At 43.6% G+C, this 129,519-nt stretch overlaps 1 protein-coding gene and 1 long non-coding RNA gene across 2 annotated transcripts; one reads left to right on the forward strand and one right to left on the reverse strand.

The window, feature by feature from the left end:
* Positions 1-2,993: 2,993 nt before the first annotated feature.
* On the reverse strand, positions 2,994-66,475 carry SLC1A1 (solute carrier family 1 member 1). Its single transcript, XM_075931640.1, has 12 exons — positions 66,141-66,475; positions 58,369-58,509; positions 42,075-42,167; positions 40,036-40,150; positions 34,037-34,079; positions 30,571-30,678; positions 28,948-29,132; positions 27,611-27,718; positions 20,395-20,517; positions 15,407-15,601; positions 14,632-14,766; positions 2,994-3,966 (listed from the first exon to the last, which is right to left on the reverse strand). The coding sequence occupies exons 1-12, from the start codon at positions 66,421-66,423 to the stop codon at positions 3,720-3,722; spliced, it is 1,776 nt and encodes a 591-aa protein (XP_075787755.1). The 5' UTR covers positions 66,424-66,475; the 3' UTR covers positions 2,994-3,719.
* A 105-nt stretch (positions 66,476-66,580) lies between these two features.
* On the forward strand, positions 66,581-71,519 carry LOC142829829 (uncharacterized). Its single transcript, XR_012904646.1, has 2 exons — positions 66,581-66,784; positions 68,804-71,519. It is a non-coding gene; the product is annotated as an uncharacterized LOC142829829 (long non-coding RNA).
* Positions 71,520-129,519: the final 58,000 nt, after the last annotated feature.

Below are 129,519 nucleotides of genomic sequence, written 5' to 3' on the forward strand. Positions count from 1 at the left end.
TATCTTCTAAAATGTACATAAATGTTTCATATATGTTAACTAGATGCAGTTCCTTTCTTCTCAATTGGTTCCTAGAAAGGTTTCCATTGAGACACCTAGGGCTCGTCTACATTGGCCCCTTTTCCGGAAGGGGCATGTTAATTTCACGAGTCGTAATAGGGAAATCCGCGGGGGATTTAAATATCCCCCGCGGCATTTAAATAAAAATGTCCGCCGCTTTTTTCCGGCTTTTAGAAAAGTCGGAAAAGAGCGTCTACACTGGCCCCGATCCGCCGGAAAAAGCGCCCTTTTCCGGAGGATCTTATTCCTACTTCAAAGCGCCCTTCAAAGTAGGAATAAGATCCTCCGGAAAAGGGCACTTTTTCCGGAGGATCGGGGCCAGTGTAGACGCTCTTTTCCGGCTTTTCTAAAAGCCGGAAAAAAGCGGCGGACATTTTTATTTAAATGCCGCGGGGGATATTTAAATCCCCCGCGGATTTCCCTATTACGACTAGTGAAATTAACATGCCCTTTCCGGAAAAGGGGCCAATGTAGACGTAGCCCTAGTGTCACTAAATTTGGACAATCCGGTGTGAAGGATTTTAAGAGTTATGAATGATTTTGAACAAGAGACTCCCACAGATTTCAGAGGAAATTTCATGGTTAAAACCGTGTGTGCCACTTATAAAATGTTGGGTCCAATCCAGAAGTTGTTTGCACAGCTGCAAAAGGGCCTAAAGCAGCAGTAACATTCTTTTCCCCTTGGCTGTGTCTACACTGGCATGTGTCTACACTATTCTGTTTTCAGTTTTTCCGGAAAAGGAGCATCTACATTGGCAGGCTGCTTTTCCGGAAAAGCCCTTTTTCCGGAAAAGCGTCTGTGGCCAATGTAGACGTGCTTTTCTGGAAAAGAGCCCCGATCGCCATTTTCGCGATCGGGGCTTTTTTCCGGAAAAGACTACTGGGCTGTTTACACTGGCCATTTTCCGGAACAGTGTTCTGGAATAAGGACTTATGCCCGAGCGGGAGCAGAATAGTTTTTCCGCAATAGCGGCTGATTTTGTACAGTAGAGCATCGTTGCTTTTCCGGAAATTCAAGGGCCAGTGTAGACAGCTCGCAGCTTATTCCGGAAAAGCGGCTGATTTTCCGGAATAAGTGGCCCAGTGTAGACACAGCCCTTGTGTATGAGGCCAGATCTGTGGAGCTCCCTAGAAGACAGAATCCAGAACTGCATGCAAGGAAAATGATTTCTGGAGGGAGAAAGCAAGTGTTTGAATCAAACTTGGTGGGTCACACCCTAAGCTGCTATGTGGCCACAACTACATATGAGGATTGGCATCCCTGGATTTAACAATATCATCAATATATAGGTAGATTGTCTGGTGCTGCAGCTCCTCCTATCTAGCAATATCAGCTTGCAGGTTGGCTACACAGGTTCCTTAGTGCTAAATCATGTGTTGGATAGGAGGATTCTTTCCCCTATTCCCTCTGCAGGTAAAAGATTTGCTTGCAGTTTTAAGATTGGGCCCCTGAGGGAATAGTCTCCTTTCCATAGTGAAAAGGGTAATCCGTACACAGTAAAACTGCAAATGTATCACTAGTGAAAGCAATGCAGTGTCAAAGCAGTTCATTGGGTTTTTCCTGCCATAACAGCAGAAAACCAGAATTCCACGGAAGGATGAAGTGTGGATGGTACGACAGAGAAAGGATGAAAGAAAGAAATATTTAATTAGATCACATTGTGCCCTATAAGAAACGGGTTACAGAAAAGATTTTTTAAAAAGGGCAAAGCATAGTATAGACAACTATGGAACTGGTGGGCTTTTTGTCCTATTAACAAAGCTGTACAAACAAAGATATTTTTATACTAGTTCTGCACAAGTAAAGTATTGATTTACTTAGTTTGTACATGCTTTTATTTTGTATAAACATATCAGTACTTTTACTTGAGAGTCACACTGTTATATTTTACAATGTTTATTTTAGATACATAGTCTTATGTTTTGCTAACAGGGCTGGTGACAGATTTCGCTGGGCCCTGGGCAATGTGTGTGTGGGGGGGCCATAGGGAGAAAGGGTGGGGCTAAAGACTGCACTCTGTCTCCCCCAGACAGCCCTTATTGTTGTCTGGACTGTGCCGCATGGGGCTCTGGCATCAATTTAAAGGGCATGGGGTTTTGGTCACCACTACTTCCCTCGTAGCAGCCCTTTCAATTGCTGGGCCCTGTCAGCAGCCCTCCTCACTGACATAATTTAAGAGCCCAGTTCACTTAAATAGAAAAGTGTAGGATTGAATTTACTATCTAATAATCCAGGAATTTGCGTATTTCTGACACCATGGAAATACAATTTTATGTTTACTAAAGTATATTTAAGAAAAAGAAACTCTGGGGTATGAATTTCAATTTGCTTTGCAAGTAGGATGGTCAACATGACGGAGATGTTCAAGGCAAACGGTTTGTTCTTAACAGAGATTCCTCCCTCAGGGAATCATTTTGCACCATGGAAATACTGAATCCAGCACTGCATAGAATGTTTGACACTATGGAATGTATTTATGAAGAAGCCCGTGGTGATATTGTCACAAGTCAATAGAACACATGGCTTCCTTAGTTCAGAAACTTTGATAAAATAGTATGACTTATCTGGTAGAACTTGGCACTGAAATGGTGGGATTTAGGGGTTTTGCAGCTGCAAAATTACACATGTTTAACCAAGAAATGAAAACAAGGAGCAAACAAACCAACTAGTTGTGTAAAGCTTAGCTAGCCAGTAGCATGTCTCTAGAAAAAGGAGTGCCTCATCTACACTTGATTTTATGTCATTTTTTCCAAGAAGAAAAGATTTGGAAGTCACCTATGATTAGCTATTTTCATCTTCATTACTCCGCCTGTCCTGGAGCCGAGAAGAACTAGGCTAATATAAAAGATGGACAATACTGAAGCTAGCTTCTTGCATCTTCCAATGGTGATGTATTAATAAACTATCAAGGAAGACCTAAGTTGGCAGAGAGTTTCACTTTACAATAATTTATTCAAAAATAAGAGGAGCAAACCTGTATAGGCTTCACATACGAATACTCTCTGGTGGCATTCATAGGGGAAAAAATTTCAACAGCATAACATTAGAAGCTCTTCCTTGACCAGTAAGTTCCAGCATCCTGAATGTTTAAAATAAAAGCAACATAAAACCTCAAGTGGTAAAACAGTTTTTGCAGAATGCTTAAGGTCTGTTTTCCTTTGAAACTGTTTTCCCTATGTGTTGTTCAAGCTGCAGAAGTGAGCAATTTGGCACATTATCAAGTTACAGAAGATGGTCTAGATGCAATTTTTAAAAATGTGAAAGACAAAAATATCAACAAGAATTCCATACAGAGTAGCAGAACCGAAGAGAGATGTAAAACAGTGCAGTCTGCTTTAGAGAAGCACATTTGCTTTGCTTCACTGGTCTGGTTCTAGCATCCAGCTTATGAGCAAGATGATTTCAAAGAGCCATTCAAAAGCCTCATCCATCTTACAGGATTAAAAAATTACATATTTTACAACTTGCCTTCCCATCAACTTGCTCACAGGGACAAAATGTTGAGACTCCAAACAGTGGGGAAAAAAACAATCAAATCTAATCAAATCTACTCAAGTTTGTTATTAGCTCTTTCTTAATTATTCTTTAGCTTGCTAAAAGATCTCACATATGGTGGTGTCCTTCACTGCTCCTTCAGTGCCATTGGAAGCTGTAGGCTTTAGAACTTTGATGTCTGGGTGAATGATATGGCGTCAGATTTATCTACGGCAAAACCTCCATTGACATAGGATTTCTTGGTTCCTCCTCCTTCATTACCAAGTGCTGATGTTTCCAAGGCAAAAGGATTGACTATGTTGACTTCAGAAGAGCCACCCATCTGCTCTAGCTCTTTTTTTGAGAGCTTCTCCACAATTCCTGCACCAAAGGCATCTCCGAGGACATTTACCATTGTTCTGAATCGGTCCCTATGGAGTAAAAATATTGTGTTACACAGGCTAGGATTTCTGGTTCCAATGTACTTTCTTAGAAACTGTGTTATTTAAACACAAATATTTTTTAATAATCAATTTAAAATTAAACTACTAGTGTACACTGATCCAGATGTTGTATTGGTCTAACTCTGGATTTACACTGGGGTAGAAACTAGGAGCAGAATTTTTTTCACTCCTTGTCTTTAGGCAATATTATTTGAAAAGCCTGGAATTACTGTACTAAAAAGGTTTTTTTTTTTTTTTTTTTATAAACAGTTAATATAACATTCTGTTATGGCAGAAGTCACTAGGTGGTAATATTACGTGTAGTTTTACAAATAGAGCTGGGCAAATGTTTTGGGTTTTTTTGATTCACTGTCCTGTTCCCCCCCCAATCATTTCAGGCAGCGGGAGCTGACAGAATTGCCAGCCTACTGGGCAATGTGTTAGGGATGTAAATGAGCAAGTTGACTACAGTACTGGCATTTCTCTCTCTCCCCCCCCCCCCACCCTCCCGCTGCCTCTGTAGCTTGAGGGAGTCTACCGTTCCTGGGTCAGAGGTGGAGAGGCTAATTCTCCTGGCAATGGTTCCCTCTGACTTGCTGCTGGCTGGCAGGGGCTGCTTTTTTCTGCCTCTGGCTAAGAGCTCTTCTTCAGCTCACTAGCATCAGCACCACAGCAGAGTGGATTGATTTAAATGGCAATTTAAATCACATACAAAATTAATTGATTTAAATCAAGTTTCCCACTGATACTCCTTCACATATTTCTAAAACAACAGTGCAAATCTGGTCACTAAAACATGTTAATTTACAACTCCGTGCAGTATTTTACAACATGTAAAGAGGGTATTTGTTGTGAACCTTTTTTTAGATAACTTGATTTTTATCAATTTAAGAAATAGTCCATAATATTCATTAGCTGTGTCAAGCTCCAAATGCAGCAGCAGTACATTAGGAATGGTAAGAACTAAATCACACAAATACAATTACATTAATATTTTATTAAACTAAATCTTAAATGTTACATAAATGTTTCACATTTGTGATAGTAGCAGTTTCCTGATTGCCAGTTGATGGCTGTCCTTACACTTTTTTTTACATTTTCAAATTTTATTAACTCTGAGGACATGTCTACACTAGCGAGAAGATCGAGCCTCCAGAGGTCAATCTTCTAGTATTCAGTTTAGCAGGTCTAATATAGACCCCTAAATTGAATGCTGAGGGCAGGCCCTGCTGGCATCTGATACTCCTGATTCCGCAAGGAGCAAAGGAAGCTGATGGAAGCTCATGTTCCCATTGGCCTCCTGCTGTGTGGATGCTGCCACGGCTTGGCTTAAGGTAAGTCAACTCCGTTTTGCATAGCTGGAGTCGCACACTTCAAACCAATCTGTCTGGTCTAGTATAGATGAGGCCTAACAGAACACTACATGTGCAGTAGTCTTAAAACTTCTATTAGTTCTTATCATCCCCACTCCCACTGTCATTCTGATTGATAGATTGAAACAGAAATATAAGTTTTACTGCTTTTTCAGCTCCCGGTCTATTCGATTTATGTGAAAAATACCAAACTATGAGAATATTCTCTCTGTGTCTGAAGAGGAAGCTACTGCTGTGAAAAGTTGGCTTAGCAACTGAAGGAACTCTGTTTCAAGGTGCCTGGCTAATGATTCCCACCAATTCAGGAGAGTGACTTTATTCAAAATATCATCAGTAAACTTTTACTGATTATATGCTTTCGCTCCAACACTGAAATTTATTATGACTGGAATAACTGAGGAGTAATCACACAGAGATGTCTATGCCATTGCAGCATCATCATCTTCAGAAGTTAGCCGTCTGTCTTTATATCTGGGGTTAAGAATGTTCACAAGAAAATTAGGTGGAGTAGTGTTTGATCCATTTGCTTCTTGTGTGCCTGTAGTTTTAACTTTCTGGTGAGATATTTCTTTCGTCAATATCTCTTGAAGTGCTTTCCAAATTTGGACAGCATCAGCAATGCAGCAGCAATTCCTCTGAAGTAGTGTAAGGCTATGGATAATAGGTGTCAGTATACTGAGCCTATCCTCTACGTTCCTCTTTGAGCCACTGTTAGATACTTTGGATGAGATACTGCCATCTATTTAATCACAGTTTTCTTCCCAATATATGAGAATAGGCCAATTTTTGATAAATTGTTCAAAACAATGTATTACTATGGAGCATCCTTCCATTTTTTTCTTCGAAGTATCTTCTCAACTTTGCCATGTTTGCAGAATTGTTTGTGATAAAACTGCACGTGACAGTTGACTTTTGCTCCCTGCCGTTTCTTTTAAATATTCTGTTGTATGCATTTCCCAATGTATCTATTGTTTCTGATAGATATGCAACCCCATCTTCTCTTGTCACACAGGCACAAATTATTGGATCATTGTGTATATTGCACCACCCATCAAGCTGGCAAATTTTCCCTTTGTATTTCTTGCACACTGTTAAAGTTCCTTCTGATTCACTGTATCTGGCAATCTTCCACCAATGTCTGCTCTACCCAGTGGAGTTAGCCTGGTCATAAGGACTCAACCATGTCAATGAAGGTGTTTATTGTTAACAATGCAAAAAGGAGAATTTGGTATAAATGAACTGAACAGCCTTTTCATCTATGGAGTCTTCTTGCTATTGGCCGGTCTTTATTACAAACCGATTCATGATGGTGGTTTTATTGGATGATTGAAATCTTTTGCTTGCTACTGACACTTAGTTGTCTGAAATATGTTTAGTTGCAGCACTGCTGCTAAAAGTACTAACAGATGCCTCTGACGTTGTTGCAAATAAACAGCCTTTATGCTTACATGGGATCCTGAAACAATTTTCAAAAATTATTTTGAACAGTTGTTCTCAGTCCTGGTTGCTGATTCAACCTGATCAGAAACACAGCTCTTCTTGACTGTTCAGTGCTGCTAGCTAGCTAACAACTCTGCACTTGAGGAGCATAGCTGGAAAAGTCTGGCTGCCTTCCACACAGACTCGCACTTATATACTGTCCTACAGTCAGGTCTGTCCCTAAGGTGCACAAGGCCTGAGGCAACCTCTCCCAGCATCCCAGGAGCAGGTCCTACCCCACCTCTGCCCCAACCCACTTCACCCTCTCTCCCATGCCCTGCTCTTGCTCTGTCCCTTCTCCTTCCTGTGCACTTGCCTGAATTCCCTCCCCCCCCCCCCCCAGCAACTTACACTGTGGAATTATTGGGAAGCACAGTGCAGGATGGCAGCAGTGGTCATCCCCCACACAAACTCTTGCCTTTCTTTTTAAATCCCTTTTCCAGGACAGCAGGGATGGTTGGTGATGGGTCTGCTGTTGTTACCTGCCCAGCGTGTGCCATGTTTGTCTTCCTCCCGGAAGAAAGAACGGATTTTATCTGCACCAAGTGCGAGCTGGTCGACATTTTGGAAGAAAAAATTAGAGGACTGGAGGCCCAAGTGTCGACCCTACGCTTGATCAGAGAGGATGAAGACTTCCTCGATAGAAGGCAGCATTTAATCCTTCAAGCACGGCAGGCAGAAGAGCCAGAGAGGGCAGTATGTGACCAAGAACAGAACTGGCAGCATGTAACTTCTAGATGGGGAAAAAGGCCAGCACGGGAATCCCCCGATGCTATAGAGGTAAGTAATCGCTTTCAAGCTCTCTCCACAGGCTCTGCAGTGCTGAAAGCCCTGGAAGGAACCTCACAAGGAAGAAACCAGAAGGGAACACCATCTACTGGAAGGCATGGGATGCATAGTCCTACGGATGGGAGTTCCGCGGTCACCACGCCCAAAAGGAAACGATGGGTGGTGGTGGTTAGGGTCTCCCTTCTAAGAGGGACTGAGCCATCCCTCTGCCGTCCGGACCTGGAATCTCGAGAGGTGTGCTGCTTACCGGGAGCTCGCATTCAGGATGTCACTGAGAGGCTTACCAAGCTGATCAAACCTTCGGATCGCTACCCCTTCCTGCTTCTCCATGTGGGAACTAATGATACGGCCAAGAATGATCTTGAGCGTGTTACTGCAGATTATGTAGCGCTAGGAAGAAGGATCCAAGAATTTGGAGCGCAAGTGGTATTCTCCTCCATCCTCCCTGTTGAAGGGAAAGGACTGGGCAGGGATCGTCGAATTGAGGACGTAAATGCGTGGTTGCGCAGGTGGTGTCGCAGAGAGGGCTTTGGTTTCTTCGACCATGGGACTCTGTTCCGGGCGCAAGGATTGTTAGGAAGAGATGGGATCCACCTAACGAAGAGAGGAAGGAGCATCTTCGCGGGCAGGCTTGCAAACCTAGTGAGGAGGGCTTTAAACTAGGTTCGTCGGGGGACGGTGACCAAAACCCTGAGGGGAGTGGAAAAGTCGGATACCGGGAAGAAATGCAGAGAGGAAGGGGCAAGAAAGGAGGACCCATGTTTCGAATGGAGAAGATAGGACGATCAACTGGTTACCTGAAGTGTTTGTACAGTAATGCGAGAAGCCTGGGCAACAAACAGGAAGAACTGGAGGCCCTGGCCCAGACCAAGAAATATGATTTAATTGGGATAACAGAGACTTGGTGGGATGACTCGTATGACTGGAGCGCTGTCATGGAAGGGTATAGACTGTTCAGGAACAAAAGGCAGGGGAGAAAAGGAGGAGGAGTTGCACTATATAGAAGAGAGCACTACGATTGCTCTGAACTCCAGTATAAAGAGGGAGAAAAACCTGTTGAGAGTCTATGGGTTAAGTTTAAAGGAGCAAACAACAGCCTTGATGTTGTGGTTGGTGTTTGCTACAGGCCACCGAATTAGGTGGATGAGGTAGATGAGGCTTTCTTTGGACAACTGAGCGAAGCTTCCAGATCGCAGGCCCTGGTTCTCGTGGGGGACTTTAATCACCCTGACATCTGCTGGGAAACCTATACGGCAGTACACAGGCAATCCAGGAAGTTTTTGGAGAATGTTGGGGATAACTTCTTGACACAGGTGCTGAAGGATCCGACCAGGGGCCGTGCGCAGCTTGACCTTCTGCTCACAAACAGGGAGGAACTAATAGGGGAAGTGGAGGTGGGTGACAACCTGGGAAGCAGTGATCATGAGATGGTAGATTTCAGGATCCTGACCAAAGGAAGAAAAGAGAGTAGTAAAATACACACCTTGGACTTCTAAAAAGCAGATTTTGACTCCCTCCGAGATCTGATGGGCAGAATCTCCTGGGATGTTAACATGAAGGGGAAAGGAGTCCAGGACAGCTGGCAGTATTTTAAAGAAGCCTTATTGAAGGCACAGAAAGAAACCATCCCGACGCATAGCAAGAGAGGCAAACATGGTAGGAGACCGGACTGGCTTACAGGGGAAATCCTTGGTGAACTTAAGCACAAAAAGGAAGCTTACAAAGAGTGGAAACTTGGACAAATGACCAGGGAGGAGTTTAAAGGTATAGCTCGAGAATGCCAGGGGGTTATCAGGAAGGCGAAAGCGCAAATGGAATTGCGACTGGCTAAGGATGTGAAGGATAACAAGAAAGGTTTCTACAGGCATGTTAACAAGAAGAAGGTGATCAGAGAGGGTGTGCAGCCCCTAATGGATGAAGGAGGTAATCATGGAAGGGATTCTTAAGGAATCCATATTGAGGCACTTGGATGAGAGGAAAGTGATTAGGAATAGTCAGCATGGATTCACAAAGGGCAAGTCGTGCCTGACCAATCTGATTAGCTTCTATGATGAGGTAACTGGCTCGGTGGACATGGGGAAGTCAGTGGATGTTATATACCTTGACTTTAGCAAGGCTTTTGATACGGTCTCCCACAATATTCTTGCCAGCAAGTTAAGGGATTGTGGATTGGATAAATGGATGGTAAGATGGATAGAAAGATGGCTAGAAGGCCGGGCCCAGCGGGTAGTGATCAATGGCTCGATGTCAGGATGGCGGTCGGTTTCTAGCGGAGTGCCCCAAGGTTCGGTTCTAGGACCGGTTTTGTTCAATATCTTTATTAATGATCTGGATGAGGGGATGGATTGCACCCTCAGCAAGTTTGCGGATGACACTAAGCTGGGGGGAGAGGTAGATATGCTTAAGGGCAGAGATAGGGTACAGAATGACTTAGACAAATTGGAGGATTGGGCCACAAGAAATCTGATGAGTTTCAACAAGGACAAGTGTAGAGTCCTGCACTTGGGACAGAAAGAATCCCAAGCATAGTTACAAGCTGGGGACCAACCGGTTAAGTAGTAGTTCTGCAGAAAAGGACCTGGGGGTTACAGTGGATGAGAAGCAAGATATGAGTCAACAGTGTGCCCTTGTAGCCAAGAAGGCTAATGGCATATTAGGTTGCATTAAGAGGAGCATTGCCAGCAGATCAAGAGATGTCATCATTCCCCTTTATTTGGCTTTGGTGAGGCCGCATCTGGAGTATCGTGTCCAGTTCTGGGCCCCCCAGATGTGGACGCATTGGAGAGGGTCCAGCGGAGGGCAACCAAAATGATTAGGTGGCTGGAGCATATGACTTATGAGGAGAGGCTGAGGGACTTGCGTCTGTTTAGTCTGCAGAAGCAAAGAGTGAGGGGGGATTTGATAGCAGCCTTCAACTTCCTGAAGGGAGGTTCCAAAGAGGATGGAGAGAGGCTGTTCTCAGTAGTGACAGATGGCAGAACAAGGAGCAATGGTCTCAAGTTGTGGTGGGAGAGGTCCAGGTTGGATATTAGGAAAAACTATTTCACTAGGAGGGTGGTGAAGCACTGGAATTGGTTACCTAGGGAAGTAGTGGAGTCTCCATCCCTAGAGGTGTTTAAGTCTCGGCTTGACAAAGCCCTGGCCGGGTTGATTTAGTTGGAATTGGTCCTGCCTAGAGCAGGGGGCTGGACTTGATGACCTTCTGAGGTCTCTTCCAGTTCTACGATTCTATGAAACTCACCAGTGGCAGGAAGGAGCTGGAGCGACCTGGCAGCCTGCTCCACTCTGTCCTGCCATCTCCTCCTAGCCTGCTGTGCTCCACTTCACCATGCTTGGTCCCCCAGGTAATTCCAAAGGTCCCGTCATAGGACTGTTGAGGCGGCTGCCATGGGGATCCCAAAGATTGGGGCATAGGATGTTTACCCCAAGCCATCCATGATCAGAACAGCTCTGCCTATAGTACACCCATGTTACAACAACCATCATTTAACTCCACCTGAATACGTTAGTGGAAAAATCAGCCCAACATTAATGATATTTTTAAAAATCAATCACCTTAAATAGCTGAATTCAATCAAAAATATTTTCTCTGGCACAGATTCATTTCAGAGCTAAGCAATGCAGAAGCAACAGCCTCTTCTCTGCTGTGCAGATGCGATTATTAGTCATTATCATTACAGCTTTGCTGATAAAGGGATTTTACTTTATAGATACACAAGTTTGTAGCTATCATTTGCATTAAAATGGATTATTATTGTTTTATTATTAAGAAATCAAATTTTAGTGCATGTAAATGTCTGATTGCATGATCCAAAGTTCAAGGGAGGAAAGAATTTGTGTAAGACATAAAAGAACAACTTAAAAAGAGGTGGAATATTACCAGTTTACAGGCACTGTGCAGTAAACTTAATGGGCTGTAAATAACAGCTCACAGGTTAAAAGCACATCGTGTAGAATTCTGTGATTACAGCCTCATTCTGAGTTACGAACCAAACACTTGGCCGTAACTCGATCTGTTCGTAACTCGGACCCCATTGAGTTACACGCGACTGTGCTGTTCGTAAGCGCGGGGTCACGTTCGTAACTCGGGGACTGCTTTTACGAACGCTCTATGGGAGCTTTGGTCGTAAGTGCGAATGGTTGTAACTCAACCGTTTGCAACTCGGGGAGCAGCTGCATACTGAATCCTTGGGAACAGCCCTTTTTTCCATGTGTATGAAGCTCTTTCCTTTAGATGCTCTTATTTCAAGTAATTTCACATTGCTGATGTTAACTAGATTACAGGTCCTGGTTTAACAGCTGTGACAACAAACGTCTTTAGGGGATTCCAGAGTACCAGGGAATACTCTTGAAAATCTGCCCTATGAAATATATGGTATGTGGTACTATAAAGGTTTTAAGATTCCTGAATTTGATACTGGCCACATTACTACTATAGGTAGCACAGTAATAGCCATCTAAAGAGCATCACTAGTGCTGAAAAATCTTTGTATTGAAGGGCATGGCACTTCCCAGAGGAGTTTTTTCTGATAAAAGCATTCTGACTTCTTCCAAACAATTTTTTGTCGTAAACAGTTGTGAATTGTGCTAGATAGGCTCCCCATTCTGGATGGGATACGTCTGTCCCCATCATCAGATAATGAGTAGACTTAGTGAACAGTAAATCAAATAAAAGTCTGATTAGCATGAGGAAGACAAAGAAACTTGCTGAGATGTTGTAACTCTGTGCATCCTTTTTTAATAATGATATCAGTATGACTTGATAAACTGCCATATTGAAATAAAAAAGAAAGGTAGTCCCTTACTGAAAGTGGAGGTAGAAGAAACTGTTTCTTTTCACCTAAAGGTACTCCTTGTTGAGGACAGAGCAGTGAATTTTTCCCAGCTGGTAAGGAGGGGATGTGTATCTATAGCCTGGGAGGGGCCTGTTGCTCTGTCCTCAGAAGAGAGCTACAGCTGTCACTGAGGGAGAAGTGCCCCTCCCCAAGCCAGACAGCTTCATGCGCAAGTCTTGAGCCCCTGGTTGGGTGGGGCTCATTAAGCAGCTGTGGGGCTGTGCTTCCACACAGCTTAGACAGAACATGGGTGCCCTCCCGCCCTGCTACCTCTGTATCAGAGGCAGCAGGGAGGGGGGGCAAGTATGAGCTGATGCTTGTGGGGAGGCAGATCCCATGGAGCCACCTATCTCCCCATGCTGCTTAAGAGGCAGCAGCGCAGCGGTGAGGTGCATGTAACCCAGAGGGTTAACTGATGAGCTCAGGCTCATCGGTCAAAGGTGTACACAGGTATACATTCACATCTCTAATCTGAAGGCAGAATCACTGCCAACAGCAGCATAGAACTATAAATGATATGGTATTGCCATCCTTACATCTGCGCTGATTCTGGCAGGGTGCCACCTTCAGAGCTGGGAGCCTCGCCAAGTCTGAGGCTATGTATAGACTACAGGCTTCTTGTGCAAGAACTCTTTCACAAGAAGGAGTTATTCCTCATAGAATACCTATTCCGGGAACCCCCCACTGTTCTTTTGTTTTACTTGCACAAAAATGCACTTGAGGTGTGGACACTCCGCAAGCTTTTGCGCAAAAACTCTAAAGTGTAGACCTAACCTGAAGGCAGTACAGAAATAAGGGTGGCAATATGGTGATTCACCCTTTTCTCCCCCCCCCCCCCCAAGGATAAACTTGTGACCCTGTTGCAACTTCCAATTTCAGAAAAGCTAGTCTTCCCCATGAAAGCTGTATTGTATAAGGTAAAAGACCAGATTTCAGGGTATGCAGACCAATTTCACAGTCTGTGATGCGTTTTTCATGGCCATGAATTTGGTAGGGCCCCAACTATAACAAATACCACTGACTGATATGGGTATTTTTTCTTACAGTTCTTTTTTTCACTTACATTTTGTAGCCTGTATATTTTGAGTTAGATTTTCATGAACTGAGGCCATTTTCTTATCTACTCTTGCAAATGCAATTATCATTACTACATTGGTGAATTGTGGCACTCTGGTGTGAAAAACAGGTATTTAAACACTGATGTGCATATGAAGTTGTGGTAATTGGTGTGAGTATTTTGTATGTATTGTGTGTATGGATTGAGGCCATTTTCTTATCTACTCTTGCAAATGCAATTATCATTACTACATTGGCAAAGAGTGGCACTCCGGTGTGAAAAACAGGTATTTAAACATTGATGTGCATATGAAGTTGTGGTAATTGATTTGAGTATTTTGTATGTATTGTGTGTATGGATCTATGTCCTTGTTTTATAAAAATCTGGTCTTCTATGTCATCTTCAAATAAAATATAAAATAAAGATAAAAGAGGGCCAACTTCTGCTAACACTGTTATTTGTTTTAATTAACAATTATCTTTATCCTCTAGGGAATAAATTGCCTAGGGAGGTTGTGGAATCTCCATCACTGGAGATTTTAAAGAGCATATTAGACAAACAGCTTTCAGGAATGAACTAGATCATGGGTTCCAAAACTGGGGGGCATGAAGAAATTCCAGGGAGGGCGTGAGGCAACCCAGCCCCCTCGCCCGTCAGTCACCCTCCCCCTCCCCCATAAGTTTTGCTGTTATTTTTGTTTTTTGGCCCTGGTCATTTCCTTTTTTTTGCTCAACAAGTTTTGCCGCTATTGCGGGGAGGAGGAGAGGGGCGGGCGGACCGTGTGTGTGTGTGTTTCTCAAAAATCAAAAAGGGGGAGTGATGCCAAAAAGTCTGGGAACCACTGAACTAGATAATATTTACTCCAGCCTTGAGTGCAAGGGGTTGGACTAGATGACCTTTCCAGGTCCCATGAATCTATGATATAATTGTATGTCAAATCAGAGGTGTGGCACTGGTATCTCTGATCAATTTTATTTCTAGTTAATTTTTAAACATTTTATTGAACAGCCTAGACAGAAGGAGAACTAAACACAGGATTAAAAGTCTGGTCATAGATGTTCATGCACTATGTATAAGATACATTAATGAAATAGTTAAATGCTGAATATATTAAACTTACAGAAGCCAGTCAACTGCTATGATCAGGGTAACATCTTCAGCAGGCAGCCCAACTGCACTCAGCACAATCACCATGGTGACTAGTCCAGCCTGGGGAACCCCTGCAGCTCCGATGCTGGCTGCAGTAGCTGTGACACTAAATCCCAGACAAATCAGCAAAAAAACAGTTTGAGAATATCCTCCTCCTGAGTAGATTTTTCTGCTACATTCAGACATGTATATTTATTGAAATACAAAACTAATTTGTAAAACCCCTGCTTCCTGCCAGTCCCATACTTTACTGGGAGTTATACCTGCACAGAGGCAGGTAGAATCTAGGGCCCCAGAAGGTTTCGATCATTTGCAGATGTTATCAGTGCTATTGTTGACATAGTGGCTGATGACAATTAGGAGTAGACCTGACCTGTCCTTGGGCAGGCAAACAATGGGTACAAGCTATGGAGCTGCCATGGCTCTGCTGTCCAGAGCAAGTACATAGACCCCCCCAGCACGCTTAGAATCTGACTAAATAGCAGGACTGAGGCGAAACTTGGGTGGGGTGGGAGACATAGATAGTGGGTTGCTCTGGGTTCCTCATTCCCCACCTCAAATTTGAACACAGGTCCCCTGAACGAAGCCTATTTACTGAGGATTTGTCAAAGAGGTGCAAATGTAACCTTTACTGCTCAGTGGTGTGAATGATAGGTATGAAATCAGCAAAATTCCATTAGAGCGCATGAAATAAATCCACAATTCAGTAACAATATAAAACACTCATGTAATGGCATCACCCTCACCTAATGGTAGCTATTTTGCCAATATCCATATCTAAGTCATTAAGCTGTGCGATAAAAACAGCTGCCACAGCTTCATAGAGGGCTGTTCCATCCATGTTGATTGTAGCTCCGACTGGTAAAACAAATCTGGTAATTCTTTTGTCAATATGGTTTTTGTCTTCTGCACAGCGAAAGGTGACAGGCAAAGTTGCTGAACTGGGTCATAAATAAACAAACAAATAAGCAGTACACTACTAGAATGACTGTTCTTTTATCAATCTGATGTGCTTTTTTAAAAAAAGGCAAATGGTAGTTAAATTTTGCCTGAGGGTATGTAAGAGTTGTGCACATACAATGAAAGTGCAGTGTGTCCCTGGAAATGAAATAGTAATTCCCATCTCTTTTCATTCCTGGAACAATAAAAGACAGTTACCTGTTTCCGTAGCAAGTGTTCTTCAAGATGTATTACTCATGTCCATTCAGCGTAGGTATGTGTGCTCACCACATGCACCGGTAGATTTTCTCTCAGCAGTATCTGTAGGGAACCGGGTCTCAGTGTTCCCTAGAGTGGTGCACACATACTGCACTATATAGGGAGCTCCTGGGCCTCTCCCTCTCTAGTTCCTTCTTGCTGGAAACTCAGACAGAGGGAAAGAAAAGGGGGGGATGTTGAATGGACATGAGTGACACATCTCAAAGAACACCAGTTACAGAAACAGGTAACTGTCTTTTCTTCTTTGAGTGATCACTCATGTCCATTCAACCTGAGTGACTCTAAGCAGCATCTGCAAAGGTATGCAGGAGTTTACTGCAGCTTTCTTTCTTTTCTCCTGTTTATGAACATGCAGAAGAGAGGACAGCACTACCAAATGCTGCATCTCCTCTGGCCTGCTGCATAACAGCGGTAATGAGACGTAAATGGGTGGACCAAAGACCACATCTGCTGCCTTACAGATGTTGGCAATTGGGAAATTAATTAGGAAGGTGGTCAAAGAGGTTCATGCCCTGGTACAGTGAGCTTTGACGAATGATAGAGGTTGGATGCCTGCCAGCTTGTAGCACATTCCGATGCAGAAGGTGATCCATCTGGAGATCCTCTGTGAAGAAATCGGAAGACCTTTCATATGTTGAGAGGATTTATGGAAGGATCACGTGTGGTCTAGGTAAAAGGCAAATGCCTGATGTTCATGATATGGAGGCATCTCTCCTCACTAGTCTTATGTGGTTTAGGATAGAAGACAGGGAAAAAGATATCCTGGCCCAAATGGAAGGCTGAAACCACCTTAGGGAGGAAAACAGGATGCAGTCTAAACTGCACCTTATCCTTAAAGGAGGCCATGTGAGGTGGTTCTCAGGTGAACGCTGAAAGCTCGGATACCTTCCCTGCTGATGTAATTGCCACCAAGATGGCCACCTTCACAGACAAATGAGACCAGGAACAAGAGGCCAGCGGCTCAAACGATGGACTCATCAGCTGAGACAGAACCTAGCCGTGAGGTTGTGGGAGAATACAGGTTGGCCCTGAAGTGGAGGATGAAAGGCTGAGATTGTGGCTAAGTGGATCTTGATTGATTCAAGAGCCAGACCTGAGTGTTTCAGGTGAAGGAGGTAGATCAATATCATCTGCAGAGGGGCTTCCTCCTTTCTGTGCTGCCCAAACAAAACATCGGGTCCATTTCACCATGTAAGAAACCGCATTGGAGGACTTTCTGTTCTCCAAAAGGACTTGCTGCACCTCCAACGAGCATGCCTGTTCTTCAGGTTTAGCCATGAAGCATCCACAAAGCATCCATACTGTTAGCTGGAGAGACTGAAGGTTTGGATGCAACAGTTGGCCCTGGTTCTGCGAGAGAAGGTCCAGGCAAGCTGGAAGTGACCACAGCCACCTGTCCAGCAGGCTGACGAGCACGCCAAACCAGTGCTGATGAGGCCATACTGGCACAATGAGGATTACCTGATCTTTTGCAACACCTTGCTGATTAGTGGAAAGGGCAGGAAACCCTCCTCGAGAACAAGTTGGGAGCAGAACAGAAGACACTTTTCATTCTGGCAGGTAGCAAAAATCTCAACCTCTGGAGATCCCCACTCTTGGAAGAGTCACTTTAAGGTGAAGGGTCCACTCATGGTGAGAAGAGAACTTCCTGTTCAGGTGGTCCATGATCACATTCTTAGCTCCACAGAGGTGACAGGCCTCCAGGGAGATGTTGTGCCTGATGCAGAAGCCCTAGACAGCTAGTACATCTTGGCAGAGAGCTGCGGAGTGGATCTCTCCTTAACTATTGATATAGAATATTGTGGCTGTGTTGTCTTTGAGAACTTTCACCACTGTGCCCAACAGGTGTGGGAGGAACACTGTGCATGCCTTCCATACTGCCCTGAGCTTTTTATCATTTATGTGACGGTTCAGCTCTGCATAGGTTCATGTCCTCTGCATCTGCAATGATACGAGGTGGGCTTCCCAGCCCCGGTCCAAGTCATTGGACAGCAACAACAGGGAGTGCGAAGGTTGCTGAAATGGAACTCTGGCCAAGACATTGTCCAGTACTGTCTACCACTGCAGTGTCTGGAGGACATATGGGGGACAGTCACTATTCTGTTGAGAGGGGTGCCATGCTGGGGAGCATACCGATGCCAACCACAGTTGTAGAAGGGCATATGCTAAGACTGGTGAAGTGCACAATGAAAGTGAACGCCATCACGTGGCCAACTATTCTCATTCAAGCCCTGGCTGTGGTCAGCAGTGCAGTTGACGCATGGCGAATGAGGCTAGTGAGCAATTCGAACCTGTCTGGAAGTAATTATAATTTGCACTACTACTGAGTCAAGGACTACCCTGATTAACTCTGGACTGGAACTAATGTAGACTCTTCCTCGTTTACCAGGAGGCCCAGCCACTAATACGTGTCCAGCAGGAGAGTGATGTCATGATGGACTTAGTTCTCGTACAGGCCTCTGACTCACCAGTTGTCAAGGTAGGGATACTCCTGGATCCACTTGCATCTCTGGTAAGTCACCACCATCAATGTACATTTGGTGAATACTCTGTGAACTGTATCAAGATCAAAGCGGAAAACTGCAAATTAGTAGTGATTTGCACCTCCCTTGAACCTCAGGAAATGCCTATGTCCCTCAAAGATCATGGATGGTGTACCAATCCCCAGGTTCCATGTTGGGGATGATTGAAGCCAGGGAGACCATGTGAAACTTGAGGTTCTGTAGATGGTTGTTCAGGTCTCACAGGTCAAGAATGAAGTGTAAAACCCCCTTGGTTTTCAAGATTAAAAAAAATGCCCCTTCCTCTATCTTGACCTCCTTCCCATGGTTCTTGGGTACAGAGGGCTGAACCACTGATAAAGTTTACATCCAAAAAGATCCAGGCATCTGGAGTCCTTATTGTTGGGGGCTAGGGCAGATTGATCTCGGCGCTCCCTGTAGTTAAATAACTTTACCACAAGTGAGTTTGGGGCCGGGTGGGTGAACAGACTGTTGTAGTCATTAGCAGGGATGAAATACTTGCATTCTGTCCTTTTAGATGTCAGGGGAACTGAGGAGGGTGTCTGCCACAAAGGAGGGTGTTTTGCTATCTTGTCCACTCTTTGGGTAGTGGCAAGGCAACCCTAGCTGGAGCCATTTGCCTCAGAATTACAAAGAGGGTGTCAGTGGGTTCCTCCACCTCTTCTGCCTGAGGATCAAGGTTAGTGGCCACCTACGTCAAGAAGTCCTGATGGGTCTTGTTGTTCTGCAGGACCATAGGAGGGGTTGCCACTTTTGCCTCATCTGGTGAGGAAGATGACAAGGCCTGGGCTGACTGCTCCTCCTCAGGGAAATGACACTGGGGTGGAAGGCATTGTACGGTCAGTGGCAGAAGTACAGAGCCCTGTGGATTGATCCACTTGAGCTGCAGGGACTTCTCCAGTGCCTTGAACCTGTCTGACACCGGCTTGGGCCTTGATTTACGTGGTCCGGGGCTCTTGTCTTTCCTGTATTTCTTGCCCCACTTCATTGGAACTACCAAAGACTCTTGGTATCAAGAAGTTTTCGGTGGCGACAGGGAAGAGGGGCACTTTGCACTGAGGCATTGGTGCTTAGCCTGAGTTGGACCATTGGTCTTGCAGAGACAAAGCCAACTCCAACAGCAGTGCCTTTAGCCTAATGTCTCTATCCTTCAAGGTCCTCAGATGGAAGACCTACAAATTCAATACTTCTCATTGATATTACCTCACCCAAGCAGTGGAGGCAGTTTTCTTGAGGGTCACTAATAGGCATAGCCCTGTGACACTTAGTACAGTGTTTAAAGCCAGGAGACTGGGGCAAGTCCTAGCTGGGGACTGACTATTTACAAGACTAACACTGTCAACTATAACTATTTAAACCTATTTACTCTTGAAAAGAGGGAAATAGTAAAGATTAACTATGCTGGAGCACTATTACTGGTGGCAAGAAGGAACTGGAGAGGACAAGTGAACAAGTGAGCAAAGTTCAAGTAAAAGTGCCTTTGACAGGAATATAGGACTGGGTCAGACTGAAGCTACCTATATAGTGTGGCATATATGCTCAACTCTAGGGGGTGCTGGGACCTGTTCCCCTACACATGCTGCTGAGGGAAAATCTTCTCGCATTGGTGCATGTGCCAAGCACACGCACCTACAATGAATGGATATGAGCAATCACTCGACGAAAAACTGAAAACAACACAATAAACAAAATGATATTGTGAGCAATGTACTAATTTACAGCTCTGTTTTCTGGAATTACAATCAAGAGATTAAGCACTAATCTCAAAAGCATTGGCATAACTCCAGGATAACTCCACTATAGTCAATAACACACTTTTGGATGCTATATAAATAATAATTTTAAGAGAAATACTTCCTCATAGGTTTATACTCAACAGATTTACAATGGTTCATCTAAGATCAGGCTGAGAAACACAGGCAGCAACGATATAAACTAAAGAGTTGATTATTGCCAAGTATATTAATGCTTGAGGGAGAAAAATGTTTGATTACCTGGAGGAGATCATGAGGGCTGTAAGAAGTGCTTGAGCCATCCCCATGGCAAACTGAAAAGGGTTTTTCCTTACTATTATTAAGTAGATCAGTGGCAGAACTATAATGGAATGGATTGCAAGTCTGCAAAAGAAAACAACCTGTTTTAAGAATTAGATCTATCTGATCTCATGATCTTAATGAGGAGCTGTTAACCAGTGTCCAGTACAGGCAGTCCCCGAGTTACGCGGATCCGACTTATGTCGGATCCGCAGTTATGAACGGGGCTTTTCTCGCCCCGGAGGATGGGAGCGGCGGGACGCCCAGATGCGCCGTGGTCCGCCGCCCCCATCCTCCGGGGCGAGAAAAGCTGCTCCCCGTCTCCCTGGTCTACAGGGAGACGGGGAGCAAAGCCTTGGAGCACGCCCGCAGCGGGATAGCCCGGGCGCGCTTGAGCTGTCCCCCTGCGGGTGTGCTCCGCGGCTTAGCTCCCCGTCTCCCGACCAGCAGACCAGGGAGATGGGGAGCAAAGCCTCGGAGCATGCCCGCAGTGGGACAGCTGCAGCGCGCCTGGGCTGTCCCGCTGCGGGCGTGCTCCGCGGCTTTGCTCCCCGTCTCCCTGGTCTGCAGGGAGATGGGGAGCAAAGCCTTGGAGCACGCCCGCAGTGGGACAGCCCGGGCACGCTTGGGCTGTCCTGCTGCGGGCGTGCTCCGCGGCTTTGCTCCCCGTCTCCCTGGTCTGTCCAGCAGACCAGGGAGATGGGGAGCAAAGCCCAGCAGACCAGGGAGATGGGGAGCAAAGCCTCGGAGCACGCCAGCAGTGGGACAGCCGCAGCGCGCCTGGACTGTCCCGCTGCCCACGTGCTCAGCGGCTTTGCTTCGCGTCTCCCAGGTCAGCAGACCAGGGAGACGGAGCAAAGCCGTGGAGGACTTGGGCGGTCCCGCCACCCCCGTCTCCCTGGTCTGCTGGAGGCGGGGTGCAGCTGGAGCCTCCCCCCCCAGCAGACCAGGCTTTTCTTGCCTACCCCTGGGGTAGAGCAGCTGGGGGCTGCCGGGTTGGTCCCGCAGCGCCGCTCCGGACCAACCCGGCAGCACCCCAGCTGCTCTGCCCCAGGGGTCCCCAAGTCAGCCGCTGCTGAAACTGACCAGCGGCTGACTACAGGAAGCCCGAGGCAGAGTTGCTCTGCCCCAGGCTTCCTGGAATCAGCCGCTGATCAGTTTCAGCAGCAGCTGACTTGGGGACGCCTGGGTTTCTTAAGTTGAATCTGTATGTAAGTCAGAACTGGCGTCCAGATTCAGCCGCGGTTGAAAGTGATCAGTTTCAGCAGCGGCTGACGCCAGTTCTGACTTACATACAGATTCAACTTAAGAACAAACCTACAGTCCCTATCTTGTACGTAACCCGGGGACTGCCTGTACTGTCTTCAGAAACCTTAGAGCAACTCATATTGATGTCAGTGATAATTACATGCATGTATTCCAGGGCAGATTATGCCTACTTGGTGTTAGTAATTTTGGATGGATGCACTTCTCCTGAACAAATTTTTTATGGGGGGTATTGCATGTCTGTTTCCTGTATACAATATGAAATGGTTAAGAACCATTAATGTTTAACTGGTTAACAGTTTTAACATCCTTAATCAGAGTTGTTCCAAGTCAATATGATTATGCTGTTCTTTGTACTCAGGCCAACAATTTAGTCTTATCTCACTTGACTATTTATGAAAATTTATTTCCATAAAACTTCCTCTTACAATTAAAAAAATCCTATCAGCAGCTGAGAAATAGAGTTCTTCCTAAGAGAGAAGCCTGTCACCCAAGAACACAGTCTAGTACAGGTGTGTGGTCAATAATATTTGGTGGTGGGGGGGGGGCGGTGCAGAGGGTTTGGAAGGTGACCAGGGGGAGGGAGTTGGGGTACAGGAGGGGCTGAGATGCGAGAGCAGGCTCTGGCTGGAGGTACTTACCTAAGCATCTCCTGGCCTGCAGCCCGGCAGCACCTCCAAGGCAGGCTGGGCTCCCTGCCTGCTGAAGCTCTTGATCACTTAAAACTACAGACTGCTCCCTCCATGTGGCTCTCAGCTTTGAGAGTGGGAAGATAATTGTGTTGTCCCCATCCCCCGGCCAATTTCTCAGCTCCGATTGGCTGGTTGTTTCTGGCCATTAGAAGGTAAGGATTGGTTTGGGGGCGAGGAGATCGCATGAAGCCTCCCCCTCACTGCAGAGCAGAGAGCCGCATGGACTGTGCTTTAAAAAGTGGCAACTGTATGTCTGAGGGTCCTGGCAGGGTGGTCTGCAGACTGGATCCGGTGGCTTGGTGGGCCACATTCGGCCCCCAGGCCGTATTTTGTCTGTCCCTGGTCTAGTACCATCTTACAAACACCAAGATTTAAACAGTTCCTTGCTTTTAAAAAGATGAGAAGGAGCTGATAACAGGGACATTTATTTTCTCATCCTCTCCTCCCCAGCTTCTCTTTGGGCCCTGGCTCCTCTGGCCTGCTCATCATACATTTTAGGTCAATTCCTCTTTCTTTAGACTGATAGTGTGTCCCCTTTCTAACACACAATCTGTGAAACAGAGAAGCAGACACTAGAGTAGAGAGATACTGGGGATGGTGGAGAGTGAAGGAGGGGGATACTGGAACCAATTAGCATTTGGGGGGGAAACACTTGGAACAACATGCCCTACAGTGACTTGAAGGAGAGATATTTGGGGGTCATATATATTACAACCAGTCTGAGAGACATAATGGAGTTCAGAAACACATGAAGACATTTGGAGATGAGAGAAAAATTGTAGAAAGATTTGGGGGCATGGAAGAGAGAAAGACACACACACGCTCCAGGGTGACGGAGGAGCACATTAAAAAAGTGGAAGGACACAAGAAAGAAATCTGAAGACATGAGATGGAGACAGGAGAGAAAAAGAGGGGATGGAGTGGAAGGGCAAAGGAAAAAGGGCCCAATCCTGCATTATTTTGAGCACTCTTCACCCCCAGCAAATACAATGAAGTTTGAAGGTGTCCAGGAACACACATTGATCAAACTCAAAGAGAGGCATGTGAAAAAACCAGAAAAGATGGTTAGAGAAAATTCAGAACATACAGTTGCAGAGAAAGAGGAGGCCAAAATACAAAGACAGAAAAGAACAAGAAAAGGTCAAAATAACAAAGATTAATAATAAAAATCCGGCTAGGTGTAGGGGAAAATATAGTAATGAAGACAGGGAGGGACGACTACAACTGGTCTCCTACATAATAAATGTGAGCTAGGTATTTAGCTATCTAAAGATGGGAGAAGGAAGAGCAGGCATCTTTCCTTCACTCCTGCTGGCTAATGCCTGATGCTAACCTCACTTCTGTGAATCTGTTTATAAAATACTCCCCCTTTTGTTCAGTGTTTCAAAGCATGTGCTCTTTTCTTTGCATTTCCCCATAGTTAGCTACAGCAGAGCTCTGCGGAGCTTTCCATAAATCCTTCCTGCATAGTCAAGGAGAGTCGATCACTGGCCCTTTTAGGATGAGAGCCTATGGTCTGCAGGGCTGAAAATCCGGGCGCCCTTAAAGGGGGTGACCTTCAAAAAAGCATTTGGGACTTATTTACAAGCCATTATGCCCCAGGGCATGTGGCTGCTATCTAAACATAAAGATACATGTAGCAATACTTCATTTACAGTGTAAGAACTGCACGGCAGGGAGTGTGTCTACTTGTGTGTTTATACAGTACCCAGCAAGACATGGGCCTTATTAGGGGCCTTAGGGTTCTAGCTAGTGTAGTTCTAAATAGTGTAGTTGATTAACCGATAACAAAAGCTTAGGGGTTAATGCTATAGACTACATACATTTCCCTTCCCCTGACCTTGCCAGTAAATTTTTTAGCAGACTGGCCAGCAGCCTGGCTCAGTTCTGGCTTGTGCTGGATTCAGAACCTATTCCTGCTGTGGCTCTGCATTTAAAGTGTATTAGGAGCCAGGTGGGCAGGCAGCTGGGTCCAGGAACTCAGACCCCCCCTGCCCGGACAGGGGCTGCTGCCTTCCTGCTCTGCTGCCTCTGTATCAGAGGGAGCAGCACTGGTCAACAGGCAACTGGTCCACAATGGAAACTGGCTTTTAAACTGGCTCCCCTTGTGGACCAGCTCCCTCTTAGAACCCTGCACTACTGCCTCTGTACTGTCGCTCCCACCCCTGGGGACTATAGAATAGTTAACTAACTGATAAAAAATCATGAGTTAAATATCAATTAACTGATATTTAACAGCCCTAGTTCTAACACAGAAGAAAAAAACTATTAGTAGGTAATAATAATATTTGCTGTCCTAGATAAAACTGAAGTCAAAGGACAGTAATAGGTCAGTTAGTGAATACCTTCTCCAGGCTATCTGGAGTTGTTAATGTACAAAACTGCTGAATTTATACTGTATCTTTCTATATGTTCCTAATTTCTGCCCATCGTTTGATTTATAACTAAAATCAGAAGAATTAATTTGAATGAACAGAGGTTATTGGAAATTATTAATTTCTGCCACCTTTATAAAATTGGCACAAAATGTTTCCACAACTAGAATGGAAATTTATAAAAAGAAATATTATCAGAATCAAGTATTTCATTTCTGAATCTGTAATAAATCTTAATTTATATAGTCATTACATTTCAAGGAATTACTATTTGAAATTTAAAATTATTTCTTGCTAGTCCCAATGTGAAAGCATAAATAATTAAAATATACTTTTGAAATAAAAATAGGGCTGTCAAGCAATTAAAAAATTAAGCTAGATTAATCGTGCGATTAAAAAAATTAATTATGATTAATCACACAATTAATCGTACTGTTAAACAATAATAAGACTCCATCTGATCCCAGGCTCCATGTTGCGCTGCCCCTTTGCAACGCTGGAGCGGTGTTTCAAAGGGACAGTGCTGCACAGCTGATCCTGGGCGCCACTCGGGGCTGCCCTTTGAAATGCCACCATGGCGTTTCAAAGGGGCAGTGCCGCGTGGAAATGCACATTAATTGACAGCCTTAATAAAAAACCATATATATAGCAAAGATTCACAAAAAAAAAAAAAAAAGATTGTTTCATTTCCTTTTAGAGAAGCTTGAGTTAAGCCCATTTATGTTAACATAAAAGCGGCCATAAGTCAGACCAAAAGTCCATCTAGCTCAGTATCCTGTCTGCCGACAGTGGCCAACACCAGATGCCCCAGAGGGAGGGAACGCAACAGTTAATCCTCACATGGTCCCTCTCCTGTTACCTATTTACTGACAGATGCTAGGGATACCATTCCTACCCATCCTAGCTAACAGCCATTGATGGACCTAACCTCCATGAATCTATCTAGCTCCTTTTTGAACTCTGTTAAGTCCTAGTCTTCACCACATCCTCTGGCAAGCAGTTCCACACGTTGACTGTGTGCAGAGTGCAGAAAAACTTCCTTAAGTTTGTTTTAACCCTGCTGCCTATTAATTTCATTTGATGACCCCTAGTTCTTATATTGTGAGAATAAGTAAATAACTTTTCTGTATTCACTTTTTCCATACAAGTCATGATTTTATAGACCTCTATCATATCCCCCCTTAGTCTCCCCTTTTCTAAGCTGAAAAGTCCAAGTCTTTTTAATCTCTCTTAATATGGGACACATTCCAAACCCCTAATCATTTTTGTTGCCCTTTTCTGAACCTTTTCCAATGCCAATATATCTTTTTTGAGGTGAGGCAACCACATCAGTATTCAAGATGTGGGCATACCACAGTTTTATACAGAGGCAATAAGATATTCTCTGTCTTATTCGCTGTCCCTTTTTAAATCAGTCTTAACATTCTATTTGCTGTTTTGAATACCGCTGCACACTGAGTGGATGTTTTCAGAGAGCTCTCCACAATGACTCGAAGATCTCTCTCTTGAGTATTTGTAGCTAAATTACTCCCCATCATATTGTACGTATAGTTGGGGTTATTTTTTCCCATATGCATTACTTTACATTTATAAACATTATTACCCTCTCTTCGCTCAGTTTTCAGAAACCTTGTGAAATGCTTTTGAAGAATAGCTTGTGTCAGTATACAAAGGTGGGCACAAGCGCTGAAGCTGCTTTGGATCTGGTCTCTAAACAAAACATGAATAAATTCTCAGTACACTGAAGATATTTTGAAGCTGAAGCTTAAGGCAGCGAACCAACACAATCTGGATGTTATGCTTCAGTGCCTTGGAAGCAGATATTTAAATGCACCTAATTTAATGGTAGTGTAAGCACGAATTTATTTTTCAAACAGCGTTTTTTATGGGATATTCTTCAGAGGTGTAGATTATCTATTGCTATATTTCTCATTGCCGTTAAACTGTCTTTACTAAGTCCCCAGACCTACAAAGGGATTAGTGTAATGGTCACACACAAGGAAGATTTTGTAGAGTCATTAGATTTAAAATAGATTTTTTTTTCCTATAAGAGGTGCCCTGGATTAAAGCTAGATAGTAAATGCTACTTTTGAGACTTTGTCAGCGACTCTTGTCTCAAAGAATCAGTGTCTCAGATTATGCCTCCGAATCAATTCACAAAGGAGATTCTCTGGATGCGAATCACCTGCTGTGTGTGGAAACTGCCTCCCTGAAATAATTTCCTCTCCTTCCCCAAACCATGGAGCTGGGAATAGGCCACAAGAGGCATAGTGTAGGGGCATAGGTTCTCAGTGCAGCTCATCCTAGCCTACAGATGCCCAGAAACTTTGAAAAGGGCAACATAACCTTTTCAATAGGCTGGCAAACCTGGGCTGCTAATGAGTTGGTGAGAGCAGCAGGGTTCTTTATGCCAGGAGATTTCCTTTCCCAGCCCCATCCTCCCTGAGTTTAGTGGAGGTATCACTCTATTTTCTAAAGCAACATTACCTACTGAGCAGTCAGTTAAGACAGAAAGTACTGAGTTCCATATACTCCTTTTCTTTTTATGTTGCAAGCAATGATGCTGGAACTAGGTGTATTGGATTGAAGCAGTAATAACAGATATCAAATACATGGTTTCTCTGATCAGCACCCCTGGTTGCAAGGCAGCTGGCAGTTTAAAGGAAAGGGTGCACTTCTAATGCAACATATCCCCAAATAACTTTAAGATGAGGGAATCTTACCTCAGATCTTATTTTCTGTCTGGGTATAGTAGAAGCTGGTTTGTTGTAGATAATGAAAATCTAATAAAGTGTGGTCCAATCAAAGCATATATTTTCATTTTATTTTTAAGGAATGACATACCCACATAGTACTGTAGCCATATAAAGACCCAGTTTGCGAAAGATTTCCCAGTCCTCAACTTCTATTATCTTCCCAGCAATCAAGAACATAATGCCAAGTGGCATACACCTATGGTGCACAAAATAGCTTAATTAAAAATGCATTTTCTGATAAAGCTGATGTTGCTACACAGATTGTGCCAATAAACAGATTTTGGCACAACAGAATATATTTTCTTTCTTTAATAAGAAATATTTATTTTCATCACTATAAAAATAAAGGAAAATTTGGGGTAGGATTCTGTAACAATAGAATTTTACTCACTTTCAAAAGTATTACATTAGAAGTGATTTTTCATATGAAAACAGTGTTTGCAAATTTAGGTGTCAGAGTATATATAGCAGTAACCACAGTTCCACATGCAATGAGTAAAGACATATTCACAGAGGTTGGAGAAGTGGGCGAGGGATTACAAACTATGCCCCAATCCTGCAGAACCTTACATATGAGAGTAAAATCATGCACATGAAAAAGAGTTTGCAGGATTGGGACCTATAACCTTACTCTGGAAAGAGATCCAGATAGGAAAGTTCCCTTATTCTCAAGGAGATTGCAGTGCAGAATCATGGGCTATATCTCTCTATAATATATATATTAATACATCAGGACAATGCATTTCTTGTGGAGGACAGAACTATCAATCAATCGAGGCAAAAGCTATTGCTTTACAAGCTACACTGGCTCTCTTCAGATTGAGATCTCACATGCTTACAACCTGAGCCTATAAACTATTATGGTGTATGGTGCATACTGTCATGAGTGTTGATTTTTTTCAGGTCACAGTAATAAACTTGATGCTTTTATTTTCAGGTGTTTGCAGTATCAAGCCCCATAAAGGACTGGTAAAAATCATGCCCCTTATTTTGCAATCTGATTGCTACAAAATCTTATAACAAATAATGTCGCACTGAATAGGCAGGTAGTCAGACTGCAGGATTTTACTCCAATTTCAAAATTAAGGCCTGTGTTTGTAATTTGGTTTCCCTGTCCAAAATAAATGTCATATAATCTCAAAAAGCCTATTTTTAGTATTGGGTTAATGATTCTGAAGTTTCACATTACATGACCACTTTGTGAATACAGAAGTAAGTGAGGGTTCAAATTGCAAACTAGTTAATATTATAGTTCCTTATTTGAATTTGCAAACTATTTATTAGACTTACTTTTATTTTAAAGTAGTTTGCTGTGAGAAGTTTGCTGTGATCACACAGACTGTGATCATGCTTTCATTAAAGCTTATGGCAAAATTTGCTTAAAGGAGAGAACAAAAAAATACCAAGATATATCATTGTACTCACCACATGATGATCTGAACAATGTTCATTGTAGCATCGTTCAGTGCATTGAAAAAGTCCACCAGAACTCGTCCTTTTTCTCCCATTTCCCCAATAACAATTCCAAAGACAAGACAAAAGACAATCAAGCCCAGTACATTAATGCCACCAGAATACGTGCCTACTATTTTGTATTCTTTGGTTGTGTTCTGTAGATTGAAACCAGGAAGAGTGTTACTGAAAAGGAACAGTGTATATACTTTATATGAATGCTAAATGAAAACATCTTATTTCACCGAAAAGACAAGGTGCCTGATTCTTTGGTCTCATACTTGCAGCAGGGAGCATGTGTGTTTATGTATGGGGATTAAGATGGTTTAAAGATGCCTTTATGATCCTGTGGTTATTCAAGCAGGGATGGTAGAACAATCTGTTTAGTGGGGGTTCTGAGAGCCATTGAACTAAACTGTAAACCCTGTGTATGATGGAAACTACTTCAAGACATAGCATGCTGTTGTTCGAGTTGCCAGGTGTCTGGTTTTCAACTGGAATGCCTGGTCAAATAGGGACCCTGGTGGTTCTCATCAGCACTACTGGCTGGGCTGTTAAGTCAGCTTGGTAGTGCAGTAGGGACCGGAAACTAAGGCAAGCTCTCTACCTTGCTGGCTCTGCATGGCTCCCAAAAGTGGCTGCCAGGTCTCTGTGGCCCCCCCAGGTGCAGACTGACTCTGTGCACTGTCTCCACCCCAAGTGCCAGTTCCAAAGTGCCCATTGGCCAGGAACTGTGACCAATGGGAGCTGTAGGAGCATTGCCTATAGGCATGAGGGCAACATGTGGAGCTTCTTTGTGCCTAGAGATCACAGGGACCTATTAGTTCCATCCTGGGATCAGCAGTATGTGTCACCAGGACCCCAAACCCCTCTTTGTACCCCAATCCTTGCCATAGCCCAGAGTCCTCTCCCACACCCAAACTCCCTCCCAGAACCCATACCTTGCCTGATTTTTTACTGCTTTCCACTTTTCCATTTAATTTAGGCAAATCTCCCCTTGCTCTTATGAGAGTTAGTTTTAAAAAAAAGCATCTGATCAATATTCATTATACTATTCTGTTCAAAATTTTGTATTCAGGTATTATTAAATCCCTTTTACTTTTTTCTCCAGGCTAATACTAGTCTTTTCTAGCTGTCCTCATACATAAGTCTTTCCATACCTCTGATCATATTTATTAAAACACTTCTTTTTCAATCTTTTCCTTGTGGAGCTATCAAATGATAAGAACATTTAACTACTACCATCAGGATGCCAACACATGGTCACATTCTATTTTCTTTCTGTAATATCCACAGGTATTTTATTTGCTTTTTAACCTCGGTTGCACATGAGACACATAGTTTGAGCGAGCCCTCCATTATGACTCTATTTCCTTCAGTGATTCAGCAAGTTTAAAATTCATCATCACATGAGATCTTTAGATTATTTTCCCCCATTGCATATCTTATTTATGTTCCAAATAAATGTCACCAACTTGCTCTTTGCTTCCTCCTCCAGATCATTAATGTATTGAACAAACTATATCTCAGTCTACAAATCCCTCCTTATTCTAATCTCTCTCTTTGTAAAACAGAATATAGTAATAAAAACCGTACCTTCAAAGCCTCTGTTGCCATGACATTTGTAACAAGCCCTCCCGCAAGCGTGGTGCTGTTTTTTTCCGGTACTTTTTTAAGTTTCAATTCTTCACGTTTGCTTTTATACTGAAATTTGGAGTGAAAAATTATAACATTTATTTGGGAATACCAAGGAAAAGAACAATGGCAAATCTACCCAGTAATTCAGAGCAAAAGACATACATTTCTGACTTCCATAAGATTTCTGGCCAGCAATTGTACTCAGATATGTGAAGCTTTCAAATAATTTTGAGTGACCGAGGGCACGTCTAAACTACATTCCTCTTTCGAAAGAGGAATATAAATGAGGCCGATCAAAAATTCAAATGAAGTGCGGATTTACAAATCTCGTGCATCATTTGCATAACTGCGTGAGAGCGCTTTTTCGAAAAAAGGTTTTTCAAAAAAGAAAATGCAGTCTGGATGGAGTTTTTTTTTTTTTTTTTTTAAAACCCTTTTTCAAAAGAACCTGTACACCTCACTTTTCAGGAGTATGGGTTCTTTCAAAAAAGGTTTTTTTTTTCCCCAAAAGAACCCTGTTCAGACTGCGGTTTCTTTTTCAAAAAACCTTTCTTCGAAAAAGCACTCTCACGCGATTATAGAATCATAGAATCATAGGATTGGAAGGGACCACGAGAGGTCATCGAGTCCAGCCCCCCGCCCTCAAGGCAGGACCAAGCTCCATCTACACCATCCCTGACAGATGTCTATCTAACCTGTTCTTAAATATCTCCAGAGGGAGATTCCACCACCTCCCTTGGTAATTTATTCCAATATTTGACCACCCTGAGAGGAATTTTTTCCTAATGTCCAATCTAAACCTCCCTTGCTGCACTTTAAGCCCATTACTCCTTGTCCTGTCCTCAGAAACCAAGAGGAACAAATTTTCTCCTTCCTCCTTGTGACACCCTTTTAGATATTTGAAAACCGCTATCATGTCCCCCCTTAATCTTCTTTTTTCCAAACTAAACAAGCCCAGTTCATGAAGCCTGGCTTCATAGGTCATGTTCTCTAGACCTTTAATCATTCTTGTCGCTCTTCTCTGTACCCTTTCCAATTTGTCCACATCTTTCTTGAAATGTGGTGCCCAGAACTGGACACAGTACTCCAGCTGAGGCCTATCTAGTGCAGAGCAGAGCGGCAGAATGACTTCACGAGTTTTGCTTACAACACACCTGTTGATACAACCTAGAATCATATTTGCTTTTTTTGCAACAGCATCACACTGTTGACTCATATTCAACTTGTGGTCCACTATGACCCCTAGATCCCTTTCCGCCATGCTCCTTCCTAGACAGTCGCTTCCCATCTTGTATGTATGGAACTGATTGTTCCTTCCTAAGTGGAGCACTTTGCATTTCTCTTTATTAAACTTCATCCTGTTTACCTCTGACCATTTCTCTAACTTGCTAAGGTCATTTTGAATTATGTCCCTATCCTCCAAAGAAGTTGCAACCCCACCCAGTTTGGTATCATCTGCAAACTCATTTATACAAATGAAGTGTGAGATTTGTAAATCCGTGCTTCATTTGAATTTTTGATCAGCCTCATTTACATTCCTCTTTAGAAAGAGGAATATAATTTAGATGTGCCCTGAGTTTCTTCTTTTGAGACACTGGGAACTCATACAAAGATACTGTGGTTCAAATTCTGCTTCCCACCCATGAGGTGCACAATATGGAATCTGTGCAGTTCCTTGGGGATGGAGCAGGATTTCTGAATCCAGCACAAGAGATCTGCAATCCATGGGTATAGTCAAGCAAATATTCAAATGAAATTTCTGAGAGTCACTATTGAGAGGTTGGTAGTGAAGATGGTAGCCATGAGGATACAAAAAAGGTTCTTTCCTCTTTGCTCCTGCAAAGAAGCCATTTACAAGACTGGTGCAAGGTGTAGTATTTGTCCCTTATTATATACATACAAAATTACTACAGGTTGGACCTCCCTCGTCTGGCACTGTTAGAACCTAACTGGTCCCAAATGAGGGAATTTGCTGGCCCCCCGACCATCCGTCCCGCCCCACCACTTCTGGTCTGGCCGGCCCCTCTGTCCCTGGCCTGGCTGGGCAGCTGGCCCCCTCCTGCCAGTCCCATCCCATCTGCTGCAAGCTCCCAGACCTGTCTGCCAGACGCTGGCCCCAGGGCTCTCTGGCTCAGGAACATCCATGGCCCTGCTGGACCACAGATATTGCCAGACCGAGAAAGTCCCAGTTTAGGGAGGTACAACTTGTATTGCTATAAACGCTTTTACATACTGAATACACACATTCTATTTTGCAGAGAAAGATAAACATCTTTTTTGGGGAAATGTTAAGTCTGTACTAGGTGAGCTTCAGATCCCTGCAGTAAATCTGATACTCCACTGCTGAGGAAGGAAGAAAAAAAAAAGCGGGAGGAGGAGTTGGGGGCGGTAACATCATAAGGTACAACAAATATATTTGCAAATCTCCTCAAAAGTTTTTTCCTCAGTTTTACATGTGAATAAATTGGGAATGGGACTGTTGTGGGTGAATGGATCATTTTATCTCTTCTGTAGCACCTTTAAACATCTTAGCTCTTCTAGGCCTCATTCTTTCTCACAAGAGATTTTTGGACTATAATCTCTTGTCTGTCATGTGGAAGAGACATCCAGACACCAGTTCCAATAATCTACAGAAGATTTGAGAGAGATGTATGGGGTGTGTAGGGAATGAAAAAGAGTTCAAAATGAAGAGTTCAAAAAATTTCTCAATATAAGAACAGGGTATTCAGATATCGTTACAAAGGTCTCACATCTCAACCCATACATTATCTCTGAAGAATAAAACGTTGTGCTCACTTAGGCTATGTCTACCCAGCAACGTAATTTCAGAATAACTGATGTCATTCCGAAATAACAAAGTCCACGTCTACACTACAAACAGTTATTCAGACATAATGTCGAAATAATGTCAAGCTGGAGGACTTCTTACTCCAACTCTTGTAACCCTCATTGTACAAGGAGTAAGGGAAGTCAGCGGAAGAGTGCTCTCTCAGACTTCCTGATGTATAGACAGTGCCAAAAGCTGAAATAAAGTATTTTGACTTAAGTTACGCAATTGATGTAGCTCAAGTTGCATAGCTTATCTTGGCTTTAGCCCTGCTGTGTAGACATGCCCATACTGCTTTGATTCTTCTTCTAGTTCCCAAAACAGTGGATCATGGAAGGGATGAATACTTTTTTTTGAGCCAGCAATAAAAAGTCTATTTCAGTAGAAAGGAAAATGAGATTTTTAATAATATAAATTTTCCAGTAGATCATGTCTCAATTCTGTGCAACAGCCACCCCGATTTTTCATAACTAATTCCTTGTACATTGCTGCAACTCAAGGGAAACACCTTGGAACTGATAACACCTGGGAACTTGGAAATAAGAACTGAATAAATGGGAATAAACTGTAGTAACAGCAAAAAATATTTGACCTTACCTGTTGAAAACAAGCCTGGACAAGGTTTTCTGGGAACATATTCCTGTTAAATAAATTAAAGGCTTTGCAGTGTTATGACGTACTAAAACAATCTATTTTTCAAAATAAAATAACCAGCTAGTTGAAAACCAAAATGGGGTGTATTGCTTTTGTACACAATCACTCTTCCCAGTGATGAATTTATCATCGTCAGCTTTGAAACACTGGTCAAGACAATACTTCAACTCATAATGTTCTGGTAGCTGTTTAATTTAACGTGGAATTCCAAGGCCACTTTTCAGTATTTGACATTTAAATTGATTAACAACCACATCCAGGATCTTTCAAGGTTGCCAATTTTCATGATATAAATAAGCAACCCTGACATTCAAAATATGACAAATTCAAGCTAATCCCATTTCAAAATTAGGCCAAAAATGAACAAATTCTTTTAAAAAACATTGTTACTGGATCCCCCAGGGTGCATTTTGTGATCCCACTGCATCCCCCTGAAGTTTATCCTGTTCCCTTGTGCTACCCCTCCTGGTACCTCCATTGTGCCCCCTGGTACCTCCATTGTCCTTCATCCTAGTGCTTCCTCATGCCCTTATGCCTACTTATTATGCTTTCAGTATCTTCCCTTGCCCTACACTCTCTTTGGGCCTCCCTGTGCCCCCCCATGCCTGCCTCCTGGCTCTTAGTACCTTCCCTCAGTGGCACCTCAGGCAGGCAGGAAAGAACTGGAAGGAACTATTCTGGTTTGGAACTGTTGTTTAAACTCCATTTGTGTAGTTGTGTACGCAGCTGTCACTGGGGATGTCCTTCTCTGTCCCACCCCCCCATGAGACATCTGTAGCACTTGGAGGGGTTTTTCTTCCCTCCTCCTGAGGGGTGCCATTTCAGATTTTGATTGGGGGGCAACTCTAACCATGATTCTAGGGATTATTTAGTCCTTCATTTTCTGGCAGAAAACTTAGCAGTTAGCTGACAGGATATAAATAAGCAACCCTATCTAATTCCTATATAAAAGAAAGGCAAATATTAGACCCATTCAGTTCTAATAATAGCATGTTCTGACATCATGTGGCAAGTCACTTAAGGGTTTAAAATATTAATATATAGTATTACTTTGTTATTAACTCTGCGGGGAGAGAGAGAGACCCTATTAGGACTCCTGGGTATTAGCTCTGAGGCGGGGGGTTCTAGTAGATTCCAGCAGGGGCAGATACATCTGGATTCTATGTAAAAACATTAAAATGGCCATAATGGGTCAGACCAAAAGTCCCAGTACAGACCCCTGGGGGTCATTACTATTTACTTCTTTCCATTTTAACCATTTATTCCCTTTATTCCCTATCTTTTGACTGCAGTACCTGACAATGTTTTCCAGATCATCTAATGCTTTCTGGATCATCCATGTTTACTTTAATGACAAGCCTTTTGTTACCTTAATCATCCTGCCTCTGTTAATAAACTCCCAGACAGAAAGGATGTGCTGCTCCCAGTTTCTGAATTCAATACATATCACATTCAGGTTGAGTTGAACTTAAGAGCTCTATTGGGGACTAGAGGGGAAAACCCCTAGTACAAAATCCAAGGGAGCTACAGCTCCCCCAGTCTCTCTAAATGATGCCCCTGCTCCTCACTCCGTGCAGTAGCCAGGCTAAGAGCTTTTCTTTCCACCCTTCAGATTTTTATTTGTTTTTTAAACAAAGACAGGACTCCTTCCCCTACTCTTACTCACTCTCCTGGTGCTGTTCTGTTGGGGGTGCCTAGAGTTCCAGCTGAATGAAGGCACTGGAAATTTTATGTCCTTTAACAGTCATGTGCATGCTGCTAGTATGCACAGTCAGGCAGCAGGGGACGGGAGGAGAAAGGACACACAATCACAGGCTAGAATGGACTGCAGTCAAATCACCCGAGTTAAACTTTCATTCCAATTGGCTGGAACCATTGGTAAGGGTGGATTCCAAGAGCCAAATCAATAAATAAGAAGCTATAATGTAAAAGTGTTCAACACACACAAACAACCCCTCCCCCCAAAAAAACCTAGCCAACAAGCAAACAGGAGCCAACTTAGCCTGAAACAAGATGAATTTCCACCAATTTTAGGCTGAACTGGCACCCATGTGCTGTCTCCCTCATTTGCATGAGGAGGACAGTAATGAGTCTAAATTAATTTTTATATAGTTAATCATGTATTGGGTAGAGATGTGCAGGAAGAGGAAGTATGTTTATGAACACTGTGGTGGGGGAACAGAGTTTTTGTAGGCCTGGATTTCAAAATGACAAGATGCATCAAAGGAAGTGGCAAGAAACCCTCTAGTGAGCAATTATGGGATAACCTGCCCTGATGGAGAGTTTCCTCTGTAACCCCATTATCTAGAGGATGACTCATTCCTTGAAGCAGGTGGATTTATGTCCCTTCCAAATCATTCTTAAACTCTTCTCTTTATTTCTCAAAATCTTACTAAGGTAAGATTTCCTTTGAAGTCTTGGGTAGTCTGCACAAGTGTGGACTGAGTGAAACCAGGACCAGGACATCAGGATTTGGTCCTTAAAACAAGTTGAGATGAACCTGTGCAAAAGTTGCTAAAATTCATAGTAGTAGAATTTTAGATCACTATTATAACTTTTAGGTAACGACCTTCATGTGGTTTATGTATCTAAAAGAGTGTTACAAGAAGGAGAGAGAAAAATTGTTCCCCTTGGCCTCAGATGACAGGACAAAAAGCAATGGGCTTAAATTGCAGCTAGGGAGGCTAAGGTTGGACATTAGGAAAAATTTTCTGTCAGGGTGGTTAAACACTAGAATAAATTGCCTAAGGAGGTTGTGGAATCTCCATCACGGGAGATATTTAAGAGCAGGTTAGATAGACACCTATCAGGGATGATCTATTCTAGATGGTGTTTGGTCCTGCCATGAGGGCAGAGGACTGGACTTGATGTTCTCTCGAGGTCCCTTCAGTTCTACTATTCTATTGGTGTGTCTAGACTACATGCCTCTGTTGACAGAGGCATGTAAATTAGACTACCCAACACAGTCAGTGAAGCCAGGATTTAAATATCCCCGGCTTCATTAAAATAAAAATGGCCACCACGCTGTGCCGGCTCAGCTGATCATCAGCACAGCGTGGCAGTCAAGACGCGAATCGGTCGACAGGGAACGCCTTTGTCGACCGCTCCTGTAAACCTCATTTCATGAGGTACAAGGGAGTGGTCGAGAAAGGCGTTCCTTGTCAACCAATCCGCGTCTTGAATGCCGTGCTGTGCCAACAATCAGCTGAGCCGGCACAGTGCGGCGGCCATTTTTATTTTAATGAAGCCGGGGATATTTAAATCCCGGCTTCACTGACTATGTTGGGTAGTCTAATTTACATGCGTCTGGTGACAGAGGCATGTAGTCTAGACATACCCTATCATATATATAGTAGCCCATTGTCTGTGCATCTGTAACGCTGATGTACACGGCCACGCCCCCTGGCCGTGTACGTCAGCGCCCCGCCCCTCTTCCTCTCCCTCTGTGGCACACTGCGCCACTCAGCTGGGCCCTGGCGGGGGAGCAAGGGTGGCAAGCGGCCGTTTGGGGTCTTGCCACCCCTTGATCCCCTGCTGGGGCCCAGCTGAGTGCGCCATGGAGGGAGGGGAAGGGGGCGGAGCGCCACAGAGGGAAAGAAAGGGGGGCGGGGCTGGCCGGAAGGAGGGCGGTAAGCAGGGCTGGTGGGGGGGTGGTGTCTGGGGGTCGTGGGGCTGGCCAGAGGAAGAGGGGGCAGGAAGCAGAGCTGGGGGTGCGATCAGGGGCCGTGGGGTTGGATGGGAGGGGGGGGACAGAGGAAGGGGGGGCGGGAAGCAGACCTGGCGAGGGGGGGGGGGTGCAGCCACTGGCTGCAGCCGGTGTCCTTCTGGCCGCGCCCCCAGCAGGCACTCCCTTTACTCGCCAGCAGAAGCCTGGCGAAGGTGGGGCTGGGAGCCACTCCCCCTGCCCAGCTTCCGCTCGCAACCAGATGCTCCCAGCTGGGAGTTGGGTCACGATTGTCACTGGGAGCCTCTGGTCCCGTGAAAAAGGCGGGCCGGGGGGGGGGTGGTGGCTGGGAGTCCCGGCCCCCGCGCCACCCGGCTTTTGCGTGCGACCACAGGGCTCCCAAAGCCAATCAAGCTCCACCTCCCAGTTGCTCCCCCCCCCCCCCCCCCCCCGCTAGGCTTCCCTCCGGTGGCCAGCCGGAAATTCACAAAATACCGGACATTACACATGTCCAGTATTTTCTGAATTTTTCTACCGGACAGATGGTGCAAATACCGGACTATCCGGTAGAAAACCAGACACCTGGCAACCCTAGCCCAGGCGGGAGCGCTGCTCAGCTGGGCCCCGGGCGGCAAGCAGCTGTTTGGGGTCCGCGCTCCCCATACATGCAGACCCCAAATGGCAGCTTGCCACCGCTTGCTCCCCCGCCATGGCCCAGCTGAGTGGCGCTGGCACTGCGCCGCTCAGCTGAGCCTCAGTAGGACAGGCAAGGGGGCGGGGCACTGATGTACATGGTCAGGGGGCGGGGCCGTGTACGTCACCACCCCCCTTCCTCCTCCTGCTGTGGTGCTGAGTGGTGCACCCCTCAGCTGGGCCACCGCAGGAGAGAGGAAGCGGGGGGCGGTGACGTAGACAGCCCCGCCCCCTGGCCGTGTACGTCACCGCCCTGCCCCTCCTGCCCCGCGGCGGACCGGCTGAGCGCACAATACTCAGCCGAGCCGCCACGGAAGGAGGGGAAGGGGGCAGGGCGGTGACGTACACGGCCAGGGGGCTGGGCTGCGTACGTCATTGCCTCCCTTCCCCTCCTGCTTTAGCACTCAGCTGAGTGCTGTGCCCCTCAGCCGGGCCGCCGGGGGATCCAGCAGTGCAAGGGGCTATTTGGGCTCCCCCCCCCGGTGGGAGGGGAAGGGAGGGCGGTGACATATACGGCTCCGCCCCCGGCCGTGTATGTCACTGTCTCGCCCCCCTCCCTTGCGGCAGCCTGGCTGAGCAGGCAGCACTCAGCGAAGCGCCACGGCGGGAGGGAAGGGGAAGAGGAAGAGGGGCGGGGAGAGAGAGGCAGGAGGAGGAGAAGAGAAAGAAAGAGACGGAGAGAGCGGCAGGAGGCGGAGGAGAGCTGAGAGAGAGCGGGGAGGCAGTAGGAGGAGAAAGAGAGAAGACGGAGCGAGAGCGCTCAGGAGAGAAGACCTGAAAATTCCGTCTTATGACGGGCTAATTGGCTAGTGATTCTAAGAAAAGGGTAGCCAAGAGCATAAGTGTTGCAGAAGTGGCAAGCAACAGGCCAACTTAAGTTTTCCAGCATGGCTGAATATGTGGAGCCCAGCTGACTGCTTCTGCTATACTGGAGACAGATTGTTTTCTCTAACCACCTTTACTGAGAAGAGAAAGCACTGCAGAGCTACACTATGAAGTCCCCAGTGCTCTACCAAACAGAATGAGAGTTACCATCAAGCAAGTCACCTATTGATCTTTTTTGGCTTCTCTTCTCATATTAAGACAGTAAGTATCACATTTTATTTCCAATTGAGGCAGAAGAAATAAATGGCATGGACAATGTTGACCCTGGATTCTTGGGCAAGTTACTATCTGAAGTATTTCAGAAGGGTAGGTAGCCGTGTTAGTTCGTTTCAGCAAAAACAACAAGGAGCCCTGTGGCACCTTAAAGACTAGCAAATTTATTTGGCATAAGCTTTCGTGGGTTGGACCCCTCTTTGTCAGATGCATCTCAAGTTTCTCATGTACTGCTTTATTTGCAAAAGCAACACACGCAGGTTGCTTGTGTAGGCAAAGGGTATTTTATAAAACTTTTTTGTATGAATGCCATTTAGAGCTATGTGATCTTTTATCTAACTTTTGGGAACGTAGCTTTTGGATTTTTTTTTTTTGTATTATTACACTTCAAAAAGATATTGTGAAGCATTTGTATGTTAAGCACTTTAATCACTGCATTATATCATTTAGGTATTTGAAGCAACAGTATGGAAACTGAAAAACTCACCTAATCAGATCTAGCATAGCATCCACTGTTGTGATATCAGGGGTACTGCCTGTTCTGTCAATTTCCTCAGCTCTCTGAGATACCCCAGGTTTCATGGACACAACTAGCACAATCCCTGTAATCAAGAGAAAACCATATAATTGTAATCCTAAGAGGAGGTTTCACCAATAGAATAGAGTGGTGTTTTCAGTGGTGACTCTATGATGCTACTGAGAGTGTCAGACCCTTCTGACATTACTCTTCATGTGTATATTATCTAGTCAAAACTATATATATAATTAACAGCAATTATTGTAAGAGCAAATGGTTCCTTTTCTTGATGTTTTCAAGAGCTGATCTAATTTTTCCTCCTCACTCTACCAGTACTTTTCATTATAAGCTTTCAGATGATAATATGGTTGCCTTGTTCCATTAATCCACATAACTGAATTTACTTTTGTAAAGATAATCTTGAGTATTAGGTTCACACAAGCCTAGGTTTCAGAAACAGACAGAACTGAAAATATCTGTAAACATAAGGCCTGATCCTGCTCATAATTAAGTGAATGACAAGTTTCCATTGACTTCAATGGGGTCAGGAATTCATACTATTCTGTAATAAAAGCTAAGCCCTTGTACTGGTATTCATTTTTGTCCCAAAGAAATTAACAAAAATAAATAAAATTGCAGCTCCAAGATCCTTCAACACCTCTGTCAATGAATGACTTTTATTGGTGTAGGCAGAACTAACTTTGAAATATAAGCTTTAGAGCAAGAGTTGGCAATTCCCAAATTATTCCGTATTTAATCTCCATGGGCATTTATTCACTGAAAGTTCCTCACACACAAATGTAAACTAAATAAGATATTATCCTGAGTAGTAAACATCACAGGCCAAAATTATCGTAGTGTTTGACATCAGTGAAGTTTTGTTCGGCTCATGCCTTTACACTCCCATTTAAGTAGCTTTTTCATGTACAGAGAGGTCATTCTTGGAGCAAAATTCTGCCTTTAGAGGAGTTTGAACTATTTCCATGAATGGGAGCTACCTGTGCCCATAATTTGATTCATGTTTGTTAACTCCACAGAGAAGTTGGCAGATGGGGGTTAATCCTCTTCATTGGGTCAAAAAAGGGTCACAGATGTCCACTTTGAGGGCAGAGAATTGCAAGGTGGCAAGGCTGGGCTGCTGTGTAAAATTAGTAGACTACAAGAGGGGATTGTGATACAGGAAGGCAAGAGTGAAAATGAGTGTGGGAAACCTCTGGGAAGAGCGAAGGAGCTTAAAAAGAAAGCAGCATGTTATCTCCCTCCCTGGGGAGGTGAGTGCCACTGGCTGCGTCTAGACTGGATGATTTTGCGCAAATACATTTAACGGAAAAGTTTTTCTGTTAAAAGTATTTGCACAAGAGAGCGTCTATACCGGCATGTGCCTTTGCGCAAAAGATTTGCTGTTGCGCAAAAGCATGCATGCCAGTGTAGACGCTCTCTTGCGCAAGAAAGCTCTGATGGCCATTTTAGCCATTTGGCTTTCTTGCACAAGAAATTAACGTGGCTGTCTACACTGGCCCTCTTGCGCAAGAATACTTGCGCAAGACGGCTTATCCCTGAGCGGGACCATTGGAATATTTGTGCAAGAACCACCGATTTTGTACATTACAAAGTCAGTGTTCTTGCGCAAATACTCGTGGCCAGTGTAGACAGGCGGCAAGATTTTGCGCAAAATCATGCCAGTCTAGACGCATCCACTGTGTAATTGTGCTTCTTGGACTGTAACTGAAACAAGTCTCACTTTATAACTTTGCTTTTTGGGCACTGGCTGAAGAAGATTCTATCTGCATTTATGTTTGGTCTGATAAAAGGCCAAATGCTATTTAGTCAATTATGCCATACTGATGATTAAATTTTATCCGGGCAGAGAGTTGCTGATCTTGCTCCAACTGAAATCCATAGCAAAACTCCTACTTATTTCAGAAGTATAGGATCAGACCCTTAGTTTCTTTCTTGGACTCCCCATCAATTAAAGATTTGTTACAGGCCCCTGAGATAGATCTTATTACCAAGGATTACAGCTAAGATGGTAGTGGCAAGATAATATATAACTGCACGCAAGCCAATCTTCCCAGAAACACTTGAGTCCAAAACAGCAACACCTGGGGAAAAAAAAAATGAACAGATTTTAAAGAATACACATACTATTGTATAAAGTGATTTATTTCTATGAAGGAGATAGTTCATCATCCTAAATCTTCCTAAACATCTAGCAAGCACCCAATACTAATAATATCTAGGAATACTTTCTGTAACAGATTTACAATGTTTGCTTGAGATACCCTTTGCGCATGTGTTGGAAAGGGTTAAGTGTTTTGCTTACTTATTGAGGAGACTCATTACCCTACCTGGATATAATGTCTGACAGAGTCAGGTTAGAGAACTAGCAGAGAGTAGTTAAGGGGAAATATATTAGCCCTGGATTAAATAGGTCCCTATTCCCAGGGTAGACTAACAAGGGCTAATCCAGAGCCAGCAGGAACCTGCTAGAATCAATCAGTGCAATCAGGCCAATTAAAACATCTGGAGCCAATTATGAGGTTTCTCCGACTATTTGGTGTCCAGGAGGTGGGCGGGCGTTAGCTACAACCCAAGTAGAGGGTGGGCCCAGGTTCCCCCTCCCCCCCCAACTTCTCATTTCAGTACTGAAAAGAGATTGGCTTTAGTACAAGTGTTTATTCTACCCTGTAGCACTTGGTGGGGCCACAGAAACTATGAAGTGTGTTTTCCCTGTTTTTTCCCATCCTGGCCAATGATGAGAGTAGCTCCACAAACAGCAAGATGGTGTCTAACTTGAGAGCTTCTGTGAGCCTTTGCAGCAAGTAATCTGACTGAAAGTGAGGGACCCATCAAGACTGAGGAGGAGCTTTGTCACAGATGGAAGGTTTTTTTTCCTCCCAAGTTATTTGAATAGTCTCTTTAAAAAGACCTTAGATTTCTGAGCTCTCATCACTTAACTTTAGAAATAGCACCACTGAAAAGCATGAGGGCAGTTCATGACACTCAGATCTATTGTTTCAGTCTGCTTGGTTTCATGCTCCTGCAAGAAACAATGCATTACAGGCTGAATCTCTCTAGTCTGGGAATCTCTGGTCTGACGGACCACTGATATTGCTGGACCAGAGAGGCATTGAACCAGAGTGTCCTGGTAGGCTGGTGGTAGGCAGTAGAGCCAGGAGCCCAATGGCTGGGCGTAGTGGCCCAGAGACCTGGTGGCTTAGGGTTGGCTGCAGAGCCTGGAAGTCCCAGACAGTGGATCCTAGCAGTGGCAAAGCTTTGGGACAGTGGAGCCTGGTGGCCTAGGGCTGGTGGCAGAGCCTGGAGCTGGTGGTCAGGGCAGGAAACCCAGCAGCACAACTGGTGAAACTCAATCTATACCACAGCTAGTTAATGACTCTCAAGCTCTGTGATTCCCCTTATGTTTGTATTGATCAGTATAGTCAGTCATGTTCTCAGAGGTTAGTTGGTTTCCCTTAGACTAGAAGTGAGTTACTCAAGGGCTACGTCTAGACTGGCATGATTTTCTATAAATGCTTTTAATGGAAAAGTTTTCCGTTAAAAGCATTTGCGGAAAAAAGCATCTAGATTGGCACAGATGCTTTTCCGCAAAAGCACTTTTTGCGGAAAAGCGTCCGTGCCAATCTAGACGTGCTTTTCTGCAAAAAAGCCCTGATTGCCATTTTCGCGATCGGGGCTTTTTTGGGCAAAACAAATCTGAGCTGTCTAGACTGGCCCCTTTGCGCAAAAGCTTTGCGCAAAAGGACTTTTGCCCGAACGGGAGCAGCATAGTATTTCCGCAAGAAGCACTGATTTCTTACATGAGATCATCAGTGTTCTTGAGGAAATTCAAGCAGCCAGTGTAGACAGCTGGCAAGTTTTTCCGCAAAAGCAAGTGCTTTTGCGGAAAAACTTGCCAGTCTAGACACAGCCAAGATGTTTAACCTCAGAAAAGTGAGTCTAAGTTCAAAGATGTTTAAAGACAAAAATCTTTCAAAAAAAAAAACAAAACCTCATCTATGGACCCTTAATCACAGCAAGGTTTGGGCAAATGTATTTTATGTATATGCTAACAATAGCTTGAGCATCAGGTGTTTAGATAATACCCTGATAATACTATTCATTAGTTTTTCACAATGCACGAACAACTTAAAAACATACTGAGATTCTCTTAGTATATTGTTTTCCTGTCATAGACTTTCAGGTCAGAAGGGACCATTGTTATTATCTAGTTTGACCTCCTGCATGTTGCAGATCACAGAACCTCACCCACCCACTCCTGTAATAGACTCATAACTATTTTATTGCTTGTCAGACATTTATGGTATTACAGGATCTAACAGCACACAGAAGAACCAGATTATGTATAGAAAGATGTGTGATGAAAACAACTCCCTTGGACACAGTAAAAAGCCCAACCTATATTGAAAATGGGTGAAGCCCCTTTCACAACATTTTCATGGCATCAGCAGAAAAAAACCTCCAGCATCACAGTTAGTGGTGTTTGCTACGATAATGAAGCAATCTCATCAGAAAAGCAAATGTGCATGGAGACCAAAGTATCCTTTTTCACTTTTTATGTTAGGAAATTGGTAAAATACATACAATAGAGGGAGGAGCTTGTACTGCCACAGTTAATGCTTGGATATTGTAGTTTAAAGTGTTCTTGCGAGACGTGATAATAAATTCTAGATTTGCTTTGTGTATAATAAAAGGGCTTTGGCTTCTAGGGTTGTCAATTCCACACCTCCCACAAATGATAAATTCGCAAACAAGATTTCAAGCCATGCTTTTAAAAAGCAAATTGACAAATTTTTGTTAAAACACAAATGTATTTTGGTAGGAAATACTCATCAAATTTAGACAACTATGTACTTAAACCTTGTTGCACTGAATATCAGTACTGGCGAAAACAAGTATGGCATTTATGGCTTCACTATTAGTAATATAAACCCTACCATAAACTTTAAAAGGAATGGGGAGAGATTTTTAAAAAATAAGGCTTTGATCTCTTTGATCTGCCAGCCATGCTAACTGAGAGCTGAAAAAGCTAGGTTATTTACTTATAAAGATTCTATAATTAGGATAAGTTCCTGTCACATTAATTCTGTTAGCTCCAAAATGATGTTCCTGTGCAATCCCATTGGCTACATCTAGACTGGCATGATTTTCTGCAAATGCTTTTAATGGAAAGCATTTCCTTATTACACATAGCTTATTTATGGCATATAAAAGCCAGTACAGCATAGTGGAGTATTTTAACATTTGGCCACGAACAGCAGATCCTCAGTGACATGGGTGCAGAAGAGGCTGAAGGCTGCAGATATTGCAGCATGCTTTCTCTGGACTCTTTACCCTTGAGAGATGGTGATGATCATGCTCTGTGAACCAGAGCTGCACTTCAACATTTTATTATTATAATTATAAACCTTAAATAATCAGAGCCTGCCTGTGTTTCATGATGGTAACCAGTACTGATAGGACAGGACTCACTGTACAGTCTTAAGAGAATGGAAGCAAATCTTTGTCTATTAATAGCCCTTGACTTTGCAGTTCTCTCTGCCTCAGTAACACTGAACACCATAGAGTGTATGGTTTTAGTATCCTTCAGCACAAAATGTAAAGGTGACTTGCAAGGGAAATGAGTCTTGCTTTTTACACAATAAACATGATGCAGAGTAACCAATTGGCACAGCAGGCTCCAAATATCAGCCAACCCTAACAATGAATTGGGGGGGGGGAAGGGGAGAGGGAAGGGGCAACTGCCCCAGGGCCTAGTGATTCAAAAGGGCCCAGGGCTCCCAGATGTCGCACTTGTAGGAGCAGCAGTAGCTGGAGCCCCAGGCCATATGAATCACTCCCGGAGCACCGCATGGCGCTCTTGGGGCTGGTTGGAGGGGCGCCAGGGGTCAGCATGGCACACTCCAGGCAGCATTGAGGGCTGGCTATCCCAACCTCACTCCTTTTGCCTGAGGCCCCAACCCATCTGGGAATGCAGAGCTGCCCCCCACACCATGCCTAGGGGCCCGGAGAGTCTGTCAGCCCTGCTCGTAACTGCATTTACTAACGATATATATGTTTGGCCTAGCTAAATATACACACTGCCGCTATTCAGGATTCTCGTGGCTTCTGAACAACAGAAGACAGCAAGGGCCCTGTAAGGACCAAAAACTATTAGTTCGAAGGGATACAACCTGATTCACAAACAAAACAGGAAATAAAAATTGGCTTGTGCCTTTTCTTTTTTGCTCCTTTACATTTTTTAAAAGTTTTTTTTTTTTTTTTAAATATAGAAATGCACGTCTTCTCTTCTCTGGAGAACTCAGTGCTGAGGTCAGAACTAATAAAATGTTATCACAACAACCAGTGAAAGTTTAGCAAGTGTAAGAGGAAAACAACTTTTGTTCAGGTGTAGTCTGCACTTGGAATAGCCCCAATTGAGTCATCAATGGCCAGTAATTGCCACTGCACTGATGCTGACCTGCAAACAAGGACAAGCTGGGGCTTGTACCCATTGTGGTACAGAGTTCACATGCATACAAGGATAAATTTTGATTAGGTGAATTAGCACAAAGCTAAAAAATTCAGCCTCTTTGGCCAGAAAATAACACTTCCTGTCCACCCTTTTTGAGGTTCAGGAAATAGAGGTTGGGGTTTGCCGCTGGATCCAAAATGGCCTCATTGACTGGCAGAGCTATTTTAGATTATGCTGATGCCTGCAGTCTATCCATCAACTTGTATTGTACCTCAGGTACCTCCATTAAGGAAATATCCAGGGAATCATCCACACTTTTGTACAGGTCCTGAAAGGACTTAAAGTTGTCTCCTGCTGTATATGGAGGAGGCATTATCAATTTGTCAGGAAAAGATGGGAAGATGTATGATGGAGGTAAGGTTTCTTCCTCCTGTCTCCCCTACAGATCCTTCCATCTCCTCCTGCGTTGTATCAGATCTGGAGGATGCAGGTGGTTTGGGTACTAGTGCCTCATGTCTAACTGCAGCTGTTACTTATGGAGCTGTCTCCTGAGCTCTCAGGGGACCCTAAGAGTCCCATCTCTGCCATGACTGTGGGACTGGAATGGGAGGGAACCATGGAAATGATTGTCACATCTGGGGTTGGCTGTGCTGCTATTATTGCTGCAGCTGAGAGGCTGGCTTTGGAAAGGGGAGGCAGGGGGAGAGAGAATTCCTCCTCATCCTCACTGTCACTAGAAAAAGATGGAGCTGAGCTTGAGAGTATACCTAGTCTGCTGGGGGCCTTCTAACATGGGTGTAGTGTTGGTTCTGAATAGTTGTGTGCCCAGTACTAACAAAACTGCCAGCTCCTGATGTGTGCTGAGAGGCCTTGGCAGAAAACTGGTGCAGAGGGCTCGTGTTGCTGTGGTACAGGGTCACCCCACGCCTTGGATGTGGTCGGTACCGGGGAAACATGGGTACGCAGTTTGTGGCATCTTTGTCTGTGTGTGCACCAATGGCTGTGGTCTGATGTGGTGGCTTGGGTACCAACTATGTTGGTACTGATATTGGCAGTACCAACAGCACAGGGGCGGTCTTCTTTGGCTTCAGTGCCGAGACCACCAGGTGTGCTTCCTTGGAGGGCACTGCCCCTTGGAGTTTGTTTATACCGGATGACCCCAGTGCCTGCACATCCCCTGAAGCCTGTACCTTAGGAATGGAGGAAGGCTTCTGCTGAGGGGATAGCCTCTTAAGTGGCCTGTCCACCGAAGGTGATGAAGGCTTTCTCTTAGTTATTATCTTGGGGTGTGTCTAGACTACATGCCTCCTTCGACGGAGGCATGTAGATTAGCCAGATCGGAAGAGGGAAATGAAGCCGCGATTAAAATAATCGCGGCTTCATTTAAATTTAAATGGCTGCCCCGATCTGCCGATCAGCTGTTTGTCGGCAGATCGGGGCAGTCTGTACGCGATGCGCCGACAAAGAAGCCTTTCTTCATTGGCACAGGTAAACCTGGTTTCACGAGGCTTACCTGTGCCGATGAAGAAAGGCTTCTTTGTCGGCGTGTCGCGTCCAGACTGCCCCGATCTGCCGACAAACAGCTGATCGGCAGATCGGGGCAGCCATTTAAATTTAAATGAAGCCGCGATTATTTTAATCGCGGCTTCATTTCCCTCTTCCGATCTGGCTAATCTACATGCCTCCGTCGAAGGAGGCATGTAGTCTAGACACACCCTTGGATCCCTTGGTGCTGATTACCCCCTCACCTACAGTGGCTTCAGATCAGGGGTTGAGAGGCCTGGGATACTGGTGCTGAGGTTGGTCTTTCTATCTTCTCCATTGTCAAAATCTTGAGCTGAAGATCCCTGGTCTTCAAAGATCTGAAAGAACTTTTTACAATGGTGGCAGCTCTTAGGAGAATGATCCTGGCCCAGGCACTGGATGCACTGGGCATACCCATCTGAGATTGGAATGGACATTCTGCATGTCAAGCATCTCTTAAATCCTGGAAAGCCTGGCATCACTACTCTATTAGTAACTATTAGGAAAACACTTTTTTTTAAAGAAAAATACCAACAATTAAGGGGTGGGAACCCCAACAACACTATCTAATCACTGCCTACTAATTAACAAGTAACACTATCTAAAAACTGAACATGGAGTGCTTCTGGGTTCTGACCAAGCCTGGAGCAATTGAGAAGGAACTGATGGTACACACACGCCAGTACACTTGCTGCGGCATGTGTGGTGTTGCGCATGCGCTCTAGCACTCAGGGTGATACTGCTGCTAAAAAGTTGTGATTATAAGTGCAGGAACGCCAAGTCACCTATAGTGGAGCGCCCAAAGGGACACCCCTCCGAAAAAAAGTGTCCTGTAGGTTGAGGATAGACAGCCAGTCTCCCTTCTCCAAGACAGGGATCATGTGTCAAGGATTACCATCTTGAAGTGGTATGTGTGGATAAAACAGAAGAGGTTGCGTAAATTGAGGCTAGATCTCCATCCCCCAGTTTTCTTCATTGTAAGAAAATAGTGGTGGTAGAACTCTTTCACCCTGTGTGGTTGAGGTATATATTCTATTGCTCCCAGCTGTAGGAGATGTTTCAGTTCCTTCATGAACATGGTATTGTGAGATGAGTCCTTGAAGATGGATGGATGGGGAGGATGGACAGGAGTAAGGGTGTTAAATATCGGTTAATGTACTAATCAGTAGTCAATGGAATTACCATGGGGCTCTTGTACATTTCAAAGGAGGAATGCAGAACTCCGTGTACAGCCTGGGGCCAGCGGGAAGTCCCGCTGACTCCAGGCTACATGCAGGCATGCCAGTTTTAAAATGTACAAGAGTTCCCCGTTGACCCCAGGCTCCATGTTGCGCTGCCACTTTGAAACACCGAGGCAGCTTTTGAAAGGGGCAGCACTGCATAGCTAAGCTGCGGATCAGCTCTGAGGCACTGCCCCTGTGAATGCTGCCTTGGTTCTATCTGATAGAAAAGGCAAGGAGTGGGGGAAAATCGACTAATCAACTGACTATCTGATAAGCATTTGCTATTTCTAGCACCCATTTGTCTGGTCATGTCTGTCCACACTTTGTGAAAGGATGATGTTCCCAAATGGTGTGGGGGAAACTGAAGTTAGCCCTGAAGAGTTTGGGGATGTTGTGCCCTTGATCAGTCCTTCAAAAATTCTGGTGTGATATTGAGGGCTGGGATAGTGCCAATTGGTTAGTTGTCTGTCCGCATCTGTTTTGATACTGTTTGTGTCTATTATCGTAATGTCTCTGAGGCTATGTGAATGAGGTTGGTTTATATTCGTGACTGAAAGCTCTGCCCTGCTTTCTCTCTGTTATAGATACATGGATACCCATGGTCTTCAGGGTAGATCAAGAGTCCTTTAAGGTGTGGCGAGCAGTGTCTGTAGAGTCCATGAATAACTTGAATCCTTTTAAGGGCAGAGCCTTCACAGTGCTTTGAACCTCCTTGGGGAAGCCAGACAACTGCAGTCACAATTAGGGATGTAAAGGACTAATAGACTAGTTGCTTCCCCCTCCCTTGCTGCCTCTATCAAAAGAGGGGGTACTTCAAAGCAGCAGCACTGCTTGAAGCCTAGGGCCAGGCCCTGGGCTCCACACGGGGGTGTCCTACTGGGGTGTTCCCAGGCTGTATGTGGCTTTCAAAGCAGTCAGTGCCGTGTGGATTCGGGATCACCTCTAGACTCCACCACTGACCCTGGGCTCCATGCAGTGCTGCTGCTTTGAAATGCTGTGTGATATTTCAAAGTGGCAGCATCACATGGAGCCTGGGGTCAGCGGACAAATCCCCAGCTGACCCTGGGCTCCACACAGTGTTTTCACATTTTCACTACGGCTGCTGCTGCACTTCAAAGGTGAAAACGCTGTATTGACTAATTGAATAGTTGATGCAAAATGCATCAACTACTTGATTAGTCAATTACTCAACACTTAACCTTAATCGTCATGCCCTTCGCATGACCATGGCCATGGAGATGAAGTGGGGAGCTGTGTCAGCTCAAGGGCAGTGAGGAAGAAAAGTGCTTCTTCACTGATATTGGTTCGTTGTTATTGGGAAGGTGTTCAATAAAAGATGCCATCTGCTCAAAAATGCTGTGCATATATTTGGCCAATAGAAATGCATAGTTGGTGATCCTTAGTTGTAGAGTAGCTGAGGAGTATGCCTTTTTACAAAAAAGGTTCAGCTTTTTCCAGTCTCTGACATATGGGGTAGTGTGAGCTGTCTGCTGATTATTTGTATGGTTCATGGCCTCCAATAGTGTGTTTGGGGTGAGTGTGAAAAAAGGAAATTAGTTTCTTGGGGAGCCATGTAATATTTTTTTATCCAACCTTTTACCGGTCAGTGGAGGTAGTGGCTGGAATCGGCTGTATCATTTTTGCAGGGCACATGAGTAGGGCTAGCTGTGGGAGAGGCATGAAGTATGTCTACTAACCTGTGTTGTGTTTCTGGTTAATTTACCAGCAAGATGTACAAGGAATCTGCCACTCTTCTATATAGCTCCAGGAAAGATATGAAGTTGTCTCCTGCTGTGGTGGGAGGAGGCATGATTATGTTGTCTGGTGAGGAGGACAATATGTGGGCTGGTGATGGAGATTCCGGAGCTGATTCTTTCTCCACCATCACCAGATCATCGTCTTCCTCAGCCCTTGAAAGCATGGTTGTGGGAGCAGAAGACATTTGGACCTGCATGCTGGAGTTCTTTGTGGTGGAGCTTGAGCTTGTTGCACCCTGTACATAACCCAGGGTCCTCAGGAAGGCCACTTATTTAGCACTGGAATTGGTGGGAGGTTGCCACTGAATGGTGTTGCACTGCTTTTGGTGAGGAGTAAGGATGTTAAAATATGGTTAATTGACTAGTTGATGGAATTTCCATCGACTAATTGACAGGCACTTCTGCATTCTTCCTTTTGAGTCCCCAGCTGACCCAGGGTTGCCAGGAAATGCCGCAGGGAGCCTGGAATCAGCTGGAGAGTCCCCTGCTGACCCTGGGCTCCATGGCTTTGAAATGCATAAAAGTCCCCGCTAGGGACTCTTGTGCGTTTCAAATAAGGCACCCACATATAACCCAGAGTCAGAAGGACTTCCCGCTGGCCTGGGCTCTATGCAGAGTTCCACATTCCTCCTTTGAAACAGACAAGAGCCCCAGCAGAATGTGGAGGAATGCAGAAAAGCCTATCTACTAGTCAACTGTACCCCGGGCTCCATGTTTTTGAAATGCACAAGAGCCCCCACTGGGGACTCTTGTGCATTTCAAAGAAGGCACCTGTGTGCAGCCTGGAGTCAGTGGGGCTTCCTGCTGGCCTGGGGCCATACAGGGAGTTCTGCATTCCTACAAGAGCCCCAGTGTGGGCTCTTGTACATTTCAAAGGAGGAGTGCCAAAGTGCCTGTCGACTACTCAAAAGACTATCCGATAAGCAAATGCTTATTGGATAGTCGATTATTCTTTAACATCCTTAGTGAGGAGTGGCTTGGAGTGTGAACACTCAGTGAGTCCTCCTTGTTGTCACTGGAGGGATCTACCCGGCAGCACTCCAGCTGCTCTGCCCCTGGCTTCCCGGATTCAGCCGCTGGTCAGTTTTAGCAGCGGCTGAATCGGGGAAGCTGGGGGCAGAGCAGCTCCAATGGTCCAGCTGCCCGGAGAACTTCCAGGTTCCTGATGGTGCCGGACCATCAGGAGTGCCGGACCATCAGATGCCGGACCATCGGAGTTTTACTGTATCATGTTTTACAGGTTGTGAAGCCAAGACAACACAGGAAAACTATCTCTTGCCACCCTCTCCATTTACATAAGAGGGGAGATTTTGTTTTCCAAGTTGAAAATGTATCAGGTAAAATCATTGCCACATTGTAAAAATCCTTGGGAGTTTTGCTATTTACTTCACTGGGACTCAGATTTCCCCCACCATGTTCAATTTATTTTAAAGTGTATGCTGTAACAAGGGAAATCCAGGTGTCAGATCATAAATTATTTACATAATGGCATAGAAAGTACATTTATAAAATATATAGATGAAATCAAGATGGGAGAGATTGCAAGTACTTTGCAGGATAGGATTAAAATTCAAAATGAATGGGACAAAATGGAAAAATGATCTGAAGTAAATAGGATGAAATTAAATAAAGGCAAATGCAAAGTACTCCTAATAGGAAGGAACAATCAACTTCACAAATGCAAAATGGGAAATGACTGCCTTAGAAGGATCTGGGGGTTATAGTGAACCATAAACTAAATTACCATTGTGTTTAAAACAAAAAAAGCAAACCTTAATCTGGCATCTATTAGCAGGAATATTTTAAACAAGTAATGAGAAATAATTCTTCCAGTTTATTCTGTGCTGAGAAGGCCTCCGATGGAGTATTGTGCCCAGCAATGAGCATTTCAGCAAACATTGGATTAACTGGAAAAAGTTCAGTGGAGACCAACAGAAGTGATGAAAGGTTTAGAAAACATGACCTTGGGGGAAAGATTTGAAAACCTGATGTTTAGTCTGAAGAGAAAAGACTGGGGAAGGGAAATAACAGCTCAAGAACATAAAAGATTGTTACAAGGATGAGAGTGAAAAAATGTTCTTGCTCACCATTGAGACAAAAAGCAATAGTTTTAAATTGCAGCAAATGAGTTTTAGGTTGAGTATTAGGAAAATCTTCCGGTCAGATAGTTAAGCACTGGAACAAGTTGGCTAGGGCAGTTGTGTAATCTCCATCCGCAGAGATTTTTATGAGCCTCATAGACAAACATCTGTCAGGAATGGTCTACTTATGTAGTCCTGCCTTGAGTACAGAGGACTGGACTAGATAACATATTGCAATCCCTTGCAGTCCTACATTTCTATGAATGTGACTCCTACAAGGATAGATTTTTTTTTAAGAGGAACCAGTTTCCCTAAAGGCAGTATTCAGTTCTGTTCACTGTTTTATAATCCAAACTGGCACTGAGATCTTAAGGAGGTCCTATCTATTTCCACTAGAAAACCCATCTTGTCCTGGGACACTAAGGAATCACTCAAAGATGTACATCAACCTTGATCTCAAAAACAAACTGGAAAGTAAGTGCCTTTTTAAAATGTAAAATAATCCAAATGTCACATTCTTCTATGAAAAACAGGTAACCTTTTCAAAAGTACATTGGGAACTTCAACAGTGACAGACATTGAGTCTAATCACCTTTTATTCTGCTCCTGTTTCTCTCCTCTTCCCTCCTTTCTTTCTTTCCCAAAATAGCTATTCTGCATATTTTGAGCAAGCTTGTTATTTTGAAATATAATGGGCTCACTATTCTGACGCCCCTGTAAACCTTGTTCCAGAGGGAGTAAGGGGCGTTTCGGAGTAACACTCTATTTTGAAATTAACCTTGAAAAAAACTATGCAATTTGAGCTATGCAAATTGCGTAGCGTATTTCAAGCTACAGATGCAGTGAAGACACACCAATGATGTCTAGTACAACAGGATGAAGGAAAATAGCCACAGTAGTATAAACAGCTATCTTGCATGGACATGCCTGTTTTGTTTGCTTAGCAAGCACTTCATAACTATTTGGATACTGGAAATTATTGTCAATACCTCCAGGAGTTATAGAACTTAAAGGTGTGTGTGTGTACAGGCAGTCCCCGACTTACGCGGATCCGACTTACGTCGGATCCGCACTTACGAACGGAGCTTTCTCGCCCCGGAAGTCGGGGCGAGAAAGCCCCGTTCGTAAGCTGCTCCGGTGCCCCTGGTCTGCTGGAGACCGTCTCCAGCAGACCAGGGGCACCGGGCGGGTTCCCGCGCTTCTGAGGCTTTGCCAGAGCAAAGCCTCAGAAGCGCGGGAACCGCTGCTGCTGCCCCTTGAGACCCGGTGCCTGTGGTCTGCTGGGGACGGTCCCCAGCAGACCACAGGCACCCGGACTGAAGCCGCAGCCGCAGCCGCAGCCGCAGCCGCAGCCGCAGCCGCAGCCGCGGGGGGTCCCGCGCCTCTGAGGCTTTGCCAGAGCAAAGCCTCAGAGGCGCGGGGAACCGCCGCTGCTGCCGCTCCAGTCTGGGTGCCTGTGGTCTGCTGGGGACGGTCCCCAGCAGACCACAGGCACCCTGACTGAAGCCGCAGCCGTGGGGGGGTCCCGCGCCTCTGAGGCTTTGCTCTGGCAAAGCCTCAAAGGCGCGGGACCCCCCCCCCCCCCGCGGCTGCGGCTTCAGTCAGGGTGCCTGTGGTCTGCTGGGGACCGTCCCCAGCAGACCACAGGCACCCAGACTGGAGCGGCAGCAGCGGCGGTTCCCCGCGCCTCTGAGGCTTTGCTCTGGCAAAGCCTCAGAGGCGCGGGACCCCCCGCGGCTGCGGCTTCAGTCCAGGTGCCTGTGGTCTGCTGGGGGCCGTCCCCAGCAGACCACAGGCACCCAGACTGAAGCCGCAGCCGTGGCGGGGTCCCTCGCCGCTGAGGCTTTGCCAGAGCAAAGCCTCAGAGGCGCTGCACCCTGCTGCCGCTGCGGCTCTGCTCCCCGTGTCCCTGGTCTGCTGGGGGGGGGGGGGGGGGCGCAGCTAGTGTGCTCCCCCCCCCCCCCAGCAGACCAGGCTTTTGTTTTGGACTCTGGGGCAGAGCAGCTGGGGCGCTGCCGATTGGTCCTGCAGTGCCCCTGGGCACTACTGGACCAACCCGGCAGCACCCCAGCTGCTCTGCCCCAGGTCCTGATTCAGCCGCTGCTGGTCAGTTTCAGCAGCGGCTGAATCAGGACGTCTGGGGCAGAGCAGATGGGGTGCTGCTGGGTTGGTCCAGTAGCACCCCAGCTGCTCTGCCCCAGGCGTCCCCAAGTCAGCTTCTGCTGAAACTGACCAGCGCTGACTACAGGAAGCCCGAGGCAGAGTTGCTCTGCCCTGGGCTTCCTGGAATCAGCTGCTGATCAGTTTCAGCAGCAGCTGACTTGGGGACGCCTGGAGTTCTTAAGTTGATTCTGTATGTAAGTCAGAACTGGCGGTCAGTTTCAGCAGTGTCTGAATCTGGATGCCAGTTCCGACTTACATACAGATTCAACTTAAGAACAAACCTACAGTCCCTATCTTGTACGTAACCCGGGGACTGCCTGTATATAAATTACTGAAAAGAAATGGGATGTCGATTGACCAGGCAATGACACTGTCTGTTCCTTTTTCTTTAGCAAAAGCTATTTGAGTTCTGTGCTGAGAAACTGACACATTTGAATGACAAATATTCACTTGTATTCAACAGGAACCAAATCTGCCAAGGCAACAGCAAAACAGCTCGCACAGATCTCTTTTTAGCCCTTACAAACTATAGATGTGAGGTCAAAATAATAGTTTAAAAACACAGCTTGCTGAGATTTTGTGGGGATTGGTAGGTGGTAAGCATACTATGCTGTTAGTGACATAGTTTCCTCCACCCCAAATGTTGGACAGGAGAGTTTCATGAAAAATTAATTTGGATCCTCTGAAGCCTGTACAAATTAACCAGATTATATCACTTATTTTGAAAATCCAGCTTCAGTTTCATCCACCATTCAAAGGAGTGAGCTTATTTCAAAGGTTGTTTGAAAAGAGAAAAGGGCTTATTTTCTCTTGATAGCTTTTTCTGGAATTCTAGTCACTGATTCAAATTCAATATGATAAATAATAGAACTCCTCTTTCCTTTCTTTTCCATCTTCCAGTGCCATAAAACCACTACCACACAATTTAAATTTGCCACTGTTCATCATTTAAAACTTAGGGCATGTTTACTCCTCTCTTTCTCCCCTGCCATAACAGTGATGGGTAACCTGTGGCTCACGGTCCACCTGTGGCCTGTGCATTTCCTGATCACTTCCCCACATGCCTCTCGTACACTGGAGCCCCACACTTCCTATTCCTTCCCTTCCCTCCAAACACTTTCAGAGCACCATAAATTGCCTGACTCGCACACTGTTCCTGCTCCGCTCCTCCCCTCCATCCAAGAGATTGAACATCATGAATCAGTGGTATCCTGGTCTGCATCAATTTCCAACTCCCATTGGCCAGGAACAGCAATCTCTGGCCAACAGGAGCTGCAATCGCCCATACTTGTGGAGGTGCAGGTAAATATAGCAGTGATGGCCTGCCAGGGACTAACCCTGGCAAACCGTCTGTGTTTTATTGCCCACCCCTGCTCTGACCACAATGTGGTCTCCCTCTCCTCAGTCAAATCCCAAAGGCCTTTCCATGGTAAACCAGCCAAATAATGAAGGGTATATTTAACATAAGCCAAAAGCAGAGACTGTTTGTTTGGCAAACATAGGTGGGTTTATTATGGAATGCTAGAGGAAGACAATGTGAGCTTTTGTTTCCTGAACAAAAAATGACAGGATAAAAAACAAAATAAAATAAACAAACCAAAAAACCTACTATCCCAACCTTGTAGTTAGACAGCTATTGCTGCTACCTTCTGCATTTAAAGTTTTATTCTGCAAATACTTTTACTACTAGTTTTAGTATTTATTACTGTACATTCATAGAGAGTATTCAGACTTAGTATTATCAGGTTTGGACCCATGTCAAGAATGCAGGGAAGTGAGATGATTTACAAAACATGCAAATGACCATGGGAGGATTTTATCATGCTGTCGTGGGGTCGATAGGTCTGTCTCTAGGTGGGGGCTAGGTACTCCATGGCTCAGCACCATGCGACTCAGTAGTTTGGATCTTCCCTCACAGTCCTGGCTACTAGGACAACACGGCCAGGCAGCTGAAGTCCATGGTGAAGCCCCTCAGACTCAGGGCAATGTATCCTAATGGTCAGAGTCAATAGCAAAGCCCAGTTTTCAACAGGGCAGCACAGCTTAGCAACCAGGCTCAACAACAAAAGTCCTCTCTCGCAGGGTGCAGCTTAGTGACCAGAGTCCGTAACAATGCTCTTCTCTCGCAGGGCAGTATGGCTTAGTGGCCAGAGTACATAACAATGCCCCTTTCTCACTAATGGCCAGAGTCAATGGCACAGAGTGCAGATTCACCACATAGGGTGGGGGGAATTAGGGTAGGGGTACCCAGCTCTGTCCTCTCCACTAAGTCCCAACCAGGGCCCTGTTGGAGGGGGTTTGCCTGCTTTTAGCTCAGCAAGGCCCCACTGAAACATGTCGAGCTGTTTTGGTAAGGCTACTGATTCCCACAAAACTCCTCTGAGTCACTTTCTACCCTACTCTTTGTCGCTCTAGCTCTGGTTTCTCTGTCTCTTCTCTCTCAGTGGAGTCCTAGGCTAGCATGTCTGGTTCGACTCTGGCTGGCATCAGCGTCCTAGTGGGCATGCTTTTTCTCCTCAGGATGTAGTACAGCACTCTCTTCTCCTTCAGCAGACAGCCCCGATGGAGCTTCTCTTCAGGCCTTTATACTTGACCTTTTGCTAGAGCATGCCCAGAAGAGCTAAGGGGGCAAGGCCTCCTCAGCTAAGTAAGTAAAATTAACCTTTTCAGTACCAGTACAGGGTCAACATGCCCTATCACACATACATTCAGTTTTTAGCAGAGTTATCTTCCGCATTCTGACAATCTTTTATTTCCATTCACATTCTGTATGGAAACATTTCACTTAAATAGAATTTTTATGATCTAGGATTGCAGATAAAAGAGTTTAATAAAATATTCTTATAATTGATTTCATATTAAGGAGAAGAAAAAACAAACACCAGCTGAAGGAATATAACAAACAACATATTTTTTAGGAGTTTCAGCGGATAGCCAAGTAAGTCTGTTACAGAAAAAAACAACAAATGGTCTGGTAGCACTTTATAGACTAACAAAACATGTAGATGGTATAATCTACATGTTTTGTTAGTCTATAAAGTGCTACCAGACCATTTGTTGTTTTTTAACATTTTTAGTCATACCTGCAATTATGCTTGATATGATCAAAGGCAGAATGATGAGTTTGAGCATTCTCATCAGAAGCTCTCCAGGAAATGCAAAGTAGAACTTGTCCAAGTTGGAGAGGTTGCCATATTCTCGTACTAGAACTCCTATCCCAATACCTAGAGGGAAGATTAAAAACATAATACATATTCAGGATTATACAATAGTTTGTTATAAATACCTAGAGGTGGAAAGAATGAAAACACAAGTATTAAAGAAAATGTGTAAAAACAAACCCAGCTACCAATATTTTAAATTTTCTGAAGTTGTGACTTTTAAAATGACTCCATGTCAGCCATGTACAGATATACATACACTTCAATATTTTCTCTTGGCATATTGTGGTCAAGTAACAAATTAATACAATAAATAATAAAATAAAATGTCTGAATTGAGAAGACTATTTATTCTTTTCCTTATTTAGGAAACCAAATAAGGACACGAGCCTAACTTTAAGCATCTCTTTTGAAAAAATTTAACTTAAATGTTCTATGGCTCAGCCCTGTTCCTTATCCGTAAAGCCTGCAGGACTTTGTACAGCTATTCTATTTAAGGCATAGGAAATAAGTGCCATAGGCTGGACCACTGCTTCCTGCAGTTCCCATTGGCCAGGAATGGCAAACCATGGCCAACAGGATCTGCAAGCAGCTATACATGAGAACCCACGGGTAAATAAAGCATCTGGCGACCCACCAGGGACTAACCCTAGCAAACCATGTCAGGCCCATGGGCCTCTTATTCCCCACTGTTGTTCTATTTATATCTACCAAGAGAGTTTACAAATAGATTTTTTGTAAAATGTAATATTCATCATGGACAAATGTTACTCTATATTAAAAAAATACATTAAGATAATATATGTAAGTAATCTTGTGATTTGGTTACTCCATATCAACAAAAACATGTGTAGTTAGCAGTATTTTTGGTTCATATACTCCATCTCATTAGAAAAAAATCATGTGAAAAATCAGTGTCAGTGTAGTCCCTACATTTACAGGCAGTCCCTGGGTTACGTACAAAATAGGGACTGTAGGTTTGTTCTTAAGTTGAATCTGTACGTAAGTCGGCACTGGCATCCAGATTCAGCCGCTGCTGAAACTGACCAGCGGCTGACTACAGGAAGCCTGAGGCAGAGTTGCTCTGCCCCGGGCTTCCTGGAATCAGCCGCTGATCAGTTTCAACAGGCTGAATCTGGATGCCAGTTCTTACATACAGATTCAACTTAAGAACCTCAGGCATCCCCAAGTCAGCTGCTGCTGAAACTGATCAGCGGCTGATTCCAGGAAGCCCGGGGCAGAGCAATTCTGCCTCGGGCTTCCTGTAGTCAGCGCTGGTCAGTTTCAGCAAAGGCTGACTTGGGGACGCCTGGGGCAGAGCAGCTGGGGTGCTGCTGGGTTGGTCCAGTAGCGCCGCTCCTCGGCGCTACTGGACCAACCCAGCAGCACCCCAGCTGCTCTGCCCCAGGCGTCCTGATTCAGCCGCTGCTGAAACTGACCAGCAGCGGCTGAATCAGGAAGCCTGGGGCAGAGCAGCTGGGGTGCTGCCGGGTTGGTCCTGTAGCGCCCAGAGTGGAGCTACGGGACCAACCGGCAGCGCCCCAGCTGCTCTACCACAGGCGTCAGGAGAAAAGCCTGGTCTGCTGGGGGGGGGCACTAGCTGCGCCCTCCCCCCCCCAAGCAGACCAGGGAGACGCGGGCGGCGGACCGAGACGCACCACGGTTCTGCCGCCCGGGTCCTCCGCGGCTTTGCTCTGCGTCTCCCTGGTCTGCTGGTCTCCAGCTTTTCTCGGCCCGGAGGACGTGGGCGGCGGGACCGCGGCACATCTGGGCGTCCCGCCGCTCCCGTCTTCCGGGGCGAGAAAAACCCTGTTCGTAACTGCGGATCCGACGTAAGTCGGGGACTGCCTGTATTTAATTCTCTCTAAGCATTCCACCAATTTAAGCCACTATTCAAACCAAATGATGATTGTATTATTCTGCTATTTGAACCATACAGAAAATAGCAATCAGTGAGTATAATCAGTGGCTAAAATAAATTACTGGAGGAATCTGTATTTGTTTCTATCTTTCTCGTAAATGAATTCGGTGACTACTCTGCTTAAAAGTAAAGGTAAAAGATAATATTACTGAAAACAAATCCTACTCCAAGAGAGTTCATTGCTTGCTTAGGACTGAACAAACCCTTTATTTTTATTTTAACTTAGAAATTAAAATATGTAGTCTAGGACATGTTTACCAATGTTCTGACAGATATTTAGCTTTTGTTTCCTTAAATAATTATAAAATCATAGATTCCAAGGCTAGAAGGAACTTCCCCGAAATAATTCCTAGAGCAGATCTTTTCACATAGATGCATATGATATGAAATATTGGATATGATTTTTCTAGTCCATTATGAGTGTTCAATTATGACTTGATGTATGTTTGACATGGCAGTTATATTTAGTTAACATTCGTCCTTTCTTTTCATCTTCCTCAATGTATTTTATACAATTTAATACAAATGGTAAATATTTCTTTTTTTCCTCCTTACCTTTCCATATCTTCCCTCCACAATACTACTTTTTTATGATTTTCAAGGGAATAGTTACATAAGGTAACAATTTTGTAACACTCTGCATACTTTGGTCATGATCATGGTAAGTGTCAAGAACCCTAATCTCCAATCGGATTCAGTTCAGCATTCAGAAACTTGAAGGACTGGCCCAATTTGGCAAACACTTACTAATGTTAGAAGCCACACTTATGTTAATAGGATTACTAACTAGACCAGAAATTTAAACGAATTAGGTGCAGATTTTTAAAGGCATTCTGGTATTGCTCCCCTCAATGTTTCAAAATTGACATAGGAACCAAAGTCTCATTTTCAAAAGCGACTTCTCTACACTTAAAATGCAACAGTGGTAGAAGCTGCACTTCCACTATCTATGTGGATCGGAGGTGAGGAGAGAAGAGGAGTTATCCACTCAGTGATAATCAACCTTCCAGAGAGGTGGTAGCTAAATCAATGGGATAATTGTTTCATTGACCTAGTGCTGTATAGATGGAGACATAAACTCTCTTAACTATGCTGATCAAGGGGTTATGGACTTTTGCCATCCCTGACTAATTTAAAGTGATCTAATTTTCTAGTGTAGTCCAGGGCTTTTGGTACCTAACACACACTGAAATAACTTAAAAAACAATGAATAGTCCTGCAGCACCTTAGAGACTAACACAGATCTATATAATATAGATAGCATCATGAAATAGATATAATATATATAGCAAAATATAGATAGCATCATGAACTTTCATGGGCACAACCCACTTTTTCAGATGAATGGAGTATGGGGCCTGGCAGTACAAATAAATAGCAGAAAAAGAGGGGAGATGGGGCGGGAAAGGGAAAAAGTCTTATCAATTAGTGTGTGCTAAACTATGATAGTAGAGTGGGTTGTGAGTGCCTGATACTTAGCTTTTGATGTCATTGGGTGTTTAATATCATCTGCAAACTAGTAAACAGTGAGGTGGCAAAATATGCAGATGATACTAAACTGCTCAAGATAGTTAAGACCAAAGTCGATTGTGAGGAGCTTCAAAAAGATCTCACAAAACTAAGTGACTGGGAAACAAAATGGCACATGAAATTTAATGTTGATAAATGCAAAGTAATGCACTTTGGAAAAAATAATCCCAATTATACATACAACATGATGGGAATTAATTTAGCTATAACTACTCAAGATAGAGATCTTGGAGTCACTGTGGACAGTTCTCTGAAAACATCCATTCAGTGTGCAGCAGCAGTCAAAAAAGCAGGAATCATTAATAAAGGTATAGAGAATAAGACAGAGAATATTTTACTGCCTCTATATAAATCCATGGTATGCCCACATCTTGAATACTGTGTACAAATGTGGTCGCCTCATCTCAAAAAAGATATATTGGCCTTGGCAAAGGTTCAGAAAAGGGCAACAAAAAGATTAGGGGTTTGGAATGGGCCCCATATGAACAGACATTAAAAAGGCTGGGACTTTTCAGCTGAGAAGAGGAAGCTAAGGGGGACTATGATAGAGGTCCATAAAATCATGACTGGTATGGAAAAAGTGAATAAGGAAAAGTTATTTACTTGTTTCTATAACATAAGAACTAGTGGTTACCAAATGAAATTAATAAGTAGCAGGTTTAAAACAAATGTAAGGAAATTTTTCTTCAGCGTACAAACAACTTGTGAAATTCCTTGCTGGATGATGTTGCAAAGACCAGGACTTTAACAGGGTTCAAAAAAGAACTAGATAAATACATGGAGATTAGGTCTATCAATGGCTATAAACCAGGATGGGTAGGAATGGTGTCCCTAGCCTCTGTTTGTCAGAGACTGGAAATGGATGACAGGAGAGGAATCATTTGATGATTATCTGTTTTGTACACTCCCTCTAGGGCTCCTGGCATTGGCCACTGTTGAAGATAGGATGCTGGGCTAGATGGACCTTTGGTCTGACCCAGCATGGCCATTCTTATGTTTTAAATTTTGCCACTTCGCTGTTTACCTCTTTCTTCAGATCATTTATAAATAAGTTAAATAGGATTGGTCCCAGTACAAACCCTTTGGGGATACCACTAGTTATTAGGGCTATCAACTGATGTGCATTAATGCCTACGATTAACGCAGGGAAGGATTAACCTGTTAATTTTTTTAACACATTAATCACAGGCGTTAATACTGCACTGCCCCTTTGATGCATCGCTCCTGAGATTCACTGCCCCTTTAAATTGCTGGTCTGAAGATTCAAAGAGGTAGCACATTAGGAGCTGGGGATCAGTTGGAATGCCCAGCTGATCCCCGGCTCCGTGTTACGGTGCCCCTTTGAAGCACAGGTTTGGTGCTTCAAAGGAGCAGTGCAACACAGAGCTGGGATCAGCTGGGCATTCCAATTGCTCCTTGGCTCCTAATGCGCTGTCTCTTAGAGGCGCTGGGGTGGCGCTTCAAAGGGGCAGCACTGTATGGAGCCTGGGGTCATCTCGGGGCTCCAGCTGACCCTGGGCTCCCATGGTGTTGCCCCTTGGAAACGCTGGGGAGACCTTTCCAAGGGGCAGCTGCACTGAGCCTGGGGTCAGCTGAGGACTCCAGTTGATCACGGGCTACTGCGCCTTTGATTAATTTTTTTAATCGCTTGACAGTCCTACTAGTTATTCTCCATTCTGAAAACTGACTATTTATTTCTACCTGTTGTTTGATGTCAATTACATATTCGAATGTCCCTGTAAATCTCATTCCACAAAGAGAAAGGAATGTTTCAGAATAGCGGGTTATTTCAAAATAAGATCTAAATAATATATGCAATTTACAGAAATGCATGTCATTTCTTCCGTATTGGGGCAAAAAAAGATCCTTTGCTATCAGCAGGTACTGCAGTGAGTTTACTCTAGGTGTAGAAAGTATTCATGGCAGAAAAATCTTTTCCTTGGATAGGGCTCTGTGGCCCAAATGCAATAAGGCTATTTTTCATTGTTGGTTGCTTGTTTTCCTACATAGGTGTCCTGCTACTACTTCACATCTATGGTCTTGCTCAACTCATAAAGCCATGGATATAGTTTACCACAGCAAGCACTTCAGGTAGCACACCTACACTTTAATTTTCCTGGACACTCATTAATGGATCTCCAAGTTGCTGTTTTGTTTCAGACCAGTTCCTCAAGCCAAATACACAGAGAAGGATTGGAACTTAACTTCATTCACAAGTTCAATTCTTATGCTAATGGTTTGAAGGGGGATATAGGGTAGCTCACACACTATCTTCCACCTTTTAATGACTTAACCAACCAACCAATGGAGATGCTAATGGTTCTTAACAGCCTCTTGTAACTATTTGAACTATCTTTTCACTGTCTGTTTTTTTCTTCCTCCCTTCTCCTTTTTCCTCCCCCCCCCCCCCCCCGCTTTCCCTTATTTATTCTTGGATCTGGACTTACTATGCTCCTATCTTCTGAAGAAGTGGGTTTTGCCCCTCAATGCTCATGATACCATCTACATGTTTTGTTAGTCTTTAAGGTGCTACTAGACTATTTGTTATTAAATTAATGACATTTGTAAGGAAATATAGTACACCTAATTACACAAGCAGGCAGAGACTTGTGATCTTGGCAATGGGATTTTCTCACTATTTAAAACCATGTTACAGGGACAGGAACTAACTAGATGGCACATAGGACTGGTAACAAATAGTACAATTTGTCAATTGCAGGATGCTGGCATTATATAAGCATCAGAAATTACTACAAATGTAGTAGTCTGTGACCTGGATAGGCAGATGTCCCAAAACAAAAAAACACCATTATTGTTTGCATCTTTGTTGATAACATCACCATACAGGCCAAAGACTGAATGAGTCATTGAGAATGAACTCTCTTATTTATCTAGAGGTTTCTTTTGTCAGAGCTGAGGCACCTTCACAAATCTGTATGACCAAGCTTCTTGCAGTGCCTGTAGCTTCAGTTTTTCAGGGTCTATCAGTCTGATACCACTAATGAGCATTATAGTCACATGATATTTTAAAATCCCTATTGATGGAGAAGGTATATTTGCAGATTTTTCAGCAAGAGAAAAAAATTCAGAGGCCTATTATTTACATTTTTATTATTCAAAGTTTGTGGCATAAATATTGGAGATTGATGAAGTAGCAGAAAAGGCATAACAAGGGAATAGATAGATATAGTATCAAAATTTAGGACTATCCATACTACTTCTTTCCTTCTATTTCTAGTTGTAGCTGTAATAGTAGGCAGTTTATTTAACTTGTTGAAAACAGAAGTTTTGCACAAGCAGAACAACAAAGTTGAAGCTGCAGTTTTATTTTCAAACTGCAGCAATTATATTCTGTGGTTAACATTGAAAAAGAGTTTGGCCAATAAGGAGGAGCAGAAAATATGTTTATTTGGGATGCAATCAGTTTCAAGTTATTATTTTAAGTTTCTGATATTAAAAGGTGTTAATATTTTATGAGAAGTGGATTGACTACATAAGAGTCATTTACATTCTAACAGTCTACCGTACAATCTGTCAAATTGGATGACATGAATTATTTAGCAACTCCCTAGTGAGGGTCTTTATTTTATTTTACAGCAAAGCAAGTAGAAGCTGCAAGACAGCCTGCCTACATGAGACTGAAGAGTCTGTCTCTCACCCTGTAAATAATTACACAAAAGAACTCTCCATCTTGGAGAAGGAGGGAACATTATCCCCGATTTATCAGGAAAGAGAATTAAAGCGCAAATGTGTCTGTGCCAGACATGCAGGCAGGTCTTCTAGGACCTCGATCTTCCTTGATTTTTCACATGTTGGCGCAGAAGGCGCCCAGGACAGGGGTCCCTCGCTACAGAAATGAATCTGTCTTGACGGGCATTCCAGCACCGGGCGCTGGCCCGCACACACGCGCGTGTGGACGTAAAAATCCAGATCGCAACAATCAGCATCATCCCCACGAACTGGCTAAACTAGGGTGCTGATTATCCCGCGATTCTTTCCCCGGAGACATGCCCGAGAGATATGGGGGGGGGGGGATAGACTGGAACCCCCCCCCCCCGGGGGCTGCCTGGTCGATGGAGCGGTCCCCCACCCCGCTTTGAAGCCCACCCCTGAGAGCCGGGGTTAGCGCGGAGGAGGTGGCGGGGTGCAGCGAAATCACCCCGCTGCCTCCCCGCGTGGCTGGAAGCGGCACCTCCCCGACCCCCGGGCCGCAGCCCCGCAGGATGCGCCCGGCCCCGCTCACCCAGCAGCACGGCGAGGATGGTGCTGAGCAGCAGCCAGTTGTTCCTCAGGAAGCGCTTGCAGTCGCAGCCCGCCATCTCGGCGGCGGCGGCGAAGGCCGAGGTGAGCTCCGCCGCGGCTCCCGGCGCACTGGGCTGTGCGAGCGTCTGGCCCCGGAGCTCGGCGCCTCCTGCGGCTGCAGCTCCGCCCGCGGCTGCCGCTGCGCTCTGCGGCTCCCATGCGCTGGAGGAAAGGGGTGGGGTGGAGGCAGGAGACAGATGCACCTGGCCGCGCCCGCGCCACATCGTCGCGCTCCCGCTCTGCGCCCACCGCGCGCCCTCTGACCCCGGGTGGGCGGTTGGGCGCGGGGGCTCATCTGCCTCGCGCGCCCCGCGCCCGCCACGCGCCATTTAGACGGGGGGGGAAGGGGGCGGTTGGGCGCGGGGGCTCATTTGCCTCGCGCGCCCCGCGCCCACCACGCGCCATTGGGGGGGGGAAGGGGAGGGTTGTTGGGGCTCTTCTGCCTCACCCGTCAGGGGGCGCCCCTGAGTCGGCCACACGCTTGGCCTCTCCTCTCGACACTCCTGGCAAAGGGGGACCCGCGTCATTCGCCCCCAGGGCAACCTGCTCGAGATAACACCGCCCAGGAGGCTTCCTTGGCCGCAGGTAACAACAGCCCCTCTCCTCCTCCAGACCTGCCACCAGCCCTTAGACACAGGGGCTGGCAGGAGACGTTGGGGACACTCGCTGAAGTGGTCTTTGGTGTCCCATCCCCCCCAACCTCTCCTTGTCCATTCACAAATCTCTTCGCTTTTCTCCCCCACCCTCTTCCTGCCCTTCACAAGCTCCTTCCACCCAGGGGCCGCCCTAGACTAGCTGCCAGCAACTGGCGCCCTAGGCGAACCATGCAATCGGCATCCCCACCTCCAACCCCCTCAGTGATATTGCGCCACCATTTGGCGCCCCGTTTAACTTGGCGCCCTAGGCGACCGCCTAGTTCGCCTATATCAGGCATGTCCAAAGTCCGGCCCGCGGGCCAATTGCGGCCCGTGTTCCGGTTTAATACGGCCCCACAGGTAATTTGGCAATATCTATCTTTTATGGCCCCCAACGAATCCATATGTATTGAGATGAATACATTGTAAAATCTCAGTTAATGTCAGTTGGTCTAAATCAGTTATAAATATATTTGGACACAACATGTATACTTGGTGTTATGTTCCTGTTCATATTTTTTGAACTTAAAAGTTGACAGACAACCTCTATTACCAGTAATATGTAATGTACTTTACAATATTCCTGACATATATTTCGGCTTCCTGGATTTTTTTTTTTCATCTGGCCTTCAGATATGAAAGGCAGAGTGATTTAACACCTGTTTAGATTTGTCACCCATGTGACGAAATGAAAAGTATGCCGTTTGCAATAAACTTTCATAAAATAGTTAATTTGCATTTAATTTTAATGGTTCAAAGAATGTCAGGCAAAATGGTCGGCCCTCACGCATGTTCACTTCATCAAATCTGGCCCTCTTTGAAAAAAGTTTGGACACCCCTGGCCTATATGGACGGGCCGCCCCTGCTTCCACCACTGGCCTTTACAGGTAGAGCATTGCGGCTGCACTATTTTGCATTCACATCTGTAGCCGTAAAAAGGGGCTGCGGACATCCATATCCGTGGATGCAGATCTAAAGCAGAGCTCCCTGGATTTGTGGGATTTTACACATGCATTGCCTGTCTTGGGAAGTTTCAGTGAGCTGAACTTGGAGAGAACAGCAACTATTTCCCTAAAATTGGCTTGCTCTGTCTTCCTGTATGTCTGCATAGCTGTTAGGCACATGTGGTGGCCCTTGACAACTGACTCCAGCTACTGGCCAAGGGGCTGTTTAATTGTGATGCAGAAGTGCAGAAGCCTGGGTTCTAGGATCCTCTGAGATGGGAGGGTACCAAGGCCTAAGTCTACGCTGTAATTAAAGCATGGGCTAGTCATGAGTGTCTCATTGCAGTGTAGATGTAACCCAAGAGTCTGACCCCGCTTAGTGACACACACTGGTTACACTAGTGTTGGCTGTAGAACACTTCGGGTGACCCAAGTGGTCAACACAATGTAGTAATAGCTATTCCATATACTGCATTCTACTACCAATGACAAGCTTATCTCTAGCAACTCCTGCCTGCATTGGAAGCACTGGAGGCAGAGAGAAAAGCATGCCAGGCTCAGGAAAAGTCATTGGGTATACTAGATGTGCAAAATATCAGCAGTCTTTGAGTGGGTGGGGCTTTTCCTTTACCTTCCCTCCTGGTGTAATTGGTTCTTACCTATGGAATGGTTCACGGAATAAGGAAGCTTTCCAATTATGGTAAAGTGCTTTTGCGGAAAAGCGTCCGTGCCAATCTAGACGCTCTTTTCCGTAAATGCTTTTAACAGAAAAACTTTTCCGTTAAAAACATTTGCGGAAAATCATGCCAGTCTAGTTGTAGCCCCCCCAGTAGGGAGACTGCTGTTGACTTTGAGAGCAATGCACTGTGGGTAGCTACCCCACAGTGTCTGCACCACTATGTGTTCTGGGTTATGCTTCTATGCATGCTGGGACCAAAACTGTGTAATGGGAGGTTCTGGGTTCATGTCATCAGTATCCCATAATGTGTTCATTTATTCCCTTCCCCTTTGCTTGACATCAATAGGAAACAATCTTTTCGCACCCTTTTTGGCCCTGGTTACCTGCACGGATGCCATAGCAGCACAAGCTTGGACCCCCTCCTGGATCATGATGTGCATTGTGATGCTGATGTTTACCTTGATGCGCCTAATGGTGGAGTATGGGAGAGCGTATGCATGGTAGGAAGATGAAGATGAATCTCGGGATGCCATGGACACACTGTTCAGTCAAGTCCATGCATTGAGCAAAGTGGAAATGCAGCGAAACAGTGGAACATCAGTTCTGGTGTTGTCAGAAAAGCACAGACTGGTGGGACCACATAGTGCTGTAGAGATGGGATGATCAGCTGAGGCGGCAAAAATTCTGAATGCACAAGGCCACTTTTATGGAACTTTGTGAATGTCTTTCCCCTGCCCAAAAGCGCAGGGACACTGGAATGAGACCCGATCCGACAGTAGAGAAGCATGTGGCAATTGCCTTGTGGAAACTTACAATGTCAGATAGTTACTGGTCAGTTGGGAATCAATTCGGAATGGGGAAATCATGGAATTTGAACTCATGAAACTCATGAGCATGTGTGCTGCTCAGGTGTGCTGCCTGCTCTGAGGTGTGCTCACAACACAGGGGAAATGAAATTCAAACTTTCCCTGGGCTTTCCTGTTCACCTGGAGAACAGTAGAATCACAAGTTTTGACCAGAGCGATCACAGCGGGACGCTGTGGGATGCCTCTTGAAGGCCAAGAATGTCAACTTTCCTACCTCTGGGTCTGTGCTATCATAAATTTGATCATGCAATGTTGAAATTTGCATTACTTTCCATGAAAAGCAGGAGTACCAAAATCGGCTTCAGCAGCCTTTAGAGTTGATGGAATGAGTTTGGTAGGGTGGACTCATTGTTTAGAAAATCAGCTGTATGTGGCTAAATTTGACCTAAACGTCTAGTGTAGACCAGGCAAAAAATTAGATGTCTAAAGAAACATTGTTCATTTTCTCATGTAATATGTTGACACTGTAATAGAAAAAAGAGCAAAATAATCTATGTTATGAGTATGATTACGGCACGTACTAATATGGCTTGTGCCACTTTGTTTACCTAAAGGCTCCATAGCCACAGTGCCTTGTGGCTCCCATTGGCTCTGGTTTGCCATTTCCAGCCAAGGAGAGCAATAGGTATAGCAGCACCTCTACTTTCTGCACTTATGCTGGCACTCATCAGTCATCTTCATACCCTGATTAATCTCATTGGAGATAAGTAGATAGCTGTCTTCTTTCCTATCTGGAAGGTAATCTGTTTCTCTCCATTTGGCCATAGATTTTCAAGCATACTCTAATTAAGTATCCGTATTTCCTCATATGTAATCCATACATTTCACAATAATATTAATCAGCATTATGTCCTTAGCTTATTGTAAAGACCTCACTCTATATACTTTCATAATACAATAATATTGTATAAATGGATTCAATTGTTTATCAGTTGAGGTTCAAAGCCCCTATCTTTTATAAATCAGAATAAGGTATGAATATGGGGGTGCTTAGTGTCACACACACAAAAACAAATCAGATCACGTAAATGTGCCATTACTATTTTGTTTATGCTCATGAAGAAAAGGACAAATTGGAGAGAGTCCATAGTGCTGTAACACAAAGACAAGGTTTAGAAAACAAGATCTATGAGAAAATGTTGGAAGAATTGGGTTAGTTGAGTTTAAAGAAGAAAAGGAGGGAAGGATAGGACATACTTAATCTTCAAATATGTAAAAAGGTTTTACAAAGAGGAAAGAAATCAAATGTTCTTCATGTCATCCAAGAATAGGACAAAATAATTGATTTAATTTGTAGCAAGGAGATTTATGTTGAATATTAGGAAAAAGTTTCTTAACTATGAAGTAGCTAAACAATTAAACAGGTTACCTAGCTCCCTGGGATGTTTTAAAGAACAGATTAAACAAACACCTGTCATGGAAGACCTTAATCTTGCCTCAGTCTGAAGGTTTCTTGCCTCAGAATGAAGTTAAGAAATAGCGTTTCTTATCTATCAGTCTGTGGACTGGTGCTGATGCCTTAGATCTCCATGGCACAGTTTAGGGAGGCAGCAGGCCAGTCCTTGGCATTAAAAAGGTTCAGAAACACTGAACTGGATGACCTCTTTCCCACCAGTGTGCCTAAAAACTGACCTGAAGGCATCATCTTTAGGGGAGAAAAAACAATTGAGTCTTCTTGCTAATTCAGTCTTTGTACTCTCTCTGTCAGGTTTGCTAGCCATTTCCAGCTATGATAGTTTTTGTGATGCAGACATATCTACTCAGAACTGGACAGAGACCATGAAAGTATTTTCACATACTGCAAGTCACAAAACAATCATCAGAGGTTAATGGTTTTTAGTCCTTACTGGGCAGGCTGGATATGAACAGCTGTCTCAGGGCACTGCTGAATCAAGGAGAGTTCTTCCATTTGAATATTAATTTTTTTGAAATACATTAATGCAACTAAAGCATTTGGAAAATATTGCCAGAAATGGTTGCTAATATCCAGTAGGAATTATTGACAGAATGATTTCTTCTGCCTTATTATTCAGGGAAAGTCCATTAAATTGGAAGTTTGCATTAGTTATTTTTATCATGAAGCCTGGCAATTATTAGAAAATTTCAAATTATCATGTAATTTCACTTCTGAATTATATATCTAATCTTCAGAAAAATAATTTAATAAAAATTATGGTGTTTGTAACATACTCAAAATATTTCCAGTTGTCATAATTTGGCGTGAATCCAGCTTGCTAGTAGCTCTGTTTACTCTTCTCCCTACTGATGCTCTTTTTTGATTATAAAGCAGACAAGCCAGGTAAGATGTAAGCTGTGATCTTTTGTAGAATTACCTTAAAATGAGCCTGTTAAACACAATCTTTCAATCTAAAAATTATAAAATTAGCTTTCATCAAAATAGCCTTGCATTGGCTCCCCTCTTATCTTTGTATCAAGGCCTGATAATGGCCCCAATTCAGAAATGTACCTAAGCATTCCCTGAATTGAGACCTCAATAGATGCTGAGCACTTTAAGCTCTAGAATCTGACCCAATTGGTGTGGAACCTGATCCTCTATGACCTGATTTCAAATTTGACAATAACTATAATTAATAACAATCCAGTTTAAATTATCAAAATAATATTACAGCTGGTCCCCGAATTACGAACACATCGATTTACGACCAGTCATATTTATGACCAACCTCCAATACAGCCGGAACCCAAGTTATGAACAAAATCCGCACTTACGAACAGCACGGCCCTATATCAATGAATGTAATCTGACTTACAACCATATCAAGTTACAACCAAGTGCTTGGAATGTAACTCGTTTGTAAGTCGGGGATCGGTTGTGGTGTCAAATTGCCTATTTTTTTAAAATCTTAGGTAGAGTCTATGTTCATGGGGAAAAATTAACAAATGCTGATTATTATTTTTTGATAGGGGAAAAAAACTTTAAAACTGCAGCTTATCTGCATAGTGTGTTCCCATTTGGTCAATATCAGTTGAATCTGCAGGATCCTTCTGTCTATATTCTTTTGTAATTTTATACAATTGGCTATGTATTGTCCTCCTCCTGCTGCTAAATTCACACAGATATCCTTATTTGATTTTTTGTGATCCTCTTTTAAGCAACTGTATATTGCAGTAAGATTCCCTGTAACCACTTCTCCTCCAGATTGCATATCTTCTACTGCTGTTTTAGCAAAGACCATCTACACTGTATCAGCTTAATAATTGTTCTCTTTATTTTCACTACTGAGTTTGTTTAAAATAGGTTAGCTGATCAGCAAATGTTTCAACATGGATCAAAACAGCAAGGCTGTTGAAATAACGGCTGTTATTTTGAAATAACTTTGCTGTGTAGACATATCCAATCAGAGGCACCAGTGAAGGGTGGCAGGTGGAACCAGTCCACAAGGGGAGCCAGCTTAAAAATCAGCTCCTCACACAGACTGGCTCCCGCCTGCCACCCTGCACTGCTTCCTCTGATACAGAGGTAGCAGTGTGGGGTGGCAGCAGCCCCTGTCTATGAAGGTTTGATCTCCCTTCAGACAGAGGCTGCTCTGACATCCCACCTGATCCCCTCCTCCTCTGCACTGTTGCCTTCCGTGGAGCCACTGCTTGTGGGGAGCCTACTTTTAAGATCTATTACTAGGTCTATTACTATTTAGTATTTTCATTTATGATTTAGATAACAGAGTGGAGAGTGCACTTTTACAATCTGTGGAAGACACCAAGCTCAGAGGGGTTGCAAGTACTCTGGAGGACAGAATTAATATTCAAAATGCCTTTGCAATTTAGGGAATTGATATGAAACTTCAAGATGAAATTTAATAAAGACAAGTGCAAAGTATTATACTGGGAATAACTGACTATGTCACAGTACTGCTGAACAGGATCTGGGAATATAAGTAGGTCACAAATAGAATATGAATCAACAATGTGATGCAGTTGTAAAAAAGGCTAATATCATTTTGGAATGTATTAACTGGAGTGTCAAATGTAAGACACAAGAAGAAACTGTTCTGCTCTGTTTAGTATTAGTGAGGCCCCAGCTGGAGTACTGCGTTCTATTCTGAGCACCACCCTGAGGAAAGATGCCGACAAATTGGAGAGAGTCCACAGAAGAACTACAAAAATGATAAAATGTTTCGAAAACATGACATGTGAGGAAATGTTAAAAACATAAACTCAACGGCTGCATCTAGACTGGCATGATTTTGCAGAAATACTTTTAACGGAAAAGTTTTTCCGTTAAAAGTATTTCCACAAAAGAGCGTCTAGATTGGCATGGATGCTTTTGCACAAAAAGTGCTTTTGCGCAAAAGCATCCGTGCCCAGTATAGACGCACTTTTGTGTGAGAAAGCTCCGATGGCAAGTATTCTTGCGCAAGAGGGCTTATACCTGAGCGGGAGCATCAAAGTATTTGCACAAGAAGCACTGAATTCTTATATTAGAACATCAGTGCTCTTGCACAAATTCAAGCGGCCAGTGTAGACAGCTGGCAAGTTTTTGTGCAAAAGTGGCTGCTTTTGAACAAAATCTTGCCAGTCTAGACGCACTCGTGTTTAGTCTTGAGAAAATAACACTGAGGAAGGACCCTATAATTGTCTATGATAAGACCTATTATGAAGAGGATGGTACTCAGTTGTTCTCCATGTCCACTGAAGGTAAGATAAGAAGTAGTTGTTTTAATCTTCAGCAAGGTAGATCCAGATTAGATATTAGAAAAATCTTTCCAGCTATAAGGATAATTAAGCTTTGGAATAGGTTTCCGAAGGAGGTTGTTGAATCCCCATTGCTGGAGGTTTTAAAGAGGTTGAAAAAACTCCTAACTGTCTTGGTCCTGCCTGAGAGCAGGGAATTCTCTTCCAGCTGAGAGCAAGTATTATTTAATAATAGCAATGACATACAAGCTCCAGGAATAAATAAAAAATGTTGGTCCCACTTATGCTTGCATTGAATTATTTCTTTCCAGGAAACTGAAAAATAATAGTGTGTTAAGCAAATATTGGTCTGTTTGTGGAATAGCAAATTATTCCACTAAAAAGATGATGCTTTTATGTTGCCATATCAGGTTGGCATTTTTTCCTTTCCATAATGTGAAATGTGTATTAACAATAATGATACATGGAGAGTTAAGGACAGCATAATGTTTTATTGCCAGTCCTATACTTTTGTAGAATGATTCATTATATGATATTGCCTTAAAGACTAACAAAGCATGTAGATGGTATCATGAGCTTTCGTGGGCACAACTCACTTCTTCAGATGACAGGAGTACTAGAAGTCCAGATCCAAGATCCCCCCTCCTGCCTTCTCTTATTTATTCTTGGATCTGGAATTCCTACACTCTTGTCATCTGAAGAAGTGGGCTGTGCCCACAAAAGCTCATGATGTTTTGTTAATCTACATGTTTTGTTAATCTTTAAGGTGCTACCAGACTATTCGTTGTTTTTTAAGTTTTTCCTGTTACAGAGTAACTCGGCTACCCCTCTGAAGCTTTTATATAATATTGATGTGTCATACATGTAGCTACTTTAATGTTATAATATAATTACAGATTTGTGCAGGCAATGGGCTATTTGCTGCTCTTTACAAATGGTTTAGATGGAACTGGAGGGCTTTGTTCACCCACATGCCATGTGAAGGTTTATTTTAATGAAGATATAATGTAGTGAATGTGAATGCTTTCCCTTCAGAAGATGATAGTAAGTGACAGGAGCATTTTAAAGCCTAAATCACTTAGTAACACATGGAAATGGATGAGTGGGTGAACATTAATCTGTACTGTTTGAAAAAACATGTTAACTTACACTCCCAAAAGATCTAAAGGCCAAAAATGAAGAAATCTTTCAACAATTCTGGACTGTGAAGCATAGTAAAGATAATTACACGCCATGTGACCAAACTTTTCTATTTATTTTCTGATCTCAGTACTGGTCACTGCCCATAACATCCATTCTGAGTATAGTTAAGCAATTATTTTGGCGCCAACTCTCATGATTTTATCATGAGTCTTGCAATATTTGGTGTTTTTCTTAAAGCCTGAACTGTTGCGCTGTGTCTAGACTACACCCCTCTATTGGCAGAGGGATGTGAATAAAGCACTTTGAAAGTGCAAATGAAGAGGGGATTTAAATATCCCGTGCTTCATTTGCATAATTGCATAGTGGCGCTCTTTCGAAAAAGCGCCATTTTGAAAGTAAAACTGAAATCTAGATGCAGTTCTTTCAAAAACAGAGTGCTTTTTTGAAAGATACTGTAACCCTCATTTTTTGAGGTGCACAGGATTTTTTGAAAAAGTGCCCTGTTTTCAAAAGAACCGCAGTTTTACTTTAGAAATGGCGCTTTTTTGAAAGAGCGCCATTACGTGATTATGCAGATGAAGCATGGGATATTTGCCGACAGAGGGGTATAATCTAGACATAGCAGTTGAGTTGCATGAATACATAAGAATCTCAGCTTCCATTATTTTAAAAAGTGTTAGCCCTTATGGCTATGGAGAAAAGGTTAAATATGTAACCCCAGTGCACCTTAAAAACTGGAAAACCAGAAAGCAAATAAAAATAATTAAAACTGTAGTATGTTTTAGAAATATTAGTCTTTAATATAGCATAATTGCTCTTTAGCGACTGTCTCATGGTTTTGTTAACATTTGGCATTGGCAATATTGTAATAAACACATCTAAAGAATTACAGTCTTTACAGAAAAAGCTTTATTTTGTAATTTGTAAGCTCTTTGGGGTATGACCCATCTCTTTCTTTCTGGGCTTTTACATTGGAGTGATGGACCATAACTGGGACTCCAAGCTATTACCACAATATAGATAAATAATAAGGGGAAATAAATTTGCAGTGGTTTTGATGACCAAGACAACTAGCTTTGAATGATATCTGCAGTAGGGATCAGAAGCTGATTTTAAAAAATCATGTAACTCCATATTGTTTTGTTGGTGGTTTAGCCTTGCGATTCTCTGGAATGCTAACGGCTAAGTCAAGTATGAGATGTGAACATGACATTTCCATTCTTCTCCTGACAAAAGGCTGAGTGTCTTAAAGACGCGACATACAGTACTCAGTCTCTGGAAGAGGGAATAGGCTGCATCATTAAAAGAACTTGCATGATTTGCCTTAATATTGAGAAGTAAAGGATTGTACAGATGTCTGCTGACTAATACTAGAGTTAGGGATGTCAAGGAATAAAAATGGAGTGGCAAGAGAGAAATGGGGAGCAAAATAAAAAAAATGATGCTGAAGTGATATAGGAGAGGGCCAGGTTTTCAGTTTGTGTGGTATAACACATTTTAATTCATCACAGAGATTTTTCTAGTGAATGTCTACATGGCACATATTTAAAATGGCTCATTCTCAAATGACAGAAGCTGATGCAATTTGGGAATGGTTGCACTGGTTACATCATTAGGGTCTGACAATATTTGCTGCATACTTAATGTTGCTCATAGCAATGAAGACAGAATGAGTTTGAGAAAAATATGATTAGCAGAATATAATAAGTGACCTCAGAGACGTGGCTTTGAATCATATACTTGGTTGCCTACTTCTTGAAGAGATTGCAAAATGTGATACGTCTAGAAGGCTACATCGACACTGCAGGCTTCTTGCGCAAGAACTGTTTTGCTCAAGAGTTCTTGTGCAAAAGGTCTTCCACAAGAGCGCATCCACACTGCCATGTGCTTTTGCACAAGAGATGTGCTTTTGCACAAGAGCATCCGTGGCAGTGTGGACACTCTCTTGCGCAAGAAAGTTGATGGCCATTTTAGCCATAGGGGTTTCTTGCTCAAGAAATTCACGCTGCCTGGTTACACTGCCTTCTTGTGGAAGAGCTCTTGTGCAAGATGGCTTATTCCTCGTGGGGAGAGGAATAACTCTTCCGGAAGAAGCCCTGTTTTCTGACGCTGTACTGTAAATTTACTTGTGCAAGAATGCGCGTGCAGTGTAGACGCTCTGCAAGTTTTTGCGCAAGAACAATAGTTCTTGCGCAAAAAGCCTGCAGTGTAGACGTAGCCAAAGGGTTTAGTTATGCTCACTACATTCCTCCTCCCTCAGTGGCTTTCTTTCCCCAACCCTTCCTCACTTCACTGAGCTGGGGCAGGCAGCTGAGGTGAGGACTCCAGCTTTGGGTGTAGGCTCTGGTGTGGGGCTGGGGATGAAGAGTTTGGTGGGGTGCAGGATGGGGTGAGGACTCTGACTGGTGATGCAAAGTCTGGGGTGGGACCAGGGATAAGGAGTTTGGGGTGTAGGATGGCACTTTGAGGGGACTCAGGACTGGGGCAGGATTGGAACTTGGGGTTGGGATGTGGGCTTACATTGGACAGTTCCTGCTCAGCAGCACAGCTGGGGGAAGGTGGGCTTCCTGCTTGTCCTGGCTCCATATTGCACCCCAGAAGCAGCCAATAGGTCTAGCTCATAGGCAGGAGGGCCAAAAGGCTCTCATCTGCAGGTACCACACCTGCAGCTCCCATTGAGCACAATTCCTGGCCAATGGGTCTGTAGAACCAGTGCTGAAAGTAGGAGCCGCAAAAGGAGCCCTCTGGCTCATCATCTAGGAGATGGATCTGCTGGCCATTTCTTGGAGCCAGGACAGGTAGAGACTAGCGTGTCTTAGCACCACAGTGTCACTGACAGTACTTTTAATGGCCCGGTCAGTAGTACTTACTAGAGCCACCAATTTCCATTTTTGATTGGGTGTTCTGCTTAAAAACTGGACACCTGGCAACCATAACCACATTGCTTCCATTGACTATTATGAGTGGAGGTGAACCACACGTGGTAGAAAGCAGTCAAAGGAGCTGAAGAATGTCAGAGATAGCTCTGCAAAATGCTCTTTTTTCTCTATGCATAGAATGGCCATTGCATTCACTTGATGGATTTAGGGGTTCCTATTAAGGAATGCAGGAAGGTGAGTGCCACATACATTAGGCCAGTCTCTATGGCATTGTCCCCACAGTCCCATGAGGGTTTGCACATGGAAGATAATATTGACACAGCACTTTCTTCTATATATTCCCCTCCATGCTTTGAAACTGCTCTTAAGAATGAATTTCTGAGGGACAATCAGCAGATGGGAGTCCTTAGCATCATGTGTGTGTGTGGGGCGGAGGTCTACCAAATTTGTGGTTCATTTTGGTCAATTTCATAGTTTTAGGATTTAAATCTGAAATTTCATGGCATTGTAATTATAGGGGTCTGAAGACAAAACATAGTTGGGGGGTGGGAGTTATTGTGTGTATGTTGCAGTATTGCTACTCTTTTGTCATGTGGTTTGACTTATTTTAGATCCAAGGGCAATCAGGACACTCCAGAGAGGCTTAACCACTTCCTTATTTATTGCAAGTTTTAAGCAGTTAATATAGTTGTTTCAGTTTTACAAGCCTTAAAAACAATTACTGTACAATTTAAACCTTAAATATTATAAATGCTAAAGCAATTAATACAGCACAAAGCAATGCAAAAGCAATTAATAGAAGATCTACTATAATACAACTAGCCAATTAGCCCGTCATAAGATGGGATTTTCAGGTCTCTTCTCCACATTGGTCTTCTCTCCTGAGCCTCTGGTCTCTTGCTTCGTCTGTCTCTCTCTCTCTCCTCCTCTTACTGCCTCCCCCCCCCTCTCTCAGCTCTCCTCTGCCTCCTGACTCTCTCTCTCTGTCTCTCTCTTTCTCTTCTCCTCCCTCTCCTGCCTCTCACTCGGGGGACTGCGGGAGAGCGCGGAGCCCAAACGGTCGCTTGCACCACTTGCTCCCCCGCGGCGGCCCAGCTGAACGGCGCAGAAGTCACTCGAGCACCATAGCAGGAGGAGAAGGGGGGCAGGACAGTGACATTCACGGCCAGGGGGCAGGGCCTGTAGCTGCTGTCATGCCGCACATCACCGCCCCGTCCCCCTTCCCCTCCCGCCGTGGTGCTTGGCTGACTTCTGCACCGCTCAGCCAGGCTGCCATGGAGGAGCAAGAGGAGCAAGCGGCCGTTTGAGCCCCACACTCCCCATGCAGCACGGGCCGCCCAGAGGGAACAGCCAGCTTTTCAGCAACAGCGCCACCCAGAGGGAACAGCCAGCATTTCAGCATTACAGACTCTCAGACATTGAGCTACTATATATATGATATGATAATAAAGTGATAATAAAGCCTAGTTCACTTACACTTTACCTGTATGCTCCCTACAATACCAGGCAGGAGGTCATGGTTCCTTTGATTCCCACCCATCGGAACGCCATGCACTAATGTAGTTGGTATGAAGGGTCTATTTACTTCTAATTACAATGAGCAGGATCTGTGGGTCAATGCTGCTCCCTCCCTCCCATCGATTCTTCTTTCTAAGCCCATTTTATAGCAAAGCATGACTTGGTCGTTCTAATAATATTTACTAATTGATTATGTTTTGTGTAAGATACCTACACTGCCCAATACCCTGTTTGGGGTACACTCTGCTACTCAGGATGTTGCAAAAACTATGTGCGTAGTTAACAGTTTTATGGCTGCATCTGTAATTTTTGCTTATCAGAAACAGAAGTATCAGTCCAAGGTTGATCATCATGTGTTCTTGACGTGGGCTTGTGTACCATGCTTAATCTGCATTGTTATGCAAAACAATCCTGCCTCTCAAGGCTTCTCCCTCGGCCTTGTCTGCATGCTTATGTGCATCAGACTTGAGATAGGCCTGTGTTTTGCTTTTTAGAGATTTGCACTGTGATCAAGGCAAACATCACCATTTATTGTCAAGGCAGGGCTGTTTGGGCTCCCTACCTTTCTTCTGCCCTTCAGCCAGAAGTGGCACTTCTTTCATTGCTGGGCAGCTGGAGAGCAGTGGCTGTTGGCTGATGGAACTGCCACAGAGTAAAGATGGCACAGTGCAGAAGGAAAGATGACACGGTATAGTATTTTCATCCTTACTTCTGTGTTGCTGCATGCAGAGCTGGGCTCTCAGTCAGCAACTGCCACTCTTCAGCTCTAAAAGCAGCAGCGTAGAAGTAAAGGTGGTATGGTATGATATTGCCACTTTTATGAGCAGTCCATTATCCATTTGTTACACAGTAAGGATCTTCTTCTGGGTGATTTGGGGGCAAATCACAGATACATTAGTTGGGCTGTTCGAAGGAATGCTCCCTATGCAAGGGATATCCCAGCATATCTTTGAGAGGGATGAGCATACAGACCCTGTGAGATTCCATCCCAAGATGAAAATGTACAAGTAGAAGTAGAAAGTTTTTGCTTAGAGGGATGATCCTTAATGCTGAGCAGCAGGTGAATCTGGAAGGATCACTGGATATTTGGAAAGATGGTAGAGAAATGAGATAATGATGCGTGGAGTGAACACTGGCCGCTGGAACATAGAGATTGATTCCTGCTGACCAAAAGCAAAGGGTCAGGTCTAGTCTACACTAGAATAGCTACAGTGGCTTAGCTGTGCCAATGTAGATGCACCCCTATAGTGCTGCTAGTGCAGACTTTATGCTATGGGAGGGAGAGCGCCTGTTGACATAATTACTCCACCTCCCCAAGTGGCGGTAGCTATGTCAGGGAGAGCTTTCCTGCTAACATGGTGCTGTCCACACTGATACTTAGGGTCTGGGTAATTTACATCATACGGGGAGAGGTGAGAGGCTTTTCCACATTTCTGGGTGAATTTTGTTATGCTGAAGATAAGGGAAGGTACAAAAATAAACATAGTGTAGTACCGTGTAGTCTAGTGAATGCTCAGTATGGTAAGTAAATCTTTTAGACGCTGTTAGTATACAAAAGATTATATATTAATGGTAGTTATACAAGTAGTTATCTCAGTGGTACTGTTAGTATTCCAAGGAATTACTGTTTATACTCATCCACAAGATACACAGGCTACGTCTAGACTACATCCCTTTTTCGTAAAAGGGATGTAAATTAGACGTATCGCAATTGCTAATGAAGCGGGGATTTAAATCTCCCCCACTTCATTAGCATAAAAATGTCTGCTGCTTTTTTTCCGCACGGAGCTTTGCTAGAAAAAAGCGCCAGTCTAGACGCTGATCTTGTGGAAAATAAAGCCTTTTCAGAAAGATCCCTTATCCCTTATTTCAAGAGGGATAAGGGATCTTTCAGAAAAGGCTTTATTTTCGGAAAGATTAGCGTCTAGACTGGCGCTTTTTTCTGGCAAAGCTCCGTGCAGAAAAAAAGCAGCAGACATTTTTATGCTAATGAAGTGGGGGAGATTTAAATCCCCGCTTCATTAGCAATTGCGATACGTCTAATTTACATCCCTTTTACGAAAAAGGGATGTAGTCTAGATGTAGCCAGAGTGTTTATAGGCATTGCTAGTGTTATCCCTCTATCCAGAGACTCACTACATAATGTTGAAAAAAATCACTTCACTTCTTTGCACTTCTGTTTCACTATCTGCAAAATGGAGATGATGATATTTATTTACCTTTGGTAAAGCTCTCTGACATTTACAGATGAAAAGCGCTATACATGTGCTAAGTGTATACTAGTGCAAAGTGCTACTTTATTATTTATTTATTAATGGCCAGATGGTGGAATATTTGAAGTCCCTTGGCTTTGCCACAGGACCAGGGGCTCTGGAACAATGTGTACCATGAGGGTGCTGAGAGCCACTGAACCCAATTATAAACCCTATAGATCAGTGTTTCCCAACCAGGCTTCCGCGGAATCCTGGGGTTCTGCAGACCATTGTCAGGGGCTCTACGAGAAATCGTGGAATAAATAAATAAAAATTTTGAAATACTGCAAACAATTCCAAATATCCCTTGAAATATCATGGGAATTTTTGTCTGGCAATTGGCAATACTGGAGTAATCTTCGTACGCTACCAACTGCCTCTTTGTTTTGTTTTGGTCAGTTCCTATCTAAGGCTATATTTAGTTGTATTGTGCCTGCCCTCCTGCTTCCCAGAATTCTTCGCGTTTAGCAGTAATTGAATTGCGCTCCCCGATGTCAACTTTTTCTGGCCAAGCAAACGTTTTCATAGATAGGGGTTCCTCGGGATATGAAAAAAATATTTTAGGGGTTCCTCCATGGGAAAAAGGTTGGGAACCCCTTTGGATAGCCCTTCAAGACCAAGGATGCAGTGTCCCACACCCAGTACCCTTCATTCCAGCACCTATTCTCAGGATCTTAATTCATCTGGTAATGTACTACTGGGAAGTCCCTGACCTGAAGGACATTAAAATGTGAAATATAAAAATGTAAAGAAAATTAATGTAGTTATCTTTGTATCTATCGCAAGATTAAAATTTGAGCTGTATAATAGCATGTTTTCATGGATTCACAGCCTGATTTAGAGCAGTTATCTTTTCATAGTAGATAAAGAGTGATGATTATCAACAGGAATTCAGGACTTCAACCTGAGCATTCTGATAGGGTTTATAATGAACTGAATTGACAATAGATTTATCATATTTTCACAGTCCTGACTTGACATGCTTTGTGAAAATAAACAAACCTTTCTAAAACTCTGAACTGATAAAATAGTCTTTGTAAGAATAAAATCCTGCAGGGAAACAGAGGAAAAATGTAGTGACAGGACTCCCTATCACTTTGGGAGGCATAATAACTTCATGGTGATCCCTGTTCTTATTATCTGTTTTGTCACTTAGGACAACTACCCAAAGACTAAAATATGAACATCTGAGTTCATCTCTCTGCTAGTGCAGGAACTCAGAGCAGGTGGTTTGCATTACCATTCAGGGACTGTGGGGCCAGTTCAGTGCTGGCATAGGATATGAACAGCCCCCTGAATTGTCTCCATAATATGTCTTTTGGCAGCAGGAAATTTTCAGGGTCCAGGACCATTCCAGTCACTCTTCTGGCTGATCACCAGTATGCTCACGGATGACTTTGGAATGCCCCCCCAACAACAAAGGTTTCTGAGGGGGCAGAGCAGAGTTGCCTCTGTATTTGTCTAGGAGTGTTAGTCAGCAATGTGGTCGTAAATGACTTATTATCAACTCTCTTGTGTGACACCATTCCAAGGACAAGGCAATAAATCAGCTAAATGCATTTACATGGAAGAGAAAGTGATAACAATATATATTAGGGATTGCCATCAAACAATTCCTCTCTTTGTGATAAATGAATATGTGCTTAATTTATTACAGAGAGTTTTCTTCTCTTAGCTTGTTATGTCACCCCATCTATTACAGAGATGTAAAGAAGAAATTAAAAAATATGTGTGGAGAGATTTGTTCTGTCAAATGACTTTCACTGAGTGTATGGTCACTTAGTTCATAGACACAGTAGCACAGCACAAAGATGATGAGGTTCAGAAAACTGCAGAGAATTTAACTTGGAGGAAACTGGGCACAAAAATCTCAGAACGTGAGATTTCCAATGTATAAACTAGATTGAACTAGGGCTATTAGTTAAATTCTGAAGATCTTCTATGTGCCAATATTACCAGTGAAATTACCCTAATTGGGCACTTTTCAAGAACTCCTATGAAATCTTGACATTAACATGAAGAAAGATCCATAGTTAGGCTGTTTTCTGGCTGTAATGTTTTTTCTTGTCAGAAAATTTAAACTTGTAAATCACAAGCAGATTCTATTATTCAGCGAGAAAGCTTTGAAATAGAGTATTTAAAAAGTACTTTGTAGATTACTGTGGAAGGTTACATTATCTATGAGTAAGATGTTGGGGAAGCTTGCTGCTGCAATTCTTCCTGCATTCTGTAAGGCAGGCATGTCCAAAGTCCGGCCCGCGGGCCAATTGCGGCCCGTGTTCCAGTTTAATACGGCCCCACAGGTAATTTGGCAATATCTATCTTTTATGGCCCCCAACTAATCCATATGTATTGAGATGAATACATTGTAAAATCTCAGTTAGTCAGTTGGCCTAAATCAGTTATAAATATATTTGGACACAACATGTATACTTGGTGTTATGTTCCTGTTCATATTTTTTGAACTTAAAAGTTGACAGACAACCTTTATTACCAATAATATGTAATGTACTTTACAATGTTCCTGACATATATTTCAGCTTCCTGAATTTTTTTTCCATCTGGCCTTCAGATATGAAAGGCAGAGTGATTTAACACCTGTTTAGATTTGTCATCCATGTGACGAAATGAAAAGTATGCCGTTTGCAATAAACTTTGCATAAAATAGTTAATTTGCATTTAATTTTAATGGTTCAAAGAATGTCAGGCAAAGTGGTCGGCCCTCACACATGTTCACTTCATCAAATCTGGCCCTCTTTGAAAAAAGTTTGGACACCCCTGCTGTAAGGGAAGGGGTAATTGCAGTGATAGGTGTGTATCAAGGCAGTCAGTAGCAGCCTTAAAAAACTTAAAAAACAACAAATAGAATAGTAGCACCTTAAAGACTAACAAAACATGTCGATGGCATCATGAGCTTTCATCGGCACAGCCCACCTCTTCAGATGACAGGAGTGTGAGAAGTCCAGAGTCATGCTATTGTTGCTGGAGTCAGGACCAAGGAGTGCATAGCAATACATGGATGGTCCAAGATCCATGAGGACTGTGTTTATTTTTTACTTTCTTCCCAGCTAGAGGGCAGATTTCATTATTCCTCTAAGATTGTTTATGGCTAGGTCTCCATGTTTGGGCCTTTCAATAAGGCTAGCAATATATTCTGTGAAGGGTGCACGTGGAAGGGGAAGAAAGAAAGGTGAAGGGGCATTCTTTAGGATAAGGGTGAGAGCAGAGCTAGCCCTGGGGTGCTCTGCTTCATGCCACTGCAAGCTCAAAGGGCTGCAGGGGGGAGTGGAGCAGGCTGCTGGATGGCTTCAGCTGCTACTTCTGCCTGAGTGCAGGGAATAGGGGTGTAATATATTAGGTCAGCCTGAGCACCACTGAGAGCGTCCAATCAGGGTGAATTGCTGAACACCAGGGCAACTTACAACCCAAGACTGGGGTTTTCCCTATAAGGCATACCGAGCGCTTCCACTGCGAATCTGGCCAGCTGGAAGCCTCACAAGCAAAACCCCTTAAACACCTCAGCATTCCCTGTGCCACAACCAGACCTCTACCTTAAACATGTGAGAAGTTATAAAACCAATCTCACTAACTCTGAACAGGTTTTCCCAGGCCCAAAGACCTAGCCACAGTCCCAGGTCAATTTATATCTTGTATCTTACCCAAAAGAGCATGGTGTGACAGTCCTTAAGAATCTAAAATGTAAAGTAGTGATAGAAATGTAGCCGTGTTAGTCTGGGGTAGTTGAAGCAAAATGCAGGACAACACTTCGCCAAAGGATTAATGCCCACAAAACAGATATCAGACAAGATCACAAAGAGAAAACAGTTTCTTGTCATTTTAACCAGAAAGGACACTCTCTCAATGACTTGACCACCTGCATTCTGCTACAAAGACCTTTTACATCTGCACTTGAAAGGGAATCCTCTGAACTGTCATTCATGTTAAAATTCGACACTTGCCAACAAGGACTTAACAAACATTTGAACTATCTCACCCATTACCAAGACAGTTTCCCCAATTATCACCTCTAATACCATTAACTCACAAACATCCCACTCTCCCTACCTCTAATATCATCAATTCACAGACACTTACCTTCCTTCCTTCGCCCCCCCCCCCCCCCCCGCATCCCCCTCCTGTTCTGCAATGTGATTTGTCCTTTTCATATTTGTTCATTTTTTTAATTGTATCCTTTGGTATATATGGTTGTGACTACTTTCTTCCACTATTTGATCTGAGGAAGTGGGTCTGGCCCACGAAAGCTCATCATCTAATAAACCATCTTGTTAGTCTTTAAAGTGCTACATTGTCCTGCATTTTGCTTAAAATGTAAAGGTTTATTGATAAAAGAAAGAAAAGGCTTTTATATTCCTGGTGCCTCCCAAGCTGGAGCTGGTCACCTGATTAAGTGACCTGTGTATGTCTTACATGCAAGTATTGATGATGCACTGGCTGGTCTGCAGACTTCCAGACGCATTCCTCAGGTGTGTATTGGCAACTCTGACATCCATTGTCCATGCAGCACTGCTAATTAGCGTAGCCATTCATTGAATAGCCTTCCCTTGCAATAGATGGTCCAGGCTCCATGCCAAACAGAGAACATTTAAATACAAGTATAGTATAGAGCCCATATTCATAACGTTACATACAAAAATCATGCAGGTACATGAGTAGCATACATAGAATCAGCATAGCATAAGCTTTCACTTGACACAGCGCATGACCCACTTTGCACCAAATTTGGAGCAAACACACACCAGAGGGTTCAGAAGTGACCTGTCTGCTCACATAAAAATCCAATAATGTTACAGGGGCAAGGCAATCCTTGCTGCCACCTGGCTGCCGGTAATCCCTGTGGGGCCGAAGGCAGAGCAGGAATAGGAAGGGTTTGGCAGGGGAAGAGCTTGAAGGAAAGGGTGGAGTGGGGGGTGAGGGCAGAATAGAAGCAGGGTGGGTCTGCGGTTGGGAGCTGGCCTGGAGCCTCTGCTTGAGGCACAGGGTGGGGGTTTGCTCTAGGCCCCGACCCCCTAGGATGGTGCAGAGTGAAATAATGATAATCAGTGGATCTTTGTTTCAAAACAGAAAAAAATTGCCAGCTCCTACAGATATTCAAACTAAAAATAGAATTGTCACCAGGAAACATTAATGGAAAAATGGCTTTTTATTAAATATGATCTCAAACTAGGATTCTTGATTCAATTCATCTCACATTGCAGGGAAGTTCAGATCTGATTGACTACAGAAGACCCATCTCTGTTTACAGTAGTCCTAGAAGACAAGTTCTGTAGGAATCTGTTTAAGTCTGCCTGCTCAAAACTTTCTGCACATCACTTTTCAGGTTTTCTTCAAAAACTATTAATGAGAAATACTAGGAAAAATGCAGCTTCCCATTTTCAACCCAACCCAATCCACTCCAATCCACGAGTTAGTAATGTGCTAAAAATGTTTGACAAGTGAAACAAGTGTATAATGATACACAGATCACCCTATTAACAGATATATAGTCCATGTTTTGTTAAGGCCCCTCAGTCACAGACTAATACATGATTTCTATAACCACTTACAAACTTTCCTGATAAATTTGCAACTTTTCTGTTCCTTCAGGCAGAACTGACAGCTGGAATCCATTACATAGATTATCATTTTAGACCATTTCTTGCACTCACTCATTCTTCCTAATAGGATGCAGTAAACAAGTGCAGTCCTCAAACAGGAGGTAGTAGAACCTGACATAGGGGCTCAGTAAGAAGAGTAAAGATAAGGGGCAATACAAGACAGAAAACAGGAAGGTTAAAGATCTCACACAAAAAGGGATAGAAGGGGATCTACCCGTGTGCCATCCTGGCCATTGGTAGACTGTCTTAACCGCTTTTGCTTTGTTGGTTTCTCAGCAAGAGAAAAGATCCACTGAGCAGGAGTCCAGTTAAAAATATTATCCCTCCCGTTATAATTATAATATATTATTACTGGACATAGATTAATATAAATCTTGTTGTTCTTCATTGTTACACCTTAATTTGTAATTATGGGCTAAATTCTGGGATCCTTATTCACTCTGAACACTGCTTTCTCATAGACCTGGTCTCATTCCTGCCAATGGGCTAGCAAATTCTTTGTGTGAATAGGTTTGCAGAATCAGTGACTTCCAGCTCGAATACAAATTGACACAAGAGGTGATCTAGATAAATGGGAAATGGTTTCAGGTAAATGGGATGAATTTCATCAAGGACAAGTGCAAAGTAGTCCACTTAGGAAGGACCAATCAGTTATACACATACAAAATGGGAAATGACTGTCTAGGAAGGGTCAGGGCCATAACCAGGGCAGGGCAAGGGATGCTTCATAATCCAGGGCACAAAGACGCAATAAGTAAAAATAAGCAACAAAACTAAAGAGCATGATGTGTGCTAACCTAAGAAGAGAGGGCGCAGAATTAATATTTTGCTCTGGGTGCAAAAATACCTAGTTATGGCGCTGGGAAAGAGTACTGCAGACAGAGATCTCATTGTGGCCCACAGGCTAAATATGAATCAACAGTGCAACAGTGTTGTAAAAAAAGCAAACATCATTCTGAGATGAATTAGCAGGCGTGTTGTAAGCAAGACAGGAGAAATAATTCTGCTGCTCTATGCTGTGCTGACTAGGCCTTAACTGCAGTATTGTACCAGTATCACTGAGTGTGGAAATAACTAATCAAATAGTTCAGTTCTTAAAGATTCAAAAAGGCTAGACAATAAAGACCAAATTTTAAAAATATTAAATTTGTTCCAGATTTTGGGTCCCCAATATTAGACACCTTGGGCCTGATTTTTCAGACATCTTGCACCTGTACCGCCCTACAGTTGTTGATGTTAAGCACTTTGAAAATCAGGCCTAAGGTGTTTCAGAACCAACATTCCAAATCACTGGGTCCTTTAGAAAATGTTGGCCTGCATCTGTTAATCAGATGTCATCTCTTCCCTAGAACTGATTAGAACAGTCCTTAATTTTTTTCCTGATCCCCTCCCATCATCTCTCTTGAGCTTGATGCCACTGTCATTTTTTATTTGCATATTTGTTATTTTGTTGGAATGTTGCCTTGTGAACTTGAATTCTCATGCAAAGCAATTTGGGCATTTCTGTCTTGGTCCCTCTTTATACTCAGTTGAGTTGCCCCTGTATTCTTAGTCATTTATTTGATTATTTGATTCTTTATCTTTGTATTAAGCTGCTCAAGACAGATAGAGAGGTGTTGTTATGTTTCTGATTTCCAGAAGACCCTAAATGGTCTACACTAGTAGTTTAGCTTGAATTTAGCCGCATTAGGTTGAGACGAGAATAATGGTTTTACAGACTAGTTCATGGGTGGTGCATGCATGAGTCATGTGGAAGATGTGAAGATTCTTGTATCTATAGATATCTGGATTTCCTAAAAATCTAGTCAATTTCCTTGAAACTGAAAATAATGCATTTATTACGCAAACAGCATACAGTGGAAAGGCCTTTGAAGAATAGAAATGAAGATGCCTTGTCAAACATAAAAAGCCCATACCCCTGGTTTAATTGAAATATATTGCATCAGTACTCTTGTGAGGATGCTAATCTTTTTGTTGAAGTCAGTATGTAACGATAAAAATAACCTCCTGTGTGGCTGGATTTCTTTTTAATAACTTGTCATATGTTTTTCCAAATAATACCGAATAGTGCTAATCGTTCCTTATGAAGATAACAGCTATTCTCCAAATAAATCTGACAGAGCTATAGTGAAAGGTAGAATACAGTTATGTGAATTAAAACAGTCATCTTTATTCAGTGCATCTTCATGTTCCCTGAGATAAAGAGTTGGGAAATATACAGACAGGTGTTAGAGTAACTGGACTAAAGAAACTTGCAGTAATGGAGGAGAAAGGAATTGCCCTTAAAGTCTGTCTTCAGAGTACTCAGGCTCTTAGCTCAATCTCCTCCCCCAACCATCCAAAAAGGAAAAATACAGGGAGTCCCCGGGTTACGTACAAGATAGGGACTGTAGGTTTGTTCTTAAGTTGAATCTGTATGTAAGTCGGAACTGGCATCCAGATTCAGCTGCTGAATCTGGACACCAGTTCTGACTTACATACAGATTCAACTTAAGAACCCCAGGCATCCCCAAGTCAGCTGCTGCTGAAACTGATCAGCAGCTGATTCCAGGAAGCCCGGGGCAGAGCAACTCTGCCTTGGGCTTCCTGTAGTCAGCCGCTGGTCAGTTTCAGCAGCGGCTAACTTGGGGACGCCTGGGGCAGAGCAGCTGGGGTGCTGCTGGGTTGGTCCAGTAGCGCGGCCGCTCCTCGGCGCTACTGGACCAACCCAGCAGCACCCCAGCTGCTCTGCCCCAGGCGTCCTGATTCAGCCACTGCTGAAACTGATCAGCAGCGGCTGAATCAGGACTCCTGGGGCAGAGTAGCTGGGGTGCTGCCGGGTTGGTCCAGTAGTGCCAAGGAGCGGTGCTGTGGGACCAACCGGCAGCGCCCCACCTGCTCTACCACAGGCCCCGGGCTTTGCTTCACATCTCCCTGGTCTGCTGAGGGGGACACTAGCTGCGTCCCCCCCAGCAGACCAGAGAGACACGGAGCAAAGCGGCGGAGGACCCGGGCCAGACCCGCTGCGCTTCCAGATCAGCTGGAAGCGCCGTGGGTCCGGCCGGGTCCTGCACGGCTTTGCTCAGCGTCTCCCTGGTCTGCAGACCAGAGAGATGCTGAGCAAAGCGGCGCAGGACCCGGGGCCGGACCCGCGGTGCTTCCAGATCAGCTGGAAGCGGCCGCGGGTCCGGCTCCGGGTCCTGCGCCGCTTTGCTCCCCGTCTCCCTGGTCTGCTGGCTCCCTCAGCAGACCAGGGAGACGAGGAGCAGCTTTTCTCGCCCCAGAGGAGGCGGGCGGCGGGACCAGGCGTCCTGCCGCTCCAGTCCTCCGGGGCGAGAAAATCCCCGTTCGTATCTGCGGATCCGACATAAGTTGGATCCGCGTAACTCGGGGACTGCCTGTATCTGACTTCAATGAAGACACAGACAATCACCTCAGGGGCTCATAGTCTTCCAATTCCCTTCCCACAATTCTCTTCTCCTCTCACCTCCCTCAGATTAACAAGTTTTCCTAGGTCCTGCAATTGACACCATTGGCTGGGAAAGAAATCTTGGTTGTCAGCATCAAGAACCATGGAGTATGTTCCCAGAAATACAGAGTGAGTGGAGAAACAGTGAATGCACTGCCACACAGGCAAAGCTTTGCAGTGGGGATGCTTGCTGCTAGCCAAGGTGGTCTGTGCAGTCAAGTCATAGCTAAAGAAGCTCCTGTCTGAATGACGTTTATGATGGCTGGGAATTTGTAATAAGTAGCTGTACTATGAGACATCCTCTGAGTGTCTCTTGTGGTTATTGTAGAAAGAGGCAACTTTTTTGCATTAATTTGAAGTTAACAACAATCTGTTTTGAGAAAAGTACTTTAAGAAAAGCACCTTAAAAAGACAATTTAATAAAGGGGGGGAAATGAAAATCTGTTAGCTGAAGTTAAAGATAAATAAGGAGGAGCAGAGCAAATTGGGTTACAAAATGGTAGTTTTCATTCAACTTCACTAGACTGCATTATACAAACCTAACAAACTGCCATAGACTATGAACTCTTGATTATCTGGAAGTGAATTATAACCTGAGGTATGTGTCAAGAATTCTCCATTCTAGTAAATCTTTGACTTCAGAGGAATATGCCCATTGTTTTGCCAAAAAAACAAAGCTGTGACTATAGGCAAGTTCAACATGTGATTAGGATACAGCCAGGAATGGATGCATCCTAATCCTCTTAGAGGAGAACCATTAAAGAGCCTGCAATACAGATGGCATTCTTTGCAAATAAGATTTAGTATAATAAGATAATACACTGCTGACTTCAGGCTGTGATTAGGTAATCCAAAGGGATGATAAATAATTAAAAGATAATTGTGGCATGAAGAGTGTGAGTTTAGAAGGTGGATCAGGGACAGGGGATCTTTTTTGATTCCTATAACAGTCTGTAAACAGGGTTAACGATGGCAAAGTCAGATGTACATGTAATAACAAAGAAAATTATAGTTTCTGTAAATTTGATTTGATAAACCAACATTGTCCAAATATTTAAAATATAAATCCCATTATATTTATTCCCAACCTGTCAATAACAGTATAAATCAATTATTGCAGCACAAATTACATTAAAACATTATTAATGTTGCTAAATTAAGCACTCAAAAGTAAGGAAATGCCAAGATTAAGATTGCATGTGCAACCTTAGGTCGGCTCCCTTGTGTGTATGCAATATGCCATAGTTTTTAACTACATGGTCACATATATTTTCCACAGACCCCTTCCTCATTCAGCACACAACCTGATGAGCAGTTATTCAATGTTTTCCCCCTTTTTTTACTGTGTGGCTCTATGCTTGATTTATCACATACAATTCAAAGCCTTCTCTGAAGAGAGATTTGTGAAATTTTTCCATGTGTTTTTCTGTAGAGATCATCTTTTAAATATCCAAGCAGTTCACAAACATTACTTAATTAATTTTCATAGCTCCCTTGTGTGCTGGAGTATCCTCCCAATAGGGGGAGAGAATAAAAGACTGATAGGAATTCGAGAGCTCACCCCACTTTATTTCACCTGGAAGTTGCTTCAGGTTTGATTTATTAGACTCAGCTGTGAAGGAGCTGGGTCTTCATGAAAGAAGGAAGTGAAAGCTAACTGGGAGCTCCAGGAGAGAAGAAGAAGAATTGAGTTTCTGCTTTCTGGGAAGGTAGGTTGAAGAAGACATTAGGGAATTAATTCTTATGATAGGGCCTGGAGTTCCAGTAAGAGGAAAAAAGAACCTGACAGGAAAGCAGAGATTTAGGAGTTGTAGGTGAGGCATGTTAGGTGTGTGCTACAGAAAAGCACTAAAAGTGCCTAATAGGTAGGAAATAGCTTAGGAAAACAGCAGTGTAGCTGAAGCTCAAATGTAGATGCACGATAAAGTGTTCTTGGGCTGGAACCCAGAACAGATGATGAATCAGAAGTTTCCTTACTATCCTTGAGGATTATTGAATCCTGGGTGGTGCTGGAGACTGATCATTGAGAATGGGCTGATGACTAGCTGGAGAGAGGGTTGATGACTCTCTTATCTTGGCTTTTCTGTTACTCTGAAAGGAGTGGAAACAAAATGTGATTTATCTGCAGGGCTGAAATAACTGTTGGCAGGAATATTTGAGAAATATCCTATCCTATGAGGGGGCACTCCAGTATCCAATTCAGTCTTCCATACTCTTCTGTCAGATAAAAGGGGGATATGAGCACCATTTTATAGGTGGGAAAGTAATACATGGAAAGGTAAAGGAAATATCGACTAAGCATGAATACTCCATTTGATAAATACAGGCCTGATTTTTTTTTCAGGCTACTTAACATAATAAAGTGCTTTATATGATGAGAACACAGCTCCTGTTGACTAGCTGAAGCTGTGAGTGATCCCCACTTTGGCAATTTAGGCTTCAATTTAGTGACCACTAGTGAAAAGTAAGGTTAAGTGAGTTGCCTAGCACCACATAGTAACTTTGTAGCAGAGGCAAGAATAAAATATAATGCTCCAGGGTAGCATTCAAAAACTTTACTGTGAGACTATTACTTTTCTGTGTGTAGTTCCCTGCCTCGGTATATTTCCTCCAGCTTCTGACACACATGAAGCAGGGGTCCTACTGATAAGTGTCTTTTTGTTGTTGTTGTTTTTTCTTTACTAACCTCACTCTTATTCCTAAAGCAAAATTGTCCAGTATGCTGAGCAAGACCGAAGTCCTGTGGGGGGGGGAGGGGGAATAGCGTGTGGAAAAAAAATAAAGAGTCTTATCATAAAGCCTATGCACAAAGGAACCCAGTTAAGGCACAAAGCAACCTTAATTTCAGCATTTTCCAACTTTAAGTGCTTGGTTTTTTTTTACAACCCTAACAATACTTTTAGCATGTGTTTTGAGTGCGTATTTCCATGTGAGTTAATGGAGTAACTGATAACAGCAAATAGATTGCCATCCTCTGTGTGGAGCAGTACTAGAGCGGGACTGGGGGACACGTTCTTTGCTGTAATCAAATATTTGTGTAACCCACTAGCAAAAGAATGATTAGAATCAGGAATCTCAGGTTCCATTCCAGGCTTGGGAAAGGATTGTTCTCTGGAGGGTAGTGGGGAACAAAAGAGTCTACCCACATCAACCTTCACTTTCTGCCCATATTTTCTTCATTATCAGTATGTCTACCCTGTAATGTTATTTCAAAATGACTTAGTCTGTGTCTACACAGCAGGCAGTTATTTCAAAATAATGTTGAAATACTGTCAAGTTGGAGGACTTTGTCTCCTGTAACCCTCATTGTACAGGGAGTAAGAGAAGTCGGAGGAAGAGTGCTTTATTTCAAAATAAAGTGCTGTGTAGATACGCAATACGTAGCTTTTTTTGAGTTAAGACCTACTGTGTAGATGCACCCTCAGAGAGAGGCTACCCTAATTGCAGGGGTGAGCCTTAAGCAGCACATGGGCTGGACTCAGTTCTCCAGGATTAGTCCCTTGCAACCTGTCAGATGCTTTATTTACCTATCCAGCCACTCACAGCTCCTGTTGAGTGCAAACCACTGTTCCCAGTCAATGGGAACTCTGAGAAGTGGTATCTTGGTCTGCACTGCTTCCCACAGCATCCAGTGGCTGGGGGAGGTGGTCGGTGGTCTGTGGCCAGTGGGAACTGCAAATGTCCATACTGGCAGACACACATTTAAGCCTGGCAAATCGGGTCTGGCCTGTGGGCTTCTTATTGTCCATCAATAATTGTATTCTCAACTCTAACAGAAGTAAGATACCTTGCATTCCAGCCCATAAGGGAGAATAGGGACATTGAACACATATTATAACTCCCATGAGGCAATGAGCCACCATAGCAAAATATATTTTCTGTACTACTGACCTGACTCAGAATGGAACGGTCTTGGAACCTCTGAATCAAATTGTTCTGTAACACTTCATTTCATGGAAAAATCAAAGCTTCAGTTTGTATTAATTCAGGGGACAAAATATTATGAACATTTGTTTTACTAGAGATGGTAATTCCAATTTTGTACCACTTTACCTGGAAAAGCATAGACACTGCACAGAAGTGCAAATGATTGACAGCTATCAAGTGCAAAACCATATATAGGACTCCTATCTGCCTCTTTGTTAAGGTTATGCTAATTCCATTAAAGTGTGTGCCCAAACTTCATTGACAACGAGAGCAGAATCTCTTGCATAATTACACTGCATTTAGAATTTTGCCCTAACAGCTTGTGGGTGTTAATAAAGCTGTATATGGGGGAAATATCCTGCAGTCCTGGCACATTCAGAAGTCAAAGTGAAGACAGTTGAAGTTGTAGGTATGCAATGACATGTATGGCTGAGACTGGGATATAGCTCAGGCAGAACTTATTTCTGTATATGAAAGCCTGACCTTTATTTGCGGGAGCAAGGATAATAAAACTCAGAAGGAGGCTAAGCACTCTGCTTTCATAGGAGGCATTCTGGCACCGATCTCTGGGGCAGGTATGACTGCTTTACACTTAAATTGGATGTATAGGCAGAATCATGTGATTAACTAACTGTAAGTGGTTCACTCCAGTAGACAGATTTCTTAGTGGCATAGCGCTGGTGTAGAAGTTTGTATTCCTCTCTTTCTGCTGCTCATGTTGGAAATGGGGCCAGCAAGAAGGGGTTCTAGCCAAAACATTCTAGAACCCTTCTGTCTGTCAGGCTATGTCCATACTACGGAGGTGTGTGTTTTTTTTTTTTTTGAAAATGGCCCTTTTTGGAAAAAACGTCATCTTTTTTTCGGAAAGAGCTTCACTGCAATCGTGTTCTTGGGGGGGTGGGGGTGGGGGGAATCAAAAGAACAGCAGGGTTTTTCCAGCATTGGTAAACCTCTTTCTATGAGCAAGAAGCCTTTTTCCAAAAGCTCTTTCGGAAAAAGGCATGTGTGGATGGGGAAGAGGGAGTTCTTTCAAAAGAAGAGGAAAAAGCACAGGTGCCCTGGTGGCCACTCTGTCCATAGTAATCACAGCTTAAGTGCGAGACAGCGTCCATTCATTGTGGATGCTATCTTTTGACAAAGCTGATTGCTTTTTTGATGTGGTTTGGCAGTGTGGATGTGCTCTTTTGGGAGATGTTTTTTTGGATGATATCTTCTGGAAAAGCTCCTTCTGAAAGAAACCTGCAGTCTCGAGGTAGTCTCAGATGGCCCATTGAGGTTGTTCATTGCTGGCAGTAGAGTTGTGCTAACATGCCAGGGGAATGAGCTGACACGTAGTAGCACCAGGATTGGATGAGCACACAAGCCACCTTTACACTGCCTGCAAAAAGAGACACAGTGGTGGCCATGACAGCAACAATCTGGATCTGACCCATTATGTGGAAATTCCTTCAGTTAAAAAAAAGGCCTGGGAATGGCCTCTGTAAAACAAAATAACACTTTTCCTAACTAATACAACAAAATGACCAGCATCTAGCCAATTACAGTGAGCAAACTGATCCAACATGGTCAATTACAATAAGGAAACTAAAACATCATGTGCCATCTTGCAGCTCCCTACTGATCTCCCTGAAGTGCTTGGTAAATTTCTCATTGACTTCAGTGGGAATTTGTCCCAAATGAAACAAATTATTTTTCTCTTATCCTGAGAGAAGATTAAAGCTTGCATGCATTGGCTCATCTATCTTCTAATCAGTAGCTGTCTTTCCATCAAGATTCAGTAATGTGACTCCCATTTGGAAAAAATATTCTGTTCTCAGTAATCTGTGTCTGGCTCTGGTGTTCCTGTAAATCCTGCCTTATGATTGCCTTCACAGGCCTAATTTATGGACAGCATGCCAAACATCTCTTGACTCTGTACACAAAAAACAGTTCTTCTTAGTAATGATTCCCAATGGCTTTGCTAGCAGTTCTTTAAAAGCCAACATAGTTCTGACTTTGGTGCTATGGGAACACGGCTGTGTCTAGACTGGCCAGTTTTTCTGGAAAATCAGCTGCTTTTCAGGGAAAAACTTGCCAGCTGTCTACACTGGCCGCTTGAATTTCTGCAAAAGCACTGACTTCCTATTGTAAGAAATCAGTGCTTTTTGCGAAAATACTATGCTGCTTCCGTTCGGGCAAAAGTCTCTTTTGCGCAAAACTTTTGCACAAAAGGGCCAGTGTAGACAGCCAAGATTAGTTTTGCGCAAAAAAGCCCCGATCGCGAAAATGGCGATGGGGGCTTTTTTGTGCAAAAGCGCGTCTAGATTGGCCACGGACGCTTTTCTGCAAAAAGTGCTTTTGCGGAAAAGCGTCCGTGCCAATCTAGATGCTCTTTTCTGAAAATGCTTTTAACAGAAAACTTTTCCGTTAAAAGAATTTCTGGAAAATCATGCCAGTCTAGACGTAGCCACGGATTGCCAGACTAGACCAGACCCAAGGTCCATCTAGTCCAATATCCTGTGGCTGATGCCAGATAACTTGTCTCAAGGGAAAGTTTCAGCTTTATACTAAATAATTTAGAGCTGTGGGCCCTGATGCAGAGAATTGCGGAAAGCCTATTACGGCCACATCTAGGGCTATATTAATCTGTCACTGGGCCCTAGGCAAATATATGCTTCTCCCTGCAGAGGGGAGGCCTGATCTTGGGGGGCAAAGGGTTGGGGGGAAGAGAGCCCTTTCCATACTCGCTCTGTCCCAAAAGCCTGGGGCTGGATCCCCACTGTGGATGTTCCAACCTGGGGGACTGGGTCACAGAGCAACTCGCATTTGATCAGATTGCCCCTTCATCATGATGGAGAGAGATCTGAATTAAATCTGAGATGCTGCAGCATTAACTTGCAATGCTTCAAGCAGAGTACTGGGACAATATTGCTGCTGCTGTGAGGTGTCTGGGGGGTGGACTTTCTCTTCCAATCCAACTCACTGGGGTCTTCCCCTGCGTGGGACCATGATGAAGGTTGCAGTGTCAGGCAGGCAGTGCATATATGCAATGTTGGGATGAGGGGAGGGAGGGAGACAAAATGCAGCTGATGGTTTGCCTTAGTAAAAGGTTTGGGAGCCACCTTAACACTGGTTTATGCCCTGCAGTTTTTCTTTCATGACATCCTTCTCTCTGATTTAAAAACAAACCCTTTATTACTACTCTAGAACTTCTTGTTACTAATATCCAGTCTTTTTTTTAAAAAAAATCCTGCTGAACTATGGGGCACAATGCTATTTTGTGGCCAGGAACCTATATCTCAGTATCTAGCAAGTTCTGAGAATAGGTTTTCTGAGTTTCTTTGGGAGTGGTAGGTGTTTTGTAACTGCTGCTCTTAATACAATTGCCTCCTCCACTTGCCTACAGGATCTTTGAGTTTATTTTTTCACTCCTTCAAAGTTCCTGTTCAGTGTCAATCTGCCATTCAGCAGTTGTCATTCAAGTGGTGAGCAATTCAGGTTTGCCCTTCACTCAGGAAAATTTTTAAATCCTTTTCAATTAAATGCAGTGCTCATGAAATATCTGACAGTCCTGGCGTGTAAAGCTCTCTTTATCCACATTAAAACTCCAACACAAACAGCGGCAATGCAGTCATCTCTGAACTGCCTTGACAGTGTTGCTGAGCCCTGACCTGTTGTGGGTAAGAGGGAGAGTTCATTTTCTAGTTCCTTGTCCCCTCTTCTGGGACTTGCTAACAAGGGTGCTTGTGGGTTTTTGTGATGTGGATCCTCTTTCACTATCAGCTGGCCTGAGTGAGAGAATCAAATAAGTACCGAAGGACAACATTTTATTTAGAACTAACCTAGGTTAGACCTGAGTCAAGAATCTAGAAATTAAATCTTACTTGGCTAGTGCCAAAGAATTGACGATAAAAAAATAATCATTTTTAAACTTTAGGCTCCTCCATTAGCAGTCCAATGCCTCACATTAGCAAGGAGAAAGTTAAGGGCCTATAGATCAAATTAGCCCAGCTCTGTTATTTCTGTAACAGATCTCAGGTGGTGAGAGGGGGTTTAAAATGAGAAGACTATGCAGTGGATGTCTGACTAGAAAAGAAAGTATGACTTTGCTGCTCCTTTTATAAAAGAAGCCAAGTTGCAGCCTGGAATCTGAGAAGTTTGCTGGTTGAATGAGTTCTGGTGGACTAGATGACTGGGCCCTCAAGATAACCGAGAGTGGCTGTTTGAAGACAGGCCTGGTGTGCTCTGGTGGACTTATGGGACCACAGCATTTTGAGAACTTGATTTACCTTTTTGGACTTTAATACCTCAGGATGGGTGGAAATGAAGACTGCATTAACTGGCAGGTTATAGCACCACTGCTTTGGACTTCATGGGAGGTGAGGGCTGACTCCTACAGACTGAGGAAAGGCAGGAGGCTGACCATTAGGTCATGTTACATTAGCTCTCTGCATCACACACCTTATTGTCCATTTCCTGAATTAGTGTCTAAGTTCTCGAAGAGATTCCTTGAGTCAGTAGATAGGCTGGAAGCATGGTTCTCAGAGCAATCACCAAATGTGGAAAATTCTGTACTCTGTTGCCATGGAGTGAGATGCAATTTTTTTCTGAGTTCTTGCTTTAGACACTCTTAACGAGGCAGAATTGTGCTTTTTTTAACTTTAATTAAAATAGTTTCAAAAACCAAATGTATTGGGCCATTCTGTATTATAAACTTGTAAGGCCACTATTCTGTCATTTACACAAGTGCAAACTGAAGTAACTGAATGCAAGAGATGCTCCATGTGCTTGTCTAGCTGAGAGCAGAATTTGGGTTGTAGAATTCTCCAAAAGCACGTTTACCTCGTGGCATGCTGGCCTTGATTCAGTTTGTTTTTTTGTATTCAATAAGGCTTCCATTTATGTACGAAAGAAAAAGTTCATTGGTGATTACTCAGTACCCCTGGAAAGATTGAGGCTGTCAATATTTCTAAATAGACACTACAGCTGTGAAATTTTATTTTAAATTAAACTCATTCTTGAATCTGCCTCTCCAAGCATGCAGTGTTCTCTGTAAAATCTGTCTCATCAGTCAGGCTTTTGTCCAAGTTGGACATGACATTTCCCCCCTGCTATTTGGATGCCAGCGAAAATTTTGCTAGTCTTTTTATAGCGTGATTCTTTTTTTTTTTTTTTTTTTTTTGAGCTGCGTTGATTAGATTTAATCCATTATATGGCTTCTTTCAGTGGATCAGCCTAGCCCTTGTGCTCTGGAGAATAAGGACTGAATTAGACTGTTTATATGTAAGCCACCATTGGAAAATACAGACATTCTGTACAATAGAAATGTAATAGCCATTCTTCACTGGGAACGTAAGTGAGCAGTGACTCATATACTGCAGTTCTTATTCAGGCAACATTTCTACCCGCTTAAAGATTTGAATAAACTTTAGGATATGGTCCAATATCTTAGAAAATACCTTCATTTCTAACTCAACTGGAAACTATGGGGGTAATTAGTAGTGGACAAATCTTTATCAGTGTCTGATGTAAATGGGAGTTTTGTCTAAATTAAGATTACAGAGTTGGGCGCTTACCTAGGTAGAGTATAGATATTTGGCCAAACTCAGATACTAGTGATATGCCCCTTTTTATACTGTGTGGTGATATATCATGCTAACTTAGAAGAAAGTGTAACTTCTGAGTTAGTTATGTGTCCTAGAACACCTAGGTTTACCTTTCAAGACAGATGCTGAAACAATTTTTATAGTGCTGGTGCTGAAAGCCATTGAACACAACTGTAAATCCTGTGTACAGGCAGTCCCCGGGTTACGTACAAGATAGGGACTGTAGGTTTGTTCTTAAGTTGAATTTGTATGTAAGTCGGAACTGGTACATATTGTAGGGGAAACTCTAGCCAAACATTTCTCCAGAGCTCAGTTTTATTCTCCCACACCTCACTTCCCTCAGTCCTTTATTCTCAAGCTGAGGTGTCTGCTGAGAAAAGCCGCTCCGCATCTCCCTGGTCTGCTGGGGGTGGGGGGGACACGCTAGCTTCATGTCTCCCTGGTCTGCTGGGGGGAAGCAGCTAGTGCAGGGTTGCCTCACCCCATTTGTAAGTAGGGATCCGATGTAAGTCTGATCCATGTAACCCGGGGACTGCCTGTATTATGAAAGCTATGCATGCTTTACTTACAGCAGGGGCGCTGTGTACCTTCTGTCTCAGGTGTCCCATTCAATTACAAACAGGGGCCAGACTGCTTAGTTGATCACTTTGATCACATTACCACTCAAGATTATATGTTTGCAGGATCAAGAGAGCATAATATAAACCAGGGCTACTCAACTTTGGAAGCCATGGGGGCTGCAACAATACTCATAGCGCATGCTGAAAGCTGCAACTTAAGTGTGGTTGTATGTACATGCAAATACATGTGCAAATAGCTTCTTTCCCTGACGGGCATGAATACAAAGATTAAGGCAAGACTACACAACACACAGGCCCCATTTACATCAGTTCTGCTGATATTAATACAATGCAATATTTACCTGAGTTTCACCCATATGACAACACTTTTACTGAGCAATGACAATCCAGGTATTTAATGATTAAAACGCATATCAACAGAAGACCGTTATATTGACTATTTTTTTGTTTTGGCTCCCACTGGTGGGCTGCATGTTGACCCCTGCGTAAATCCAAACTGCACCATGGGCCACAGACAAAAGGGCCGCATGTCAAGTAACCCCGATATAAACAGATGGGACATCTGCCAGTTACATAGGATAAAGTGAGGTTACCCCCAAGAACCACATGGTGACAGACAGTAGCAAATCATATTGTAGCCTTATCATCCCATTAGGGGTGAATGAGCATTGTATTTCCAGACTTCCTTTTTGTTTAGTCCGCATAATGTTAATTTATTTTCATTCATATGCATTTTCAGATTCTTATTACGCACAATCTGTGAATTTAAACCTGCCCATTAAGAAAATGTATTCAGTTCAACTAATGCTTACGTTTCAGTACTGGATATTCAGGAACATGCAACACTAGTAAAAATGCAGGAAAGATGTGTGCCAGAATTTTTGAAGTCCTGATTAGCTTTTGATTGAATATGCAGTGCAGGAAAAGAACTAAATGTGGTGTCCTCAGAGCTGGCACTAGGCATAAGCATGCTAAGTAACACACAGGGTCCCAAGCAGCTCAAGGGGCCCTGTCTATTTTTTATTGGCTCTTCATTATTGGGAGGCACACATTTCTGCTGAGGCCTCCCAGAGGGCTAGTACCTCCTCCGTTTGCACTTGTGAAAATAATTGGTTGCTATACGGCTTTCATTAAGCAGCTTAATGCCTGATATGTGCTGATAGCTAATCTTTGCTTTTGGTGATACTGAAATTCAGCGAAGGCTCTTGCTGTACCCATTTCAGTTCAGCAATAGTAGAGATTATACATGTGTATATGGGGAAGGGAGACTATATCCCTAAACGTAGCTATTAAATGGGCATGTGACTTATGCCAGCAGACTAACCCAGGATTAATGCTGGGCAGGAGGCTTCAGATGGTATAAATCTGTTTTATCATAGATTGTGGGTCACTTTAAACCATCTAGGGGCTTGCAGGCAGGCAGTGCAGGCCTTATGGGGAAGCTCTGAGGGAAGGTTGGGGGTGCAAAAACACCACCTGTCTCTAACCAGAGATGAATCTCCTTTTGGAATCTGAATCGATCAGGTAGGTGAACTCCATCTAAGCACTGAGAGACAAGGAAGTTTCCATATGAAAAGATCAGATGACATGTAACAATCAACCTTTGAAACATCTTGGCATTGAAGTCTCTCTAGTCCTCCGATACCATGGTGATGAGCATGATATAAATGCCTAGATAGACATATGGCAATCCTCTCTGATCTCTAGAATCATCTGTCCTTTCTCACTCTACCTTTTGAGCATAGGAAGTTGTCCCACACTTATTGTCTGCATTTACACCAGCTACCCCAGAGAAACTGATGGCTCTGTCTAGGCCTTGACCTTACTTGCATGTCTTTGTGCTAGGAGCAGTGATATAAGCACATAGTCAAAGGGGCTGAATTGCAGACAAGGATGCCCATGCAATTTCATAGTGTTCTTGGAAGTGTGACTGGGACTGGGTATGTTTAGCCACCAGTTTAAATTATGTTAACGCATTGGAGGGGGGAAAATAAGGCTGCATCTAGAATAACAATAGGACAATGAAACTACTTGACAAGGCAAGTGTCACCCTTCTGCCAGCATATGTCACTTGGCATGCTCTCTGCCAGTGGCAGATGATGGAGTAGTGTTCATGAGCCAGCATTTGCTCCCAATCCTATTTCTGGATCTTGATTTCCCTCAAACTGGTTTCTGTTCCAAGAACTGACACCATGCATAGGAAAACTCTTTCCAGCCCTCTCAGGGTTTTTCCAAACCTCCTGCCTACTTTGAGAAGGGGCTTTATTGGGGGGGGGGGGGGGAAGGGGCAGAATAGAGGTGTGTGTGTGTGTGTGTGTGTGTGTGTGTGTGTGTGTGTGTGTGTGTGTGTGAAATTTTGTACACCTTGACTGGCACATGGCTCTACAGCAGCAACAAACCATGTAAATATTTTGTTAATTTCAACTTTGGAAACAGTGAGAGGTCTATCTTCTGACTTTATAATAGACTACCTAGCCACTGGTCCCTGCTTGTCTCCACAGGTACTGGATAAGTAAGCTTTCACTGGAACACAGCAGGGCAAAGGACTAATAGCTGGCATCACAATCCTGCTGTGATTATGATGAACTTCAAAAGAAAAAAGCAAACCTTAACTGGATTCGAGATGCAGGATATTGAGATCATGTCATATTGTAAATTAAACTTTCAAAAGGTCATCTTCTGTCATTTTCTCCTTTGCTGAAACATTTGCGAACAGCGCTTTTTCTGTTAACAATAAATTGTTCCAAATATTGGCCAGTATGAAACATGGCAAATAAAGAAGACTGTTAAGTGTCATGTTTTGGGGTACAATCCAATAAGGAGTTATTACAGGAGCCTACCCTTTAGCTCTGAGTGTTTATAAAATGCTCTGGTCCCGTTGTTTCCAGACTGTCTGTTTAAACAGCTCTGGTTCAGCAATTATGATTCAATCTGCTAATGACACCTCCACCACATTCTGGTCTCAAGTTTTTTAATTACTATCAGTTCCATATTTTCCACAGATTGCTTGCATCGAAATATCCAGCCTTCTCTAAGGCTATGTCTACACTACAGTATCCTGGAAAAGCTCTGCTGCATCCCGAGAACGTGGCCACTTTCTCAGAATAGTTTCAGAAGCCCTGTATTCCTAATTTTTATGAAGAATAAGGGATCTTCCCAAAGAGGAGGTTTTCCCCACATTTGGCCCCATGTTGATGGGCTAAATGTCAAAAAAAAAAAAAAGCCTCTTCTGAAGGGGGGAAAAAAGTGGGGGGAAAAGTACACACATTGTGGGGTTTTTGCATATCTTTTTCCGGAAAAAGAATGTAGTGTATACATAGCCTGAGCTACTCAGAGAAATAATGTAGGAAGCTACTAAGTATTGTCTTTCTCATATAAACATTAACTGGAATTAACCATCACTTTAATTCAAATTAAAGCATTGGTCTAGTTTAGATTAAAAATAAAAAGTCTATTAACAAAAGGACATGGATTAAAGGATGGCAACTTTGAAGTTAAGCTTATAAACAGTAAATATGCTTTCTACTGGCTAAGACCTAACTTCAGCAATTTGCTGAAAAATATACCTTGAATAAAAATAGTAATCTGCTATTCTCAGAGACTTCAATCCCCTTAGTTGAAGGATTCATCTCTGAGCTTGCAAGAGCTCTGTCTCCTTGTATGTCTAGTGACTGGTGCTAAGATGGCTTCTTCTTTCCCTTTTTATATCTTTTCCAAACGTTCTTTTTCCCTAGACTCGAGGACTTCATGTTATTTCTCCTTTCCTGTGAATATGCTGCTGACATGTAAATGCAGCTTCCATTACCTCTGGTCACATCTGGCTTAATTTCATTGGAGTCAGGTAACGACTTCCTTTCCTGTTTGGGAAGGAACCTGTTTAGTCAGACTTAAAGCATAATCTCTTTGAGCATTCATAGTTCCTCATGCATACATTTGACAGTGTCATTTGCTGCTTCTTCCAGAGATGTTCCCATGAGTACTCCACTGTTGGTGTCAGGTTGTCCCAGTGCTGCAGATCAGAGTTTTCCCTATCAGTAGTCGGCAGGACCACACCTACATATCAGACACCTCATTTCATCCGTGCCTTCTCTTCACGCGCACGGTCTAGCTCCCTCCTGTTCTTCTTTTATTGCAACACATGGTCGTAGATGGAGTGAGCTCCTTTCTCCTCACATCCTGTCATACAAGAAAATTGAGTTCTAGTTAGTAGATATTAGTTACATTTCTTGTTTTTCTGCAGTTGGAAAAAAAAACAAACAAAAATGGTGCTTTGGCCTCAGGGGCCATAGTGTGTTTTTTTTTTTTTAAAGGGGGGGCAAAAAATAAGAGCGAAACTTTTCAGAATTACTAAAACTAAGGACAAATTCACACCATGCTTCAAAAAATGTGACACTTGCCAGGAGCCTATGCCCGCTTCAGATGGGCAGTCCTCATGTATTCACTGTCAACGTGCACACACAAGTGCTTCCACTGCTCTAAGCTAACAGCTAGAGCAAGACTCAACAGAGAAATGAGGTTCCACATCCTCCTTTTTGATAAGGCGCTTCAACCGGCACAGTCGGAGACTTCCACTACTCGGTCGGACCTGGACCGGATCAAGAAACGTAGAGACACCTCTCCCAGCCCATGATTCTCAGCTAAAAGAAGTGCCACTCCAGTGTGGTCTTTACTACTGAGCTGTGTCAGCAACGGGGAGAAGCCTGGAACATCTGGCACCGCCCTGGCCAGTTCTGGAGATGTGCACACCAAGATATGCTGTCCTACACCGGTGCTGGCTACTTCAACCATGGCACTAGCATCTGTACTGGCTTAGGATCCGGCACCAGCTCGGATATCATCGCCATCACTGGCCCTGACAAGATGGAGGGGACCAGAAACTCAGCCAGTCACTACGGCACCAGCTAAGGCGCGTTCTAAGACCAATAGACAGACCACCGACTCCCCAAGTCCAGAACTGCCAAGGCTTGATGCTTAGCCTGAACCCCTGACTGAGCCTGACCCGGAGGACCGGCCGAGACACCTGCACCAGGGAACTGGCTGAGCCCCGTGGACCTGCAAGTGGTAGAGGACTGGACCAGACTGTCTGGGCCCCAGTGGGACGAGAGCAACACAGACTCCTCAACTGACCAGCCAGAAACTCGGGTACCTGCTGAGGGGGAGAAGGAAAGTGGCCCGGGCATTAGTGGGGGCTGTTAAAGGCCCCAATGCCAACGCATTTTGGGCTGGAGCCCCCGCTGAGCCCATAGCAGCCTGCACTGCTGCTCCTAAGGCCCTTGGCTGGGGCGCAGTGGAGTGGGCAGGCCTGAGCCTCCCTGCCACCTAGCTACCAGGTGGTAGTCGCCCCCTCTCTGCCCCAGCAGGTGATCGGCCTGCACCCCTCCTGAACAAGGAGACCCTAAATCTGTGTGTTTGCCACCAGGGCCTGGCCTTTGTACTAACTGTGTTTGCTGCCCAGTCTACAGCAAGGCCCGGGCCCTTAAGACTGTTTATTTGTTGCCCCACCCTGAACCAGGGCTGGGAACCTGAACTGTGGTGTTGGCCTGCCCTGAAGCAGGCCTAGTGTTTGTACTCATTGTGTGTGCTGCCTCGCCTGAAGGAAGGCCAGGGGTGAGCTAGTGACTTGGGGCTTTGGATTAAAGGGCCAGTGCAGTGGGGCAGAGTGGCTCCCCAGTGCCGCACCGTTCATCTCTCACTTGGCTACTTCGACACACATCACTGTCTCCTCTGCCCTCTTCAGGAGGTTCAGTCAGATCCCCTAAATCTCCCACTTCATCAGCTTATGCTGCTTATCACAATGACTGTAGGAGCACCTTTTCTTCAAGACACTCCTCTCCCACAAGATCTTACTACGATCATCATAGACATAGATATTACTATGCTCACATCCATTGGGCCACACGATATTATCAATCTCCAATGCTGTGATGGATTGGAGGAGTGCTGGCCAGCACCTGATGATTAAGAGGTTACACTCTGGTAGCTAACAAGGTTGTTGGCAGGGAGTCAGAAGAACCAATAGGGATAGTGCTGAAGTTTGAATTGTTCCAGATACCTTTCCTGTTTTCTTTTTCTTTGGGGGGGGGGGGGGGGGCTGAGGGAGTTAAACTAGGAGTTGGAAGACAGACAGAATGATTTTAACCCAGGCAAGACTACCATGCCTCCAAGGAATTTGTGGCATGGAAATGAACTGAACCCGGAAGGGATCACAAATACATAAAGGAGAAAAAGTGTATCTAGTTGTGATAGGGTATTTTTCTTTATTTTTGTGGTTTGGTTTGAACTGCTCTGTATGAATCTAGGCCTCCTCCTCCATTCACTATCCAAGAGTTGTTCCCAGAGATTTTTTCTGTTTTTAATTTGTTTTACTTACTTGATTTCTAGGTGATACAAAGCAACTATGCCTTATCAAGTACATCTTTTGGTTTAATAAAAATCACCTTTTTTAAGTTGATGATTTGATTCTTGTGTCCTGGGAAAGAATGGGGGTCTCTGTGTGCTTGTCTACCTGCCTTGACTGGTCGGCTATCAGACTGCAGTTTGTGTGTTCTCCTTGTTTTCAAGCTCTCTTGTGGTAAAAGAGCTTGGGGTACCCGTGGGTGGATTCAAGTGTTCCTCTCCCTGGTTTTCAGTGTAAATCACTTGATGGTAGTAGCTACCCCCCAGAGTCAGTAAGTCTGTGACTCTGGGGAGTTTTTGTAAGTAGAGCCCGTAGAGGCAAGGTATTTTTAAGATCTCTTGCGGGCCCCCACCTTCCGCACTCTTGTGCCTAGACTTTATGAAAGTCTTTGAATTATTTCATTTTTTTCCACAGGACACATGATTCACTTGGTGCACAGGATGGATCTGCCTTAGGGATCAATTAGAGCCATCCAGGAAAGGAGACCATTATCCATAGGACCCCTGACTTCTTTGTTTTGGAAGTTGGAAGCTACACAGTGAATGAAGCAGGGAACTGCAGTAGGAGAAAGGATGGTCACCTGGCTAAGGCAGTTGAATGCTGCCGGGGAGGGGAGAGGGTGGAATTGTGCCTCTGCCTCAGAGTTCCTATGTGAGGCTAGGAAAGTCATCTGAAGCAAACTTATCAAAAGTGGTTGTGAGTTCTTCTGCAGATGAGGAACTAATACCACCCCCTCACCGTCCAGCGATGTTGTGAAAATAAAGCTAATGTTTTTGAAACACTTGGCCATGACAGTGATGTGAGCTCCATGGAGAAACCAACAAGGAAATCCATAAATCTGTCTTTTGGAAAGTGTTTGTTTGAATAGTATGCCATAAATAAAACACTGTTCAGTGCATGACCCTAGTGAAGAGAAAACAAGGTGTTTTTTCCCTCACCAACTGGCAGTTCTCAGAGTCTTCAATCTCCTGGGTTGAAGGACCCAGCTTTCTCAGCTTGTAAGAGCTTTGGGTTCTTGTGTATGTCTGGTTATGGGACCTATTTATACCATCAGCTGCTCGTTTGAGTGACACCCATCCTAGGCACTGAATGAGCCAGGGTCCTATGGAAAAAGTGTATGATTATGTAACTAAGGGGAGTATCATAATGAAGACACAAGGCAACTGAATTAAGGTTGCACAAACAGTCTTAATTTTGGCATGACAACCTTAATATCGTGTTTTTGTGTAATGTACAGAGCTGTACGATTCCTAAGCATTGGCAAGAGCCAGTTGTTACTTAAACAGAGCTGCATATTGAAAGGGCTGGTCAGACAATAGGCTATCAGTTAACTAAAAGTTTGTAAGAGCTGACCATCATTACTGTACTTTTATACTGCTGACAAAGCAGTAAAAGGTGATTTAATAATATACATGCCAAACTGGGGAACACAGAACTGCTGTCCTATCTCCATTTCACTTCCTTAAAGGTTCCCTATATAACTGATTGTCTTCCCCCGATGTAATTCAGAAGCAAACTCTACTGAAGTCAACAGAGCGGTAGTGTAAAACTGTAAATGAGGGATAAAGCACAGGCAATTTTTGCAGTACATTGGTGGAGACTTGGGTTCCTTCCCACTGAAATGTCACTACGGCTGAACCAGCAATCCCTGAGAAGGACATGTGCCAAGTATAGGGATCATTTAAATGACTTCTCCCCTGTAGTGAAAGTTGGGGAAACAGGAACCAAATTGTGATTCTGGAGATGTAGTCCAATTCCTGTGACGTTCCTGGGACAACACATATATAACTCTGCACTGTCCCACCTAAGGGGCATGTAGCAAAGTCACATCGGGGCCTGAATTGAGCTGCTGCTGAAATCAATGCAAGTCCTTCCATTGACTTAAGTTGGGCCCTTATTCATCTGTCTTTCAAAACAGGACAAATGGTGTTTTTAATCAAAAAAAGCAGCCCCGTAAGACTTTTTTTTTTTAATGTAGCAGCCTGTGGTGTTGGTCTTAGTGTGCATTAAGGTTTTTTTTATTCCTTATCAGAAAACTGTAACTGAGCCACTCTTAGACATAACATTATCCAGCACTTGTTTCAGTCAGAGTGAGTTCTGCTCGACTGAGCACATGCTAATTAAATTTATGATTTAATTAGAAATCACAAGGCTTTGATAGCCTCACACTTAGTGAACTAACCTGATGATAGTTATGTATTTAATGCTGAAGCTATTAATTTTCTTATAAAAGAGCTAATTGAAAGCTTACCTAGCCATTGTTCCCAGGTCTTTTAAATTCCAAGGTGTAACAAATTAAGGACAAGAGTCTAAATTCTGCAGTAACGGGGTGAAATTTCTCCCTCTGCTGGGACTTCAAGTAGGAAGTAATTTTAAGAAATAGTGGGCTTCTTGTGGTGGTTTGAGTGTGAGAGAACTACTGCATTCAGACTATGCTACTAAGCTGAGACTGCTATGCAAACACAACCCAAGAATGAATGTTTTGGTTGGTGTAGGAACAGTGGTTCAAGAGGGGACAGCCAGTTTTAACTAGAAGAATTAGTGGATTAGAGCACTGGCTGGGGCTGTACTAAATTTCTGGCAAGCAAGACCTCCTAAACTCTTCTAATGAAGTGAGACCTTATGCCCAATATGGGACTATCACAGAAGACTTGAAATGGACATGTGTATAAGTTCACTAAAGAACTTTTATTGGATGGTTGCAGGACCCACGTGGCCTGTTAGTGCACAGCATGCGTCCACATGCCAGCTGATCACATACTGACTAGCCCTGTAGACTAACTCTGAGAATACCCATCTGGGCTACAATCAGCAGCACATGCAAGAAATTGGAGCTCTAGAGGTGAGGCGGCTTGGTCTTTAATACAGACTGTGCTATGGTCACTAACCGTATGCTCACAGGACTGTCTTAGTCAGCACTCACAAGTCAGTATTCCTGAGTTTTTAATACTGGTAGTTAAATAGATGAATTACACTAGCTTATACATTCACTAACACTTGGGGCTTTGGATTGAGAAATTCCCGCTCCAGTGGCCTGACACCTTTTTAAGGCTATTAACTTACTGACTCAGAATCTGAATAAGTTATTAGCGCTAACTTGGAAAAACTCGACTACTGGAGGAAGGCAGAGCAAACAGAGGGCCATATTCTGCCATTTACTTCCTTAGAACAGTATCTTACTCTTCAAGAAATGCCATTAAAATCAAAGTGACTGCTTGCTGCTTATTCAATATCAGTAAGGCAGTGTGATGGGATGTGTGACCCACATAGTGGAATCAAGTGTTAACAGGAGCCCCAGAGCTTGGTTTGTCCACCTGGTGGCACCTGTAGGCTGAGGTAGGCCTAACTCATAATGAAACGCCACTGGGGAATGACTGGATGATTTTGTAACAAGAAGCTTGGAGTGGAAGGGGCTGCAGAGGAAAAAAGTTTGTTGTCCTTGCTACCATGAGAGTGGGTGGAGAGACATGTGAGGAACAGGAAGGCATTTGCAGATTGAGGGGAGAGCCCAGGAAAGAGAACACTAAGAAATCCAAGGAGGTGGCCGTAAGGAGTCAGTGAATTAAACCTTGACTGCCTGTCTGGGGGTTCCTGGACTGGAACTCAGTGGAGAGGGCAGTTTGGTTGCCTGTTACCACCCGCTAATAATGTGGTATGAAATGTGTTAGGAAGGGAACATGGCTAAGTGAAGCTCTGAGTAAAGGGTATGCAGACAAAGGGCCCAGAGCTGAAGGTGGCAAACAAAATGAAGGGATCAACCACTTTTGTCCCTATTGGACTTGCTGTTACCCTGGGGGCAGGGTTAAATGTGATCTGGCAGGAAAGCTTGAGTCCTGAGAAGACCCAGGCCACTTCAGGGCTGGAACTACTAGCTACAAGGAGTACTAGAAGAAGAGGCTGCTGCACCATGCCTAGCTGTGAGAAGAAATGCCAACGGTGAAACATGCCAGTCTTCATCCACCTGGTGGTAGAATCAGGCCTAGAAAAAATATGAATATTCTGATGGAGGAGGAGTTCTGTGCTTACTGTGGAGGGAAACAAGAAAGGGACACTCCTTACAGCATGGGGTAAGAGAAGTGGAAAGCCTCTTAAGGTTGGTTGGCTTTTTTTTTTAAAGGAGCAGATAATTGGGGAAACAAGCAACTTTTTTTCCAAAAATTAAGACACTAATATGGAACTACCCAAAAAAAAAAAAAAAATCAAACCCACCCCAAAAACAAAACTTTACCAGAACAAGTGCAATAGAAAAGATTATTTTTATAAAAGGATTGGCAACTTGTTAATGAGAGCTTTTGGGGTTTGTGTGTCTGACAGGCAACTGTTTTCACTTGTACAACTTTCTGGTCACGAAACACTCTTCTGTATATTGCACACATGCAATTTTATGAGTTAATAGTTGTCATAGTTGAATGCCTTTCTTGCTGCTTTTGCAACATATTAACAATGTTAATTTAAAATTGCCCAGAGGACAGTGCTGTTCCATTTATCATTAATATGGTACAGAAGCTAACTAATACTTCTGTAGTGTCCTCAAATTGACTATATTAGACTGTGTCCTATAGTTAACATGCTGGAATGATAAAGAATCAAAAAACTGGCTCCATGCTCAAAGCATGATGGGCACAAAACACTTCAGAAGATAATGGAAAAGCCTTGATGTAAATTGATGGTGCAGCCTCATCTGAAATAGTGTGGAGTGCTGTCATGTGCTTTGGCCTTTGGAGGCGAGAGGAGCCAGTAAAAACACCTCAGACTCTTAACTTTATTATGCACAGAGTAGTAAAGGAAAGCAGGGCATGGTTACACAGATCTATTTCAATACACAGGATAGTTAGCACAGACAATTATATAACACCTACACCTAGGACAATACACAAGATACTTAATTTTAAGGATAGGGATATACATGCACTTATTTCTATAAATCACACCCAGTTCCGCTGCTAAGACCCTTATGATTATCAGACGGGAGGTCGTGGCCTCGTTGTTTCCCCATGCACAAAGGTGTTCACAATGCATCGGTCGGTAGGAACAGGCACAACTTCTAGTTGCAGTGAGTAAGGTAGTGGGGACCCCTTACCCAATCCCTCCCCCGGATTATCTTTTCTACACATACTTTTATAGCAAAGCGAGACTTGGTTGTTCCAGTAAACTCTACCAATTGATTATGTATTGTATATGCCCATATTTGGGATACATCCTGCTATTCAAACTATACTACACATGATTAATAGTTCTATGGCTGCATCGGTGATTTTCACTTATTAGAAATGTTATGTATCAGTACCAGGTTACTCCCAATGTTCTTGGCATGGTTTCACTATACCAATACTCCCTACACACTATTGTTTAAAGCACACTTGACTTTCAAAGCTCACTCCTCCTCAGCCTGGCCTACATTCTTACATGCACTAGGCTTGAATCAGACCTGGTTTGTTTTGTTAGAAGCTGCACTTTGGTCAAGGCAGTCATCGTTAGTCCAGTGAAAGCGGGGCTGCACAACACAGACATTATTCTGGTCAAGACGGGGCTGTCCAGGCTCCCCTACAAGTACCTTGTCACTGCACCTGAGAATAGATGTTGCACAACAGTAGGGAGATCAGAGAAAAGTGGTGAGCATGATCAAGGTCATGGAAAAAATTCAGCTGAACAGTGATTGAAAGGCTGGGATTAAGTTAGAAAGGTGATGACAGGACGCAATAAAAATATAAAATTACATTACAGTGTAAAGTGGAGCTGCAACTTTTCTCCCTGTGCCATACCGTAAATCAAGGCAACAATGAAATTAAAAGATGGTCAGTTTAAAACTGCCCCAGGAAAATGCTGCATTTCAAATAATTAGACTGCAGTTATTAGCTGTTCACTGCTACAAAATGAAGAGACCCAGAATTTAGTAAGATTCAAACGGGGCCTGGGCATTTATACACATTTTGGAAAGGATGTTAAAACTCCATGCTTCAAGGTTTAAATCAATTTCTGTCTAATACAGTCTGAGACTTAACGTGGCATAAGTTGCTCTCATATTTGTTACTGAGGAAGGCTTCTTACATCATCTTCTGAAGCATCTGGTACAGGATGCTATTGGGGACAGGCTACAGGATTAGATGGGCATTGGATCAGATCCAATAGTGTAGTTCCTAAAGAAAACCTGCCATTTCCCACCCCCTTTTCCCCCACTTTCTTGTAACTAGCTGACCTGAGGCAGGGATACTTCCATCACTGACACATCAGAGCCAACAATGTTGCATTTCCAGAACTGAAACGGGATTTTTCTGGGTGGCTTTAGAAGACTGTTCAGTTGAATTTGCTGGAGTTCTGATTCTCACCACTCTGAGACAAGAATCCGTGCCTAAATTCTGAAAATGATAGATCTGATTCTTCACTGTCTTGCATGATGTGTAGTCACTGACACCGGTACAAAGTAGATGTAAAACACTACATTTAATTTCCATAGGGACAAAGGGGCAAGGCAGTAGAGAATCAGGCATGCATGCCAACCCATAAGGAGATGGTATACATCTCATTTTTTTAATGAACAAAACTTTCCATGCTGTGTAGGGGCTTTGGGAGTTATCCTGCATGATAAGAACCTCTCTCCCAGCTAGTGCCAAAAATGGAGTTACTGATAAAAATCACAATACTGGAAAATAAAATCTGCATTGCAGCCACAATTTAAATAATGGGAGACTTGGATTAGACATAAAAATGTTAGAAAATGGAAATCAAGCAAAGAGTACTAGTATATCAAATGAGACCAAGGCAGTCATTTCCTTAATGGAGGGTATGTAACAGCACAACACTTTGAAAGATTGTTCTATTATAAGTGATATCTCTGATCTCCAATCTGGTTGCTATAAATTGAAGCAAGGAGCTTCAAAGCTACATTTCCCTTGGAAAATGAAGACTATAGCAACCAGCAAAGTGAATACAATTGATATAACAAACTAGAGGTAAAAGAGAAATATCTACGGACAGGTTGGCAGTTCTGTCTCCTTTCCTAAATCAGAGAAAACTATTAATAGCTTAATTTGACATATTTTCACTTCAGCTAAGCAATTTAGGTTTGCTGAACCAAGAGCATTGAAGTCTTGTGACATCAGATCAGCCGGTTAGAGCTGCTGAGCTAGTAACCTCACACAAGCCGATCCCTCCACATCACACTAATAAGCTAATAATGCTCAGCCATTGCATTCATAAGGATCTGGGCCTTGGCATCTCCTCAAGCTAGAAGTGCTGAGCAAGTAACCTCAGACCAGCAAATCAGAGTTGCTGAGTCAGTGAACTTACAAAGACCTGCAGTGTGATATCCAAGAACTAGAAGGGTAGAGACAGTGACATCTGAGAGGCTGGTCTCTTGCCACAACCCCAGAAAACTAGATTTGCTGTACCAGTAACCCCACAAAAACCTGTCCCTTGACATAAACCCAGCAAGTTATAGGAACTGATCCACTGGTCCGTGAACTGGCCAGCAAGATGGAGGAACTGAGTCAATGAATTCCAAATGAACTTAATTGTTCTTTATCAGCCCAACAAATTCATGACAATGAGCAAGGGATCTATCAGAATGCAGGTCCCCTTCAAGGATTGCCAATTTTCTCAGCCAGACACCTTTGCTACAGATGGCATCCAGTCTATCTGGTTGGGAAAACTGACAAACCTATGTTCCCTTCTCTCCCTAACATAGGACAGTCTCTATTTCTTTTTACATCTGTGTGGCTGGGGAGCTCAGCTCTCCTAGAATGTTCCTTCTGCAGCTTCATCAAATAAGGAAATTTGGACTCCGTAGTGGGGAGAGTCTGAAGCAAGAAGAGCTGGTGCCTGGCTGGGGATTCCTTGAGCTCTGACTTTCATGAATTCCAAGTCTTTTAACCAACTGTCAGAACAACTCCCTCATCTCATGGAGGAGAGGAAAGAAGAATTCAATATAACTGTTCCCTGTCTTCCTGGAGAAGAAGGGAAGAAGATAGACAGAGACTCTGTTGGATAAGGGATCAGAGGGGGAACCTAGCCCCTTCTGCCATCATTCCTTTTCCTGGAGAAAAGCATGGTTCTGTCAGTTCCCTCTCCCTTCCTGGCAATCCATAGTGGGGTGTGTGGCTGGATATTCCCCTTATCGCTGCTCCATATTCATCTGTTGCACGCCCTCCTGAGTACATTTATTTGGTTGAATGTAGCTCTGGCTGGGGACAGGGACTCACATATCAGATATTTTATTTTCCCTATGCTATATCCCAACCCAAATGATGCACTGACACATCACTTTACAATATCAACAAGCATGATAAAAACTGCTGAGTTTCCTCCTCTATTTTAACCATTGAGGAAAATGCCATGCGAAGGCAGACCTCTCTTAATACACAACACTAAATGACAGCTGAACCGGCTCAGGGAAGATCACTGGAGTATGAGAATGTCTGGTCGTAGTGTAAAGTGACACTTCCCCGTTGGTGCCACTAACACGAAAAAGGAACTGTGAAACTCCTGGGTTATCTTATATTCAGATGTGTGTTTTGATGCCCAGCGACAGCTCGAATTAATGTCGGGTACAACAGCTGTAGCACAATGCAGGGGAACTGGCCCTTCACAGAGCAGCAGAATCGGAGTCCAGACATTGAAACAATGCAAAGACAGATCTGGTCTGTGCTCTTCAAAGCTCAGCTAACCCTGCATCTGCCTAGAAGTTTTAGTTACTCTATTTTAGACAACAAGGAGTCTCCTAGGAGTGAAGAGACAAAGATCAAAGGAGATATCTGAGACTTTCCTTTGCTGTATGATAAAATTTGAATGCCTCACCTGGTCCAGTATCAAAAGAAATAAGGCTATCATTGCCTGAAATGGGTACCCAATGCCAGACTTCTTGTGTCTAGTTTTCAGAAATGCTGAGCACCTGGAATAGTCACTGGGGAAGTCACTTTACCTCTCTGTAATTGCTCAGTATAATCAATAAGAAATATTGGGAATCAACAGTAAAGTCTCCCTAGAACAATGCAGCCAGGGCTGGAAACGTCACATAGTAACTTGCATTAAAAAGACAAGTTGGTGAACAGTGTCTTCAGGGCATGCCCCAAAGTGTACTTTTTGAAGAAAAGCAAATCATATGTATCAGATTTTATTTTAGTCCTTGGCAATAATGGAGGTGTGTGAAGTACTTTGCTTCCTTCCCACTTTCCCCCAGAACTTAGGGGCTCACCTCTCTTTGAAAGCTTCAGGGGGTAGCCAACTTTGTTGTTTAAGTTTATCCTGTACAAATTAATAGTTTGGTAGCACTTTATAGACTAACAAAACATGCAGATGGTATCACGAGCTTTCGTGGGCACAGCCCACTTTTTCAGATGACCGATCTATAAAGTACTATCAGACCATTTGTTGTTTTTTAAGTTTATCTCTCTTTGAAAGTCAGCTCCCGTTTGTGCCTTTTGACATTCTTCCATGTTATATTTGGATTTCTAAAGATCCAAGGCACATATTGAATGATCAGTTACTCCAGTTATAGCAATACCAAATGTCCTAAGAATCATGGTTACCCTAATGCCGGGTGACTCCACATTTACAATAAATTGTTATTGGGGAGCTATATTTGTGCACATTTATGAAAGTTTATAAAGCCTTGTGGAACAAGGTGGGTGGTGTAATATCTCTTATTGGACCAACTTCTGTTGGTGGAAGGGATGAGCTTTTGAGTTTTACACAGCTCTTCAGATTTGGGAAAAGTAACCAGAGTATCTAAGCTAAATACATATCAGGACAGATTGTGCTGCATAATGGGCTCTCTCTCTAAACCACAACAATACTTGTGACAGATATGGCTTTATATATTTGCAGTAAACTATGAATTGGAAAGTGGTTGATCTTAAACATAAGGGCCCAGTCTTATGCCAATGGCGAGCTTTGCCTGAAGGAAACAGTATGCATATTTTCTAAATCAGCTTTGCAAAAATTGTGCTGCAATACATCTCATTTTTTATTTCCTGGACTTTTATTTGGCATTGGTGACATCTTGTGGTGAATTAGTCTAATTGGAAGTAAATAGTCTGTAGCTATTCCAGGGTTTTCTCATGTCTGCTTTCTTATTTTCTAGCAATAGTTGTGAATTTTTATACACAAATAATACCGTTAACTCATTACTCCATTACACCAGCTTTTTCATGGGAGAAATTCCCCTGTACTCCAAGGCACTTTTACTGAATCAGCTAGTTCAATAAACTGGTAAATCAGACTCCTATTTGGATTCTTCCTCTGAAGTTTTGTGATCTTTTAGCTTTTACTTTTTATTTTGCTTCCCCACTTCCAAATTTCATTTGTATCACTTGATCTCAATTCTTACTAGAAACTCTTGTCTGATTTCTGCCAGCAACACTGTGCATGTTATTAAGTAAGGCCCTTCATTTTGATCTTGTTCCCACCCAAAGTAGAGGGAAGAGAATTCAGCTTTACCACTTGAATTTCAAGTGCCATTCTAATTCAGATCCACAACTCTCTAGATGATCCTATAGCTCTGGGTCTAAATGGCATCCAAAAATAGACTTTCTAAATCCGGATGTGACTCGAAAGTCTTCTGAGAACAGCCACAATCTCACATTGAGATATATCCATTTGTGACTAACAATTTTGCATACTTAGACTGTGAGAGCAACAAGAATGAAAGAACAAATGAAGTCTCTGATGAGACTGTGTGGATGCCTGTGAGTCTCCTCTGTACAAGCTGCAGCAACTTTGAAAACAAAATAGCTGCTGCTTCTGTGCACTGACAGAGGTCTTTGGATTTTTAAAACAAACTTAGTCTTACAGAAGGGCTGTCTTTTTATGTTGTAGGTGGATGTGCCCATCCCTTCTAATTTGGAGCTATTGTGTGTCTGGGAATTTATAGCAGAATGGAAATTCTGAGTTTTGACCAACTTTGGTCTTGAGCTCTGAGAGTGATGCCTGTTTAGTAAATGCCACACAAAAGCTTCTTTTGAGTGCATCCCCCAGTCTGCACAATAGCTTAGAACAGTGGCATGAGGCATGACCACAAATTGACAACCAAATAATTCTAACCAATAGTGAAAATGTGATATCATTTGAGATTTCAACCTTTGTTTGTTTGTTTTTAAACCTGTGTTCTACTCAATCTTCAATAACCATTTAATATAGTAAGAATACTTTTTTTGTTACACTGTTGCTGCTGCTGGTTCAGCTTCATTAATGACTGCAGTCATAGGAGTGTCACAGACACACGGTTCCAGTCGTTGGTCTTATATCTTATATTATCTTATACAGCATAGGGAGGAATATACAGAAGGGCTCAGCAATCATTAACTCTGCTCCCATACAAGTTCTACTGCTGACTTTAGTGGAAGCCTAGTTATATTCACACTGAACATCTTGGAAAATGCATCCCATAGGTAGGCTTGGAAGGATTAGATTTTTTTTTTAATAGGTCTGTTAGTTAATTGCAATTAAGGCGTGCAATTAAGACACAATAAATTAACTAGATTTTTTTAAAGTCACCTACAGGTTGGACCGCACTGGTGCGGCACCCCTGGAACCTGAGCGGTCCTGGATGAGGGAATTTGTCGGATCAGGGAAGGTCTCCTGCTACCTGCACCCTCAGCCTGCCACCCCTTCCTGTCTGCAGGGCCTTCAGCCTCGCTATTGGTCGGGCGACACAGCTGCTCTGGCCCTACTGCTATAGTTGCTGCTCCAGCTCCACTGCTGGCGCAGCAGCATACAGCCCTGGCCCTGCTGCTGCGGCACCAGCCCTGCTGCTGGCTGGCATGTGGCCCCGACCAGGCTGCAGACCTGATGCAGCTCTAGCTGGATCGCCACGGTCCCGGCGCTGTTGCCACAGCCCCAGAGCAGCCTTTATCCTGCTTTCCAGATGTGGGAGCCAGCTGCATCCCTGTGGCAGCCTGTGTTGGCTGCTCAGCTGCTCCCAGGGTGGGCAGGCCTCCAAACCACCACCCTGTGCTTCCCGGGCAAATGCTTCCCCTGCTGGGCTGCTATGGTCTGGCCTTACTGCCAGCCAGGCTGCCGCAGCTCTGTCCCTGCTTCTGGGGCAGCACAGCCCTGCTCGGGCTGCCATGGCACAACCCCACTGCCGGGTTGGCATGCACGGGCTGCCTCTCCCCCACTACCATGACACTGCTACTGGTCTGCTGAGACCCTGGCTCCACTACCATCTGCCTTGCCATGCACGGGGCTCTCAGCTACTTGCCCTCCTGCCCTAGCGTGCTCTCATTCAGCAACATCCATGGTCCTGCCAGGCCGCAGATGTTGCTGGATGAGAGAGTCCAGGTTTAGGGAGGCGCAACCTAAATTAATCACAGTTTTAATCAGATTGTTAAACAATAATAAAATAACCATTTAAATGTATTATAAATATTTTGGATTTTTCTACATTTTCAAATACATTGATTTCAGTTACAACACAGAATGCAAAGCGTATAGTGTTCGCCTCATATTTTTATAGTGAAAATTGTAATAAAAATATGAAGTGAGCACTATGCACTTTACAGAGTGGTATACTAAAAATCAATATATTTGAAGATTATAGAAAAATCCTAAGTATTTATGATGGGTGTTTTATTGCTCTACACTGTGATTAAAAACAGTTGCTATTCACAATTTTTTAATTTCCTGATTAACTACAAGTATTTTAATCATTTGACAGCTGTAATTTTTATCAGTAAATGTCAGCAAGCATCAGTTCTACTGTACAAACCCAAAATGACAAATATTTCCACTGATGACCAAAATTAATGGCTGACCCGAGGAAACAGGCTGCTTGATCATCACAACTTGACTTAAGAATATTTAATTTGCATGTTTTGACCTGCAATATTGACAATTTGGTTTCAAAAAGTTTAAGCTTTAACTATTGAAACTCCATGTCTATGAAGAAATTGTCCCGTATTTCCCACAAGTGTGAAAATTTAAAAGATTTTAAAATATCAAGACTATATAGCTTTAAAAAAACACATTAATTTCCGCTCAGGTTACCCAAGTGTTTAAAACAGCGGTGGACACCTAAAGCTCTAATCTATACAAGAGCTCCATTGCTGCCATAGGTGGTGGAAAACTACTGATAGTAATAAGGGAATTGCTAGCAAAAAACTACAAGGTATCCTCATCTATAGTGATTTACCCTGAGGATTTCCCCCTGCGTATTGACCAAGCCTTTGTCATTCTGATCGGTTGCTTTCTAGGAAAAAGTACTTGTGTCCATTGTTTCATGCTAATATTTTCCTAGTCTTGTCATTGCTTGCTTTGTTCAGCTAGGTACCAATAGAAATGTTGTGCTCTCTAGCCTGAGAGAGACAAGGCAATTGCTACTAGAAGTACCCTGTGCCAGAAAATTCATACCTTTCAGCGTGAGAAAATAAACACTCCTAACTGAAGAGATCTGGCTAAATGAAAGAGAGAAAACACAGTGGGAATCATAAATGCCACAGCCCTGCTTTTCTTCTCATGATGTGGGTATAGTGAGATGCTGCCAATATTTTGATCCATTCCTATTCCCTGTGACCTGTGTTTTAAAAATCCCACAGGACCAGGGTGCATGCCCAACAAACAAAATGATTTAGAGGCCAAGGAAATATATTTTGTTTCTGTGGTGAAGCAAAACTGCTTTCTTTTATTCACTACCAAGAAGGAAAGTAACACCATGGGAAACCAGAGGAGTAAACCAGATCCATCAGTACACCGAGGGTATATCTACACAGCAACTGGGAGTATGCTCAACTGCTATTTTTGGCATACTAGTTTTGAGTGGAGGAGTAGGAGTGCATGGTGGAAGCCCCAAAGTTAGTACCTCTGCACATTAGACAGCTGCACCGACAAATCATGGTTTGCTTACAGTTAATCTAGCCATGGATGGTGGATGACCCTAGGGCTGGGTGCAGCAAGCCTCCAGCCCTGCCCCTTCCATGTGAGGGGCCATCTCTGCCAACCAGGGCCCCCCTGGGAGCCAAGCATCCCCCCACAGTAGGGGCAGGCCACCCACTTCTCCCTGAGGGAGGCACACAGTTTCAGCCTTCTCTCCATCCCAGCCTTCCCCAGCTTGGAGTGCACAGAGAAGCTGGGGTGGGTGGGTAGGGGGAGCGGTGCACCACCCCAGCCTTCCCCGTAGTATAGAGAGAATGAGCACCCCCCACCCCCAAATGTCATATGGCCCCTTATTCCTGGAGCATGGGCAGTGCCCAGCCTCACCTCCATGGCCTTTGTGGAGATGAAACCGAGGCAGCCCCAGGGGCATGCTGAATGGGAGGGGAGCAGGGGCTGGAGTGTGGGCTGGCAACTTGGGAAGGCGTTGCCTTCTCCTGCCTCCCATGGATCTAGGCAACTCACTGTTACAAGAGGCTACAAGCAGCTATGTATGCACAGCAGCTTCACATGCTGGGACTTTGCCTCTGCTGGTACGCCAAACCTAGGGTGTGTCTAGACTACATGCCTCCTTCGACGGAGGCATGTAGATTAGCCAGATCGGAAGAGGGAAATGAAGCCGCGATTAAAATAATCGCGGCTTCATTTAAATTTAAATGGCTGCCCCGATCTGCCGATCAGCTGTTTGTCGGCAGATCGGGAGAGTCTGGACGCGATGCCCCGACAAAGAAGCCTTTCTTCATCGACACAGGTAAACCTGGTTTCACGAGGCTTACCTGTGTCGATGAAGAAAGGCTTCTTTGTCGGGGCATCGCGTCCAGACTCCCCCGATCTGCCGACAAACAGCTGATCGGCAGATCGGGGCAGCCATTTAAATTTAAATGAAGCCGCGATTATTTTAATCGCGGCTTCATTTCCCTCTTCCGATCTGGCTAATCTACATGCCTCCGTCGAAGGAGGCATGTAGTCTAGACACACCCCTAGTGAGGCTAGCTAGTGGCAAAACTGCGAGGAAAGAGGCACGTCTGGCTCTCTAGGCATATAAAACCTCTCATGGGAAAGTTGGCAAAACAATTTTCAAAGTATCATTGGTGAAAATGATGCTAGAACAAGCTAGTTGATGGCTTAGAACAGTGTTGCAGACGGATGACACTCAACTGAACCATAAAGCGGGGGAGTTATGGCTGGTCTCTTGACATCTATTGACCCATAGAACCAAACAAAGGATGGAAAAAAAGGAAAAGTGCAGTGGCCAAGTCATCAACTTGTTCACTTCTTAGAAACCAAGGCAAGAGTGAAAAGTATATGATCAGAACAAATAAAAACAGTGTATTACATAATGTACTTGAAAGATAAGACCTTACTCCTGAACATGGAGCATAAGAATGTCATGCAGTAATGATGCAAGTGAAAAGATATGAATGGGAAATCATCTGTCAATCCAAATTGGTATGGGAGGGCAATGGACAGTTTTATCATGATGCACCTAACTTATCGACATCAGGAAGACAAGGTGGTAGACATGGGGATTGGGTTGCGTTGGTGATGAAACTGAAGACAAGCCTGTCTCTCATGGCATTTAACTCAGTATCTTTTTGTATGCTAAAGATGAGATTCAGAATCAAATCCTGTGCTTTTACAATTGTACAGATGTATATGCTGACCTCAGCAGTGTCTATGGAAGAAATTGATGACTTTTTAGAATGACCCAGAAAACAATACAAGTTTCAAGATAGTACTTGTTGGTGATGGGAGATTTTAATGCAAAAATAGGATTAGACTGGAATTTGTGGACTGAAGCAATAGGCAGATTTGGACTATATGAAGAAAATGAAAGAGAGGCTATTAAATTTATGCCTAAGCAATAATCTGATTATAATTAACATGGTGTTTTAACAAAGAAAGCTGGAGAGGAACTGAACATGGATCTCACCTAATGAGAAAATGAAGGACATAATACATTTGTGAAAAACAGATGGAAATAAAATGTAGTGTCATGCAGATCACTTGGAAGTGATATTGGAACAGATCATAAGTTAGTGCTGGCATCAATTAGATTGAGGCTGAGAGCAATCGAAGTGCCAAGAGCTAAGATCTATGTTGTGGAAAAATTGATCGACCCAGGTATAGGGAAAGAACACAAAGAAGCCACATAGAAAAACATCCTCTCTTTGAAAGAAGAAATGTTGGCGAGCGTTTAAAACGAACAGGATTGCAAGAGCTGCTGAACAAGTGTTGGGGTTCAAGGCCAAAACAAAGAATCAAACTGGTTGCAGAGGGATGTCAAGTGCTGCAATTTAGTGACAAGCATAGATGCTCATTCTCTATTAGCTTTGTAAAAGCTGAGTACAGTAAGTTAACCATAGAGATAAAATAGAAAGTGAAGAAGTGGAAAACTGCATGAGAAACAATCTAAATACACAGAAGAATAGGTAGAGAGAAATGTCTGGAGATACACATACTGCTGGTTATAATCTGAATGGTGTTTTGATCCTATGCAGGTTGATTATGCGGTAGGGCTATTCTCTAATGGCTTCCCTCTGCACCTGGGCCTGAATTAGGGTTACAGCATTGGGATATTGTATGTTTGTGTGTGTGTGTGTGTGTGTGTGTGTGTGTGTGTGTGTGTTTAAAAAAATGATGGGTTACAGAAATACAAAATGCACTTGAATTGTTCCTAAACTTTTCACTAAAGCGACCCCTGGACCAACACCATTCTGGTGTGCTCATTTAATACTGATTCAGAAGAGGAGAATGTCATCTGCTGGATCCACAAGAACGCTTCCTGTAGTATTTTGGGTGTATCTAATCTTGTCCCATTCAAAGGCTGCCATTTCCAGATGCAACCCTACTTAGCGTATGAGCTCTGGTAAGGTCACAGCCCCAAATGCTATAGATGTAGTGATAAATAGCCCTTCATTCCTCTGAATAGATTCCACAGAAGGGAAATGGTCTGAGGTCTCTATTATGTAAAAGGTTTCTTCCCTTGCTTAGATATTCACTACTCACATATAGATACCAAGCTTTTCACAGGGGACTGTATAACTGATTTCTTAATTTGTATGGACATTAAAACAATTAGGACAAAAGGCCATTATTAGTCTTTTACGGAGTAATTGCTATCTGACTGGCATTCTGTTGTGCTCTTCTTATCCCTGCATTCACTCATTAGGCTGAACAGGAGTAAATCTTCCCCATTTTTAATGCTTAATTTAAGGGGTTTTTTTTTATAGTTGAAGGCAACAAAGTGCTTGCTACAAATCAAGTTCAGAATTAACATGTTGCTTAAAACATACTAGATGCCATGGTGAATGTGCAGCACCAGAACTACAGATACAGCTGGATATTCTGTTTGTCCTTCCCTCACATCCGCTACTTTTGAAAGGATAGGCCCAGCTGCTTGAAGTCTTTCCTCTATAACTCTTCAATCCCTCTCATCACAGTGTGACACCCAGCTGCTCCACTCTGAAGGTTGCAATTGAGTTTCTGGTGAAAGTGAATTTTTCCATCACCTCCAAATTCTACAAGCAGAGACTGATCTGCCTGAAACTTGATAAAGCCGCATAGAGTGGTGCATGCACTATGAAGTCATTTGAACAAGGGTTACAATACCCTGAAATTAAAGGTACTATCAAAGCTGTGAAAGTCTAACTTCTTTATATAGATCTGGGGGAAAGAATGGTAGATAAGAGCCACATGGGCTCCCCTAGGTTAGATCTAATGCATGAATGTCCATGTTGACTATAAATATGGAATGCTATCAGAGATTGGGAGGGAGCCCTAGGAGAATACCCCAGGAATAAGTACTGTTTTAGGCTGGCCCTATGCTGCTCTTCATACAAGTCGAGGTGCTGGGCGTGGCTTGCTGGTAGACTTATAGGCTGCATCTAGACTGGCAAGTTTTTCCGCAAAAGCAGCTGCTTTTGCGCAAAAACTTTCCAGCTGTCTACACTGGCCGCTTGAATTTCCGCAAGAACACTGACGATCTCATGTAAGATTGTCAGTGTTCTTGCGGAAATATTATGCTGTTCCCATTCGGGCAAAAGCCCTCTTGCGCAAAAGCACTTTTTGTGGAAAAGCGTCCGTGCCAATCTAGACGCGCTTTTGCGCAAGAAAGCCCCGATCGCCATTTTTGCGATCAGGGCTTTTTTGCACAAAACAATACTGCGTTGACTACACTGGCCCTCTTGCGCAAAAGCATTTGTGCAAGAGGGCTTTTGCCCAAACGGGAGCAGCATAGCATTTCTGCAAGAACACTGACAATCTTACATGAGATCGTCAGTGTTCTTGTGGAAATTCAAGCGGCCAGTGTAGACAGCTGGCAAGTTTTTCTGCAAAAGCAGCTGCTTTTGCAGAAAAACGTGCCAGTCTAGACACAGCCATGCACTATTCACATACCTATAATTTCCTGAGTGTCCCAGGGTGAATGCACATAAGACACAAGACCCCCCCAAAATTGTGAGTTAACTACCAGGGCAGGTTAATTCATTGTTATTGGGCCTTACTGTAGTCTAGACACGTGTGTTGAGGAGAGCCAATGCTACAGGGAGGCTCTTATATTCCATAATGCCCCTGCATTTACCACAGGCTGTGCTCTTTCTAGAAGATATTTTGCTGCTGAGGGTGATAGAGAAGCAAGGGAAGGTCTTCTGCAAGTCTGCAGCTTCTGTCCAGGCCCTTATCTGGCTTGCCTGTGTGCAACAATGGTCATCTTTCCCTCCACCTCCCATACGCAGACACCATGGCACAGTTGCATGGGAATGTTACCTTTTCTGGGATAATGAATACAGCCGCTGTGCCAAGGAACCTGGGAAGGTGAATTACCCAGCATCTGCATGACCCTTTTGATGAGATCTGTGAGTCGGATTCCGGTACTTCAAAGTGAGTCGATCAAATCTTGTGCCCCATCAAATTAGCCCTGTGTCACTACCAGCACCACACAGTCCCAAGCTTGTTTTCTGCAACCCTTCAACCCCCCCAACAACTCACTTCAGCACTTCCAAATATCAGTGCTGCTTATCCGGTGTATCCTCTGCTGTGCTTCCCCAGCCTCTGATTGCTATGACGGGCTAACCTACTCTGTGGTAAAATATAGCTCCTGACTGCATGCATCTATGGACACCAAGCTATCCTCTGGCTCTGGGTCCACCTCCTCTTCAGCACCCTCGTCTACTATTTTCTCCTCCTGGCTCAGTCCATTCTAGGATGGCACCTGAGGCCCTAAAATATCCTCGAGGGTCTTTGGATGGAGATTGTGGGTACAGCAGGCAGTTTGCCCCCTGCACCTCATAGTAAGTATTTCTCAGGTCCTTCACTTTGACCCGACACTGAAGTGCATCCCAGTCACGGTCCCTTTTGGTCATACATCTTGATATCTGTCTATAGGTACCATAGGGAGGGAGGAGAGCACGCCATGCCACCCGGCCCAGCTTCTCCAGCCCCGAGGAGGGCAGAAGGCATGTGTATGGCTTCAGACTCTGCAGCCCTGGAGCATTGAGAGGGCAGGCGCCGGGGGAAGCAATACTCTGCCCCCAGAACACCTACAGCAGAGTGTGAGTGGGGCTATGCCTGGTGGTTTGAGTAGGCAAAGCCTTCCCCCGCCTAGAATACTGGATTCTCATGTCAGTGTAGATAAGGCCTTAAAATAGTCAGTTATTTTCTCATTCACATGAGAAATGAGAAAAAGCGTGTTACAAATTCAGGCCCCATAGTGGCAGGATCATACAATGCACAGTCAAAATACAAAGAGTACATTGTAGCATCTCTTCTTGCATTATGTTAACTAGTTTTGTGTTATACATATTATGAGCTTTATGCTGACATTCTAAAAGGTTGGATTAAAAAAATAAGGTTGATATCCTCTGTCAAAATGAAGTATTTCTCTTCCTGAGGATCTGGCCCTAATAGTTAATGCATGCTTTATTTATTCTAGACAACAGCAAAATAATGAGTCAGACATGTAGTTTTTGGTGAAATCTTTTGTAGGAACCTTTCTTCGTTGTTTGTCTGAATTAGTGACGAACACAAAGTTCAAAAGAGTTAGTTAGGTGTCCCCAGGTTTGAATGTGTGTTTTCAGTTAAACTTATTTCTCTGATTTAGAAATGGGACTGGAAATCTATATTGATTGAGATGTGTGTTTATGTATCTTTGCTGCTCCTCATGATCTCTGTTTTGAACTACTGTGTTCTATTATTGCTCAGTTGAAAAAGTCCAAGGAAACAGAAATCAAATTAGCTCCAATTTCTTGTCTCTACAGAAACAGTCCCTGCCTCACAGTGGGATAAAGCAAGGGATGCCATTCAGTTTTATTGCTCTTTACCCAAAGTGTAAATGGAACTGAACATGCTTCAAAAGCTGGACTGTTGACATTTCAGCCAGGTTTTGCCTCACTCCCTCTCTATCATACCTGTGTTCAAGCCCTCACAGGTGCTCACATGAACAGTCTTTCTGCCCTGCCTTTCAAATAGCCTGGCAGTGCTGCTCCACTGAACTTCACCACATGCTGCCATCCCTGCAACCCATCCCAAAAAGGGGTTTCACAGAGTAGAAGGATTCTTCAGAAACTTTAATGTAGCCACAGGCTATATTTACATTTCATCGGGTTCCTTGTGACTGGGCACATCTTGACACCAAGGTTGAGGATTCCTCACAGAGATGGGAAGTCTTGTGTGTGAAGGTTCTGCACTATGGGGGCACAGACTGGTCCAGCATGATTCTTGTTTCATGCATCCTAGCTTGGAACACAAGTGCATCTATTTTAGATCTGTCCTATAGAGGTCACTGCAAACTCACTTGCGAAGAAGAGGTAACATTGTTTTTCACAATAGAATCAATGTTAACACTAAATGTAGACTGAAGACTCCTTGTCTGTCTCTAAGCAATGCTTATAGCTCATGCATGGTTGCAGAGCGACAAATGAAAATGACGTTTACTTTGCATAATTGGGACTAGTATACCAAAGAGCAGGACATTAACAAAAGTTAGAATTTTCAACTTGGTTTTTCTATGAAATTTGATAGTTTAACCCTGAACTCTAAATTAGAATAAAATTCTCATTTCTACCTTGCGTTATCCTCCATTTTAAGGTGGACCTGCAATTTCCATAGAAACATCAGAGCTTTCTATGAATAGGCAAAGGTGGCTGTCAGATTTTTATTCTACTTAAATCATGTTCAAAAGTATGCATGTAATGGTTAAAAAGCATTACAAAGCCAGCCTACTTTCACCAGTAATGGCTGAGTGTTCAGGCAGACAGAATGAGGGAGTATTTTAGCAAAGAGGCACCACCTTACCAGGAATCTCTGATTAAATGTACAGGCAGTCCCCGGGTTACATGGATCCGACTTACATCGGATCCCTACTTACAAACGGGGTGAGGCAACCCCGAACTAGCTGCTTCCCCCCAGCAGACCAGGGAAATGCGAAGCTAGCGCCCCCCCCCAGCAGACCAGGGAGATGCGGAGCAGCTTTTCTCAGCAGACACCTCAGCTTGAGAATAAAGGACTGAGGGAAGTGAGGTGTGGGAGAATAAAACTGAGCTCTGGAGAAATGTTTGGCTAGAGTTTCCCCTATACCAGTTCCGACTTACATACAAATTCAACTTAAGAACAAACCTACAGTCCCTATCTTGTACGTAACCCGGGGACTGCCTGTATTTGGGAAATAAATCCATGAATAAAAGTAAAGGAGTTATCTGCTGTGATGGAGTATAAAGGGAGATAAGGAAAGTAAGGGGGCCCCTTTCTTTAGAAACAAGTGGGACACTATCTTTCTTTAGTACTCAGATCCTAGAAGAGATGGTTAATGTTCCTATATTTTCCCCCTACATTCTTATTTTTAAATTTGTATTATAGTAGCAATTTGAGGCCTCACTGTGTTAGATACTAGACAAACCTATAATAAAACAGTCCTGGTCTATGTGATTTTGGTAATTAACTATATGAACTAAAACTTAAGCTCTTAAATCAGCAAGGTATTGCAATGGTAAATTCAGCAATACATGAATACCTCTTAAAATCTGGGCCTTTCAATCTATATAGATAAGGTAGAGAGTGGAAATGTTATTCCCATTTTATGGATGGGGAACTGACAAATTTAATTGACTTTCCCAGGACATGTAAGACATCTGTAGCACACTGCAGAGCTGGGAGCTGAATTCAGATTTCAGAAGTTTCATACCAGTATCTTAAGTGTACCAAGCCATCCTTTTTATTATACAGGTGTGCATTTTAGAATCCTTTTCCAGCTTCCCAGATATTAGATGAGTACATTTTGCATCTTCTCAGATAAAAGAAAAATGAACTCTAAAGTGTGTTCCAGCCTACCAAGAAGAAT

This window comes from Pelodiscus sinensis, chromosome 6, assembly GCF_049634645.1.
Source record: "Pelodiscus sinensis isolate JC-2024 chromosome 6, ASM4963464v1, whole genome shotgun sequence".
Lineage (NCBI taxonomy): Eukaryota > Metazoa > Chordata > Testudines > Trionychidae > Pelodiscus > Pelodiscus sinensis.

What these genes read in the sequence shown, in the direction of transcription:
- SLC1A1 (XM_075931640.1), bottom strand. Translation starts at nt 66,423, where the DNA reads ATGTGGCGCGGGCGCGGCCAGGTGCATCTGTCTCCTGCCTCCACCCCA. An exon ending in GCTATGCTAGATCTGATTAG is followed by an intron (nt 34,080 to 40,035) that starts GTGAGTTTTTCA and finishes TTTATTTAACAG; the next exon opens with GAATATGTTCCCAGAAAACC. An exon ending in GCCCTCATGATCTCCTCCAG is followed by an intron (nt 15,602 to 20,394) that starts GTAATCAAACAT and finishes TTTATGACCCAG; the next exon opens with TTCAGCAACTTTGCCTGTCA.